Genomic DNA, 144,179 nt, shown 5'->3' on the forward strand with positions numbered 1-144,179 from the left:
TTATATTATCAGCCTCTCGCGCTCCTACCAATGGGCGCCGGACCAAAAGGTAAGTCAAAATTTTATTATCAGCCCATCGCGCTCTTTCCACAGGGCGCCGGACCAAAAGCAAATGTAACTAATTTTCAGGTCGTCACGCTCCTACCACAGGGTGCCAGACCAAACTGTAACTCCAACTTTTATTATCAGCCCGTCGCGCTCTTTCCACAGGGCGCCGGAAAAGGTAACTCAAAATTATATTATCAGCCCGTTTGAGAATGGCATCTCAACTGCCAACAAAATACTGCATGCATTGCACAAATTGCTGCAGCCTGAAGAGTAGAACTCAGGGGCATATTTAAAATGATTTAAATATACCCCCAAATTCTACTTATGGCCTCCTCCTCCCCTACAGCCATACCAAGCCTCACCAAAAAGGTAAAAAGCATAAGAGTGTAAACAAAGCAAAGAAAATGCTGGCCGACAATTGCCATTACAGGAAATACCAATAGCACAAGCAAAGACCCAGAATTGTGATTTACATGTTCATAGCAGTGCTGTTACTAATGGCAAAAAGGAAATGATTCGATTTTTAGAACGAAAAGTGCTGTATAAGGGCCCTAATTAGTTGTTCTCCTCTAAGATATTTTTATATTCTTTTTTGACACAGTACTTTAGGGGGGGCGCTGTTGAGCAGTGCCACAGGACAGAAGCTGGATCTGTGAGCTCTGCACTGTGAGCTAGAACAGAACGGCCTCCACAGAACGGCCTAGGCTGCAATACCGGTCCTTGGCCGATTGAAGGGAAAGTCTACATCAAGTTATCAGGCAATTAAAATTATCCTATACTCGGATGGTAACATATTTTTGAAATTCCATCTTTCAAGATTCTACCATTGCGACTAGATCACGGAAGCCTTTAGAGGAGTCCACAGCGGGAGTGGGCTGCTTTATGATGTCAGTCCACTCGAAGTCTTGTTTTCCCATATTTAGGTCAATAGACCGTATATCTATTCTGGTGGGGACTGTGCGGGAGCGGGCTGCTTTATGATGTCGGCCCGCCCCAGAACTTGTGATCGCACCTTATGCATCACACTATGTTCCACTTTTCTTCTCCTACTTCAAGAACATTACTTCGATACAGGTATTAAGACTGTGGACTCTAAAGTTATGTTATACTGTGTTTTACTGGCAAACGTAAAATGTTTATATTAGATATAAGTTAGTTCAATGTTCTTAGTTTAACTGACTCCAGGTCTGTCCACCCACCTTGTGATGTTTCAATTATACACATAGGCGGCAGGTCTCACAGGTCTCGGTGTACCCCCAATGGACAGTGTTTGGTGGCTGATATGTATATTATTTTTGGCCACCCACGTGTCCAATCATGCCACACTTTATGTGTGCAACTCTTCCATATATGTTTTGGAGATACCTGCCCTGGCTAGGGGCGGGTATGTCCTCCAGTATCTCATAGCATATGCAATATTTTCTCCGGTCCGCAGGTTCTCTCCCCCCTCTGCATTGTCTCATGATAGTACACCCACCCCCTACATTCAAGACAATTAATGTCATGACCCATAATGCCAAAGGTTTGAATTCCCCAGCCAAACGGAATAAGGCCTTTAAAGGATATGCCAAGCATGCCCCGGACATCCTGTGTATACAGGAAACACATTTTTCCCCTCTTAATCACCCGAAACAGTTCCATAAACACTACGGGAGATTCTACATGTCTTCCTTTAAGAAAAGAAGCAGAGGAGTCATAACATTATTCTCAGATCACTTCCCCATTGAGATTACTTCCCACCAGGAAGATGAATCAGGTACTTACTCAATTATAATTGGACTATATGAAGGTAAAACACTATGTGTTGTTAATATATACGCCCCTCCTGATACTGCTAACTCAGTGATCAACAAAATTTCCAATATTTTGCTAACGCTCAAATTTGACAGTTTAATATGGGCAGGCGATTTCAACACTACACCGAATGATAATATAGACAGAACGCACTTACCCAGAAAATCGATTATAAAAAAGAATCAGGACATGTTTCAGGACTTGTTCAAGACACATTCACTGTTAGATTCCTGGAGGGAACACAATGGGGGAAAGAGAGGATATTCCTTCTTTTCAGCCCCACATAACTCCTATTCAAGGATAGATTTAATACTCATCCCCACTCATTGCGCTGCTTCTTTGGCTTACTCAAGACATGTGGTTTGCCCCTGGTCAGACCACGACTTCGTACTCACGGCCCTTACATCCCCAATCCCCAAAACACTACGGTCTCAATGGAGACTCAACGAATCTCTATTAATAAACCCAACTATTTGCTCTAATGTAGAGTCCTGCCTAACGGACTATTTTCGTGAAAACGCGACGGAAGATGTCGATGAAGGGATATGTTGGATGGCCCATAAGACAGTGGTCAGGGGAGTAATAATGAAGAATGCAGCTAAAGCAAAGAGAGATAGAGGGATAATTGTCTCCAATCTAGAACGTAAAATAAATGTGTTACATGGGATCAACCAGAATAACCCGTCAAGATATTTGCAAAAACAAATTTTCGACTCCCAATTACAATTAGATGCCATTTTAAATGCAGAAATAGAAAAGGCCATGAGATGGACGGGGGCTCTGGCATATGAGCAAATGAATAAGCCAAACAAATGGCTAGCCAGGAGATTGAGAAATAAACAAATAACAAACAAAATCATTAGAATTAGGGAAAAAACAGGCCAAATTACATCCAACCCCGAAAGGATCTATCAGGCGTTCTTGGATTATTATAAAAAACTCTACAGTGATGATTCCCCTAACGCAGCATCTGACAGGAAGGATGCGTTCTTGAAGGAGAACGTAGGTTTCAAACTCTCACAAGAATTAGCTAATACACTCAACGTCCCTATCAATGAGGAGGAGCTCCATAAGGCCATCAAACATCTAAAGCGCTCCAAAGCCCCAGGTCCGGACGGGCTCTCGGCCCTTTACTATAAAAAATTCGAGAGTATCCTGAGCCCCCACCTTCTCAAGTTTTATAACTTTCTAATGAAAGGGAAAGCCCTGCCCCCAGAATTTCTAACTTCTGCGATATGTATGATACACAAGCCTCCAAGGGACCCATTATCTACTAAGAACTATAGGCCGATAGCGTTACTGGGAGTAGATTATAAGTTATTTACCTCGATTCTAGCTATGAGACTCAACACCGTCCTACCGGCCCTGATTAATAAGGACCAGGTAGGTTTTATACCCCATAGACAAGCCCCCGATAACATCAGAAAAGTCCTTGACATTCAACATCATTGCCTTAAAACATCACAAAGTCTAGCTATACTATCGTTAGATATGGAGAAAGCTTTCAATAGCATAAAATGGCCTTATATGCTTTCAGTCCTACAACGATTTGGTTTCTCCGGCAATTTCCTCAATGCCATCAAAACATTGTATTCGGCCCCTTCGGCTTATTTAAAACTACCCTCTATTAATCAGATTAGATTCCCTATCTTAAGAGGGACGAGGCAGGGATGCCCGCTCTCCCCAGGCATTTTTGCTCTGGTAATTGAGCCGTTAGCCACTAAAATTCGCAGATCACCTGAAGTTCTGGGCATAAAAATTGGACCTAGGACTTACAAACTGAACATGTTCGCAGATGACATTCTCCTGACTTTATCCTCTGCACATACCTCCATCCCTAATCTCCTTCAAATAATCAGGGACTTTTCTGAATACTCGGGTTTTAACCTAAACATTGACAAATCTGAACTCATGGTCTCACAGTTACCCCCAATCGAGGTTAAGAACCTAGCTGTCTCTCTCGGCCTACAATACCAACCCAATTACATTAAATATCTGGGAATCAACCTCCCAATGAATCCCACTAAATTATATGACGTAAACTTCCCTGCGCTATATAGGAAACTATCCTCGGACCTAGACAATTGGTCTAAACTCCCTTTGTCCCTATTAGGTAAAACACATTCGATTAAAATGACACTACTCCCAAGAATCCTGTATTTGTTCAGAGTCCTTCCCGTTCCGATTAACATCTCACACCTGTCCAAACTCCAAAAGCAAATTAATCAATTCATCTGGTCCAAAAGAAAGGCCAAGATTAAATATCTTTCGCTGGCCAAGCCCAAGGAATCAGGAGGCCTCAACCTCCCTATACTACTGGACTACTATAGGGCAGCCAGGCTTGCACAGTTGGCTCTAGTTAACAATGGCAGTATGGCTCCTATGTGGGTAGAGCTGGAATCATCACTGGTCTCCCCTTTCCTAGCTCAGGGTTTGATGTGGGCATCTAAAATCCCGTTAAAACTTATCCAAAACTCATCACCTATTCTGGCCCATTCCCTCAGACTATGGATTAAACTAAGGTATACACACAACCTGAAACTTAGAACTAGTCTAATGTCTCAGATAATTGGGAGTCCTGACTTCCCCCCGGGGTTACGCCCTAACCTTTATAGATGGTGGATCTCAAAGGGGCTGGTCTCTTTGGGAAAATATACTAAGGCTTTTCGATTGATGAATTTGAGTCAATTCTATTCCGAGAGAGATGTGCCCCCGGTGGAATACCCGAGAGCCTCACAAATTTTTAAGTACTTGGCCACTATTGACAACAGCAAAGAAATGATGGTGTACACACCGTTTGAGATAAGATGCAGAAATGGTCCGCTAGATAAGGGGTTAATTTCAGACATTTATATTTTATTAAAAAAAGAGGTAACTGAAGAGAAAACTAGATTCCAGATTGCCTGGGAACACGATTCCGGTAGAACTATGTCCGCAGAGAGATGGAGCCACTGCTGCTCTACACTCCTCAAGAACAGTCTTTTCTATTCCTCGATAGAGACTTCTTTAAAGCTTTTACACCGGGTTTATTTCCCGCCAGCAAGAATGCATGCAATTTGCCCCGACCAAACGGATCGGTGTCCAAGAGGCTGCGGACAGAAGGGAACTCTCTGGCACATGTGGTGGCAATGCCCACGGGCCAAGGCTTTCTGGAGGGCTATCTGGGGTCGCATCTCTCTCATATTTAACATGCAGTTGTCTCTCGACCCATCGGTCGCCCTGCTGGGTAACAGACCCCGTAATGTTTCCAACATTGCGAATAAGCTTCTACACCATGTCATGGCATTGGCGAGGAGGCATATCGCTTATAACTGGAAGGCCAGGTCTCTCAATCCTAACCATATGTTTGAAGCGCTCAATAAAGTGATGCTGTCGGAGCATATACTTGCCAAGGTCTACGATAAAGTGGACTATTTCTTCGCAACTTGGACTCCTTGGATCGAACTTCAGGATAACTTAGGACTCGAATACACTCTTCATTCTTTTTAAAGTGAACATTGTAACACAACCTATTGGCACAGGGTCTATACTATGACATATATACATTTTATGTGGGGTGAATGTCATCACAGCTATGTATTAGTGGGGGGGGAGTGGTGCCGGCGGACCGGATTAAGCTTCATTAGCACTACAGATGTCTGCAGCTCTGTAGGAGTTTTACTCCATCGCTGGAGACATCCACTCTTTCTTTTTTTCTTCTCTTTCTCTCTTTCTTTCTCCCCCTCCCCTTTTTCTAGCCCCTGAAAGGTACCCATTGGCATGCTGTGGTACCCCCACTCATGGGTCCTTTCTTGTATCACCTCCTCCCCCTACCCACCCTTCCTACCTAATCTCTCTCCTCATCTTTTCTCCCCCTTTTCCTTTCGGTTTAAAAAAATATAAAATTATTTGGGATTATTGTTTTCATTTACTAGATAACTCTAGATGTCATAGGAGGTAAGAAATTAAGTTCTTAATTATATTAGAATGTTCCACTCTTATATTTACCCATTATTGCTATTTGTTAAGAACTCCCCTATGGGGGATATATTAAGAATGTTTGTACGCTACCTTGTGAACTTGTTTCTTACATACAATAAACACCCTTGAAACGACACAGTACTTTAGGTAAGGTAATTCATAACTATATTATCAGCCCGTCTTGGTCATGCCACAGGACGCCGGACCAAAAGGTAATGCAAAATTATACTATCAGCCCGTCGCGCTCCTACCAATGGGCGCCGGACCAAAAGTTAACTCAAAATTTTATTATCAGCCCATTGTGCTCCTTCCACAGGGCACCGGACCAAAAGCAAATGTAACTAATGTAACTAAAAATTACATTTTCAGGCTGTCACGCTCCAACCACAGGGCGCCGGACCAAAAGGTAACTCAAAATTATATTATCAGCCCATCGCGCACCTACTAAAAGGCGCCGGACCAAAAGATAACCCAAAATGTTATTGTCAACCCGTCGCGCTCTTTCCAAAGGGCGCCGGACCAAAAACAAATGTAACTAATGTAACTAAAAATTACATTTTCAGCCTGTCGCGCTCCTGCCACAGGGCACCAGACCAAACGGTAACTCCAACTTTAATTATCAGCCCGTCGCGCTCTTTCCACAGGGCGCCGGACCAAAAGGTAACTCAAAATTATATTATCAGCCCGTTTGAGAATGGCATCTCAACTGCCATCAAAATACTGCACGCATTGCACAAATTGCTGACACCTGAAGAGTAGAACTCAGGGGCATATTTAAAATGATTTAAATATACCCCCAAATTCTACTTATGGCCTCCTCCTCCCCTACAGCCATACCAAGCCTCACCAAAAAGGTAAAAAGCATAAGAGTGTAAACAAAACAAAGAAAATGCCGGCCGACAATTGCCATTCCAGAAAATAGCAATAGCACTAGCAAAGACCCAGAACTGCGATTTACATGTTCATCGCAGTACTGTTACTAATGACAAAAAGGAAACGATTCGATTTTTAGATCGAAAAGTGCTGTATAAGGGCCCTAATTAGTTGTTCTCCTCTAAGATATTTTTATATTCTTTTTTGGCACAGTACTTTAGGTAAGGTAATTCAAAATTATATTATCAGCCCGTCTTGGTCATGCCACTGGACGCCGGACCAAAAGGTAACGCAAAATTATATTATCAGCCCGTCGCGCTCCTACCAATGGGCGCCGGACCAAAAGGTAACTCAAAATTGTATTATCAGCCCGTCCCGCTCTTTCCACAGGGCACCGGACCAAAAGCAAATGTAACTAATGTAACTAAAAATTACATTTTCAGGCCGTCACGCTCCAACCACAGGGCGCCGGACCAAAAGGTAACTCAAAATTATATTATCAGCCCATCGCGCACCTACTAAAAGGCGCCGGACCAAAAGATAACTCAAAATTTTATTGTCAGCCCGTCGCGCTCTTTCCACAGGGCGCCGGACCAAAAACAAATGTAACTAATGTAACTAAAAATTACATTTTCAGCCTGTTGCGCTCCTGCCACAGGGCGCCAGACCAAACGGTAACTCCAACTTTAATTATCAGCCCGTCGCGCTCTTTCCACAGGGCGCCGGAAAAGGTAACTCAAAATTATATTATCAGCCCGTTTGAGAATGGCATCTCAACTGCCAACAAAATACTGCATGCATTGCACAAATTGCTGCAGCCTGAAGAGTAGAACTCAGGGGCATATTTAAAATGATTTAAATATACCCCCAAATTCTACTTGTGGCCTCCTCCTCCCCTACAGCCATACCAAGCCTCACCAAAAAGGTAAAACGCATAAGAGTGTAAACAAAGCAAAGAAAATGCTGGCCGACAATTGCCATTACAGGAAATATCAATAGCACAAGCAAAGACCCAGAATTGTGATTTACATGTTCATCGCAGTGCTGTTACTAATGGCAAAAAGGAAATGATTCGATTTTTAGAACGAAAAGTGCTGTAAAAGGGCCCTAATTAGTTGTTCTCCTCTAAGATATTTTTATATTCTTTTTTGGCACAGTACTTTAGGTAAGGTAATTCATAACTATATTATCAGCCCGTCTTGGTCATGCCAAAGGACGCCGGACCAAAAGGTAATGCAAAATTATACTATCAGCCCGTCGCGCTCCTACCAATGGGCGCCGGACCAAAAGTTAACTCAAAATTTTATTATCAGCCCATTGTGCTCCTTCCACAGGGCACCGGACCAAAAGCAAATGTAACTAATGTAACTAAAAATTACATTTTCAGGCTGTCACGCTCCAACCACAGGGCGCCGGACCAAAAGGTAACTCAAAATTATATTATCAGCCCATCGCGCACCTACTAAAAGGCGCCGGACCAAAAGATAACCCAAAATGTTATTGTCAACCCGTCGCGCTCTTTCCAAAGGGCGCCGGACCAAAAACAAATGTAACTAATGTAACTAAAAATTACATTTTCAGCCTGTCGCGCTCCTGCCACAGGGCACCAGACCAAACGGTAACTCCAACTTTAATTATCAGCCCGTCGCGCTCTTTCCACAGGGCGCCGGACCAAAAGGTAACTCAAAATTATATTATCAGCCCGTTTGAGAATGGCATCTCAACTGCCATCAAAATACTGCACGCATTGCACAAATTGCTGACACCTAAAGAGTAGAACTCAGGGGCATATTTAAAATGATTTAAATATACCCCCAAATTCTACTTATGGCCTCCTCCTCCCCTACAGCCATACCAAGCCTCACCAAAAAGGTAAAAAGCATAAGAGTGTAAACAAAACAAAGAAAATGCCAGCCGACAATTGCCATTCCAGAAAATAGCAATAGCACTAGCAAAGACCCAGAACTGCGATTTACATGTTCATCGCAGTACTGTTACTAATGACAAAAAGGAAACGATTCGATTTTTAGATCGAAAAGTGCTGTATAAAGGCCCTAATTAGTTGTTCTCCTCTAAGATATTTTTATATTCTTTTTTTGGCACAGTACTTTAGGTAAGGTAATTCAAAATTATATTATCAGCCCGTCTTGGTCATGCCACTGGACGCCGGACCAAAAGGTAACGCAAAATTATATTATCAGCCCGTCGCGCTCCTACCAATGGGCGCCGGACCAAAAGGTAACTCAAAATTGTATTATCAGCCCGTCGCGCTCTTTCCACAGGGCACCGGACCAAAAGCAAATGTAACTAATGTAACTAAAAATTACATTTTCAGGCCGTCACGCTCCAACCACAGGGCGCCGGACCAAAAGGTAACTCAAAATTATATTATCAGCCCATCGCGCACCTACTAAAAGGCGCCGGACCAAAAGATAACTCAAAATTTTATTGTCAGCCTGTCGCGCTCTTTCCACAGGGCGCCGGACCAAAAACAAATGTAACTAATGTAACTAAAAATTACATTTTCAGCCTGTTGCGCTCCTGCCACAGGGCGCCAGACCAAACGGTAACTCCAACTTTAATTATCAGCCCGTCGAGCTCTTTCCACAGGGCGCCGGACCAAAAGGTAACTCAAAATTATATTATCAGCCTGTTTGAGAATGGCATTTCAACTGCCAACAAAATACTGCACGCATTGCACAAATTGCTGACGCCTGAAGAGTAGAACTCAGGGGCATATTTAAAATGATTTAAATATACCCCCACATTCTACTTATGGCCTCCTCCTCCCCTACAGCCATACCAAGCCTCACCAAAAAGGTAAAAAGCATAAGAGTGCAAACAAAACAAAGAAAATGCCGGCCGACAATTGCCATTCCAGAAAATAGCAATAGCACTAGCAAAGACCCAGAACTGCGATTTACATGTTCATCGCAGTGCTGTTACTAATGACAAAAAGGAAACGATTCGATTTTTAGATCGAAAAGTGCTGTATAAGGGCCCTAATTAGTTGTTCTCCTCTAAGATATTTTTATATTATTTTTTGGCACAGTACTTTAGGTAAGGTAATTCAAAATTATATTATCAGCCCGTCTTGGTCATGTCACAGGACGCCGGACTAAAAGGTAACGCAAAATTGTATTATCAGCCCGTCGCGCTCCTACCAATGGGCGCCGGACCAAAAGTTAACTCAAAATTTTATTATCAGCCCGTCGCGCTCTCTCCTCAGGGCGCCGGACCAAAAGCAAATGTAACTAATGTAACTAAAAATTACATTTTCAGGCCGTCGCGCTCCTACCACAGGGCGCTGGACCAAACGGTAACTCCAACTTTTATTATCGGCCCGTTGCGCTCTTTCCACAGGGCGCCGGACCAAAAGGTGACTCAAAATATATTATCAGCCTGTTTGAGAATGGCATCTCAACTGCCAACAAAATACTGCACGCATTGCACAAATTGCTGCACCCTGAAGAGTAGAACTCAGGGGCATATTTAAAATGATTTAAATATACCCCCAAATTCTACTTATGGCCTCCTCCTCCCCTACAGCCATACCAAGCCTCACCAAAAAGGTAAAAAGCATAAGAGTGCAAACAAAACAAAGAAAATGCCGGCCGACAATTGCCATTCCAGAAAATAGCAATAGCACTAGCAAAGACCCAGAACTGCGATTTACATGTTCATTGCAGTGCTGTTACTAATGACAAAAAGGAAACGATTCGATTTTTAGATGGAAAAGTGCTGTATAAGGGCCCTAATTAGTTGTTTTCCTCTAAGATATTTTATATTCTTTTTTTGGCACAGTACTTTAGGTAAGGTAATTCAAAATTGTATTAAGGGCCCGTCTTGGTCATGCCACAGGACGCCGGACAAAAAGGTAACGCAAAATTATATTATCAGCCTGTCGTGCTCCTACCAATGGGCACCGGACCAAAAGTTAACTCAAACTTTTATTATCAGCCCGTCACGCTCTTTCCACAGGGCGCCGGACCAAAAGGTAACTTAAAAATTATATTATCAGCCCGTTTGAGAATGGCATCTCAACTGCCAACAAAATACTGCACGCATTGCACAAATTGCTGACACCTGAAGAGTACAACTCAGGGGCATATTTAAAATGAGTTAAATATACCCCCAAGTTCTACTTATGGCCTCCTCCTCCCCTACAGCCATACCAAGCCTCACCAAAAAGGTAAAAAGCATAAGCGTGCAAACAAAACAAAGAAAATGCCGGCCGACAATTGCCATTCCAGAAAATAGCAATAGCACTAGCAAAGACCCAGAACTGCAATTTACATGTTCATCGCAGTGCTGTTACTAATGACAAAAAGGAAACGATTCGATTTTTAGATCGAAAAGTGCTGTATAAGGGCCCTAATTAGTTGTTCTCCTCTAAGATATTTTTATATTCTTTTTTGGCACAGTACTTTAGGTAAGGTAATTCAAAATTATATTATCAGCCCGTCTTGGTCATGCCACTGGATGCCGGACCAAAAGGTAACGCAAAATTATATTATCAGCCCGTTTGAGAATGGCATCTCAACTGCCATCAAAATACTGCACGCATTGCACAAATTGCTGACACCTGAAGAGTAGAACTCAGGGGCATATTTAAAATGATTTAAATATACCCCCAAATTCTACTTATGGCCTCCTCCTCCCCTACAGCCATACCAAGCCTCACCAAAAAGGTAAAAAGCATAAGAGTGCAAACAAAACAAAGAAAATGCCGGCCGACAATTGCCATTCCAGAAAATAGCAATAGCACAAGCAAAGACCCAGAACTGCGATTTACATGTTCATGGCAGTTCTGTTACTAATGACAAAAGGAAACAATTCGATTTTTAGATCGAAAAGTGCTGTATAAGAGCCGTAAATAATTTTTCTCCTCTAAGATAGTTTTATATTCTTTTTTTGGCACAGTACTTTAGGTAAGCTAATTCAAAATTATATTATCAGCCCGTCTTGGTCATGCTACAGGACGCCGGACCAAAAGGTAACGCAAAATTATATTATCAGCCTCTCGCGCTCCTACCAATGGGCGCCGGACCAAAAGGTAAGTCAAAATTTTATTATCAGCCCATCGCGCTCTTTCCACAGGGCGCCGGACCAAAAGCAAATGTAACTAATTTTCAGGTCGTCACGCTCCTACCACAGGGTGCCAGACCAAACTGTAACTCCAACTTTTATTATCAGCCCGTCGCGCTCTTTCCACAGGGCGCCGGAAAAGGTAACTCAAAATTATATTATCAGCCCGTTTGAGAATGGCATCTCAACTGCCAACAAAATACTGCATGCATTGCACAAATTGCTGCAGCCTGAAGAGTAGAACTCAGGGGCATATTTAAAATGATTTAAATATACCCCCAAATTCTACTTATGGCCTCCTCCTCCCCTACAGCCATACCAAGCCTCACCAAAAAGGTAAAAAGCATAAGAGTGTAAACAAAGCAAAGAAAATGCTGGCCGACAATTGCCATTACAGGAAATATCAATAGCACAAGCAAAGACCCAGAATTGTGATTTACATGTTCATCGCAGTGCTGTTACTAATGGCAAAAAGGAAATGATTCGATTTTTAGAACGAAAAGTGCTGTAAAAGGGCCCTAATTAGTTGTTCTCCTCTAAGATATTTTTATATTCTTTTTTGGCACAGTACTTTAGGTAAGGTAATTCATAACTATATTATCAGCCCGTCTTGGTCATGCCAAAGGACGCCGGACGAAAAGGTAATGCAAAATTATACTATCAGCCCGTCGCGCTCCTACCAATGGGCGCCGGACCAAAAGTTAACTCAAAATTTTATTATCAGCCCATTGTGCTCCTTCCACAGGGCACCGGACCAAAAGCAAATGTAACTAATGTAACTAAAAATTACATTTTCAGGCTGTCACGCTCCAACCACAGGGCGCCGGACCAAAAGGTAACTCAAAATTATATTATCAGCCCATCGCGCACCTACTAAAAGGCGCCGGACCAAAAGATAACCCAAAATGTTATTGTCAACCCGTCGCGCTCTTTCCAAAGGGCGCCGGACCAAAAACAAATGTAACTAATGTAACTAAAAATTACATTTTCAGCCTGTCGCGCTCCTGCCACAGGGCACCAGACCAAACGGTAACTCCAACTTTAATTATCAGCCCGTCGCGCTCTTTCCACAGGGCGCCGGACCAAAAGGTAACTCAAAATTATATTATCAGGCCGTTTGAGAATGGCATCTCAACTGCCATCAAAATACTGCACGCATTGCACAAATTGCTGACACCTGAAGAGTAGAACTCAGGGGCATATTTAAAATGATTTAAATATACCCCCAAATTCTACTTATGGCCTCCTCCTCCCCTACAGCCATACCAAGCCTCACCAAAAAGGTAAAAAGCATAAGAGTGTAAACAAAACAAAGAAAATGCCGGCCGACAATTGCCATTCCAGAAAATAGCAATAGCACTAGCAAAGACCCAGAACTGCGATTTACATGTTCATCGCAGTACTGTTACTAATGACAAAAAGGAAACGATTCGATTTTTAGATCGAAAAGTGCTGTATAAGGGCCCTAATTAGTTGTTCTCCTCTAAGATATTTTTATATTCTTTTTTGGCACAGTACTTTAGGTAAGGTAATTCAAAATTATATTATCAGCCCGTCTTGGTCATGCCACTGGACGCCGGACCAAAAGGTAACGCAAAATTATATTATCAGCCCGTCGCGCTCCTACCAATGGGCGCCGGACCAAAAGGTAACTCAAAATTGTATTATCAGCCCGTCGCGCTCTTTCCACAGGGCACCGGACCAAAAGCAAATGTAACTAATGTAACTAAAAATTACATTTTCAGGCCGTCACGCTCCAACCACAGGGCGCCGGACCAAAAGGTAACTCAAAATTATATTATCAGCCCATCGCGCACCTACTAAAAGGCGCCGGACCAAAAGATAACTCAAAATTTTATTGTCAGCCCGTCGCGCTCTTTCCACAGGGCGCCGGACCAAAAACAAATGTAACTAATGTAACTAAAAATTACATTTTCAGCCTGTTGCGCTCCTGCCACAGGGTGCCAGACCAAACGGTAACTCCAACTTTAATTATCAGCCCGTCGCGCTCTTTCCACAGGGCGCCGGAAAAGGTAACTCAAAATTATATTATCAGCCCGTTTGAGAATGGCATCTCAACTGCCAACAAAATACTGCATGCATTGCACAAATTGCTGCAGCCTGAAGAGTAGAACTCAGGGGCATATTTAAAATGATTTAAATATACCCCCAAATTCTACTTGTGGCCTCCTCCTCCCCTACAGCCATACCAAGCCTCACCAAAAAGGTAAAACGCATAAGAGTGTAAACAAAGCAAAGAAAATGCTGGCCGACAATTGCCATTACAGGAAATATCAATAGCACAAGCAAAGACCCAGAATTGTGATTTACATGTTCATCGCAGTGCTGTTACTAATGGCAAAAAGGAAATGATTCGATTTTTAGAACGAAAAGTGCTGTAAAAGGGCCCTAATTAGTTGTTCTCCTCTAAGATATTTTTATATTCTTTTTTGGCACAGTACTTTAGGTAAGGTAATTCATAACTATATTATCAGCCCGTCTTGGTCATGCCAAAGGACGCCGGACCAAAAGGTAATGCAAAATTATACTATCAGCCCGTCGCGCTCCTACCAATGGGCACCGGACCAAAAGTTAACTCAAAATTTTATTATCAGCCCATTGTGCTCCTTCCACAGGGCACCGGACCAAAAGCAAATGTAACTAATGTAACTAAAAATTACATTTTCAGGCTGTCACGCTCCAACCACAGGGCGCCGGACCAAAAGGTAACTCAAAATTATATTATTAGCCCATCGCGCACCTACTAAAAGGCGCCGGACCAAAAGATAACCCAAAATGTTATTGTCAACCCGTCGCGCTCTTTCCAAAGGGCGCCGGACCAAAAACAAATGTAACTAATGTAACTAAAAATTACATTTTCAGCCTGTCGCGCTCCTGCCACAGGGCACCAGACCAAACGGTAACTCCAACTTTAATTATCAGCCCGTCGCGCTCTTTCCACAGGGCGCCGGACCAAAAGGTAACTCAAAATTATATTATCAGCCCGTTTGAGAATGGCATCTCAACTGCCATCAAAATACTGCACGCATTGCACAAATTGCTGACACCTGAAGAGTAGAACTCAGGGGCATATTTAAAATGATTTAAATATACCCCCAAATTCTACTTATGGCCTCCTCCTCCCCTACAGCCATACCAAGCCTCACCAAAAAGGTAAAAAGCATAAGAGTGCAAACAAAACAAAGAAAATGCCGGCCGACAATTGCCATTCCAGAAAATAGCAATAGCACTAGCAAAGACCCAGAACTGCGATTTACATGTTCATCGCAGTACTGTTACTAATGACAAAAAGGAAACGATTCGATTTTTAGATGGAAAAGTGCTGTATAAGGGCCCTAATTAGTTGTTTTCCTCTAAGATATTTTATATTCTTTTTTTGGCACAGTACTTTAGGTAAGGTAATTCAAAATTATATTAAGGGCCCGTCTTGGTCATGCCACAGGACGCCGGACAAAAAGGTAACACAAAATTATATTATCAGCCTGTCGTGCTCCTACCAATGGGCACCGGACCAAAAGTTAACTCAAAATTTTATTATCAGCCCGTCATGCTCTTTCCACAGGGCGCCGGACCAAAAGGTAACTCAAAATTATATTATCAGCCCGTTTGAGAATGGCATCTCAACTGCCAACAAAATACTGCACGCATTGCACAAATTGCTGACACCTGAAGAGTACAACTCAGGGGCATATTTAAAATGAGTTAAATATACCCCCAAGTTCTACTTATGGCCTCCTCCTCCCCTACAGCCATACCAAGCCTCACCAAAAAGGTAAAAAGCATAAGAGTGTAAACAAAACAAAGAAAATGCCGGCCGACAATTGCCATTCCAGAAAATAGCAATAGCACTAGCAAAGACCCAGAACTGCAATTTACATGTTCATCGCAGTGCTGTTACTAATGACAAAAAGGAAACGATTCGATTTTTAGATCGAAAAGTGCTGTATAAGGGCCCTAATTAGTTGTTCTCCTCTAAGATATTTTTATATTCTTTTTTGGCACAGTACTTTAGGTAAGGTAATTCAAAATTATATTATCAGCCCGTCTTGGTCATGCCACTGGATGCCGGACCAAAAGGTAACGCAAAATTATATTATCAGCCCATCGCGCTCATTCCACAGGGCACCGGACCAAACGCAAATGTAACTAATGTAACTAAAAATTACATTTTCAGGCCGTCACGCTCCAACCACAGGGCGCCGGACCAAAAGGTAACGCAAAATTATATTATCAGCCCGTCGCGCTCCTACCAATGGGCGCCGGACCAAAAGTTAACTCAAAATTTTATTATCAGCCCGTTGTGCTCTTTCCTCAGGACGCCGGACCAAAAGCAAATGTAACTAATATAACTAAAAATTACATTTTCAGCCCGTCGCGCTCCAACCACAGGGCGCCGGACCAAAAGGTAACTCAAAATTATATTATCAGCCCATCACGCACCTACTAAAAGGCACCGGACCAAAAGATAACTCAAAATTTTATTGTCAGCCCGTCGCGCTCTTTCCAAAGGGCGCCGGACCAAAAACAAATGTAACTAATGTAACTAAAAATTACATTTTCAGCCTGTTGCGCTCCTGCCACAGGGCGCCAGACAAAACGGTAACTCCAACTTTAATTATCAGCCCGTCGCGCTCTTTCCACAGGGCGCCGGACCAAAAGGTAACTCAAAATTATATTATCAGCCTGTTTGAGAATGGCATCTCAACTGTCAACAAAATACTGCACGCATTGCACAAATTGCTGACAACTGAAGAGTAGAACTCAGGGGCATATTTAAAATGATTTAAATATACCCCCAAATTCTACTTATGGCCTCCTCCTCCCCTACAGCCATACCAAGCCTCACCAAAAAGGTAAAAAGCATAAGAGTGCAAACAAAACAAAGAAAATGCCGGCCGACAATTGCCATTCCAGAAAATAGCAATAGCACTAGCAAAGACCCAGAACTGCGATTTACATGTTCATCGCAGTGCTGTTACTAATGACAAAAAGGAAACGATTCGATTTTTAGATCGAAAAGTGCTGTAAAAGGGCCCTAATTAGTTGGTCTCCTCTAAGATATTTTTATATTCTTTTTTGGCACAGTACTTTAGGTAAGGTAATTCAAAATTATATTATCAGCCCGTCTTGGTCATGCCACAGGACGCCGGACCAAAAGGTAACGCAAAATAATATTATCAGCCCGTCGCGCTCCTACCAATGGGCGCCGGACCAAAAGGAACCTCAAAATTTTATTATCAGCCCGTTGTGCTCTTTCCTCAGGGCGCCGGACCAAAAGCAAATGTAACTAATGTAACTAAAAATTACATTTTCAGGCCGTCACGCTCCAACCACAGGGCGCCGGACAAAAAGGTAACTCAAAATTATATTATCAGCCCATCGCGCACCTACTAAAAGGCGCCGGACCAAAAGATAATTGAAAATTTTATTTTCAGCCCGTCGCACTCTTTCCAAAGGGCGCAGGACCAAAAACAAATGTAACTAATGTAACTAAAAATTACATTTTCAGCCTGTCGCACTCCTGCCACAGGGCACCAGACCAAACGGTAACTCCAACTTTAATTATCAGCCCGTCGCGCTCTTTCCACAGGGCGCTGGACCAAAAGGTAACTCAAAATTATATTATCAGCCCGTTTTAGAATGGCATCTCAACTGCCATCAAAATACTGCACGCATTGCACAAATTGCTGACACCTGAAGAGCAGAACTCAGGGGCATATTTAAAATATAAATATACCCCCAAATTCTACTTATGGCCTCCTCCTCCCCTACAGCCATACCAAGCCTCACCAAAAAGGTAAAAAGCATAAGAGTGCAAACAAAACAAAGAAAATGCCGGCCGACAATTGCCATTCCAGAAAATAGCAATAGCACTAGCAACGACCCAGAACTGCGATTTACATGTTCATCGCAGTACTGTTACTAATGACAAAAAGGAAACGATTCGATTTTTAGATCGAAAAGTGCTGTATAAGGGCCCTAATTAGTTGTTCTCCTCTAAGATATTTTTATATTCTTTTTTGGCACAGTACTTTAGGTAAGGTAATTCAAAATTATATTATCAGCCCGTCTTGGTCATGCCACTGGACGCCGGACCAAAAGGTAACGCAAAATTATATTTTCAGCCCGTCGCGCTCCTACCAATGGGCGCCGGACCAAAAGGTAACTCAAAATTGTATTATCAGCCCGTCGCGCTCTTTCCACAGGGCACCGGACCAAAGGCAAATGTAACTAATGTAACTAAAAATTACATTTTCAGGCCGTCACGCTCCAACCACAGGGCGCCGGACCAAAAGGTAACTCAAAATTATATTATCAGCCCATCGCGCACCTACTAAAAGGCGCCGGACCAAAAGATAACTCAAAATTTTATTGTCAGCCCGTCGCGCTCTTTCCACAGGGCGCCGGACCAAAAACAAATGTAACTAATGTAACTAAAAATTACATTTTCAGCCTGTTGCGCTCCTGCCACAGGGCGCCAGACCAAACGGTAACTCCAACTTTAATTATCAGCCCGTCGCGCTCTTTCCACAGGGCGCCGGACCAAAAGGTAACTCAAAATTATATTATCAGCCCGTTTGAGAATGGCATCTCAACTGCCAACAAAATACTGCACGCATTGCACAAATTGCTGCACCCTGAAGAGTAGAACTCAGGGGCATATTTAAAATGATTTAAATATACCCCCAAATTCTACTTATGGCCTCCTCCTCCCCTACAGCCATACCAAGCCTCACCAAAAAGGTAAAAAGCATAAGAGTGCAAACAAAACAAAGAAAATGCCGGCCGACAATTGCCATTCCAGAAAATAGCAATAGCACTAGCAAAGACCCAGAACTGCGATTTACATGTTCATTGCAGTGCTGTTACTAATGACAAAAAGGAAACGATTCGATTTTTAGATCGAAAAGTGCTGTATAAGGGCCCTAATTAGTTGTTTTCCTCTAAGATATTTTATATTCTTGTTTTGGCACAGTACTTTAGGTAAGGTAATTCAAAATTATATTATCAGCCCGTCTTGGTCATGCCACAGGATGCCGGACCAAAAGGTAACGCAAAATTATATTATCAGCCCATCGCGCTCATTCCACAGGGCACCGGACCAAACGCAAATGTAACTAATGTAACTAAAAATTACATTTTCAGGCCGTCACGCTCCAACCACAGGGCGCCGGACCAAAAGGTAACGCAAAATTATATTATCAGCCCGTCGCGCTCCTACCAATGGGCGCCGGACCAAAAGTTAACTCAAAATTTTATTATCAGCCCGTTGTGCTCTTTCCTCAGGACGCCGGACCAAAAGCAAATGTAACTAATATAACTAAAAATTACATTTTCAGCCCGTCGCGCTCCAACCACAGGGCGCCGGACCAAAAGGTAACTCAAAATTATATTATCAGCCCATCACGCACCTACTAAAAGGCACCGGACCAAAAGATAACTCAAAATTTTATTGTCAGCCCGTCGCGCTCTTTCCAAAGGGCGCCGGACCAAAAACAAATGTAACTAATGTAACTAAAAATTACATTTTCAGCCTGTTGCGCTCCTGCCACAGGGCGCCAGACAAAACGGTAACTCCAACTTTAATTATCAGCCCGTCGCGCTCTTTCCACAGGGCGCCGGACCAAAAGGTAACTCAAAATTATATTATCAGCCTGTTTGAGAATGGCATCTCAACTGTCAACAAAATACTGCACGCATTGCACAAATTGCTGACAACTGAAGAGTAGAACTCAGGGGCATATTTAAAATGATTTAAATATACCCCCAAATTCTACTTATGGCCTCCTCCTCCCCTACAGCCATACCAAGCCTCACCAAAAAGGTAAAAAGCATAAGAGTGCAAACAAAACAAAGAAAATGCCGGCCGACAATTGCCATTCCAGAAAATAGCAATAGCACTAGCAAAGACCCAGAACTGCGATTTACATGTTCATCGCAGTGCTGTTACTAATGACAAAAAGGAAACGATTCGATTTTTAGATCGAAAAGTGCTGTAAAAGGGCCCTAATTAGTTGGTCTCCTCTAAGATATTTTTATATTCTTTTTTGGCACAGTACTTTAGGTAAGGTAATTCAAAATTATATTATCAGCCCGTCTTGGTCATGCCACAGGACGCCGGACCAAAAGGTAACGCAAAATAATATTATCAGCCCGTCGCGCTCCTACCAATGGGCGCCGGACCAAAAGGAACCTCAAAATTTTATTATCAGCCCGTTGTGCTCTTTCCTCAGGGCGCCGGACCAAAAGCAAATGTAACTAATGTAACTAAAAATTACATTTTCAGGCCGTCACGCTCCAACCACAGGGCGCCGGACAAAAAGGTAACTCAAAATTATATTATCAGCCCATCGCGCACCTACTAAAAGGCGCCGGACCAAAAGATAATTGAAAATTTTATTTTCAGCCCGTCGCACTCTTTCCAAAGGGCGCAGGACCAAAAACAAATGTAACTAATGTAACTAAAAATTACATTTTCAGCCTGTCGCACTCCTGCCACAGGGCACCAGACCAAACGGTAACTCCAACTTTAATTATCAGCCCGTCGCGCTCTTTCCACAGGGCGCTGGACCAAAAGGTAACTCAAAATTATATTATCAGCCCGTTTTAGAATGGCATCTCAACTGCCATCAAAATACTGCACGCATTGCACAAATTGCTGACACCTGAAGAGCAGAACTCAGGGGCATATTTAAAATATAAATATACCCCCAAATTCTACTTATGGCCTCCTCCTCCCCTACAGCCATACCAAGCCTCACCAAAAAGGTAAAAAGCATAAGAGTGCAAACAAAACAAAGAAAATGCCGGCCGACAATTGCCATTCCAGAAAATAGCAATAGCACTAGCAATGACCCAGAACTGCGATTTACATGTTCATCGCAGTACTGTTACTAATGACAAAAAGGAAACGATTCGATTTTTAGATCGAAAAGTGCTGTATAAGGGCCCTAATTAGTTGTTCTCCTCTAAGATATTTTTATATTCTTTTTTGGCACAGTACTTTAGGTAAGGTAATTCAAAATTATATTATCAGCCCGTCTTGGTCATGCCACTGGACGCCGGACCAAAAGGTAACGCAAAATTATATTTTCAGCCCGTCGCGCTCCTAGCAATGGGCGCCGGACCAAAAGGTAACTCAAAATTGTATTATCAGCCCGTCGCGCTCTTTCCACAGGGCACCGGACCAAAAGCAAATGTAACTAATGTAACTAAAAATTACATTTTCAGGCCGTCACGCTCCAACCACAGGGCGCCGGACCAAAAGGTAACTCAAAATTATATTATCAGCCCATCGCGCACCTACTAAAAGGCGCCGGACCAAAAGATAACTCAAAATTTTATTGTCAGCCCGTCGCGCTCTTTCCACAGGGCGCCGGACCAAAAACAAATGTAACTAATGTAACTAAAAATTACATTTTCAGCCTGTTGCGCTCCTGCCACAGGGCGCCAGACCAAACGGTAACTCCAACTTTAATTATCAGCCCGTCGCGCTCTTTCCACAGGGCGCCGGACCAAAAGGTAACTCAAAATTATATTATCAGCCCGTTTGAGAATGGCATCTCAACTGCCAACAAAATACTGCACGCATTGCACAAATTGCTGCACCCTGAAGAGTAGAACTCAGGGGCATATTTAAAATGATTTAAATATACCCCCAAATTCTACTTATGGCCTCCTCCTCCCCTACAGCCATACCAAGCCTCACCAAAAAGGTAAAAAGCATAAGAGTGCAAACAAAACAAAGAAAATGCCGGCCGACAATTGCCATTCCAGAAAATAGCAATAGCACTAGCAAAGACCCAGAACTGCGATTTACATGTTCATTGCAGTGCTGTTACTAATGACAAAAAGGAAACGATTCGATTTTTAGATCGAAAAGTGCTGTATAAGGGCCCTAATTAGTTGTTTTCCTCTAAGATATTTTATATTCTTGTTTTGGCACAGTACTTTAGGTAAGGTAATTCAAAATTATATTAAGGGCCCGTCTTGGTCATGCCACAGGACGCCGGACAAAAAGGTAACGCAAAATTATATTATCAGCCTGTCGTGCTCCTACCAATGGGCACCGGACCAAAAGGTAACTCAAAATTTCATTATCAGCCCGTCACGCTCTTTGCACAGGGCGCCGGACCAAAAGGTAACTCAAAATTATATTATCAGCCCGTTTAAGAATGGCATCTCAACTGTCAACAAAATACTGCACGCATTGCACAAATTGCTGACAACTGAAGAGTAGAACTCAGGGGCATATTTAAAATGATTTAAATATACCCCCAAATTCTACTTATGGCCTCCTCCTCCCCTACAGCCATACCAAGCCTCACCAAAAAGGTAAAAAGCATAAGAGTGCAAACAAAACAAAGAAAATGCCGGCCGACAATTGCCATTCCAGAAAATAGCAATAGCACTAGCAAAGACCCAGAACTGCGATTTACATGTTCATCGCAGTGCTGTTACTAATGACAAAAAGGAAACGATTCGATTTTTAGATCGAAAAGTGCTGTATAAGGGCCCTAATTAGTTGTTCTCCTCTAAGATATTTTTATATTCTTTTTTGACACAGTACTTTAGGTAAGGTAATTCAAAATTATATTATCAGCCCGTCTTGGTCATGTCACAGGACGCCGGACCAAAAGGTAACGCAAAATTGTATTATCAGCCCGTCGCGCTCCTACCAATGGGCGCCGGACCAAAAGTTAACTCAAAATTTTATTATCAGCCCGTTGTGCTCTTTCCTCAGGACGCCGGACCAAAAGCAAATGTAACTAATATAACTAAAAATTACATTTTCAGCCCGTCGCGCTCCAACCACAGGGCGCCGGACCAAAAGGTAACTCAAAATTATATTATCAGCCCATCACGCACCTACTAAAAGGCACCGGACCAAAAGATAACTCAAAATTTTATTGTCAGCCCGTTGCGCTCTTTCCACAGGGCGCCGGACCAAAAACAAATGTAACTAATGTAACTAAAAATTACATATTCAGCCCGTCGCGCTCCTACCACAGGGCGCCAGACTAAACGGTAACTCCAACTTTTATTATCAGCCCGTCGCGCTCTTTCCACAGGGCGCCAGACCAAAAGGTGACTCAAAATTTTATTATCAGCCTGTTTGAGAATGGCATCTCAACTGCCAACAAAATACTGCACGCATTGCACAAATTGCTGCAACCTGAAGAGTAGAACTCAGGGGCATATTTAAAATGATTTAAATATACCCCCAAATTCTACTTATGGCCTCCTCCTCCCCTACAGCCATACCAAGCCTCACCAAAAAGGTAAAAAGCATAAGAGTGTAAACAAAACAAAGAAAATGCCGGCCGACAATTGCCATTCCAGAAAATAGCAATAGCACTAGCAAAGACCCAGAATTGTGATTTACATGTTCATCGCAGTGCTGTTACTAATGGCAAAAAGGAAATGATTCGATTTTTAGAACGAAAAGTGCTGTATAAGGGCCCTAATTAGTTGTTCTCCTCTAAGATATTTTTATATTCTTTTTTGGCACAGTACTTTAGGTAAGGTAATTCAAAATTATATTATCAGCCCGTCTTGGTCATGCCACTGGATGCCGGACCAAAAGGTAACGCAAAATTATATTATCAGCCCGTCGCGCTCTTACCAATGGGCGCCGGACCAAAAGGTAACTCAAAATTGTATTATCAGCCCGTCGCGCTCTTTCCACAGGGCACCGGACCAAAAGCAAATGTAACTAATGTAACTAAAAATTACATTTTCAGGCCGTCACGCTCCAACCACAGGGCGCCGGACCAAAAGGTAACTCAAAATTATATTATCAGCCATTCGCGCACCTACTAAAAGGCGCCGGACCAAAAGATAACTCAAAATTTTATTGTCAGCCCGTCGCGCTCTTTCCAAAGGGCGCCGGACCAAAAACAAATGTAACTAATGTAACTAAAAATTACATTTTCGGCCTGTTGCGCTCCTGCCACAGGGCGCCAGACAAAACGGTAACTCCAACTTTAATTATCAGCCCGTCGCGCTCTTTCCACAGGGCGCCGGACCAAAAGGTAACTCAAAATTATATTATCAGCCTGTTTGAGAATGGCATCTCAACTGTCAACAAAATACTGCACGCATTGCACAAATTGCTGACACCTGAAGAGTACAACTCAGGGGCATATTTAAAATGAGTTAAATATACCCCCAAATTCTACTTATGGCCTCCTCCTCCCCTACAGCCATACCAAGCCTCACCAAAAAGGTAAAAAGCATAAGAGTGCAAACAAAACAAAGAAAATGCCGGCCGACAATTGCCATTCCAGAAAATAGCAATAGCACTAGCAAAGACCCAGAACTGCAATTTACATGTTCATCGCAGTGCTGTTACTAATGACAAAAAGGAAACGATTCGATTTTTAGATCGAAAAGTGCTGTATAAGGGCCCTAATTAGTTGTTCTCCTCTAAGATATTTTTATATTCTTTTTTGACACAGTACTTTAGGTAAGGTAATTCAAAATTATATTATCAGCCCGTCTTGGTCATGCCACTGGATGCCGGACCAAAAGGTAACGCAAAATTATATTATCAGCCCGTCGCGCTCTTACCAATGGGCGCCGGACCAAAAGGTAACTCAAAATTGTATTATCAGCCCGTCGCGCTCTTTCCACAGGGCACCGCACCAAACGCAAATGTAACTAATGTAACTAAAAATTACATTTTCAGGCCGTCACCCTCCAACCACAGGGCGCCGGACCAAAAGGTAACACAAAATTATATTATCAGCCCGTCGCGCTCCTACCAATGGGCGCCGGACCAAAAGTTAACTCAAAATTTTATTATCAGCCCGTTGTGCTCTTTCCTCAGGACGCCGGACCAAAAGCAAATGTAACTAATATAACTAAAAATTAAATTTTCAGCCCGTCGCGCTCCAACCACAGGGCGCCGGACCAAAAGGTAAGTCAAAATTATATTATCAGCCCATCACGCACCTACTAAAAGGCACCGGACCAAAAGATAACTCAAAATTTTATTGTCAGCCCGTCGCGCTCTTTCCAAAGGGCGCCGGACCAAAAACAAATGTAACTAATGTAACTAAAAATTACATTTTCAGCCTGTTGCGCTCCTGCCACAGGGCGCCAGACAAAACGGTAACTCCAACTTTAATTATCAGCCCGTCGCGCTCTTTCCACAGGGCGCCGGACCAAAAGGTAACTCAAAATTATATTATCAGCCTGTTTGAGAATGGCATCTCAACTGTCAACAAAATACTGCACGCATTGCACAAATTGCTGACAACTGAAGAGTAGAACTCAGGGGCATATTTAAAATGATTTAAATATACCCCCAAATTCTACTTATGGCCTCCTCCTCCCCTACAGCCATACCAAGCCTCACCAAAAAGGTAAAAAGCATAAGAGTGCAAACAAAACAAAGAAAATGCCGGCCGACAATTGCCATTCCAGAAAATAGCAATAGCACTAGCAAAGACCCAGAACTGCGATTTACATGTTCATCGCAGTGCTGTTACTAATGACAAAAAGGAAACGATTCGATTTTTAGATCGAAAAGTGCTGTAAAAGGGCCCTAATTAGTTGTTCTCCTCTAAGATATTTTTATATTCTTTTTTGACACAGTACTTTAGGTAAGGTAATTCAAAATTATATTATCAGCCCGTCTTGGTCATGTCACAGGACGCCGGACCAAAAGGTAAAGCAAAATTGTATTATCAGCCCGTTGCGCTCCTACCAATGGGCGCCGGACCAAAAGTTAACTCAAAATTTTATTATCAGCCCATTGTGCTCTTTCCTCAGGACGCCGGACCAAAAGCAAATGTAACTAATATAACTAAAAATTACATTTTCAGCCCGTCGCGCTCCAACCACAGGGCGCCGGACCAAAAGGTAACTCAAAATTATATTATCAGCCCATCACGCACCTACTAAAAGGCACCGGACCAAAAGATAACTCAAAATTTTATTGTCAGCCCGTTGCGCTCTTTCCACAGGGCGCCGGACCAAAAACAAATGTAACTAATGTAACTAAAAATTACATATTCAGCCCGTCGCGCTCCTACCACAGGGCGCCAGACTAAACGGTAACTCCAACTTTTATTATCAGCCCGTCGCGCTCTTCCACAGGGCGCCAGACCAAAAAGTGACTCAAAATTTTATTATCAGCCTGTTTGAGAATGGCATCTCAACTGCCAACAAAATACTGCACGCATTGCACAAATTGCTGCAACCTGAAGAGTAGAACTCAGGGGCATATTTAAAATGATTTAAATATACCCCCAAATTCTACTTATGGCCTCCTCCTCCCCTACAGCCATACCAAGCCTCACCAAAAAGGTAAAAAGCATAAGAGTGTAAACAAAACAAAGAAAATGCCGGCCGACAATTGCCATTCCAGAAAATAGCAATAGCACTAGCAAAGACCCAGAACTGCGATTTACATGTTCATCGCAGTACTGTTGCTAATGACAAAAAGGAAACGATTCGATTTTTAGATCGAAAAGTGCTGTATAAGGGCCCTAATTAGTTGTTCTCCTCTAAGATATTTTTATATTCTTTTTTTGCACAGTACTTTAGGTAAGGTAATTCAAAATTATATTATCAGCCCGTCTTGGTCATGCCACAGGACGCCGGACCAAAAGGTAACGCAAAATAATATTATCAGCCCGTCGCGCTCCTACCAATGGGCGCCGGACCAAAAGGAACCTCAAAATTTTATTATCAGCCCGTCGCGCTCTTTCCTCAGGGCGCCGGACCAAAAGCAAATGTAACTAATGTAACTAAAAATTACATTTTCAGGCCGTCACGCTCCAACCACAGGGCGCCGGACAAAAAGGTAACTCAAAATTATATTATCAGCCCATCGCGCACCTACTAAAAGGCGCCGGACCAAAAGATAACTCAAAATTTTATTTTCAGCCCGTCGCACTCTTTCCAAAGGGCGCAGGACCAAAAACAAATGTAACTAATGTAACTAAAAATTACATTTTCAGCCTGTCGCACTCCTGCCACAGGGCACCAGACCAAACGGTAACTCCAACTTTAATTATCAGCCCGTCGCGCTCTTTCCACAGGGCGCCGGACCAAAAGGTAACTCAAAATTATATTATCAGCCCGTTTTAGAATGGCATCTCAACTGCCATCAAAATACTGCACGCATTGCACAAATTGCTGACACCTGAAGAGCAGAACTCAGGGGCATATTTAAAATATAAATATACCCCCAAATTCTACTTATGGCCTCCTCCTCCCCTACAGCCATACCAAGCCTCACCAAAAAGGTAAAAAGCATAAGAGTGCAAACAAAACAAAGAAAACGCCGGCCGACAATTGCCATTCCAGAAAATAGCAATAGCACTAGCAACGACCCAGAACTGCGATTTACATGTTCATCGCAGTACTGTTACTAATGACAAAAAGGAAACGATTCGATTTTTAGATCGAAAAGTGCTGTATAAGGGCCCTAATTAGTTGTTCTCCTCTAAGATATTTTTATATTCTTTTTTGGCACAGTACTTTAGGTAAGGTAATTCAAAATTATATTATCAGCCCGTCTTGGTCATGCCACTGGACGCCGGACCAAAAGGTAACGCAAAATTATATTATCAGCCCGTCGCGCTCCTACCAATGGGCGCCGGACCAAAAGGTAACTCAAAATTTTATTATCAGCCCGTCGCCACAGGGCACCGGACCAAAAGCAAATGTAACTAATGTAACTAAAAATTACATTTTCAGGCCGTCACGCTCCAACCACAGGGCGCCGGACCAAAAGGTAACTCAAAATTATATTATCAGCCCATCGCGCACCTACTAAAAGGCGCCGGACCAAAAGATAACTCAAAATTTTATTGTCAGCCCGTCGCGCTCTTTCCACAGGGCGCCGGACCAAAAACAAATGTAACTAATGTAACTAAAAATTACATTTTCAGCCTGTTGCGCTCCTGCCACAGGGCGCCAGACCAAACGGTAACTCCAACTTTAATTATCAGCTCGTCGCGCTCTTTCCACAGGGCGCCGGACCAAAAGGTAACTCAAAATTATATTATCAGCCCGTTTGAGAATGGCATCTCAACTGCCAACAAAATACTGCACGCATTGCACAAATTGCTGCACCCTGAAGAGTAGAACTCAGGGGCATATTTAAAATGATTTAAATATACCCCCAAATTCTACTTATGGCCTCCTCCTCCCCTACAGCCATACCAAGCCTCACCAAAAAGGTAAAAAGCATAAGAGTGCAAACAAAACAAAGAAAATGCCGGCCGACAATTGCCATTCCAGAAAATAGCAATAGCACTAGCAAAGACCCAGAACTGCGATTTACATGTTCATTGCAGTGCTGTTACTAATGACAAAAAGGAAACGATTCGATTTTTAGATCGAAAAGTGCTGTATAAGGGCCCTAATTAGTTGTTTTCCTCTAAGATATTTTATATTCTTTTTTTGGCACAGTACTTTAGGTAAGGTAATTCAAAATTATATTAAGGGCCCGTCTTGGTCATGCCACAGGACGCCGGACAAAAAGGTAACGCAAAATTATATTATCAGCCTGTCGTGCTCCTACCAATGGGCACCGGACCAAAAGGTAACTCAAAATTTCATTATCAGCCCGTCACGCTCTTTCCACAGGGCGCCGGACCAAAAGGTAACTCAAAATTATATTATCAGCCCGTTTGAGAATGGCATCTCAACTGCCAACAAAATACTGCACGCATTGCACAAATTGCTGACACCTGAAGAGTACAACTCAGGGGCATATTTAAAATGAGTTAAATATACCCCCAAATTCTACTTATGGCCTCCTCCTCCCCTACAGCCATACCAAGCCTCACCAAAAAGGTAAAAAGCATAAGAGTGCAAACAAAACAAAGAAAATGCCGGCCGACAATTGCCATTCCAGAAAATAGCAATAGCACTAGCAAAGACCCAGAACTGCAATTTACATGTTCATCGCAGTGCTGTTACTAATGACAAAAAGGAAACGATTCGATTTTTAGATCGAAAAGTGCTGTATAAGGGCCCTAATTAGTTGTTCTCCTCTAAGATATTTTTTGGCACAGTACTTTAGGTAAGGTAATTCAAAATTATATTATCAGCCCGTCTTGGTCATGCCACTGGATGCCGGACCAAAAGGTAACGCAAAATTATATTATCAGCCCGTCGTTCTCTTACCAATGGGCGCCGGACCAAAAGGTAACTCAAAATTGTATTATCAGCCCGTCGCGCTCTATCCACAGGGCACCGAACCAAAAGCAAATGTAACTAATGTAACTAAAAATTACATTTTCAGGCCGTCACGCTCCAACCACAGGGCGCCGGACCAAAAGGTAACTCAAAATTATATTATCAGCCCATCGCGCACCTACTAAAAGGCGCCGGACCAAAAGATAACTCAAAATTTTATTGTCAGCCCGTCGCGCTCTTTCCAAAGGGCGCCGGACCAAAAACAAATGTAACTAATGTAACTAAAACTTACATTTTCAGCCTGTTGCGCTCCTGCCACAGGGCGCCAGACAAAACGGTAACTCCAACTTTAATTATCAGCCCGTCGCGCTCTTTCCACAGGGCGCCGGACCAAAAGGTAACTCAAAATTATATTATCAGCCTGTTTGAGAATGGCATCTCAACTGTCAACAAAATACTGCACGCATTGCACAAATTGCTGACACCTGAAGAGTACAACTCAGGGGCATATTTAAAATGAGTTAAATATACCCCCAAATTCTACTTATGGCCTCCTCCTCCCCTACAGCCATACCAAGCCTCACCAAAAAGGTAAAAAGCATAAGAGTGCAAACAAAACAAAGAAAATGCCGGCCGACAATTGCCATTCCAGAAAATAGCAATAGCACTAGCAAAGACCCAGAACTGCAATTTACATGTTCATCGCAGTGCTGTTACTAATGACAAAAAGGAAACGATTCGATTTTTAGATCGAAAAGTGCTGTATAAGGGCCCTAATTAGTTGTTCTCCTCTAAGATATTTTTATATTCTTTTTTGACACAGTACTTTAGGTAAGGTAATTCAAAATTATATTATCAGCCCGTCTTGGTCATGCCACTGGATGCCGGACCAAAAGGTAACGCAAAATTATATTATCAGCCCGTCGCGCTCTTACCAATGGGCGCCGGACCAAAAGGTAACTCAAAATTGTATTATCAGCCCGTCGCGCTCTTTCCACAGGGCACCGGACCAAACGCAAATGTAACTAATGTAACTAAAAATTACATTTTCAGGCCGTCACCCTCCAACCACAGGGCGCCGGACCAAAAGGTAACACAAAATTATATTATCAGCCCGTCGCGCTCCTACCAATGGGCGCCGGACCAAAAGTTAACTCAAAATTTTATTATCAGCCCGTTGTGCTCTTTCCTCAGGACGCCGGACCAAAAGCAAATGTAACTAATATAACTAAAAATTAAATTTTCAGCCCGTCGCGCTCCAACCACAGGGCGCCGGACCAAAAGGTAAGTCAAAATTATATTATCAGCCCATCACGCACCTACTAAAAGGCACCGGACCAAAAGATAACTCAAAATTTTATTGTCAGCCCGTCGCGCTCTTTCCAAAGGGCGCCGGACCAAAAACAAATGTAACTAATGTAACTAAAAATTACATTTTCAGCCTGTTGCGCTCCTGCCACAGGGCGCCAGACAAAACGGTAACTCCAACTTTAATTATCAGCCCGTCGCGCTCTTTCCACAGGGCGCCGGACCAAAAGGTAACTCAAAATTATATTATCAGCCTGTTTGAGAATGGCATCTCAACTGTCAACAAAATACTGCACGCATTGCACAAATTGCTGACAACTGAAGAGTAGAACTCAGGGGCATATTTAAAATGATTTAAATATACCCCCAAATTCTACTTATGGCCTCCTCCTCCCCTACAGCCATACCAAGCCTCACCAAAAAGGTAAAAAGCATAAGAGTGCAAACAAAACAAAGAAAATGCCGGCCGACAATTGCCATTCCAGAAAATAGCAATAGCACTAGCAAAGACCCAGAACTGCGATTTACATGTTCATCGCAGTGCTGTTACTAATGACAAAAAGGAAACGATTCGATTTTTAGATCGAAAAGTGCTGTAAAAGGGCCCTAATTAGTTGTTCTCCTCTAAGATATTTTTATATTCTTTTTTGACACAGTACTTTAGGTAAGGTAATTCAAAATTATATTATCAGCCCGTCTTGGTCATGTCACAGGACGCCGGACCAAAAGGTAACGCAAAATTGTATTATCAGCCCGTTGCGCTCCTACCAATGGGCGCCGGACCAAAAGTTAACTCAAAATTTTATTATCAGCCCATTGTGCTCTTTCCTCAGGATGCCGGACCAAAAGCAAATGTAACTAATATAACTAAAAATTACATTTTCAGCCCGTCGCGCTCCAACCACAGGGCGCCGGACCAAAAGGTAACTCAAAATTATATTATCAGCCCATCACGCACCTACTAAAAGGCACCGGACCAAAAGATAACTCAAAATTTTATTGTCAGCCCGTTGCGCTCTTTCCACAGGGCGCCGGACCAAAAACAAATGTAACTAATGTAACTAAAAATTACATATTCAGCCCGTCGCGCTCCTACCACAGGGCGCCAGACTAAACGGTAACTCCAACTTTTATTATCAGCCCGTCGCGCTCTTCCACAGGGCGCCAGACCAAAAAGTGACTCAAAATTTTATTATCAGCCTGTTTGAGAATGGCATCTCAACTGCCAACAAAATACTGCACGCATTGCACAAATTGCTGCAACCTGAAGAGTAGAACTCAGGGGCATATTTAAAATGATTTAAATATACCCCCAAATTCTACTTATGGCCTCCTCCTCCCCTACAGCCATACCAAGCCTCACCAAAAAGGTAAAAAGCATAAGAGTGTAAACAAAACAAAGAAAATGCCGGCCGACAATTGCCATTCCAGAAAATAGCAATAGCACTAGCAAAGACCCAGAACTGCGATTTACATGTTCATCGCAGTACTGTTGCTAATGACAAAAAGGAAACGATTCGATTTTTAGATCGAAAAGTGCTGTATAAGGGCCCTAATTAGTTCTTCTCCTCTAAGATATTTTTATATTCTTTTTTTGCACAGTACTTTAGGTAAGGTAATTCAAAATTATATTATCAGCCCGTCTTGGTCATGCCACAGGACGCCGGACCAAAAGGTAACGCAAAATAATATTATCAGCCCGTCGCGCTCCTACCAATGGGCGCCGGACCAAAAGGAACCTCAAAATTTTATTATCAGCCCGTCGCGCTCTTTCCTCAGGGCGCCGGACCAAAAGCAAATGTAACTAATGTAACTAAAAATTACATTTTCAGGCCGTCACGCTCCAACCACAGGGCGCCGGACAAAAATGTAACTCAAAATTATATTATCAGCCCATCGCGCACCTACTAAAAGGCGCCGGACCAAAAGATAACTCAAAATTTTATTTTCAGCCCGTCGCACTCTTTCCAAAGGGCGCAGGACCAAAAACAAATGTAACTAATGTAACTAAAAATTACATTTTCAGCCTGTCGCACTCCTGCCACAGGGCACCAGACCAAACGGTAACTCCAACTTTAATTATCAGCCCGTCGCGCTCTTTCCACAGGGCGCCGGACCAAAAGGTAACTCAAAATTATATTATCAGCCCGTTTTAGAATGGCATCTCAACTGCCATCAAAATACTGCACGCATTGCACAAATTGCTGACACCTGAAGAGCAGAACTCAGGGGCATATTTAAAATATAAATATACCCCCAAATTCTACTTATGGCCTCCTCCTCCCCTACAGCCATACCAAGCCTCACCAAAAAGGTAAAAAGCATAAGAGTGCAAACAAAACAAAGAAAACGCCGGCCGACAATTGCCATTCCAGAAAATAGCAATAGCACTAGCAACGACCCAGAACTGCGATTTACATGTTCATCGCAGTACTGTTACTAATGACAAAAAGGAAACGATTCGATTTTTAGATCGAAAAGTGCTGTATAAGGGCCCTAATTAGTTGTTCTCCTCTAAGATATTTTTATATTCTTTTTTGGCACAGTACTTTAGGTAAGGTAATTCAAAATTATATTATCAGCCCGTCTTGGTCATGCCACTGGACGCCGGACCAAAAGGTAACGCAAAATTATATTATCAGCCCGTCGCGCTCCTACCAATGGGCGCCGGACCAAAAGGTAACTCAAAATTTTATTATCAGCCCGTCGCCACAGGGCACCGGACCAAAAGCAAATGTAACTAATGTAACTAAAAATTACATTTTCAGGCCGTCACGCTCCAACCACAGGGCGCCGGACCAAAAGGTAACTCAAAATTATATTATCAGCCCATCGCGCACCTACTAAAAGGCGCCGGACCAAAAGATAACTCAAAATTTTATTGTCAGCCCGTCGCGCTCTTTCCACAGGGCGCCGGACCAAAAACAAATGTAACTAATGTAACTAAAAATTACATTTTCAGCCTGTTGCGCTCCTGCCACAGGGCGCCAGACCAAACGGTAACTCCAACTTTAATTATCAGCTCGTCGCGCTCTTTCCACAGGGCGCCGGACCAAAAGGTAACTCAAAATTATATTATCAGCCCGTTTGAGAATGGCATCTCAACTGCCAACAAAATACTGCACGCATTGCACAAATTGCTGCACCCTGAAGAGTAGAACTCAGGGGCATATTTAAAATGATTTAAATATACCCCCAAATTCTACTTATGGCCTCCTCCTCCCCTACAGCCATACCAAGCCTCACCAAAAAGGTAAAAAGCATAAGAGTGCAAACAAAACAAAGAAAATGCCGGCCGACAATTGCCATTCCAGAAAATAGCAATAGCACTAGCAAAGACCCAGAACTGCGATTTACATGTTCATTGCAGTGCTGTTACTAATGACAAAAAGGAAACGATTCGATTTTTAGATCGAAAAGTGCTGTATAAGGGCCCTAATTAGTTGTTTTCCTCTAAGATATTTTATATTCTTTTTTTGGCACAGTACTTTAGGTAAGGTAATTCAAAATTATATTAAGGGCCCGTCTTGGTCATGCCACAGGACGCCGGACAAAAAGGTAACGCAAAATTATATTATCAGCCTGTCGTGCTCCTACCAATGGGCACCGGACCAAAAGGTAACTCAAAATTTCATTATCAGCCCGTCACGCTCTTTCCACAGGGCGCCGGACCAAAAGGTAACTCAAAATTATATTATCAGCCCGTTTGAGAATGGCATCTCAACTGCCAACAAAATACTGCACGCATTGCACAAATTGCTGACACCTGAAGAGTACAACTCAGGGGCATATTTAAAATGAGTTAAATATACCCCCAAATTCTACTTATGGCCTCCTCCTCCCCTACAGCCATACCAAGCCTCACCAAAAAGGTAAAAAGCATAAGAGTGCAAACAAAACAAAGAAAATGCCGGCCGACAATTGCCATTCCAGAAAATAGCAATAGCACTAGCAAAGACCCAGAACTGCAATTTACATGTTCATCGCAGTGCTGTTACTAATGACAAAAAGGAAACGATTCGATTTTTAGATCGAAAAGTGCTGTATAAGGGCCCTAATTAGTTGTTCTCCTCTAAGATATTTTTTGGCACAGTACTTTAGGTAAGGTAATTCAAAATTATATTATCAGCCCGTCTTGGTCATGCCACTGGATGCCGGACCAAAAGGTAACGCAAAATTATATTATCAGCCCGTCGTTCTCTTACCAATGGGCGCCGGACCAAAAGGTAACTCAAAATTGTATTATCAGCCCGTCGCGCTCTATCCACAGGGCACCGAACCAAAAGCAAATGTAACTAATGTAACTAAAAATTACATTTTCAGGCCGTCACGCTCCAACCACAGGGCGCCGGACCAAAAGGTAACTCAAAATTATATTATCAGCCCATCGCGCACCTACTAAAAGGCGCCGGACCAAAAGATAACTCAAAATTTTATTGTCAGCCCGTCGCGCTCTTTCCAAAGGGCGCCGGACCAAAAACAAATGTAACTAATGTAACTAAAACTTACATTTTCAGCCTGTTGCGCTCCTGCCACAGGGCGCCAGACAAAACGGTAACTCCAACTTTAATTATCAGCCCGTCGCGCTCTTTCCACAGGGCGCCGGACCAAAAGGTAACTCAAAATTATATTATCAGCCTGTTTGAGAATGGCATCTCAACTGTCAACAAAATACTGCACGCATTGCACAAATTGCTGACAACTGAAGAGTAGAACTCAGGGGCATATTTAAAATGATTTAAATATACCCCCAAATTCTACTTATGGCCTCCTCCTCCCCTACAGCCATACCAAGCCTCACCAAAAAGGTAAAAAGCATAAGAGTGCAAACAAAACAAAGAAAATGCCGGCCGACAATTGCCATTCCAGAAAATAGCAATAGCACTAGCAAAGACCCAGAACTGCGATTTACATGTTCATCGCAGTGCTGTTACTAATGACAAAAAGGAAACGATTCGATTTTTAGATCGAAAAGTGCTGTATAAGGGCCCTAATTAGTTGTTCTCCTCTAAGATATTTTTATATTCTTTTTTGACACAGTACTTTAGGTAAGGTAATTCAAAATTATATTATCAGCCCGTCTTGGTCATGTCACAGGACGCCGGACCAAAAGGTAACGCAAAATTGTATTATCAGCCCGTCGCGCTCCTACCAATGGGCGCCGGACCAAAAGTTAACTCAAAATTTTATTATCAGCCCGTTGTGCTCTTTCCTCAGGACGCCGGACCAAAAGCAAATGTAACTAATATAACTAAAAATTACATTTTCAGCCCGTCGCGCTCCAACCACAGGGCGCCGGACCAAAAGGTAACTCAAAATTATATTATCAGCCCATCACGCACCTACTAAAAGGCACCGGACCAAAAGATAATTCAAAGTTTTATTGTCAGCCCGTTGCGCTCTTTCCACAGGGCGCCGGACCAAAAACAAATGTAACTAATGTAACTAAAAATTACATATTCAGCCCGTCGCGCTCCTACCACAGGGCGCCAGACTAAACGGTAACTCCAACTTTTATTATCAGCCCGTCGCGCTCTTTCCACAGGGCGCCAGACCAAAAGGTGACTCAAAATTTTATTATCAGCCTGTTAGAGAATGGCATCTCAACTGCCAACAAAATACTGCACGCATTGCACAAATTGCTGCAACCTGAAGAGTAGAACTCAGGGGCATATTTAAAATGATTTAAATATACCCCCAAATTCTACTTATGGCCTCCTCCTCCCCTACAGCCATACCAAGCCTCACCAAAAAGGTAAAAAGCATAAGAGTGTAAACAAAACAAAGAAAATGCCGGCCGACAATTGCCATTCCAGAAAATAGCAATAGCACTAGCAAAGACCCAGAATTGTGATTTACATGTTCATCGCAGTGCTGTTACTAATGGCAAAAAGGAAATGATTCGATTTTTAGAACGAAAAGTGCTGTATAAGGGCCCTAATTAGTTGTTCTCCTCTAAGATATTTTTATATTCTTTTTTGGCACAGTACTTTAGGTAAGGTAATTCAAAATTATATTATCAGCCCGTCTTGGTCATGCTACTGGACGCCGGACCAAAAGGTAACGCAAAATTATATTATCAGCCCGTCGCGCTCCTACCAATGGGCGCCGGACCAAAAGGTAAGTCAAAATTGTATTATCAGCCCGTCGCGCTCTTTCCACAGGGCACCGGACCAAAAGCAAATGTAACTAATGTAACTAAAAATTACATTTTCAGGCCGTCACGCTCCAACCACAGGGCGCCGGACCAAAAGGTAACTCAAAATTATATTATCAGCCCATCGCGCACCTATTAAAAGGCGCCGGACCAAAAGATAACTCAAAATTTTATTGTCAGCCCGTCGCGCTCTTTCCACAGGACGCCGGACCAAAAACAAATGTAACTAATGTAACTAAAAATTAAATTTTCAGCCTGTTGCGCTCCTGCCACAGGGCGCCAGACCAAACGGTAACTCCAACTTTAATTATCAGCCCGTCGCGCTCTTTCCACAGGGCGCCAGACCAAAAGGTAACTCAAAATTATATTATCAGCCCGTTTGAGAATGGCATCTCAACTGCCAACAAAATACTGCACGCATTGCACAAATTGCTGCACCCTGAAGAGTAGAACTCAGGGGCATATTTAAAATGATTTAAATATACCCCCAAATTCTACTTATGGCCTCCTCCTCCCCTACAGCCATACCAAGCCTCACCAAAAAGGTAAAAAGCATAAGAGTGCAAACAAAACAAAGAAAATGCCGGCCGACAATTGCCATTCCAGAAAATAGCAATAGCACTAGCAAAGACCCAGAACTGCGATTTACATGTTCATTGCAGTGCTGTTACTAATGACAAAAAGGAAACGATTCGATTTTTAGATGGAAAAGTGCTGTATAAGGGCCCTAATTAGTTGTTTTCCTCTAAAATATTTTATATTCTTTTTTGGCACAGTACTTTAGGTAAGGTAATTCATAATTATATTATCAGCCCGTCTTGGTCATGCCACAGGACGCCGGACAAAAAGGTAACGCAAAATTATATTATCAGCCTGTCGTGCTCCTACCAATGGGCGCCGGACCAAAAGGGAACTCAAAATTGTATTATCAGCCCGTCGCGCTCTTTCCACAGGGCACCGGACCAAAAGCAAATGTAACTAATGTAACTAAAAATTACATTTTCAGGCCGTCACGCTCCAACCACAGGGCGCCGGACCAAAAGGTAACTCAAAATTATATTATCAGCCCATCGCGCACCTACTAAAAGGCGCCGGACCAAAAGATAACTCAAAATTTTATTGTCAGCCCGTCGCGCTCTTTCCACAGGGCGCCGGACCAAAAACAAATGTAACTTAAAATTAAATTTTCAGCCTGTTGCGCTCCTGCCACAGGGCGCCAGACAAAACGGTAACTCCAACTTTAATTATCAGCCCGTCGCGCTCTTTCCACAGGGCGCCGGACCAAAAGGTAACTCAAAATTATATTATCAGCCTGTTTGAGAATGGCATCTCAACTGTCAACAAAATACTGCACGCATTGCACAAATTGCTGACAACTGAAGAGTAGAACTCAGGGGCATATTTAAAATGATTTAAATATACCCCCAAATTCTACTTATGGCCTCCTCCTCCCCTACAGCCATACCAAGCCTCACCAAATAGGTAAAAAGCATAAGAGTGCAAACAAAACAAAGAAAATGCCGGCCGACAATTGCCATTCCAGAAAATAGCAATAGCACTAGCAAAGACCCAGAACTGCGATTTACATGTTCATTGCAGTGCTGTTACTAATGACAAAAAGGAAACGATTCGATTTTTAGATGGAAAAGTGCTGTATAAGGGCCCTAATTAGTTGTTTTCCTCTAAGATATTTTATATTCTTTTTTTGGCACAGTACTTTAGGTAAGGTAATTCAAAATTATATTAAGGGCCCGTCTTGGTCATGCCACAGGACGCCGGACAAAAAGGTAACGCAAATCTATATTATCAGCCTGTCGTGCTCCTACCAATGGGCACCGGACCAAAAGGTAACTCAAAATTTTATTATCAGCCCGTCACGCTCTTTCCACAGGGCGCCGGACCAAAAGGTAACTCAAAATTATATTATCAGCCCGTTTGAGAATGGCATCTCAACTGCCAACAAAATACTGCACGCATTGCACAAATTGCTGACACCTGAAGAGTACAACTCAGGGGAATATTTAAAATGAGTTAAATATACCCCCAAATTCTACTTATGGCCTCCTCCTCCCCTACAGCCATACCAAGCCTCACCAAAAAGGTAAAAAGCATAAGAGTGCAAACAAAACAAAGAAAATGCCGGCCGACAATTGCCATTCCAGAAAATAGCAATAGCACTAGCAAAGACCCAGAACTGCAATTTACATGTTCATTGCAGTGCTGTTACTAATGACAAAAAGGAAACGATTCGATTTTTAGATCGAAAAGTGCTGTATAAGGGCCCTAATTAGTTGTTCTCCTCTAAGATATTTTTATATTCTTTTTTGGCACAGTACTTTAGGTAAGGTAATTCAAAATTATATTATCAGCCCGTCTTGGTCATGCCACTGGATGCCGGACCAAAAGGTAACGCAAAATTATATTATCAGCCCGTCGCGCTATTACCAATGGGTGCCGGACCAAAAGGTAACTCAAAATTGTATTATCAGCCCGTCGCGCTCTTTCCACAGGGCACCGGACCAAAAGCAAATGTAACTAATGTAACTAAAAATTACATTTTCAGGCCGTCACGCTCCAACCACAGGGCGCCGGACCAAAAGGTAACTCAAAATTATATTATCAGCCCATCGCGCACCTACTAAAAGGCGCCGGACCAAAAGATAACTCAAAATTTTATTGTCAGCCCGTCGCGCTCTTTCCACAGGGCGCCGGACCAAAAACAAATGTAACTAATGTAACTAAAAATTACATTTTCAGCCTGTCGCGCTCCTGCCACAGGGCACCAGACCAAACGGTAACTCCAACTTTATCAGCCCGTCGCGCTCTTTCCACAGGGCGCCGGACCAAAAGGTAATTCAAAATTATATTATCAGCCCGTTTGAGAATGGCATCTCAACTGCCATCAAAATACTGCACGCATTGCACAAATTGCTGACACCTGAAGAGTAGAACTCAGGGGCATATTTAAAATGATTTAAATATACCCCCAAATTCTACTTATGGCCTCCTCCTCCCCTACAGCCATAACAAGTCTCACCAAAAAGGTAAAAAGCATAAGAGTGCAAACAAAACAAAGAAAATGCCGGCCGACAATTGCCATTCCAGAAAATAGCAATAGCACTAGCAAAGACCCAGAACTGCGATTTACATGTTCATCGCAGTGCTGTTACTAATGACAAAAAGGAAACGATTCGATTTTTAGATCGAAAAGTGCTGTATAAGGGCCCTAATTAGTTGTTCTCCTCTAAGATATTTTTATATTCTTTTTTGACACAGTACTTTAGGTAAGGTAATTCAAAATTATATTAAGGGCCCGTCTTGGTCATGCCACAGGACGCCGGAAAAAAAGGTAACGCAAAATTATATTATCAGCCTGTCGTGCTCCTACCAATGGGCGCCGGACCAAAAGGTAACTCAAAATTTTATTATCAGCCCGTCGCGCTCTTTCCTCAGGGCGCCGGACCAAAAGCAAATGTAACTAATGTAACTAAAAATTACATTTTCAGCCCGTCGCGCTCCAACCACAGGGCGCCGGACCAAAAGATAACTCAAAATTATATTATCAGCCCATCACGCACCTACTAAAAGGCGCCGGACCAAAAGATAACTCAAAATTTTATTGTCAGCCCGTCGCGCTCTTTCCACAGGGCGCCGGACCAAAAACAAATGTAACTAATGTAACTAAAAATTACATTTTCAGCCTGTCGCGCTCCTACCACAGGGCGCCAGACCAAACGGTAACTCCAACTTTTATTATCAGCCCGTCGTGCTCTTTCCACAGGGCGCCGGACCAAAAGGTGACTCAAAATTTTATTATCAGCCCGTTTGAGAATGGCATCTCAACTGCCAACAAAATACTGCACGCATTGCACAAATTGCTGACACCTGAAGAGTACAACTCAGGGGCATATTTAAAATAATTTAAATATACCCCCAAATTCTACTTATGGCCTCCTCCTCCCCTACAGCCATACCAAGCCTCACCAAAAAGGTAAAAAGCATAAGAGTGCAAACAAAACAAAGAAAATGCCGGCCGACAATTGCCATTCCAGAAAATAGCAATAGCACTGGCAAAGACCCAGAACTGCGATTTACATGTTTATCGCAGTGCTGTTACTAATGACAAAAAGGAAACGATTCGATTTTTAGATCGAAAAGTGCTGTATAAGGGCCCTAATTAGTTGTTCTTCTCTAAGATATTTTTATATTCTTTTTTGGCACAGTACTTTAGGTAAGGTAATTCAAAATTATATTATCAGCCCGTCTTGGTCATGCCACAGGACGCCGGCCCAAAAGGTAACGCAAAATTATATTATCAGCTCGTCGCGCTCCTACCAATGGGCGCCGGACCAAAAGGTAACTCAAAATTGTATTATCAGCCCGTCGCGCTCTTTCCTCAGGGCGCCGGACCAAAAGCAAATGTAACTAATGTAACTAAAAATTACATTTTCTGGCCGTCACGCTCCAACCACAGGGCGCCGGACCAAAAGGTAACTCCAACTTTAATTATCAGCCCGTCGCGCTCTTTCCACAGGGCGCCGGACCAAAAGGTAACTCAAAATTATATTATCAGCCCGTTTGAGAATGGCATCTCAACTGCCATCAAAATACTGCACGCATTGCACAAATTGCTGACACCTGAAGAGTAGAACTCAGGGGCATATTTAAAATGATTTAAATATACCCCCAAATTCTACTTATGGCCTCCTCCTCCCCTACAGCCATACCAAGCCTCACCAAAAAGGTAAAAAGCATAAGAGTGCAAACAAAACAAAGAAAATGCCAGCCGACAATTGCCATTCCAGAAAATAGCAATAGCACTAGCAAAGACCCAGAACTGCGATTTACATGTTCATCGTAGTGCTGTTACTAATGACAAAAAGGAAACGATTCGATTTTTAGATCGAAAAGTGTTGTATAAGGGCCCTAATTAGTTGTTCTCCTCTAAGATATTTTTATATTCTTTTTTGGCACAGTACTTTAGGTAAGGTAATTCAAAAATATATTATCAGCCCGTCTAGGTCATGCCACAGGGCGCCGGACCAAAAGGTAACTCTAAATTTTATTATCAGCCCGTCGCGCTCTTTCCTCAGGGCGGCGGACCAAAAGCAAATGTAACTAATGTAACTAAAAATTACATTTTCAGGTCGTCACGCTCCAACCACAGGGCGCCGGACCAAAAAGTAACTCAAAATTATATTATCAGCCCATCGCGCACCTACTAAAAGGCGCCGGACCAAAAGATAACTCAAAATTTTATTGTCAGCCCGTCGCGCTCTTTCCACAGGGCGCCGGACCAAAAACAAATGTAACTAATGTAACTAAAAATTACATTTTCAGCCTGTCGCGCTCCTGCCACAGGGCGCCAGACCAAACGGTGACTCCAACTTTAATTATCCGCCCGTCGCGCTCTTTCCACAGGGCGCCGGACCGAAAGGTAACTCAAAATTATATTATCAGCCCGTTTGAGAATGGCATCTCAACTGCCATCAAAATACTGCACGCATTGCACAAATTGCTGACACCTGAAGAGTAGAACTCAGGGGCATATTTAAAATAATTTAAATATACCCCCAAATTCTACTTATGGCCTCCTCCTCCCCTACAGCCATACCAAGCCTCACCAAAAAGGTAAAAAGCATAAGAGTGCAAACAAAACAAAGAAAATGCTGGCCGACAATTGCCATTCCAGAAAATAGCAATAGCACAAGCAAAGACCCAGAACTGCGATTTACATGTTCATCGCAGTGCTGTTACTAATGACAAAAAGGAAACGATTCGATTTTTAGATCGAAAAGTGCTGTATAAGGGCCCTAATTAGTTGTTCTCCTCTAAGATATTTTTATATTCTTTTTTGGCACAGTATTTTAGGTAAGGTAATTCAAAATTATATTATCAACCCGTCTTGGTCATGCCACAGGACGCCGGACCAAAAGGTAACGCAAAATTATATTATCAGCCCGTCGCACTCCTACCAATGGGCGCCGGACCAAAAGTTAACTCAAAATTTTATTATCAGCCCGTTGTGCTCTTTCCTCAGGACGCCGGACTAAAAGCAAATTTAACTAATATAACTAAAAATTACATTTTCATCCCGTCGCGCTCCAACCACAGGGCGCCGGACCAAAAGGTAACTCAAAATTATATTATAAGCCCATCACGCACCTACTAACAGGCACCGGACCAAAAGATAACTCAAAATTTTATTGTCAGCCCGTCGCGCTCTTTCCACAGGGCGGCGGACCAAAAACAAATGTAACTAATGTAACTAAAAATTACATATTCAGCCTGTCGCGCTCCTACCACAGGGCGCCAGACTAAACGGCAACTCCAACTTTTATTATCAGCCCGTCGCGCTCTTTCCACAGGGCGCCGGACCAAAAACAAATGTAACTAATGTAACTAAAAATTACATATTCAGCCCGTCGCACTCTTTCCACAGGGCGCCAGACCGAAAGGTGACTCAAAATTTTATTATCAGCCTGCTTGAGAATGGCATCTCAACTGCCAACAAAATACTGCACGCATTGCACAAATTGCTGCAACCTGAAGAGTAGAACTCAGGGGCATATTTAAAATGATTTAAATAAACCCCTAAATTCTACTTATTGCCTCCTCCTCCCCTACAGCCATACCAAGCCTCACCAAAAAGGTAAAAAGCATAAGAATGCAAACAAAACAAAGAAAATGCCGGCCGGCAATTGCCATTCCAGAAAATAGCAATAGCACTAGCAAAGACCCTGAACTGCGATTTACATGTTCATCACAGTACTGTTACTAATGACAAAAAGGAAACGATTCGATTTTTAGATCGAAAAGTGCTGTATAAGGGCCCTAATTAGTTGTTTTCCTCTAAGATATTTTTATATTCTTTTTTGGCACAGTACTTTAGGTAAGGTAATTCAAAATTATATTATCGGCCCGTCTTGGTCATGCCACAAGACGCCGGACCAAAAGGTAACGCAAAATTATATTATCAGCCCGTCGCACTCCTACCAATGGGCGCCGGACCAAAAGGTAACTCAAAATTTCATTATCAGCCCGTCGCGCTCTTTCCTCAGGGCGCCGGACCAAAAGCAAATGTAACTAATATAACTAAAAATTACATTTTTAGGCCGTCACGCTCCAACCACAGGGCGCCGGACCAAAAGGTAACTCAAAATTATATTATCAGCCCATCGCGCACCTACTAAAAGGCGCCGGGCCAAAAGATAACTAAAAATTTTATTGTCAGCCCGTCGCGCTCTTTCCAAAGGAAGCCGGACCAAAAACAAATGTAACTAATGTAACTAAAAATTACATTTTCAGCCTGTCGCGCTCCTGCCACAGGGCACCAGACCAAACGGTAACTCCAACTTTATCAGCCCGTCGCGCTCTTTCCACAGGGCGCCGGACCAAAAGGTAATTCAAAATTATATTATCAGCCCGTTTGAGAACGGCATCTCAACTGCCATCAAAATACTGCACGCATTGCACAAATTGCTGACACCTGAAGAGTAGAACTCAGGGGCATATTTAAAATGATTTAAATATACCCCCAAATTCTACTTATGGCCTCCTCCTCCCCTACAGCCATAACAAGTCTCACCAAAAAGGTAAAAAGCATAAGAGTGCAAACAAAACAAAGAAAATGCCGGCCGACAATTGCCATTCCAGAAAATAGCAATAGCACTAGCAAAGACCCAGAACTGCGATTTACATGTTCATCGCAGTGCTGTTACTAATGACAAAAAGGAAACGATTCGATTTTTAGATCGAAAAGTGCTGTATAAGGGCCCTAATTAGTTGTTCTCCTCTAAGATATTTTTATATTCTTTTTTGACACAGTACTTTAGGTAAGGTAATTCAAAATTATATTAAGGGCCCGTCTTGGTCATGCCACAGGACGCCGGAAAAAAAGGTAACGCAAAATTATATTATCAGCCTGTCGTGCTCCTACCAATGGGCGCCGGACCAAAAGGTAACTCAAAATTTTATTATCAGCCCGTCGCGCTCTTTCCTCAGGGCGCCGGACCAAAAGCAAATGTAACTAATGTAACTAAAAATTACATTTTCAGCCCGTCGCGCTCCAACCACAGGGCGCCGGACCAAAAGATAACTCAAAATTATATTATCAGCCCATCACGCACCTACTAAAAGGCGCCGGACCAAAAGATAACTCAAAATTTTATTGTCAGCCCGTCGCGCTCTTTCCACAGGGCGCCGGACCAAAAACAAATGTAACTAATGTAACTAAAAATTACATTTTCAGCCTGTCGCGCTCCTACCACAGGGCGCCAGACCAAACGGTAACTCCAACTTTTATTATCAGCCCGTCGTGCTCTTTCCACAGGGCGCCGGACCAAAAGGTGACTCAAAATTATATTATCAGCCTGTTTGAGAATGGCATCTCAACTGCCAACAAAATACTGCACGCATTGCACAAATTGCTGCAACCTGAAGAGAAGAACTCAGGGGCATATTTAAAATGATTTAACCACTTTGAATCCCTTGCTACACTTATCTACTCCCCACAAAACTTCATCTGAAGCTCAGGGGAGTAGATATGCGTACTTGTGGTAAACAGTGTGCTGTATGCCCAATAAGCTATCTGATTATGTATATAGGGTATCATTTTAACCGTGACAAGTGAGAGAATAGATTTTGTGTTGTTTGACAACTGAGGGCTAAGTCATGTGATTTTTTTTACTGGAAAACTGAATGAAAAGCAATAAAACTGTTATTTCCATGTACTCTATACCCCTAAATAAATACTTGTAAAAAAAAACAAAAGTGACAGCATTGAAAATAGAATACATAGTTACCCTAGGGACTTAGCTTTTAAAATATGTATGCCATGAGAGTGTATCACTGTTAATCATGAAGATAAGGGCTTTTAATTACTGATAGAGTGCAATGAGAAAACAAAAAACACAAACCAGAAACTAATATATTATTGCCATACATTGTACTAGGAACATTATTTAAATGTTGAGATAACCAGGACAAATTAGCAAATACAATGTGTGGGTTTTACCTATGGTAACATTGTTTATTTGACAACTATAGTGGATGGAAATGGAGAAATAGTGTGTTTTTTCTTTTTTTCCCCATTTTTCCCTTTAAAATGCACAGATAATAACATAATTACTAAAAGCAAATATCACCCTCACAAAGCATCATTTGTGGCAAAAAAAAACAAGATATAGATCATTTACATCTGATGAGTAGCAATAAAGTTATTGGTGAATGGGAGGAGCGCTGAAATGTGAAAATTGCTCTGGTTTTTAAACAAAAAACCCTGTGGTGCTGAAGTGGTTAAATATACCCCCAAATTCTACTTATGCCCTCCTCCTCCCCTACAGCCATACCAAGCCTCACCAAAAAGGTAAAAAGCATAAGAGTGCAAACAAAACAAAGAAAATGCCGGCCGACAATTGCCATTCCAGAAAAAAGCAATAGCACTAGCAAAGACCCAGAACTGCGATTTACAAATTATATTATCAGCCCGTCTTGGTCATGCTACAGGACGCCGGACCAAAAGGTAACGCAAAATTATATTATCAGCCTCTCGCGCTCCTACCAATGGGCGCCGGACCAAAAGGTAACTCAAAATTGTATTATCAGCCCGTCGCGCTCTTTCCTCAGGGCGCCGGACCAAAAGCAAATGTAACTAATGTAACTAAAAATTACATTTTCTGGCCGTCACGCTCCAACCACAGGGCGCCGGACCAAAAGGTAACTCAAAATTATATTATCAGCCCATCGCGCACCTACTAAAAGGCGCCGGACCAAAAGATAACCCAAAATGTTATTGTCAACCCGTCGCGCTCTTTCCAAAGGGCGCCGGACCAAAAACAAATGTAACTAATGTAACTAAAAATTACATTTTTAGCCTGTCGCGCTCCTGCCACAGGGCACCAGACCAAACGGTAACTCCAACTTTAATTATCAGCCCGTCGCGCTCTTTCCACAGGGCGCCGGACCAAAAGGTAACTCAAAATTATATTATCAGCCCGTTTGAGAATGGCATCTCAACTGCCATCAAAATACTGCACGCATTGCACAAATTGCTGACACCTGAAGAGTAGAACTCAGGGGCATATTTAAAATGATTTAAATATACCCCCAAATTCTACTTATGGCCTCCTCCTCCCCTACAGCCATACCAAGCCTCACCAAAAAGGTAAAAAGCATAAGAGTGCAAACAAAACAAAGAAAATGCCGGCCGACAATTGCCATTCCAGAAAATAGCAATAGCACTAGCAAAGACCCAGAACTGCGATTTACATGTTCATCGCAGTGCTGTTACTAATGACAAAAAGGAAACGATTCGATTTTTAGATCGAAAAGTGTTGTATAAGGGCCCTAATTAGTTGTTCTCCTCTAAGATATTTTTATATTCTTTTTTGGCACAGTACTTTAGGTAAGGTAATTCAAAAATATATTATCAGCCCGTCTAGGTCATGCCACAGGGCGCCGGACCAAAAGGTAACTCTAAATTTTATTATCAGCCCGTCGCGCTCTTTCCTCAGGGCGCCGGACCAAAAGCAAATGTAACTAATGTAACTAAAAATTGCATTTTCAGGTCGTCACGCTCCAACCACAGGGCGCCGGACCAAAAAGTAACTCAGAATTATATTATCAGCCCATCGCGCACCTACTAAAAGGCGCCGGACCAAAAGATAACTCAAAATTTTATTGTCAGCCCGTCGCGCTCTTTCCACAGGGCGCCGGACCAAAAACAAATGTAACTAATGTAACTAAAAATTACATTTTCAGCCTGTCGCGCTCCTGCCACAGGGCGCCAGACCAAACGGTGACTCCAACTTTAATTATCCGCCCGTCGCGCTCTTTCCACAGGGCGCCGGACCATAAGGTAACTCAAAATTATATTATCAGCCCGTTTGAGAATGGCATCTCAACTGCCATCAAAATACTGCACGCATTGCACAAATTGCTGACACCTGAAGAGTAGAACTCAGGGGCATATTTAAAATAATTTAAATATACCCCCAAATTCTACTTATGGCCTCCTCCTCCCCTACAGCCATACCAAGCCTCACCAAAAAGGTAAAAAGCATAAGAGTGCAAACAAAACAAAGAAAATGCTGGCCGACAATTGCCATTCCAGAAAATAGCAATAGCACAAGCAAAGACCCAGAACTGCGATTTACATGTTCATCGCAGTGCTGTTACTAATGACAAAAAGGAAACGATTCGAATTTTAGATCGAAAAGTGCTGTATAAGGGCCCTAATTAGTTGTTCTCCTCTAAGATATTTTTATATTCCTTTTTGGCACAGTACTTTAGGTAAGGTAATTCAAAATTATATTATCAGCCCGTCTTGGTCATGCCACAGGACGCCGGACCAAAAGGTAAGGCAAAATTATATTATCAGCCCGTCGCACTCCTACCAATGGGCGCCGGACCAAAAGTTAACTCAAAATTTTATTATCAGCCCGTTGTGCTCTTTCCTCAGGACGCCGGACCAAAAGCAAATTTAACTAATATAACTAAAAATTACATTTTCATCCCGTCGCGCTCCAACCACAGGGCGCCGGACCAAAAGGTAACTCAAAATTATATTATCAGCCCATCACGCACCTACTAACAGGCACCGGACCAAAAGATAACTCAAAATTTTATTGTCAGCCCGTCGCGCTCTTTCCACAGGGCGGCGGACCAAAAACAAATGTAACTAATGTAACTAAAAATTACATATTCAGCCTGTCGCGCTCCTACCACAGGGCGCCAGACTAAACGGCAACTCCAACTTTTATTATCAGCCCGTCGCGCTCTTTCCACAGGGCGCCGGACCAAAAACAAATGTAACTAATGTAACTAAAAATTACATATTCAGCCCGTCGCACTCTTTCCACAGGGCGCCAGACCGAAAGGTGACTCAAAATTTTATTATCAGCCTGCTTGAGAATGGCATCTCAACTGCCAACAAAATACTGCACGCATTGCACAAATTGCTGCAACCTGAAGAGTAGAACTCAGGGGCATATTTAAAATGATTTAAATAAACCCCTAAATTCTACTTATTGCCTCCTCCTCCCCTACAGCCATACCAAGCCTCACCAAAAAGGTAAAAAGCATAAGAATGCAAACAAAACAAAGAAAATGCCGGCCGACAATTGCCATTCCAGAAAATAGCAATAGCACTAGCAAAGACCCTGAACTGCGATTTACATGTTCATCACAGTACTGTTACTAATGACAAAAAGGAAACGATTCGATTTTTAGATCGAAAAGTGCTGTATAAGGGCCCTAATTAGTTGTTTTCCTCTAAGATATTTTTATATTCTTTTTTGGCACAGTACTTTAGGTAAGGTAATTCAAAATTATATTATCAGCCCGTCTTGGTCATGCCACAAGACGCCGGACCAAAAGGTAACGCAAAATTATATTATCAGCCCGTCGCGCTCCTACCAATGGGCGCCGGACCAAAAGGTAACTCAAAATTTCATTATCAGCCCGTCGCGCTCTTTCCTCAGGGCGCCGGACCAAAAGCAAATGTAACTAATATAACTAAAAATTACATTTTTAGGCCGTCACGCTCCAACCACAGGGCGCCGGAACAAAAGGTAACTCAAAATTATATTATCAGCCCATCGCGCACCTACTAAAAGGCGCCGGGCCAAAAGATAACTAAAAATTTTATTGTCAGCCCGTCGCGCTCTTTCCAAAGGAAGCCGGACCAAAAACAAATGTAACTAATGTAACTAAAAATTACATTTTCAGCCTGTCGCGCTCCTGCCACAGGGCACCAGACCAAACGGTAACTCCAACTTTATCAGCCCGTCGCGCTCTTTCCACAGGGCGCCGGACCAAAAGGTAATTCAAAATTATATTATCAGCCCGTTTGAGAATGGCATCTCAACTGCCATCAAAATACTGCACGCATTGCACAAATTGCTGACACCTGAAGAGTAGAACTCAGGGGCATATTTAAAATGATTTAAATATACCCCCAAATTCTACTTATGGCCTCCTCCTCCCCTACAGCCATAACAAGTCTCACCAAAAAGGTAAAAAGCATAAGAGTGCAAACAAAACAAAGAAAATGCCGGCCGACAATTGCCATTCCAGAAAATAGCAATAGCACTAGCAAAGACCCAGAACTGCGATTTACATGTTCATCGCAGTGCTGTTACTAATGACAAAAAGGAAACGATTCGATTTTTAGATCGAAAAGTGCTGTATAAGGGCCCTAATTAGTTGTTCTCCTCTAAGATATTTTTATATTCTTTTTTGACACAGTACTTTAGGTAAGGTAATTCAAAATTATATTAAGGGCCCGTCTTGGTCATGCCACAGGACGCCGGAAAAAAAGGTAACGCAAAATTATATTATCAGCCTGTCGTGCTCCTACCAATGGGCGCCGGACCAAAAGGTAACTCAAAATTTTATTATCAGCCCGTCGCGCTCTTTCCTCAGGGCGCCGGACCAAAAGCAAATGTAACTAATGTAACTAAAAATTACATTTTCACCCCGTCGCGCTCCAACCACAGGGCGCCGGACCAAAAGATAACTCAAAATTATATTATCAGCCCATCACGCACCTACTAAAAGGCGCCGGACCAAAAGATAACTCAAAATTTTATTGTCAGCCCGTCGCGCTCTTTCCACAGGGCGCCGGACCAAAAACAAATGTAACTAATGTAACTAAAAATTACATTTTCAGCCTGTCGCGCTCCTACCACAGGGCGCCAGACCAAACGGTAACTCCAACTTTTATTATCAGCCCGTCGTGCTCTTTCCACAGGGCGCCGGACCAAAAGGTGACTCAAAATTATATTATCAGCTTGTTTGAGAATGGCATCTCAACTGCCAACAAAATACTGCACGCATTGCACAAATTGCTGCAACCTGAAGAGAAGAACTCAGGGGCATATTTAAAATGATTTAACCACTTTGAATCCCTTGCTACACTTATCTACTCCCCACAAAACTTCATCTGAAGCTCAGGGGAGTAGATATGCGTACTTGTGGTAAACAGTGTGCTGTATGCCCAATAAGCTATCTGATTATGTATATAGGGTATCATTTTAACCGTGACAAGTGAGAGAATAGATTTTGTGTTGTTTGACAACTGAGGGCTAAGTCATGTGATTTTTTTTACTGGAAAACTGAATGAAAAGCAATAAAACTGTTATTTCCATGTACTCTATACCCCTAAGTAAATACTTGTAAAAAAAACCAAAAGTGACAGCATTGAAAATAGAATACATAGTTACCCTAGGGACTTAGCTTTTAAAATATGTATGCCATGAGAGTGTATCACTGTTAATCATGAAGATAAGGGCTTTTAATTACTGATAGAGTGCAATGAGAAAACAAAAAACACAAACCAGAAACTAATATATTATTGCCATACATTGTACTAGGAACATTATTTAAATGTTGAGATAACCAGGACAAATTAGCAAATACAATGTGTGGGTTTTACCTATGGTAACATTGTTTATTTGAAAACTATAGTGGATGGAAATGGAGAAATAGTGTGTTTTTTCTTTTTTTCCCCATTTTTCCCTTTAAAATGCACAGATAATAACATAATTACTAAAAGCAAATATCACCCTCACAAAGCATCATTTGTGGCAAAAAAAAAACAAGATATAGATCATTTACATCTGATGAGTAGCAATAAAGTTATTGGTGAATGAATGGGAGGAGCGCTGAAATGTGAAAATTGCTCTGGTTTTTAAACAAAAAACCCTGTGGTGCTGAAGTGGTTAAATATACCCCCAAATTCTACTTATGCCCTCCTCCTCCCCTACAGCCATACCAAGCCTCACCAAAAAGGTAAAAAGCATAAGAGTGCAAACAAAACAAAGAAAATGCCGGCCGACAATTGCCATTCCAGAAAAAAGCAATAGCACTAGCAAAGACCCAGAACTGCGATTTACATGTTCATGGCAGTTCTGTTACTAATGACAAAAGGAAACAATTCGATTTTTAGATCGAAAAGTGCTGTATAAGAGCCGTAAATAATTTTTCTCCTCTAAGATAGTTTTATATTCTTTTTTTGGCACAGTACTTTAGGTAAGCTAATTCAAAATTATATTATCAGCCCGTCTTGGTCATGCTACAGGACGCCGGACCAAAAGGTAACGCAAAATTATATTATCAGCCTCTCGCGCTCCTACCAATGGGCGCCGGACCAAAAGGTAAGTCAAAATTTTATTATCAGCCCATCGCGCTCTTTCCACAGGGCGCCGGACCAAAAGCAAATGTAACTAATTTTCAGGTCGTCACGCTCCTACCACAGGGCGCCAGACCAAACTGTAACTCCAACTTTTATTATCAGCCCGTCGCGCTCTTTCCACAGGGCGCCGGAAAAGGTAACTCAAAATTATATTATCAGCCCGTTTGAGAATGGCATCTCAACTGCCAACAAAATACTGCATGCATTGCACAAATTGCTGCAGCCTGAAGAGTAGAACTCAGGGGCATATTTAAAATGATTTAAATATACCCCCAAATTCTACTTATGGCCTCCTCCTCCCCTACAGCCATACCAAGCCTCACCAAAAAGGTAAAAAGCATAAGAGTGTAAACAAAGCAAAGAAAATGCTGGCCGACAATTGCCATTACAGGAAATACCAATAGCACAAGCAAAGACCCAGAATTGTGATTTACATGTTCATCGCAGTGCTGTTACTAATGGCAAAAAGGAAATGATTCGATTTTTAGAACGAAAAGTGCTGTATAAGGGCCCTAATTAGTTGTTCTCCTCTAAGATATTTTTATATTCTTTTTTGACACAGTACTTTAGGTAAGGTAATTCATAACTATATTATCAGCCCGTCTTGGTCATGCCACAGGACGCCGGACCAAAAGGTAATGCAAAATTATACTATCAGCCCGTCGCGCTCCTACCAATGGGCGCCGGACCAAAAGTTAACTCAAAATTTTATTATCAGCCCATTGTGCTCCTTCCACAGGGCACCGGACCAAAAGCAAATGTAACTAATGTAACTAAAAATTACATTTTCAGGCTGTCACGCTCCAACCACAGGGCACCGGACCAAAAGGTAACTCAAAATTATATTATCAGCCCATCGCGCACCTACTAAAAGGCGCCGGACCAAAAGATAACCCAAAATGTTATTGTCAACCCGTCGCGCTCTTTCCAAAGGGCGCCGGACCAAAAACAAATGTAACTAATGTAACTAAAAATTAGATTTTCAGCCTGTCGCGCTCCTGCCACAGGGCACCAGACCTAACGGTAACTCCAACTTTAATTATCAGCCCGTCGCGCTCTTTCCACAGGGCGCCGGACCAAAAGGTAACTCAAAATTATATTTTCAGCCCGTTTGAGAATGGTATCTCAACTGCCAACAAAATACTGCACGCATTGCACAAATTGCTGCAACCTGAAGAGTAGAACTCAGGGGCATATTTAAAATGATTTAAATATACTCCCAAATTCAACTTATGGCCTCCTCCTCCCCTACAGCCATACCAAGCCTCACCATTCCAGAAAATACCAATAGCACTAGCAAAGACCCAGAACTGCGATTTACATGTTCATCGCAGTGCTGTTACTAATGACAAAAAGGAAACGATTCGATTTTTAGATCGAAAAGTGCTGTATAAGGGCCCTAATTATTTTTTCTTCTCTAAGATATTTTTATATTCTTTTTGACACAGTACTTTAGGTAAGGTAATTCAAAATTATATTATCAGCCCGTCGTGGTCATGTCACAGGACGCCGGACCAAAAGGTAACGCAAAACTATATTATCAGCCCGTCGCGCTCCTACCAATGGGCGCCGGACCAAAAGTTAACTCAAAATTTTATTATCAGCCCGTTTGAGAATGGCATCTCAACTGCCAACAAAATACTGCACACATTGCACAAATTGCTGACACCTGAAGAGTACAACTCAGGGGCATATTTAAAATAATTTAAATATACCCCCAAATTCTACTTATGGCCTCCTCCTCCCCTACAGCCATACCAAGCCTCACCAAAAAGGTAAAAAGCATAAGAGTGCAAACAAAACAAAGAAAATGCCGGCCGACAATTGCCATTCCAGAAAATAGCAATAGCACTGGCAAAGACCCAGAACTGCGATTTACATGTTTATCGCAGTGCTGTTACTAATGACAAAAAGGAAACGATTCGATTTTTAGATCGAAAAGTGCTGTATAAGGGCCCTAATTAGTTGTTCTCCTCTAAGATATTTTTATATTCTTTTTTGGCACAGTACTTTAGGTAAGGTAATTCAAAATTATATTATCAGCCCGTCTTGGTCATGCCACAGGACGCCGGCCCAAAAGGTAACGCAAAATTATATTATCAGCTCGTCGCGCTCCTACCAATGGGCGCCGGACCAAAAGGTAACTCAAAATTGTATTATCAGCCCGTCGCGCTCTTTCCTCAGGGCGCCGAACCAAAAGCAAATGTAACTAATGTAACTAAAAATTACATTTTCTGGCCGTCACGCTCCAACCACAGGGCGCCGGACCAAAAGGTAACTCCAACTTTAATTATCAGCCCGTCGCGCTCTTTCCACAGGGCGCCGGACCAAAAGGTAACTCAAAATTATATTATCAGCCCGTTTGAGAATGGCATCTTAACTGCCATCAAAATACTGCACGCATTGCACAAATTGCTGACACCTGAAGAGTAGAACTCAGGGGCATATTTAAAATGATTTAAATATACCCCCAAATTCTACTTATGGCCTCCTCCTCCCCTACAGCCATAGCAAGCCTCACCAAAAAGGTAAAAAGCATAAGAGTGCAAACAAAACAAAGAAAATGCCGGCCGACAATTGCCATTCCAGAAAATAGCAATAGCACAAGCAAAGACCCAGAACTGCGATTTACATGTTCATGGCAGTTCTGTTACTAATGACAAAAGGAAACAATTCGATTTTTAGATCGAAAAGTGCTGTATAAGAGCCGTAAATAATTTTTCTCCTCTAAGATAGTTTTATATTCTTTTTTTGGCACAGTACTTTAGGTAAGCTAATTCAAAATTATATTATCAGCCCGTCTTGGTCATGCTACAGGACGCCGGACCAAAAAGTAACGCAAAATTATATTATCAGCCTCTCGCGCTCCTACCAATGGGCGCCGGACCAAAAGGTAAGTCAAAATTTTATTATCAGCCCATCGCGCTCTTTCCACAGGGCGCCGGACCAAAAGCAAATGTAACTAATTTTCAGGTCGTCACGCTCCTACCACAGGGTGCCAGACCAAACTGTAACTCCAACTTTTATTATCAGCCCGTCGCGCTCTTTCCACAGGGCGCCGGAAAAGGTAACTCAAAATTATATTATCAGCCCGTTTGAGAATGGCATCTCAACTGCCAACAAAATACTGCATGCATTGCACAAATTGCTGCAGCCTGAAGAGTAGAACTCAGGGGCATATTTAAAATGATTTAAATATACCCCCAAATTCTACTTATGGCCTCCTCCTCCCCTACAGCCATACCAAGCCTCACCAAAAAGGTAAAAAGCATAAGAGTGTAAACAAAGCAAAGAAAATGCTGGCCGACAATTGCCATTACAGGAAATACCAATAGCACAAGCAAAGACCCAGAATTGTGATTTACATGTTCATAGCAGTGCTGTTACTAATGGCAAAAAGGAAATGATTCGATTTTTAGAACGAAAAGTGCTGTATAAGGGCCCTAATTAGTTGTTCTCCTCTAAGATATTTTTATATTCTTTTTTGACACAGTACTTTAGGGGGGGCGCTGTTGAGCAGTGCCACAGGACAGAAGCTGGATCTGTGAGCTCTGCACTGTGAGCTAGAACAGAACGGCCTCCACAGAACGGCCTAGGCTGCAATACCGGTCCTTGGCCGATTGAAGGGAAAGTCTACATCAAGTTATCAGGCAATTAAAATTATCCTATACTCGGATGGTAACATATTTTTGAAATTCCATCTTTCAAGATTCTACCATTGCGACTAGATCACGGAAGCCTTTAGAGGAGTCCACAGCGGGAGTGGGCTGCTTTATGATGTCAGTCCACTCGAAGTCTTGTTTTCCCATATTTAGGTCAATAGACCGTATATCTATTCTGGTGGGGACTGTGCGGGAGCGGGCTGCTTTATGATGTCGGCCCGCCCCAGAACTTGTGATCGCACCTTATGCATCACACTATGTTCCACTTTTCTTCTCCTACTTCAAGAACATTACTTCGATACAGGTATTAAGACTGTGGACTCTAAAGTTATGTTATACTGTGTTTTACTGGCAAACGTAAAATGTTTATATTAGATATAAGTTAGTTCAATGTTCTTAGTTTAACTGACTCCAGGTCTGTCCACCCACCTTGTGATGTTTCAATTATACACATAGGCGGCAGGTCTCACAGGTCTCGGTGTACCCCCAATGGACAGTGTTTGGTGGCTGATATGTATATTATTTTTGGCCACCCACGTGTCCAATCATGCCACACTTTATGTGTGCAACTCTTCCATATATGTTTTGGAGATACCTGCCCTGGCTAGGGGCGGGTATGTCCTCCAGTATCTCATAGCATATGCAATATTTTCTCCGGTCCGCAGGTTCTCTCCCCCCTCTGCATTGTCTCATGATAGTACACCCACCCCCTACATTCAAGACAATTAATGTCATGACCCATAATGCCAAAGGTTTGAATTCCCCAGCCAAACGGAATAAGGCCTTTAAAGGATATGCCAAGCATGCCCCGGACATCCTGTGTATACAGGAAACACATTTTTCCCCTCTTAATCACCCGAAACAGTTCCATAAACACTACGGGAGATTCTACATGTCTTCCTTTAAGAAAAGAAGCAGAGGAGTCATAACATTATTCTCAGATCACTTCCCCATTGAGATTACTTCCCACCAGGAAGATGAATCAGGTACTTACTCAATTATAATTGGACTATATGAAGGTAAAACACTATGTGTTGTTAATATATACGCCCCTCCTGATACTGCTAACTCAGTGATCAACAAAATTTCCAATATTTTGCTAACGCTCAAATTTGACAGTTTAATATGGGCAGGCGATTTCAACACTACACCGAATGATAATATAGACAGAACGCACTTACCCAGAAAATCGATTATAAAAAAGAATCAGGACATGTTTCAGGACTTGTTCAAGACACATTCACTGTTAGATTCCTGGAGGGAACACAATGGGGGAAAGAGAGGATATTCCTTCTTTTCAGCCCCACATAACTCCTATTCAAGGATAGATTTAATACTCATCCCCACTCATTGCGCTGCTTCTTTGGCTTACTCAAGACATGTGGTTTGCCCCTGGTCAGACCACGACTTCGTACTCACGGCCCTTACATCCCCAATCCCCAAAACACTACGGTCTCAATGGAGACTCAACGAATCTCTATTAATAAACCCAACTATTTGCTCTAATGTAGAGTCCTGCCTAACGGACTATTTTCGTGAAAACGCGACGGAAGATGTCGATGAAGGGATATGTTGGATGGCCCATAAGACAGTGGTCAGGGGAGTAATAATGAAGAATGCAGCTAAAGCAAAGAGAGATAGAGGGATAATTGTCTCCAATCTAGAACGTAAAATAAATGTGTTACATGGGATCAACCAGAATAACCCGTCAAGATATTTGCAAAAACAAATTTTCGACTCCCAATTACAATTAGATGCCATTTTAAATGCAGAAATAGAAAAGGCCATGAGATGGACGGGGGCTCTGGCATATGAGCAAATGAATAAGCCAAACAAATGGCTAGCCAGGAGATTGAGAAATAAACAAATAACAAACAAAATCATTAGAATTAGGGAAAAAACAGGCCAAATTACATCCAACCCCGAAAGGATCTATCAGGCGTTCTTGGATTATTATAAAAAACTCTACAGTGATGATTCCCCTAACGCAGCATCTGACAGGAAGGATGCGTTCTTGAAGGAGAACGTAGGTTTCAAACTCTCACAAGAATTAGCTAATACACTCAACGTCCCTATCAATGAGGAGGAGCTCCATAAGGCCATCAAACATCTAAAGCGCTCCAAAGCCCCAGGTCCGGACGGGCTCTCGGCCCTTTACTATAAAAAATTCGAGAGTATCCTGAGCCCCCACCTTCTCAAGTTTTATAACTTTCTAATGAAAGGGAAAGCCCTGCCCCCAGAATTTCTAACTTCTGCGATATGTATGATACACAAGCCTCCAAGGGACCCATTATCTACTAAGAACTATAGGCCGATAGCGTTACTGGGAGTAGATTATAAGTTATTTACCTCGATTCTAGCTATGAGACTCAACACCGTCCTACCGGCCCTGATTAATAAGGACCAGGTAGGTTTTATACCCCATAGACAAGCCCCCGATAACATCAGAAAAGTCCTTGACATTCAACATCATTGCCTTAAAACATCACAAAGTCTAGCTATACTATCGTTAGATATGGAGAAAGCTTTCAATAGCATAAAATGGCCTTATATGCTTTCAGTCCTACAACGATTTGGTTTCTCCGGCAATTTCCTCAATGCCATCAAAACATTGTATTCGGCCCCTTCGGCTTATTTAAAACTACCCTCTATTAATCAGATTAGATTCCCTATCTTAAGAGGGACGAGGCAGGGATGCCCGCTCTCCCCAGGCATTTTTGCTCTGGTAATTGAGCCGTTAGCCACTAAAATTCGCAGATCACCTGAAGTTCTGGGCATAAAAATTGGACCTAGGACTTACAAACTGAACATGTTCGCAGATGACATTCTCCTGACTTTATCCTCTGCACATACCTCCATCCCTAATCTCCTTCAAATAATCAGGGACTTTTCTGAATACTCGGGTTTTAACCTAAACATTGACAAATCTGAACTCATGGTCTCACAGTTACCCCCAATCGAGGTTAAGAACCTAGCTGTCTCTCTCGGCCTACAATACCAACCCAATTACATTAAATATCTGGGAATCAACCTCCCAATGAATCCCACTAAATTATATGACGTAAACTTCCCTGCGCTATATAGGAAACTATCCTCGGACCTAGACAATTGGTCTAAACTCCCTTTGTCCCTATTAGGTAAAACACATTCGATTAAAATGACACTACTCCCAAGAATCCTGTATTTGTTCAGAGTCCTTCCCGTTCCGATTAACATCTCACACCTGTCCAAACTCCAAAAGCAAATTAATCAATTCATCTGGTCCAAAAGAAAGGCCAAGATTAAATATCTTTCGCTGGCCAAGCCCAAGGAATCAGGAGGCCTCAACCTCCCTATACTACTGGACTACTATAGGGCAGCCAGGCTTGCACAGTTGGCTCTAGTTAACAATGGCAGTATGGCTCCTATGTGGGTAGAGCTGGAATCATCACTGGTCTCCCCTTTCCTAGCTCAGGGTTTGATGTGGGCATCTAAAATCCCGTTAAAACTTATCCAAAACTCATCACCTATTCTGGCCCATTCCCTCAGACTATGGATTAAACTAAGGTATACACACAACCTAAAACTTAGAACTAGTCTAATGTCTCAGATAATTGGGAGTCCTGACTTCCCCCCGGGGTTACGCCCTAACCTTTATAGATGGTGGATCTCAAAGGGGCTGGTCTCTTTGGGAAAATATACTAAGGCTTTTCGATTGATGAATTTGAGTCAATTCTATTCCGAGAGAGATGTGCCCCCGGTGGAATACCCGAGAGCCTCACAAATTTTTAAGTACTTGGCCACTATTGACAACAGCAAAGAAATGATGGTGTACACACCGTTTGAGATAAGATGCAGAAATGGTCCGCTAGATAAGGGGTTAATTTCAGACATTTATATTTTATTAAAAAAAGAGGTAACTGAAGAGAAAACTAGATTCCAGATTGCCTGGGAACACGATTCCGGTAGAACTATGTCCGCAGAGAGATGGAGCCACTGCTGCTCTACACTCCTCAAGAACAGTCTTTTCTATTCCTCGATAGAGACTTCTTTAAAGCTTTTACACCGGGTTTATTTCCCGCCAGCAAGAATGCATGCAATTTGCCCCGACCAAACGGATCGGTGTCCAAGAGGCTGCGGACAGAAGGGAACTCTCTGGCACATGTGGTGGCAATGCCCACGGGCCAAGGCTTTCTGGAGGGCTATCTGGGGTCGCATCTCTCTCATATTTAACATGCAGTTGTCTCTCGACCCATCGGTCGCCCTGCTGGGTAACAGACCCCGTAATGTTTCCAACATTGCGAATAAGCTTCTACACCATGTCATGGCATTGGCGAGGAGGCATATCGCTTATAACTGGAAGGCCAGGTCTCTCAATCCTAACCATATGTTTGAAGCGCTCAATAAAGTGATGCTGTCTGAGCATATACTTGCCAAGGTCTACGATAAAGTGGACTATTTCTTCGCAACTTGGACTCCTTGGATCGAACTTCAGGATAACTTAGGACTCGAATACACTCTTCATTCTTTTTAAAGTGAACATTGTAACACAACCTATTGGCACAGGGTCTATACTATGACATATATACATTTTATGTGGGGTGAATGTCATCACAGCTATGTATTAGTGGGGGGGGAGTGGTGCCGGCGGACCGGATTAAGCTTCATTAGCACTACAGATGTCTGCAGCTCTGTAGGAGTTTTACTCCATCGCTGGAGACATCCACTCTTTCTTTTTTTCTTCTCTTTCTCTCTTTCTTTCTCCCCCTCCCCTTTTTCTAGCCCCTGAAAGGTACCCATTGGCATGCTGTGGTACCCCCACTCATGGGTCCTTTCTTGTATCACCTCCTCCCCCTACCCACCCTTCCTACCTAATCTCTCTCCTCATCTTTTCTCCCCCTTTTCCTTTCGGTTTAAAAAAATATAAAATTATTTGGGATTATTGTTTTCATTTACTAGATAACTCTAGATGTCATAGGAGGTAAGAAATTAAGTTCTTAATTATATTAGAATGTTCCACTCTTATATTTACCCATTATTGCTATTTGTTAAGAACTCCCCTATGGGGGATATATTAAGAATGTTTGTACGCTACCTTGTGAACTTGTTTCTTACATACAATAAACACCCTTGAAACGACACAGTACTTTAGGTAAGGTAATTCATAACTATATTATCAGCCCGTCTTGGTCATGCCACAGGACGCCGGACCAAAAGGTAATGCAAAATTATACTATCAGCCCGTCGCGCTCCTACCAATGGGCGCCGGACCAAAAGTTAACTCAAAATTTTATTATCAGCCCATTGTGCTCCTTCCACAGGGCACCGGACCAAAAGCAAATGTAACTAATGTAACTAAAAATTACATTTTCAGGCTGTCACGCTCCAACCACAGGGCGCCGGACCAAAAGGTAACTCAAAATTATATTATCAGCCCATCGCGCACCTACTAAAAGGCGCCGGACCAAAAGATAACCCAAAATGTTATTGTCAACCCGTCGCGCTCTTTCCAAAGGGCGCCGGACCAAAAACAAATGTAACTAATGTAACTAAAAATTACATTTTCAGCCTGTCGCGCTCCTGCCACAGGGCACCAGACCAAACGGTAACTCCAACTTTAATTATCAGCCCGTCGCGCTCTTTCCACAGGGCGCCGGACCAAAAGGTAACTCAAAATTATATTATCAGCCCGTTTGAGAATGGCATCTCAACTGCCATCAAAATACTGCACGCATTGCACAAATTGCTGACACCTGAAGAGTAGAACTCAGGGGCATATTTAAAATGATTTAAATATACCCCCAAATTCTACTTATGGCCTCCTCCTCCCCTACAGCCATACCAAGCCTCACCAAAAAGGTAAAAAGCATAAGAGTGTAAACAAAACAAAGAAAATGCCGGCCGACAATTGCCATTCCAGAAAATAGCAATAGCACTAGCAAAGACCCAGAACTGCGATTTACATGTTCATCGCAGTACTGTTACTAATGACAAAAAGGAAACGATTCGATTTTTAGATCGAAAAGTGCTGTATAAGGGCCCTAATTAGTTGTTCTCCTCTAAGATATTTTTATATTCTTTTTTGGCACAGTACTTTAGGTAAGGTAATTCAAAATTATATTATCAGCCCGTCTTGGTCATGCCACTGGACGCCGGACCAAAAGGTAACGCAAAATTATATTATCAGCCCGTCGCGCTCCTACCAATGGGCGCCGGACCAAAAGGTAACTCAAAATTGTATTATCAGCCCGTCCCGCTCTTTCCACAGGGCACCGGACCAAAAGCAAATGTAACTAATGTAACTAAAAATTACATTTTCAGGCCGTCACGCTCCAACCACAGGGCGCCGGACCAAAAGGTAACTCAAAATTATATTATCAGCCCATCGCGCACCTACTAAAAGGCGCCGGACCAAAAGATAACTCAAAATTTTATTGTCAGCCCGTCGCGCTCTTTCCACAGGGCGCCGGACCAAAAACAAATGTAACTAATGTAACTAAAAATTACATTTTCAGCCTGTTGCGCTCCTGCCACAGGGCGCCAGACCAAACGGTAACTCCAACTTTAATTATCAGCCCGTCGCGCTCTTTCCACAGGGCGCCGGAAAAGGTAACTCAAAATTATATTATCAGCCCGTTTGAGAATGGCATCTCAACTGCCAACAAAATACTGCATGCATTGCACAAATTGCTGCAGCCTGAAGAGTAGAACTCAGGGGCATATTTAAAATGATTTAAATATACCCCCAAATTCTACTTGTGGCCTCCTCCTCCCCTACAGCCATACCAAGCCTCACCAAAAAGGTAAAACGCATAAGAGTGTAAACAAAGCAAAGAAAATGCTGGCCGACAATTGCCATTACAGGAAATATCAATAGCACAAGCAAAGACCCAGAATTGTGATTTACATGTTCATCGCAGTGCTGTTACTAATGGCAAAAAGGAAATGATTCGATTTTTAGAACGAAAAGTGCTGTAAAAGGGCCCTAATTAGTTGTTCTCCTCTAAGATATTTTTATATTCTTTTTTGGCACAGTACTTTAGGTAAGGTAATTCATAACTATATTATCAGCCCGTCTTGGTCATGCCAAAGGACGCCGGACCAAAAGGTAATGCAAAATTATACTATCAGCCCGTCGCGCTCCTACCAATGGGCGCCGGACCAAAAGTTAACTCAAAATTTTATTATCAGCCCATTGTGCTCCTTCCACAGGGCACCGGACCAAAAGCAAATGTAACTAATGTAACTAAAAATTACATTTTCAGGCTGTCACGCTCCAACCACAGGGCGCCGGACCAAAAGGTAACTCAAAATTATATTATCAGCCCATCGCGCACCTACTAAAAGGCGCCGGACCAAAAGATAACCCAAAATGTTATTGTCAACCCGTCGCGCTCTTTCCAAAGGGCGCCGGACCAAAAACAAATGTAACTAATGTAACTAAAAATTACATTTTCAGCCTGTCGCGCTCCTGCCACAGGGCACCAGACCAAACGGTAACTCCAACTTTAATTATCAGCCCGTCGCGCTCTTTCCACAGGGCGCCGGACCAAAAGGTAACTCAAAATTATATTATCAGCCCGTTTGAGAATGGCATCTCAACTGCCATCAAAATACTGCACGCATTGCACAAATTGCTGACACCTAAAGAGTAGAACTCAGGGGCATATTTAAAATGATTTAAATATACCCCCAAATTCTACTTATGGCCTCCTCCTCCCCTACAGCCATACCAAGCCTCACCAAAAAGGTAAAAAGCATAAGAGTGTAAACAAAACAAAGAAAATGCCAGCCGACAATTGCCATTCCAGAAAATAGCAATAGCACTAGCAAAGACCCAGAACTGCGATTTACATGTTCATCGCAGTACTGTTACTAATGACAAAAAGGAAACGATTCGATTTTTAGATCGAAAAGTGCTGTATAAAGGCCCTAATTAGTTGTTCTCCTCTAAGATATTTTTATATTCTTTTTTTGGCACAGTACTTTAGGTAAGGTAATTCAAAATTATATTATCAGCCCGTCTTGGTCATGCCACTGGACTCCGGACCAAAAGGTAACGCAAAATTATATTATCAGCCCGTCGCGCTCCTACCAATGGGCGCCGGACCAAAAGGTAACTCAAAATTGTATTATCAGCCCGTCGCGCTCTTTCCACAGGGCACCGGACCAAAAGCAAATGTAATTAATGTAACTAAAAATTACATTTTCAGGCCGTCACGCTCCAACCACAGGGCGCCGGACCAAAAGGTAACTCAAAATTATATTATCAGCCCATCGCGCACCTACTAAAAGGCGCCGGACCAAAAGATAACTCAAAATTTTATTGTCAGCCTGTCGCGCTCTTTCCACAGGGCGCCGGACCAAAAACAAATGTAACTAATGTAACTAAAAATTACATTTTCAGCCTGTTGCGCTCCTGCCACAGGGCGCCAGACCAAACGGTAACTCCAACTTTAATTATCAGCCCGTCGAGCTCTTTCCACAGGGCGCCGGACCAAAAGGTAACTCAAAATTATATTATCAGCCTGTTTGAGAATGGCATTTCAACTGCCAACAAAATACTGCACGCATTGCACAAATTGCTGACGCCTGAAGAGTAGAACTCAGGGGCATATTTAAAATGATTTAAATATACCCCCACATTCTACTTATGGCCTCCTCCTCCCCTACAGCCATACCAAGCCTCACCAAAAAGGTAAAAAGCATAAGAGTGCAAACAAAACAAAGAAAATGCCGGCCGACAATTGCCATTCCAGAAAATAGCAATAGCACTAGCAAAGACCCAGAACTGCGATTTACATGTTCATCGCAGTGCTGTTACTAATGACAAAAAGGAAACGATTCGATTTTTAGATCGAAAAGTGCTGTATAAGGGCCCTAATTAGTTGTTCTCCTCTAAGATATTTTTATATTCTTTTTTGGCACAGTACTTTAGGTAAGGTAATTCAAAATTATATTATCAGCCCGTCTTGGTCATGTCACAGGACGCCGGACTAAAAGGTAACGCAAAATTGTATTATCAGCCCGTCGCGCTCCTACCAATGGGCGCCGGACCAAAAGTTAACTCAAAATTTTATTATCAGCCCATCGCGCTCTCTCCTCAGGGCGCCGGACCAAAAGCAAATGTAACTAATGTAACTAAAAATTACATTTGCAGGCCGTCGCGCTCCTACCACAGGGCGCTGGACCAAACGGTAACTCCAACTTTTATTATCGGCCCGTTGCGCTCTTTCCACAGGGCGCCGGACCAAAAGGTGACTCAAAATTATATTATCAGCCTGTTTGAGAATGGCATCTCAACTGCCAACAAAATACTGCACGCATTGCACAAATTGCTGCACCCTGAAGAGTAGAACTCAGGGGCATATTTAAAATGATTTAAATATACCCCCAAATTCTACTTATGGCCTCCTCCTCCCCTACAGCCATACCAAGCCTCACCAAAAAGGTAAAAAGCATAAGAGTGCAAACAAAACAAAGAAAATGCCGGCCGACAATTGCCATTCCAGAAAATAGCAATAGCACTAGCAAAGACCCAGAACTGCGATTTACATGTTCATTGCAGTGCTGTTACTAATGACAAAAAGGAAACGATTCGATTTTTAGATGGAAAAGTGCTGTATAAGGGCCCTAATTAGTTGTTTTCCTCTAAGATATTTTATATTCTTTTTTTGGCACAGTACTTTAGGTAAGGTAATTCAAAATTGTATTAAGGGCCCGTCTTGGTCATGCCACAGGACGCCGGACAAAAAGGTAACGCAAAATTATATTATCAGCCTGTCGTGCTCCTACCAATGGGCACCGGACCAAAAGTTAACTCAAACTTTTATTATCAGCCCGTCACGCTCTTTCCACAGGGCGCCGGACCAAAAGGTAACTTAAAAATTATATTATCAGCCCGTTTGAGAATGGCATCTCAACTGCCAACAAAATACTGCACGCATTGCACAAATTGCTGACACCTGAAGAGTACAACTCAGGGGCATATTTAAAATGAGTTAAATATACCCCCAAGTTCTACTTATGGCCTCCTCCTCCCCTACAGCCATACCAAGCCTCACCAAAAAGGTAAAAAGCATAAGCGTGCAAACAAAACAAAGAAAATGCCGGCCGACAATTGCCATTCCAGAAAATAGCAATAGCACTAGCAAAGACCCAGAACTGCAATTTACATGTTCATCGCAGTGCTGTTACTAATGACAAAAAGGAAACGATTCGATTTTTAGATCGAAAAGTGCTGTATAAGGGCCCTAATTAGTTGTTCTCCTCTAAGATATTTTTATATTCTTTTTTGGCACAGTACTTTAGGTAAGGTAATTCAAAATTATATTATCAGCCCGTCTTGGTCATGCCACTGGATGCCGGACCAAAAGGTAACGCAAAATTATATTATCAGCCCGTTTGAGAATGGCATCTCAACTGCCATCAAAATACTGCACGCATTGCACAAATTGCTGACACCTGAAGAGTAGAACTCAGGGGCATATTTAAAATGATTTAAATATACCCCCAAATTCTACTTATGGCCTCCTCCTCCCCTACAGCCATACCAAGCCTCACCAAAAAGGTAAAAAGCATAAGAGTGCAAACAAAACAAAGAAAATGCCGGCCGACAATTGCCATTCCAGAAAATAGCAATAGCACAAGCAAAGACCCAGAACTGCGATTTACATGTTCATGGCAGTTCTGTTACTAATGACAAAAGGAAACAATTCGATTTTTAGATCGAAAAGTGCTGTATAAGAGCCGTAAATAATTTTTCTCCTCTAAGATAGTTTTATATTCTTTTTTTGGCACAGTACTTTAGGTAAGCTAATTCAAAATTATATTATCAGCCCGTCTTGGTCATGCTACAGGACGCCGGACCAAAAGGTAACGCAAAATTATATTATCAGCCTCTCGCGCTCCTACCAATGGGCGCCGGACCAAAAGGTAAGTCAAAATTTTATTATCAGCCCATCGCGCTCTTTCCACAGGGCGCCGGACCAAAAGCAAATGTAACTAATTTTCAGGTCGTCACGCTCCTACCACAGGGTGCCAGACCAAACTGTAACTCCAACTTTTATTATCAGCCCGTCGCGCTCTTTCCACAGGGCGCCGGAAAAGGTAACTCAAAATTATATTATCAGCCCGTTTGAGAATGGCATCTCAACTGCCAACAAAATACTGCATGCATTGCACAAATTGCTGCAGCCTGAAGAGTAGAACTCAGGGGCATATTTAAAATGATTTAAATATACCCCCAAATTCTACTTATGGCCTCCTCCTCCCCTACAGCCATACCAAGCCTCACCAAAAAGGTAAAAAGCATAAGAGTGTAAACAAAGCAAAGAAAATGCTGGCCGACAATTGCCATTACAGGAAATATCAATAGCACAAGCAAAGACCCAGAATTGTGATTTACATGTTCATCGCAGTGCTGTTACTAATGGCAAAAAGGAAATGATTCGATTTTTAGAACGAAAAGTGCTGTAAAAGGGCCCTAATTAGTTGTTCTCCTCTAAGATATTTTTATATTCTTTTTTGGCACAGTACTTTAGGTAAGGTAATTCATAACTATATTATCAGCCCGTCTTGGTCATGCCAAAGGACGCCGGACGAAAAGGTAATGCAAAATTATACTATCAGCCCGTCGCGCTCCTACCAATGGGCGCCGGACCAAAAGTTAACTCAAAATTTTATTATCAGCCCATTGTGCTCCTTCCACAGGGCACCGGACCAAAAGCAAATGTAACTAATGTAACTAAAAATTACATTTTCAGGCCGTCACGCTCCAACCACAGGGCGCCGGACCAAAAGGTAACTCAAAATTATATTATCAGCCCATCGCGCACCTACTAAAAGGCGCCGGACCAAAAGATAACTCAAAATTTTATTGTCAGCCCGTCGCGCTCTTTCCACAGGGCGCCGGACCAAAAACAAATGTAACTAATGTAACTAAAAATTACATTTTCAGCCTGTTGCGCTCCTGCCACAGGGTGCCAGACCAAACGGTAACTCCAACTTTAATTATCAGCCCGTCGCGCTCTTTCCACAGGGCGCCGGAAAAGGTAACTCAAAATTATATTATCAGCCCGTTTGAGAATGGCATCTCAACTGCCAACAAAATACTGCATGCATTGCACAAATTGCTGCAGCCTGAAGAGTAGAACTCAGGGGCATATTTAAAATGATTTAAATATACCCCCAAATTCTACTTGTGGCCTCCTCCTCCCCTACAGCCATACCAAGCCTCACCAAAAAGGTAAAACGCATAAGAGTGTAAACAAAGCAAAGAAAATGCTGGCCGACAATTGCCATTACAGGAAATATCAATAGCACAAGCAAAGACCCAGAATTGTGATTTACATGTTCATCGCAGTGCTGTTACTAATGGCAAAAAGGAAATGATTCGATTTTTAGAACGAAAAGTGCTGTAAAAGGGCCCTAATTAGTTGTTCTCCTCTAAGATATTTTTATATTCTTTTTTGGCACAGTACTTTAGGTAAGGTAATTCATAACTATATTATCAGCCCGTCTTGGTCATGCCAAAGGACGCCGGACCAAAAGGTAATGCAAAATTATACTATCAGCCCGTCGCGCTCCTACCAATGGGCACCGGACCAAAAGTTAACTCAAAATTTTATTATCAGCCCATTGTGCTCCTTCCACAGGGCACCGGACCAAAAGCAAATGTAACTAATGTAACTAAAAATTACATTTTCAGGCTGTCACGCTCCAACCACAGGGCGCCGGACCAAAAGGTAACTCAAAATTATATTATTAGCCCATCGCGCACCTACTAAAAGGCGCCGGACCAAAAGATAACCCAAAATGTTATTGTCAACCCGTCGCGCTCTTTCCAAAGGGCGCCGGACCAAAAACAAATGTAACTAATGTAACTAAAAATTACATTTTCAGCCTGTCGCGCTCCTGCCACAGGGCACCAGACCAAACGGTAACTCCAACTTTAATTATCAGCCCGTCGCGCTCTTTCCACAGGGCGCCGGACCAAAAGGTAACTCAAAATTATATTATCAGCCCGTTTGAGAATGGCATCTCAACTGCCATCAAAATACTGCACGCATTGCACAAATTGCTGACACCTGAAGAGTAGAACTCAGGGGCATATTTAAAATGATTTAAATATACCCCCAAATTCTACTTATGGCCTCCTCCTCCCCTACAGCCATACCAAGCCTCACCAAAAAGGTAAAAAGCATAAGAGTGTAAACAAAACAAAGAAAATGCCGGCCGACAATTGCCATTCCAGAAAATAGCAATAGCACTAGCAAAGACCCAGAACTGCGATTTACATGTTCATCGCAGTACTGTTACTAATGACAAAAAGGAAACGATTCGATTTTTAGATCGAAAAGTGCTGTATAAGGGCCCTAATTAGTTGTTCTCCTCTAAGATATTTTTATATTCTTTTTTGGCACAGTACTTTAGGTAAGGTAATTCAAAATTATATTATCAGCCCGTCTTGGTCATGCCACTGGACGCCGGACCAAAAGGTAACGCAAAATTATATTATCAGCCCGTCGCGCTCCTACCAATGGGCGCCGGACCAAAAGGTAACTCAAAATTGTATTATCAGCCCGTCGCGCTCTTTCCACAGGGCACCGGACCAAAAGCAAATGTAACTAATGTAACTAAAAATTACATTTTCAGGCCGTCACGCTCCAACCACAGGGCGCCGGACCAAAAGGTAACTCAAAATTATATTATCAGCCCATCGCGCACCTACTAAAAGGCGCCGGACCAAAAGATAACTCAAAATGTTATTGTCAGCCCGTCGCGCTCTTTCCACAGGGCGCCGGACCAAAAACAAATGTAACTAATGTAACTAAAAATTACATTTTCAGCCTGTTGCGCTCCTGCCACAGGGTGCCAGACCAAACGGTAACTCCAACTTTAATTATCAGCCCGTCGCGCTCTTTCCACAGGGCGCCGGAAAAGGTAACTCAAAATTATATTATCAGCCCGTTTGAGAATGGCATCTCAACTGCCAACAAAATACTGCATGCATTGCACAAATTGCTGCAGCCTGAAGAGTAGAACTCAGGGGCATATTTAAAATGATTTAAATATACCCCCAAATTCTACTTGTGGCCTCCTCCTCCCCTACAGCCATACCAAGCCTCACCAAAAAGGTAAAACGCATAAGAGTGTAAACAAAGCAAAGAAAATGCTGGCCGACAATTGCCATTACAGGAAATATCAATAGCACAAGCAAAGACCCAGAATTGTGATTTACATGTTCATCGCAGTGCTGTTACTAATGGCAAAAAGGAAATGATTCGATTTTTAGAACGAAAAGTGCTGTAAAAGGGCCCTAATTAGTTGTTCTCCTCTAAGATATTTTTATATTCTTTTTTGGCACAGTACTTTAGGTAAGGTAATTCATAACTATATTATCAGCCCGTCTTGGTCATGCCAAAGGACGCCGGACCAAAAGGTAATGCAAAATTATACTATCAGCCCGTCGCGCTCCTACCAATGGGCACCGGACCAAAAGTTAACTCAAAATTTTATTATCAGCCCATTGTGCTCCTTCCACAGGGCACCGGACCAAAAGCAAATGTAACTAATGTAACTAAAAATTACATTTTCAGGCTGTCACGCTCCAACCACAGGGCGCCGGACCAAAAGGTAACTCAAAATTATATTATTAGCCCATCGCGCACCTACTAAAAGGCGCCGGACCAAAAGATAACCCAAAATGTTATTGTCAACCCGTCGCGCTCTTTCCAAAGGGCGCCGGACCAAAAACAAATGTAACTAATGTAACTAAAAATTACATTTTCAGCCTGTCGCGCTCCTGCCACAGGGCACCAGACCAAACGGTAACTCCAACTTTAATTATCAGCCCGTCGCGCTCTTTCCACAGGGCGCCGGACCAAAAGGTAACTCAAAATTATATTATCAGCCCGTTTGAGAATGGCATCTCAACTGCCATCAAAATACTGCACGCATTGCACAAATTGCTGACACCTGAAGAGTAGAACTCAGGGGCATATTTAAAATGATTTAAATATACCCCCAAATTCTACTTATGGCCTCCTCCTCCCCTACAGCCATACCAAGCCTCACCAAAAAGGTAAAAAGCATAAGAGTGCAAACAAATCAAAGAAAATGCCGGCCGACAATTGCCATTCCAGAAAATAGCAATAGCACTAGCAAAGACCCAGAACTGCGATTTACATGTTCATCGCAGTACTGTTACTAATGACAAAAAGGAAACGATTCGATTTTTAGATGGAAAAGTGCTGTATAAGGGCCCTAATTAGTTGTTTTCCTCTAAGATATTTTATATTCTTTTTTTGGCACAGTACTTTAGGTAAGGTAATTCAAAATTATATTAAGGGCCCGTCTTGGTCATGCCACAGGACGCCGGACAAAAAGGTAACACAAAATTATATTATCAGCCTGTCGTGCTCCTACCAATGGGCACCGGACCAAAAGTTAACTCAAAATTTTATTATCAGCCCGTCATGCTCTTTCCACAGGGCGCCGGACCAAAAGGTAACTCAAAATTATATTATCAGCCCGTTTGAGAATGGCATCTCAACTGCCAACAAAATACTGCACGCATTGCACAAATTGCTGACACCTGAAGAGTACAACTCAGGGGCATATTTAAAATGAGTTAAATATACCCCCAAGATCTACTTATGGCCTCCTCCTCCCCTACAGCCATACCAAGCCTCACCAAAAAGGTAAAAAGCATAAGAGTGTAAACAAAACAAAGAAAATGCCGGCCGACAATTGCCATTCCAGAAAATAGCAATAGCACTAGCAAAGACCCAGAACTGCAATTTACATGTTCATCGCAGTGCTGTTACTAATGACAAAAAGGAAACGATTCGATTTTTAGATCGAAAAGTGCTGTATAAGGGCCCTAATTAGTTGTTCTCCTCTAAGATATTTTTATATTCTTTTTTGGCACAGTACTTTAGGTAAGGTAATTCAAAATTATATTATCAGCCCGTCTTGGTCATGCCACTGGATGCCGGACCAAAAGGTAACGCAAAATTATATTATCAGCCCGTCGCGCTCATTCCACAGGGCACCGGACCAAACGCAAATGTAACTAATGTAACTAAAAATTACATTTTCAGGCCGTCACGCTCCAACCACAGGGCGCCGGACCAAAAGGTAACGCAAAATTATATTATCAGCCCGTCGCGCTCCTACCAATGGGCGCCGGACCAAAAGTTAACTCAAAATTTCATTATCAGCCCGTTGTGCTCTTTCCTCAGGACGCCGGACCAAAAGCAAATGTAACTAATATAACTAAAAATTACATTTTCAGCCCGTCGCGCTCCAACCACAGGGCGCCGGACCAAAAGGTAACTCAAAATTATATTATCAGCCCATCACGCACCTACTAAAAGGCACCGGACCAAAAGATAACTCAAAATTTTATTGTCAGCCCGTCGCGCTCTTTCCAAAGGGCGCCGGACCAAAAACAAATGTAACTAATGTAACTAAAAATTACATTTTCAGCCTGTTGCGCTCCTGCCACAGGGCGCCAGACAAAACGGTAACTCCAACTTTAATTATCAGCCCGTCGCGCTCTTTCCACAGGGCGCCGGACCAAAAGGTAACTCAAAATTATATTATCAGCCTGTTTGAGAATGGCATCTCAACTGTCAACAAAATACTGCACGCATTGCACAAATTGCTGACAACTGAAGAGTAGAACTCAGGGGCATATTTAAAATGATTTAAATATACCCCCAAATTCTACTTATGGCCTCCTCCTCCCCTACAGCCATACCAAGCCTCACCAAAAAGGTAAAAAGCATAAGAGTGCAAACAAAACAAAGAAAATGCCGGCCGACAATTGCCATTCCAGAAAATAGCAATAGCACTAGCAAAGACCCAGAACTGCGATTTACATGTTCATCGCAGTGCTGTTACTAATGACAAAAAGGAAACGATTCGATTTTTAGATCGAAAAGTGCTGTAAAAGGGCCCTAATTAGTTGGTCTCCTCTAAGATATTTTTATATTCTTTTTTGGCACAGTACTTTAGGTAAGGTAATTCAAAATTATATTATCAGCCCGTCTTGGTCATGCCACAGGACGCCGGACCAAAAGGTAACGCAAAATAATATTATCAGCCCGTCGCGCTCCTACCAATGGGCGCCGGACCAAAAGGAACCTCAAAATTTTATTATCAGCCCGTTGTGCTCTTTCCTCAGGGCGCCGGACCAAAAGCAAATGTAACTAATGTAACTAAAAATTACATTTTCAGGCCGTCACGCTCCAACCACAGGGCGCCGGACAAAAAGGTAACTCAAAATTATATTATCAGCCCATCGCGCACCTACTAAAAGGCGCCGGACCAAAAGATAATTGAAAATTTTATTTTCAGCCCGTCGCACTCTTTCCAAAGGGCGCAGGACCAAAAACAAATGTAACTAATGTAACTAAAAATTACATTTTCAGCCTGTCGCACTCCTGCCACAGGGCACCAGACCAAACGGTAACTCCAACTTTAATTATCAGCCCGTCGCGCTCTTTCCACAGGGCGCTGGACCAAAAGGTAACTCAAAATTATATTATCAGCCCGTTTTAGAATGGCATCTCAACTGCCATCAAAATACTGCACGCATTGCACAAATTGCTGACACCTGAAGAGCAGAACTCAGGGGCATATTTAAAATATAAATATACCCCCAAATTCTACTTATGGCCTCCTCCTCCCCTACAGCCATACCAAGCCTCACCAAAAAGGTAAAAAGCATAAGAGTGCAAACAAAACAAAGAAAATGCCGGCCGACAATTGCCATTCCAGAAAATAGCAATAGCACTAGCAACGACCCAGAACTGCGATTTACATGTTCATCGCAGTACTGTTACTAATGACAAAAAGGAAACGATTCGATTTTTAGATCGAAAAGTGCTGTATAAGGGCCCTAATTAGTTGTTCTCCTCTAAGATATTTTTATATTCTTTTTTGGCACAGTACTTTAGGTAAGGTAATTCAAAATTATATTATCAGCCCGTCTTGGTCATGCCACTGGACGCCGGACCAAAAGGTAACGCAAAATTATATTTTCAGCCCGTCGCGCTCCTACCAATGGGCGCCGGACCAAAAGGTAACTCAAAATTGTATTATCAGCCCGTCGCGCTCTTTCCACAGGGCACCGGACCAAAAGCAAATGTAACTAATGTAACTAAAAATTACATTTTCAGGCCGTCACGCTCCAACCACAGGGCGCCGGACCAAAAGGTAACTCAAAATTATATTATCAGCCCATCGCGCACCTACTAAAAGGCGCCGGACCAAAAGATAACTCAAAATTTTATTGTCAGCCCGTCGCGCTCTTTCCACAGGGCGCCGGACCAAAAACAAATGTAACTAATGTAACTAAAAATTACATTTTCAGCCTGTTGCGCTCCTGCCACAGGGCGCCAGACCAAACGGTAACTCCAACTTTAATTATCAGCCCGTCGCGCTCTTTCCACAGGGCGCCGGACCAAAAGGTAACTCAAAATTATATTATCAGCCCGTTTGAGAATGGCATCTCAACTGCCAACAAAATACTGCACGCATTGCACAAATTGCTGCACCCTGAAGAGTAGAACTCAGGGGCATATTTAAAATGATTTAAATATACCCCCAAATTCTACTTATGGCCTCCTCCTCCCCTACAGCCATACCAAGCCTCACCAAAAAGGTAAAAAGCATAAGAGTGCAAACAAAACAAAGAAAATGCCGGCCGACAATTGCCATTCCAGAAAATAGCAATAGCACTAGCAAAGACCCAGAACTGCGATTTACATGTTCATTGCAGTGCTGTTACTAATGACAAAAAGGAAACGATTCGATTTTTAGATCGAAAAGTGCTGTATAAGGGCCCTAATTAGTTGTTTTCCTCTAAGATATTTTATATTCTTGTTTTGGCACAGTACTTTAGGTAAGGTAATTCAAAATTATATTAAGGGCCCGTCTTGGTCATGCCACAGGACGCCGGACAAAAAGGTAACGCAAAATTATATTATCAGCCTGTCGTGCTCCTACCAATGGGCACCGGACCAAAAGGTAACTCAAAATTTCATTATCAGCCCGTCACGCTCTTTGCACAGGGCGCCGGACCAAAAGGTAACTCAAAATTATATTATCAGCCCGTTTAAGAATGGCATCTCAACTGTCAACAAAATACTGCACGCATTGCACAAATTGCTGACAACTGAAGAGTAGAACTCAGGGGCATATTTAAAATGATTTAAATATACCCCCAAATTCTACTTATGGCCTCCTCCTCCCCTACAGCCATACCAAGCCTCACCAAAAAGGTAAAAAGCATAAGAGTGCAAACAAAACAAAGAAAATGCCGGCCGACAATTGCCATTCCAGAAAATAGCAATAGCACTAGCAAAGACCCAGAACTGCGATTTACATGTTCATCGCAGTGCTGTTACTAATGACAAAAAGGAAACGATTCGATTTTTAGATCGAAAAGTGCTGTATAAGGGCCCTAATTAGTTGTTCTCCTCTAAGACATTTTTATATTCTTTTTTGACACAGTACTTTAGGTAAGGTAATTCAAAATTATATTATCAGCCCGTCTTGGTCATGTCACAGGACGCCGGACCAAAAGGTAACGCAAAATTGTATTATCAGCCCGTCGCGCTCCTACCAATGGGCGCCGGACCAAAAGTTAACTCAAAATTTTATTATCAGCCCGTTGTGCTCTTTCCTCAGGACGCCGGACCAAAAGCAAATGTAACTAATATAACTAAAAATTACATTTTCAGCCCGTCGCGCTCCAACCACAGGGCGCCGGACCAAAAGGTAACTCAAAATTATATTATCAGCCCATCACGCACCTACTAAAAGGCACCGGACCAAAAGATAACTCAAAATTTTATTGTCAGCCCGTTGCGCTCTTTCCACAGGGCGCCGGACCAAAAACAAATGTAACTAATGTAACTAAAAATTACATATTCAGCCCGTCGCGCTCCTACCACAGGGCGCCAGACTAAACGGTAACTCCAACTTTTATTATCAGCCCGTCGCGCTCTTTCCACAGGGCGCCAGACCAAAAGGTGACTCAAAATTTTATTATCAGTCTGTTTGAGAATGGCATCTCAACTGCCAACAAAATACTGCACGCATTGCACAAATTGCTGCAACCTGAAGAGTAGAACTCAGGGGCATATTTAAAATGATTTAAATATACCCCCAAATTCTACTTATGGCCTCCTCCTCCCCTACAGCCATACCAAGCCTCACCAAAAAGGTAAAAAGCATAAGAGTGTAAACAAAACAAAGAAAATGCCGGCCGACAATTGCCATTCCAGAAAATAGCAATAGCACTAGCAAAGACCCAGAATTGTGATTTACATGTTCATCGCAGTGCTGTTACTAATGGCAAAAAGGAAATGATTCGATTTTTAGAACGAAAAGTGCTGTATAAGGGCCCTAATTAGTTGTTCTCCTCTAAGATATTTTTATATTCTTTTTTGGCACAGTACTTTAGGTAAGGTAATTCAAAATTATATTATCAGCCCGTCTTGGTCATGCCACGGGATGCCGGACCAAAAGGTAACGCAAAATTATATTATCAGCCCGTCGCGCTCTTACCAATGGGCGCCGGACCAAAAGGTAACTCAAAATTGTATTATCAGCCCGTCGCGCTCTTTCCACAGGGCACCGGACCAAAAGCAAATGTAACTAATGTAACTAAAAATTACATTTTCAGGCCGTCACGCTCCAACCACAGGGCGCCGGACCAAAAGGTAACTCAAAATTATATTATCAGCCATTCGCGCACCTACTAAAAGGCGCCGGACCAAAAGATAACTCAAAATTTTATTGTCAGCCCGTCGCGCTCTTTCCAAAGGGCGCCGGACCAAAAACAAATGTAACTAATGTAACTAAAAATTACATTTTCGGCCTGTTGCGCTCCTGCCACAGGGCGCCAGACAAAACGGTAACTCCAACTTTAATTATCAGCCCGTCGCGCTCTTTCCACAGGGCGCCGGACCAAAAGGTAACTCAAAATTATATTATCAGCCTGTTTGAGAATGGCATCTCAACTGTCAACAAAATACTGCACGCATTGCACAAATTGCTGACACCTGAAGAGTACAACTCAGGGGCATATTTAAAATGAGTTAAATATACCCCCAAATTCTACTTATGGCCTCCTCCTCCCCTACAGCCATACCAAGCCTCACCAAAAAGGTAAAAAGCATAAGAGTGCAAACAAAACAAAGAAAATGCCGGCCGACAATTGCCATTCCAGAAAATAGCAATAGCACTAGCAAAGACCCAGAACTGCAATTTACATGTTCATCGCAGTGCTGTTACTAATGACAAAAAGGAAACGATTCGATTTTTAGATCGAAAAGTGCTGTATAAGGGCCCTAATTAGTTGTTCTCCTCTAAGATATTTTTATATTCTTTTTTGACACAGTACTTTAGGTAAGGTAATTCAAAATTATATTATCAGCCCGTCTTGGTCATGCCACTGGATGCCGGACCAAAAGGTAACGCAAAATTATATTATCAGCCCGTCGCGCTCTTACCAATGGGCGCCGGACCAAAAGGTAACTCAAAATTGTATTATCAGCCCGTCGCGCTCTTTCCACAGGGCACCGGACCAAACGCAAATGTAAGTAATGTAACTAAAAATTACATTTTCAGGCCGTCACCCTCCAACCACAGGGCGCCGGACCAAAAGGTAACACAAAATTATATTATCAGCCCGTCGCGCTCCTACCAATGGGCGCCGGACCAAAAGTTAACTCAAAATTTTATTATCAGCCCGTTGTGCTCTTTCCTCAGGACGCCGGACCAAAAGCAAATGTAACTAATATAACTAAAAATTACATTTTCAGCCCGTCGCGCTCCAACCACAGGGCGCCGGACCAAAAGGTAAGTCAAAATTATATTATCAGCCCATCACGCACCTACTAAAAGGCACCGGACCAAAAGATAACTCAAAATATTATTGTCAGCCCGTCGCGCTCTTTCCAAAGGGCGCCGGACCAAAAACAAATGTAACTAATGTAACTAAAAATTACATTTTCAGCCTGTTGCGCTCCTGCCACAGGGCGCCAGACAAAACGGTAACTCCAACTTTAATTATCAGCCCGTCGCGCTCTTTCCACAGGGCGCCGGACCAAAAGGTAACTCAAAATTATATTATCAGCCTGTTTGAGAATGGCATCTCAACTGTCAACAAAATACTGCACGCATTGCACAAATTGCTGACAACTGAAGAGTAGAACTCAGGGGCATATTTAAAATGATTTAAATATACCCCCAAATTCTACTTATGGCCTCCTCCTCCCCTACAGCCATACCAAGCCTCACCAAAAAGGTAAAAAGCATAAGAGTGCAAACAAAACAAAGAAAATGCCGGCCGACAATTGCCATTCCAGAAAATAGCAATAGCACTAGCAAAGACCCAGAACTGCGATTTACATGTTCATCGCAGTGCTGTTACTAATGACAAAAAGGAAACGATTCGATTTTTAGATCGAAAAGTGCTGTAAAAGGGCCCTAATTAGTTGTTCTCCTCTAAGATATTTTTATATTCTTTTTTGACACAGTACTTTAGGTAAGGTAATTCAAAATTATATTATCAGCCCGTCTTGGTCATGTCACAGGACGCCGGACCAAAAGGTAACGCAAAATTGTATTATCAGCCCGTTGCGCTCCTACCAATGGGCGCCGGACCAAAAGTTAACTCAAAATTTTATTATCAGCCCATTGTGCTCTTTCCTCAGGACGCCGGACCAAAAGCAAATGTAACTAATATAACTAAAAATTACATTTTCAGCCCGTCGCGCTCCAACCACAGGGCGCCGGACCAAAAGGTAACTCAAAATTATATTATCAGCCCATCACGCACCTACTAAAAGGCACCGGACCAAAAGATAACTCAAAATTTTATTGTCAGCCCGTTGCGCTCTTTCCACAGGGCGCCGGACCAAAAACAAATGTAACTAATGTAACTAAAAATTACATATTCAGCCCGTCGCGCTCCTACCACAGGGCGCCAGACTAAACGGTAACTCCAACTTTTATTATCAGCCCGTCGCGCTCTTTCCACAGGGCGCCAGACCAAAAAGTGACTCAAAATTTTATTATCAGCCTGTTTGAGAATGGCATCTCAACTGCCAACAAAATACTGCACGCATTGCACAAATTGCTGCAACCTGAAGAGTAGAACTCAGGGGCATATTTAAAATGATTTAAATATACCCCCAAATTCTACTTATGGCCTCCTCCTCCCCTACAGCCATACCAAGCCTCACCAAAAAGGTAAAAAGCATAAGAGTGTAAACAAAACAAAGAAAATGCCGGCCGACAATTGCCATTCCAGAAAATAGCAATAGCACTAGCAAAGACCCAGAACTGCGATTTACATGTTCATCGCAGTACTGTTGCTAATGACAAAAAGGAAACGATTCGATTTTTAGATCGAAAAGTGCTGTATAAGGGCCCTAAGTAGTTGTTCTCCTCTAAGATATTTTTATATTCTTTTTTTGCACAGTACTTTAGGTAAGGTAATTCAAAATTATATTATCAGCCCGTCTTGGTCATGCCACAGGACGCCGGACCAAAAGGTAACGCAAAATAATATTATCAGCCCGTCGCGCTCCTACCAATGGGCGCCGGACCAAAAGGAACCTCAAAATTTTATTATCAGCCCGTCGCGCTCTTTCCTCAGGGCGCCGGACCAAAAGCAAATGTAACTAATGTAACTAAAAATTACATTTTCAGGCCGTCACGCTCCAACCACAGGGCGCCGGACAAAAAGGTAACTCAAAATTATATTATCAGCCCATCGCGCACCTACTAAAAGGCGCCGGACCAAAAGATAACTCAAAATTTTATTTTCAGCCCGTCGCACTCTTTCCAAAGGGCGCAGGACCAAAAACAAATGTAACTAATGTAACTAAAAATTACATTTTCAGCCTGTCGCACTCCTGCCACAGGGCACCAGACCAAACGGTAACTCCAACTTTAATTATCAGCCCGTCGCGCTCTTTCCACAGGGCGCCGGACCAAAAGGTAACTCAAAATTATATTATCAGCCCGTTTTAGAATGGCATCTCAACTGCCATCAAAATACTGCACGCATTGCACAAATTGCTGACACCTGAAGAGCAGAACTCAGGGGCATATTTAAAATATAAATATACCCCCAAATTCTACTTATGGCCTCCTCCTCCCCTACAGCCATACCAAGCCTCACCAAAAAGGTAAAAAGCATAAGAGTGCAAACAAAACAAAGAAAACGCCGGCCGACAATTGCCATTCCAGAAAATAGCAATAGCACTAGCAACGACCCAGAACTGCGATTTACATGTTCATCGCAGTACTGTTACTAATGACAAAAAGGAAACGATTCGATTTTTAGATCGAAAAGTGCTGTATAAGGGCCCTAATTAGTTGTTCTCCTCTAAGATATTTTTATATTCTTTTTTGGCACAGTACTTTAGGTAAGGTAATTCAAAATTATATTATCAGCCCGTCTTGGTCATGCCACTGGACGCCGGACCAAAAGGTAACGCAAAATTATATTATCAGCCCGTCGCGCTCCTACCAATGGGCGCCGGACCAAAAGGTAACTCAAAATTGTATTATCAGCCCGTCGCCACAGGGCACCGGACCAAAAGCAAATGTAACTAATGTAACTAAAAATTACATTTTCAGGCCGTCACGCTCCAACCACAGGGCGCCGGACCAAAAGGTAACTCAAAATTATATTATCAGCCCATCGCGCACCTACTAAAAGGCGCCGGACCAAAAGATAACTCAAAATTTTATTGTCAGCCCGTCGCGCTCTTTCCACAGGGCGCCGGACCAAAAACAAATGTAACTAATGTAACTAAAAATTACATTTTCAGCCTGTTGCGCTCCTGCCACAGGGCGCCAGACCAAACGGTAACTCCAACTTTAATTATCAGCCCGTCGCGCTCTTTCCACAGGGCGCCGGACCAAAAGGTAACTCAAAATTATATTATCAGCCCGTTTGAGAATGGCATCTCAACTGCCAACAAAATACTGCACGCATTGCACAAATTGCTGCACCCTGAAGAGTAGAACTCAGGGGCATATTTAAAATGATTTAAATATACCCCCAAATTCTACTTATGGCCTCCTCCTCCCCTACAGCCATACCAAGCCTCACCAAAAAGGTAAAAAGCATAAGAGTGCAAACAAAACAAAGAAAATGCCGGCCGACAATTGCCATTCCAGAAAATAGCAATAGCACTAGCAAAGACCCAGAACTGCGATTTACATGTTCATTGCAGTGCTGTTACTAATGACAAAAAGGAAACGATTCGATTTTTAGATCGAAAAGTGCTGTATAAGGGCCCTAATTAGTTGTTTTCCTCTAAGATATTTTATATTCTTTTTTTGGCACAGTACTTTAGGTAAGGTAATTCAAAATTATATTAAGGGCCCGTCTTGGTCATGCCACAGGACGCCGGACAAAAAGGTAACGCAAAATTATATTATCAGCCTGTCGTGCTCCTACCAATGGGCACCGGACCAAAAGGTAACTCAAAATTTCATTATCAGCCCGTCACGCTCTTTCCACAGGGCGCCGGACCAAAAGGTAACTCAAAATTATATTATCAGCCCGTTTGAGAATGGCATCTCAACTGCCAACAAAATACTGCACGCATTGCACAAATTGCTGACACCTGAAGAGTACAACTCAGGGGCATATTTAAAATGAGTTAAATATACCCCCAAATTCTACTTATGGCCTCCTCCTCCCCTACAGCCATACCAAGCCTCACCAAAAAGGTAAAAAGCATAAGAGTGCAAACAAAACAAAGAAAATGCCGGCCGACAATTGCCATTCCAGAAAATAGCAATAGCACTAGCAAAGACCCAGAACTGCAATTTACATGTTCATCGCAGTGCTGTTACTAATGACAAAAAGGAAACGATTCGATTTTTAGATCGAAAAGTGCTGTATAAGGGCCCTAATTAGTTGTTCTCCTCTAAGATATTTTTTGGCACAGTACTTTAGGTAAGGTAATTCAAAATTATATTATCAGCCCGTCTTGGTCATGCCACTGGATGCCGGACCAAAAGGTAACGCAAAATTATATTATCAGCCCGTCGTTCTCTTACCAATGGGCGCCGGACCAAAAGGTAACTCAAAATTGTATTATCAGCCCGTCGCGCTCTTTCCACAGGGCACCGAACCAAAAGCAAATGTAACTAATGTAACTAAAAATTACATTTTCAGGCCGTCACGCTCCAACCACAGGGCGCCGGACCAAAAGGTAACTCAAAATTATATTATCAGCCCATCGCGAACCTACTAAAAGGCGCCGGACCAAAAGATAACTCAAAATTTTATTGTCAGCCCGTCGCGCTCTTTCCAAAGGGCGCCGGACGAAAAACAAATGTAACTAATGTAACTAAAACTTACATTTTCAGCCTGTTGCGCTCCTGCCACAGGGCGCCAGACAAAACGGTAACTCCAACTTTAATTATCAGCCCGTCGCGCTCTTTCCACAGGGCGCCGGACCAAAAGGTAACTCAAAATTATATTATCAGCCTGTTTGAGAATGGCATCTCAACTGTCAACAAAATACTGCACGCATTGCACAAATTGCTGACAACTGAAGAGTAGAACTCAGGGGCATATTTAAAATGATTTAAATATACCCCCAAATTCTACTTATGGCCTCCTCCTCCCCTACAGCCATACCAAGCCTCACCAAAAAGGTAAAAAGCATAAGAGTGCAAACAAAACAAAGAAAATGCCGGCCGACAATTGCCATTGCAGAAAATAGCAATAGCACTAGCAAAGACCCAGAACTGCGATTTACATGTTCATCGCAGTGCTGTTACTAATGACAAAAAGGAAACGATTCGATTTTTAGATCGAAAAGTGCTGTATAAGGGCCCTAATTAGTTGTTCTCCTCTAAGATATTTTTATATTCTTTTTTGACACAGTACTTTAGGTAAGGTAATTCAAAATTATATTATCAGCCCGTCTTGGTCATGTCACAGGACGCCGGACCAAAAGGTAACGCAAAATTGTATTATCAGCCCGTCGCGCTCCTACCAATGGGCGCCGGACCAAAAGTTAACTCAAAATTTTATTATCAGCCCGTTGTGCTCTTTCCTCAGGACGCCGGACCAAAAGCAAATGTAACTAATATAACTAAAAATTACATTTTCAGCCCGTCGCGCTCCAACCACAGGGCACCGGACCAAAAGGTAACTCAAAATTATATTATCAGCCCATCACGCACCTACTAAAAGGCACCGGACCAAAAGATAACTCAAAATTTTATTGTCAGCCCGTTGCGCTCTTTCCACAGGGCGCCGGACCAAAAACAAATGTAACTAATGTAACTAAAAATTACATATTCAGCCCGTCGCGCTCCTACCACAGGGCGCCAGACTAAACGGTAACTCCAACTTTTATTATCAGCCCATCGCGCTCTTTCCACAGGGCGCCAGACCAAAAGGTGACTCAAAATTTTATTATCAGCCTGTTTGAGAATGGCATCTCAACTGCCAACAAAATACTGCACGCATTGCACAAATTGCTGCAACCTGAAGAGTAGAACTCAGGGGCATATTTAAAATGATTTAAATATACCCCCAAATTCTACTTATGGCCTCCTCCTCCCCTACAGCCATACCAAGCCTCACCAAAAAGGTAAAAAGCATAAGAGTGTAAACAAAACAAAGAAAATGCCGGCCGACAATTGCCATTCCAGAAAATAGCAATAGCACTAGCAAAGACCCAGAATTGTGATTTACATGTTCATCGCAGTGCTGTTACTAATGGCAAAAAGGAAATGATTCGATTTTTAGAACGAAAAGTGCTGTATAAGGGCCCTAATTAGTTGTTCTCCTCTAAGATATTTTTATATTCTTTTTTGGCACAGTACTTTAGGTAAGGTAATTCAAAATTATATTATCAGCCCGTCTTGGTCATGCCACTGGATGCCGGACCAAAAGGTAACGCAAAATTATATTATAAGCCCGTTGCGCTCTTACCAATGGGCGCCGGACCAAAAGGTAACTCAAAATTGTATTATCAGCCCGTCGCGCTCTTTCCACAGGGCACCGGACCAAAAGCAAATGTAACTAATGTAACTAAAAATTACATTTTCAGGCCGTCACGCTCCAACCACAGGGCGCCGGACCAAAAGGTAACTCAAAATTATATTATCAGCCCATCGCGCACCTACTAAAAGGCGCCGGACCAAAAGATAACTCAAAATTTTATTGTCAGCCCGTCGCGCTCTTTCCAAAGGGCGCCGACCCAAAAACAAATGTAACTAATGTAACTAAAACTTACATTTTCAGCCTGTTGCGCTCCTGCCACAGGGCGCCAGACAAAACGGTAACTCAAAATTATATTATCAGCCTGTTTGAGAATGGCATCTCAACTGTCAACAAAATACTGCACGCATTGCACAAATTGCTGACAACTGAAGAGTAGAACTCAGGGGCATATTTAAAATGATTTAAATATACCCCCAAATTCTACTTATGGCCTCCTCCTCCCCTACAGCCATACCAAGCCTCACCAAAAAGGTAAAAAGCATAAGAGTGCAAACAAAACAAAGAAAATGCCGGCCGACAATTGCCATTCCAGAAAATAGCAATAGCACTAGCAAAGACCCAGAACTGCGATTTACATGTTCATCGCAGTGCTGTTACTAATGACAAAAAGGAAACGATTCGATTTTTAGATCGAAAAGTGCTGTATAAGGGTCCTAATTAGTTGTTCTCCTCTAAGATATTTTTATATTCTTTTTTGACACAGTACTTTAGGTAAGGTAATTCAAAATTATATTATCAGCCCGTCTTGGTCATGTCACAGGACGCCGGACCAAAAGGTAACGCAAAATTGTATTATCAGCCCGTCGCGCTCCTACCAATGGGCGCCGGACCAAAAGTTAACTCAAAATTTTATTATCAGCCCGTTGTGCTCTTTCCTCAGGACGCCGGACCAAAAGCAAATGTAATTAATATAACTGAAAATTACATTTTCAGCCCGTCGCGCTCCAACCACAGGGCGCCGGACCAAAAGGTAACTCAAAATTATATTATCAGCCCATCACGCACCTACTAAAAGGCACCGGACCAAAAGATAACTCAAAGTTTTATTGTCAGCCCGTTGCGCTCTTTCCACAGGGCGCCGGACCAAAAACAAATGTAACTAATGTAACTAAAAATTACATATTCAGCCCGTCGCGCTCCTACCACAGGGCGCCAGACTAAACGGTAACTCCAACTTTTATTATCAGCCCGTCGCGCTCTTTCCACAGGGCGCCAGACCAAAAGGTGACTCAAAATTTTATTATCAGCCTGTTAGAGAATGGCATCTCAACTCCCAACAAAATACTGCACGCATTGCACAAATTGCTGCAACCTGAAGAGTAGAACTCAGGGGCATATTTAAAATGATTTAAATATACCCCCAAATTCTACTTATGGCCTCCTCCTCCCCTACAGCCATACCAAGCCTCACCAAAAAGGTAAAAAGCATAAGAGTGTAAACAAAACAAAGAAAATGCCGGCCGACAATTGCCATTCCAGAAAATAGCAATAGCACTAGCAAAGACCCAGAATTGTGATTTACATGTTCATCGCAGTGCTGTTACTAATGGCAAAAAGGAAATGATTCGATTTTTAGAACGAAAAGTGCTGTATAAGGGCCCTAATTAGTTGTTCTCCTCTAAGATATTTTTATATTCTTTTTTGGCACAGTACTTTAGGTAAGGTAATTCAAAATTATATTATCAGCCCGTCTTGGTCATGCTACTGGACGCCGGACCAAAAGGTAACGCAAAATTATATTATCAGCCCGTCGCGCTCCTACCAATGGGCGCCGGACCAAAAGGTAAGTCAAAATTGTATTATCAGCCCGTCGCGCTCTTTCCACAGGGCACCGGACCAAAAGCAAATGTAACTAATGTAACTAAAAATTACATTTTCAGGCCGTCACGCTCCAACCACAGGGCGCCGGACCAAAAGGTAACTCAAAATTATATTATCAGCCCATCGCGCACCTATTAAAAGGCGCCGGACCAAAAGATAACTCAAAATTTTATTGTCAGCCCGTCGCGCTCTTTCCACAGGACGCCGGACCAAAAACAAATGTAACTAATGTAACTAAAAATTAAATTTTCAGCCTGTTGCGCTCCTGCCACAGGGCGCCAGACCAAACGGTAACTCCAACTTTAATTATCAGCCCGTCGCGCTCTTTCCACAGGGCGCCAGACCAAAAGGTAACTCAAAATTATATTATCAGCCCGTTTGAGAATGGCATCTCAACTGCCAACAAAATACTGCACGCATTGCACAAATTGCTGCACCCTGAAGAGTAGAACTCAGGGGCATATTTAAAATGATTTAAATATACCCCCAAATTCTACTTATGGCCTCCTCCTCCCCTACAGCCATACCAAGCCTCACCAAAAAGGTAAAAAGCATAAGAGTGCAAACAAAACAAAGAAAATGCCGGCCGACAATTGCCATTCCAGAAAATAGCAATAGCACTAGCAAAGACCCAGAACTGCGATTTACATGTTCATTGCAGTGCTGTTACTAATGACAAAAAGGAAACGATTCGATTTTTAGATGGAAAAGTGCTGTATAAGGGCCCTAATTAGTTGTTTTCCTCTAAAATATTTTATATTCTTTTTTTGGCACAGTACTTTAGGTAAGGTAATTCAAAATTATATTAAGGGCCCGTCTTGGTCATGCCACAGGACGCCGGACAAAAAGGTAACGCAAAATTATATTAACAGCCTGTCGTGCTCCTACCAATGGGCACCGGACCAAAAGGTAACTCAAAATTTTATTATCAGCCCGTCACGCTCTTTCCACAGGGCGCCGGACCAAAAGGTAACTCAAAATTATATTATCAGCCCGTTTGAGAATGGCATCTCAACTGCCAACAAAATACTGCACGCATTGCACAAATTGCTGACACCTGAAGAGTACAACTCAGGGGCATATTTAAAATGAGTTAAATATACCCCCAAATTCTACTTATGGCCTCCTCCTCCCCTACAGCCATACCAAGCCTCACCAAAAAGGTAAAAAGCATAAGAGTGCAAACAAAACAAAGAAAATGCCGGCCGACAATTGCCATTCCAGAAAAAAGCAATAGCACTAGCAAAGACCCAGAACTGCAATTTACATGTTCATCGCAGTGCTGTTACTAATGACAAAAAGGAAACGATTCGATTTTTAGATCGAAAAGTGCTGTATAAGGGCCCTAATTAGTTGTTCTCCTCTAAGATATTTTTATATTCTTTTTTGGCACAGTACTTTAGGTAAGGTAATTCAAAATTATATTATCAGCCCGTCTTGGTCATGCCACTGGATGCCGGACCAAAAGGTAACGCAAAATTATATTATTAGCCCGTCGCGCTCTTACCAATGGGCGCCGGACCAAAAGGTAACTCAAAATTGTATTATCAGCCCGTCGCGCTCTTTTCACAGGGCACCGGACCAAAAGCAAATGTAACTAATGTAACTAAAAATTACATTTTCAGGCCATCACGCTCCAACCACAGGGCGCCGGACCAAAAGGTAACTCAAAATTATATTATCAGCCCATCGCGCACCTACTAAAAGGCGCCGGACCAAAAGATAACTCAAAATTTTATTGTCAGCCCATCGCGCTCTTTCCTCAGGGCGCCGGACCAAAAACAAATGTAACTAATGTAACTAAAAATTACATTTTCAGCCTGTCGCGCTCCTGCCACAGGGCACCAGACCAAACGGTAACTCCAACTTTAATTATCAGCCCGTTGCGCTCTTTCCACAGGGCGCCGGACCAAAAGGTAACTCAAAATTATATTATCAGCCCGTTTGAGAATGGCATCTCAACTGCCATCAAAATACTGCACGCATTGCACAAATTGCTGACACCTGAAGAGTAGAACTCAGGGGCATATTTAAAATGATTTAAATATACCCCCAAATTCTACTTATGGCCTCCTCCTCCCCTACAGCCATACCAAGCCTCACCAAAAAGGTAAAAAGGATAAGAGTGCAAACAAAACAAAGAAAATGCCGGCCGACAATTGCCATTCCAGAAAATAGCAATAGCACTAGCAAAGACCCTCAACTGCGATTTACATGTTCATCACAGTACTGTTACTAATGACAAAAAGGAAACGATTCGATTTTTAGATCGAAAAGTGCTGTATAAGGGCCGTAATTAGTTGTTTTCCTCTAAGATATTTTTATATTCTTTTTTGGCACAGTACTTTAGGTAAGGTAATTCATAATTATATTATCAGCCCGTCTTGGTCATGCCACAGGACGCCGGACCAAAAGGTAACGCAAAATTATATTATCAGCCCGTCGCGCTCCTACCAATGGGCGCCGGACCAAAAGGGAACTCAAAATTGTATTATCAGCCCGTCGCGCTCTTTCCACAGGGCACCGGACCAAAAGCAAATGTAACTAATGTAACTAAAAATTACATTTTCAGGCCGTCACGCTCCAACCACAGGGCGCCGGACCAAAAGGTAACTCAAAATTATATTATCAGCCCATCGCGCACCTACTAAAAGGCGCCGGACCAAAAGATAACTCAAAATTTTATTGTCAGCCCGTCGCGCTCTTTCCACAGGGCGCCGGACCAAAAACAAATGTAACTTAAAATTAACTTTTCAGCCTGTTGCGCTCCTGCCACAGGGCGCCAGACAAAACGGTAACTCCAACTTTAATTATCAGCCCGTCGCGCTCTTTCCACAGGGCACCGGACCAAAAGGTAACTCAAAATTATATTATCAGCCTGTTTGAGAATGGCATCTCAACTGTCAACAAAATACTGCACGCATTGCACAAATTGCTGACAACTGAAGAGTAGAACTCAGGGGCATATTTAAAATGATTTAAATATACCCCCAAATTCTACTTATGGCCTCCTCCTCCCCTACAGCCATACCAAGCCTCACCAAAAAGGTAAAAAGCATAAGAGTGCAAACAAAACAAAGAAAATGCCGGCCGACAATTGCCATTCCAGAAAATAGCAATAGCACTAGCAAAGACCCAGAACTGCGATTTACATGTTCATTGCAGTGCTGTTACTAATGACAAAAAGGAAACGATTCGATTTTTAGATGGAAAAGTGCTGTATAAGGGCCCTAATTAGTTGTTTTCCTCTAAGATATTTTATATTCTTTTTTTGGCACAGTACTTTAGGTAAGGTAATTCAAAATTATATTAAGGGCCCGTCTTGGTCATGCCACAGGACGCCGGACAAAAAGGTAACGCAAATCTATATTATCAGCCTGTCGTGCTCCTACCAATGGGCACCGGACCAAAAGGTAACTCAAAATTTTATTATCAGCCCGTCACGCTCTTTCCACAGGGCGCCGGACCAAAAGGTAACTCAAAATTATATTATCAGCCCGTTTGAGAATGGCATCTCAACTGCCAACAAAATACTGCACGCATTGCACAAATTGCTGACACCTGAAGAGTACAACTCAGGGGAATATTTAAAATGAGTTAAATATACCCCCAAATTCTACTTATGGCCTCCTCCTCCCCTACAGCCATACCAAGCCTCACCAAAAAGGTAAAAAGCATAAGAGTGCAAACAAAACAAAGAAAATGCCGGCCGACAATTGCCATTCCAGAAAATAGCAATAGCACTAGCAAAGACCCAGAACTGCAATTTACATGTTCATCGCAGTGCTGTTACTAATGACAAAAAGGAAACGATTCGATTTTTAGATCGAAAAGTGCTGTATAAGGGCCCTAATTAGTTGTTCTCCTCTAAGATATTTTTATATTCTTTTTTGGCACAGTACTTTAGGTAAGGTAATTCAAAATTATATTATCAGCCCGTCTTGGTCATGCCACTGGATGCCGGACCAAAAGGTAACGCAAAATTATATTATCAGCCCGTCGCGCTATTACCAATGGGTGCCGGACCAAAAGGTAACTCAAAATTGTATTATCAGCCCGTCGCGCTCTTTCCACAGGGCACCGGACCAAAAGCAAATGTAACTAATGTAACTAAAAATTACATTTTCAGGCCGTCACGCTCCAACCACAGGGCGCCGGACCAAAAGGTAACTCAAAATTATATTATCAGCCCATCGCGCACCTACTAAAAGGCGCCGGACCAAAAGATAACTCAAAATTTTATTGTCAGCCCGTCGCGCTCTTTCCACAGGGCGCCGGACCAAAAACAAATGTAACTAATGTAACTAAAAATTACATTTTCAGCCTGCTGCGCTCCTGCCACAGGGCGCCAGACAAAACGGTAACTCCAACTTTAATTATCAGCCCGTCGAGCTCTTTCCACAGGGCGCCGGACCAAAAGGTAACTCAAAATTATATTATCAGCCTGTTTGAGAATGGCATCTCAACTGTCAACAAAATACTGCACGCATTGCACAAATTGCTGACAACTGAAGAGTAGAACTCAGGGGCATATTTAAAATGATTTAAATATACCCCCAAATTCTACTTATGGCCTCCTCCTCCCCTACAGCCATACCAAGCCTCACCAAAAAGGTAAAAAGCATAAGAGTGCAAACAAAACAAAGAAAATGCCGGCCGACAATTGCCATTCCAGAAAATAGCAATAGCACTAGCAAAGACCCAGAACTGCGATTTACATGTTAATCGCAGTGCTGTTACTAATGACAAAAAGGAAACGATTCGATTTTTAGATCGAAAAGTGCTGTATAAGGGCCCTAATTAGTTGTTCTCCTCTAAGATATTTTTATATTCTTTTTTGACACAGTACTTTAGGTAAGGTAATTCAAAATTATATTATAAGCCCGCCTTGGTCATGCCACAGGACGCAGGACCAAAAGGTAATGCAAAATTATATTATCAGCCCGTCGCGCTCCTACCAATGGGCGCCGGACCAAAAGGAACCTCAAAATTTTATTATCAGCCCGTCGCGCTCTTTCCTCAGGGCGCCGGACCAAAAGCAAATGTAACTAATGTAACTAAAAATTACATTTTCAGGCCGTCACGCTCCAACCACAGGGCGCCGGACAAAAAGGTAACTCAAAATTATATTATCAGCCCATCGCGCACCTACTAAAAGGCGCCGGACCAAAAGATAACTCAAAATGTTATTGTCAGCCCGTCGCACTCTTTCCAAAGGGCGCAGGACCAAAAACAAATGTAACTAATGTAACTAAAAATTACATTTTCAGCCTGTCGCGCTCCTACCACAGGGCGCCAGACCAAACGGTAACTCCAACTTTAATTATCAGCCCGTCGCGCTCTTTCCACAGGGCGCTGGACCAAAAGGTAACTCAAAATATATTATCAGCCCGTTTTAGAATGGCACCTCAACTGCCATCAAAATACTGCACGCATTGCACAAATTGCTGACACCTGAAGAGTAGAACTCAGGGGCATATTTAAAATATAAATATACCCCCAAATTCTACTTATGGCCTCCTCCTCCCCTACAGCCATACCAAGCCTCACCAAAAAGGTAAAAAGCATAAGAGTGCAAACAAAACAAAGAAAATGCCGGCCGACAATTGCCTTTTCAGAAAATAGCAATAGCACTAGCAACGACCCAGAACTGCGATTTACATGTTCATCGCAGTACTGTTACTAATGACAAAAAGGAAACGATTCGATTTTTAGATCGAAAAGTGCTGTATAAGGGCCCTAATTAGTTGTTCTCCTCTAAGATATTTTTATATTCTTTTTTGGCACAGTACTTTAGGTAAGGTAATTCAAAATTATATTATCAGCCCGTCTTGGTCATGCAACTGGACGCCGGACCAAAAGGTAACGCAAAATTATATTATCAGCCCGTCGCGCTCCTACCAATGGGGGCCGGACCAAAAGGTAACTCAAAATTGTATTATCAGCCCGTCGCGCTCTTTCCACAGGGCACCGGACCAAAAGCAAATGTAACTAATGTAACTAAAAATCACATTTTCAGGCCGTCACGCTCCAACCACAGGGCGCCGGACCAAAAGGTAACTCAAAATTATATTATCAGCCCATCGCGCACCTACTAAAAGGCGCCGGACCAAAAGATAACTCAAAATTTTATTGTCAGCCCGTCGCGCTCTTTCCACAGGGCGCCGGACCAAAAACAAATGTAACTAATGTAACTAAAAATTACATTTTCAGCCTGTTGCGCTCCTACCACAGGGTGCCAGACTAAACGGTAACTCCAACTTTTATTATCAGCCCGTCGCGCTCTTTCCACAGGGCGCCAGACCAAAAGGTGACTCAAAATTTTATTATCAGCCTGTTTGAGAATGGCATCTCAACTGCCAACAAAATACTGCACGCATTGCACAAATTGCTGCAACCTGAAGAGTAGAACTCAGGGGCATATTTAAAATGATTTAAATATACCCCTCAAATTCTACTTATGGCCTCCTCCTCCCCTACAGCCATACCAAGCCTCACCAAAAAGGTAAAAAGCATAAGAGTGTAAACAAAACAAAGAAAATGCCGGCCGACAATTGCCATTCCAGAAAATAGCAATAGCACTAGCAAAGACCCAGAACTGCGATTTGCATGTTCATCGCAGTACTGTTACTAATGACAAAAAGGAAACGATTCGATTTTTAGATCGAAAAGTGCTGTATAAGGGCCCTAATTAGTTGTTCTCCTCTAAGATATTTTTATATTCTTTATTGGCACAGTACTTTAGGTAAGGTAATTCTAAATTATATTATCAGCCCGTCTTGGTCATGCCACAGGACGCCGGACCAAAAGGTAACGCAAAATTATATTATCAGCCCGTCGCGCTCCTACCAATGGGCGCCGGACCAAAAGGAACCTCAAAATTTTATTATCAGCCCGTCGCGCTCTTTCCTCAGGGCGCCGGACCAAAAGCAAATGTAACTAATGTAACTAAAAATTACATTTTCAGGACGTCACGCTGCAACCACAGGGCGCCGGACCAAAAGGTAACTCAAAATTATATTATCAGCCCATCGCGCACCTACTAAAAGGCGCCGGACCAAAAGATAACTCAAAATTTTATTGTCAGCTCGTCGCGCTCTTTCCTCAGGGCGCCGGACCAAAAACAAATGTAACTAATGTAACTAAAAATTACATTTTCAGCCTGTCGCGCTCCTGCCACAGGGCACCAGACCAAACGGTAACTCCAACTTTAATTATCAGCCCGTCGCGCTCTTTCCACAGGGCGCCGGACCAAAAGGTAACTCAAAATTATATTATCAGCCCGTTTGAGAATGGCATCTCAACTGCCATCAAAATACTGCACGCATTGCACAAATTGCTGACACCTGAAGAGTAGAACTCAGGGGCATATTTAAAATGATTTAAATATACCCCCAAATTCTACTTATGGCCTCCTCCTCCCCTACAGCCATACCAAGCCTCACCAAAAAGGTAAAAAGGATAAGAGTGCAAACAAAACAAAGAAAATGCCGGCCGACAATTGCCATTCCAGAAAATAGCAATAGCACTAGCAAAGACCCTCAACTGCGATTTACATGTTCATCACAGTACTGTTACTAATGACAAAAAGGAAACGATTCGATTTTTAGATCGAAAAGTGCTGTATAAGGGCCCTAATTAGTTGTTTTCCTCTAAGATATTTTTATATTCTTTTTTGGCACAGTACTTTAGGTAAGGTAATTCATAATTATATTATCAGCCCGTCTTGGTCATGCCACAGGACGCCGGACCAAAAGGTAACGCAAAATTATATTATCAGCCCGTCGCGCTCCTACCAATGGGCGCCGGACCAAAAGGGAACTCAAAATTGTATTATCAGCCCGTCGCGCTCTTTCCACAGGGCACCGGACCAAAAGCAAATGTAACTAATGTAACTAAAAATTACATTTTCAGGCCGTCACGCTCCAACCACAGGGCGCCGGACCAAAAGGTAACTCAAAATTATATTATCAGCCCATCGCGCACCTACTAAAAGGCGCCGGACCAAAAGATAACTCAAAATTTTATTGTCAGCCCGTCGCGCTCTTTCCACAGGGCGCCGGACCAAAAACAAATGTAACTAATGTAACTAAAAATTAAATTTTCAGCCTGTTGCGCTCCTGCCACAGGGCGCCAGACAAAACGGTAACTCCAACTTTAATTATCAGCCCGTCGCGCTCTTTCCACAGGGCGCCGGACCAAAAGGTAACTCAAAATTATATTATCAGCCTGTTTGAGAATGGCATCTCAACTGTCAACAAAATACTGCACGCATTGCACAAATTGCTGACAACTGAAGAGTAGAACTCAGGGGCATATTTAAAATGATTTAAATATACCCCCAAATTCTTCTTATGGCCTCCTCCTCCCCCACAGCCATACCAAGCCTCACCAAATAGGTAAAAAGCATAAGAGTGCAAACAAAACAAAGAAAATGCCGGCCGACAATTGCCATTCCAGAAAATAGCAATAGCACTAGCAAAGACCCAGAACTGCGATTTACATGTTCATTGCAGTGCTGTTACTAATGACAAAAAGGAAACGATTCGATTTTTAGATGGAAAAGTGCTGTATAAGGGCCCTAATTAGTTGTTTTCCTCTAAGATATATATTCTTTTTTTGGCACAGTACTTTAGGTAAGGTAATTCAAAATTATATTAAGGGCCCGTCTTGGTCATGCCACAGGACGCCGGACAAAAAGGTAACGCAAATCTATATTATCAGCCTGTCGTGCTCCTACCAATGGGCACCGGACCAAAAGGTAACTCAAAATTTTATTATCAGCCCGTCACGCTCTTTCCAGAAAAATAGCAATAGCACTAGCAAAGACCCAGAACTGCAATTTACATGTTCATCGCAGTGCTGTTACTAATGACAAAAAGGAAACTATTCGATTTTTAGATCGAAAAGTGCTGTATAAGGGCCCTAATTAGTTGTTCTCCTCTAAGATATTTTTATATTCTTTTTTGGCACAGTACTTTAGGTAAGGTAATTCAAAATTATATTATCAGCCCGTCTTGGTCATGCCACTGGATGCCGGACCAAAAGGTAACGCAAAATTATATTATCAGCCCGTCGCGCTCTTACCAATGGGCGCCGGACCAAAAGGTAACTCAAAATTGTATTATCAGCCCGTCGCGCTCTTTCCACAGGGCGCCGGACCAAAAGCAAATGTAACTAATGTTACTAAAAATTACATTTTCAGGCCGTCACGCTCCAACCACAGGGCGCCGGACCAAAAGGTAACTCAAAATTATATTATCAGCCCATCGCGCACCTACTAAAAGGCGCCGGACCAAAAGATAACTCAAAATTTTATTGTCAGCCCGTCGCGCTCTTTCCACAGGGCGCCGGACCAAAAACAAATGTAACTAATGTAACTAAAAATTACATTTTCAGCCTGCTGCGCTCCTGCCACAGGGCGCCAGACAAAACGGTAACTCCAACTTTAATTATCAGCCCGTCGAGCTCTTTCCACAGGGCGCCGGACCAAAAGGTAACTCAAAATTATATTATCAGCCTGTTTGAGAATGGCATCTCAACTGTCAACAAAATACTGCACGCATTGCACAAATTGCTGACAACTGAAGAGTAGAACTCAGGGGCATATTTAAAATGATTTAAATATACCCCCAAATTCTACTTATGGCCTCCTCCTCCCCTACAGCCATACCAAGCCTCACCAAAAAGGTAAAAAGCATAAGAGTGCAAACAAAACAAAGAAAATGCCGGCCGACAATTGCCATTCCAGAAAATAGCAATAGCACTAGCAAAGACCCAGAACTGCGATTTACATGTTCATCGCAGTGCTGTTACTAATGACAAAAAGGAAACGATTCGATTTTTAGATCGAAAAGTGCTGTATAAGGGCCCTAATTAGTTGTTCTCCTCTAAGATATTTTTATATTCTTTTTTGACACAGTACTTTAGGTAAGGTAATTCAAAATTATATTATCAGCCCGTCTTGGTCATGTCACAGGACGCCGGACCAAAAGGTAATGCAAAATTGTATTATCAGCCCGTCGCGCTCCTACCAATGGGCGCCGGACCAAAAGTTAACTCAAAATTTTATTATCAGCCCGTTGTGCTCTTTCCTCAGGACGCCGGACCAAAAGCAAATGTAACTAATATAACTAAAAATTACATTTTCAGCCCGTCGCGCTCCAACCACAGGGCGCCGGACCAAAAGGTAACTCAAAATTATATTATCAGCCCATCACGCACCTACTAAAAGGCACCGGACCAAAAGATAACTCAAAAATTTTATTGTCAGCCCGTTGCGCTCTTTCCACAGGGCGCCGGACCAAAAACAAATGTAACTAATGTAACTAAAATTTACATATTCAGCCCGTCACGCTCCTACCACAGGGCGCTAGACTAAACGGTAACGCCAACTTTTATTATCAGCCCGTCGCGCTCTTTCCACAGGGCGCCAGACCAAAAGGTGACTCAAAATTTTATTATCAGCCTGTTTGAGAATGGCATCTCAACTGCCAACAAAATACTGCACGCATTGCACAAATTGCTGCAACCTGAAGAGTAGAACTCAGGGGCATATTTAAAATGATTTAAATATACCCCTCAAATTCTACTTATGGCCTCCTCCTCCCCTACAGCCATACCAAGCCTCACCAAAAAGGTAAAAAGCATAAGAGTGTAAACAAAACAAAGAAAATGCCGGCCGACAATTGCCATTCCAGAAAATAGCAATAGCACTAGCAAAGACCCAGAACTGCGATTTACATGTTCATCGCAGTACTGTTACTAATGACAAAAAGGAAACGATTCGATTTTTAGATCGAAAAGTGCTGTATAAGGGCCCTAATTAGTTGTTCTCCTCTAAGATATTTTTATATTCTTTTTTGCCACAGTACTTTAGGTAAGGTAATTCAAAATTATATTATCAGCCCGTCTTGGTCATGCCACAGGACGCCGGACCAAAAGGTAACGCAAAATTATATTATCAGCCCGTCGCGCTCCTACCAATGGGCGCCGGACCAAATGGAACCTCAAAATTTTATTATCAGCCCGTCGCGCTCTTTCCTCAGGGCGCCGGACCAAAAGCAAATGTAACTAATGTAACTAAAAATTACATTTTCAGGCCGTCACGCTGCAACCACAGGGCGCCGGACCAAAAGGTAACTCAAAATTATATTATCAGCCCATCGCGCACCTACTAAAAGGCGCCGGACCAAAAGATAACTCAAAATTTTATTGTCAGCTCGTCGCGCTCTTTCCTCAGGGCGCCGGACCAAAAACAAATGTAACTAATGTAACTAAAAATTACATTTTCAGCCTGTCGCGCTCCTGCCACAGGGCACCAGACCAAACGGTAACTCCAACTTTAATTATCAGCCCGTCGCGCTCTTTCCACAGGGCGCCGGACCAAAAGGTAACTCAAAATTATATTATCAGCCCGTTTGAGAATGGCATCTCAACTGCCATCAAAATACTGCACGCATTGCACAAATTGCTGACACCTGAAGAGTAGAACTCAGGGGCATATTTAAAATGATTTAAATATACCCCCAAATTCTACTTATGGCCTCCTCCTCCCCTACAGCCATACCAAGTCTCACCAAAAAGGTAAAAAGCATAAGAGTGCAAACAAAACAAAGAAAATGCCGGCCGACAATTGCCATTCCAGAAAATAGCAATAGCACTAGCAAAGACCCAGAACTGCGATTTACATGTTCATCGCAGTGCTGTTACTAATGACAAAAAGGAAACGATTTGATTTTTAGATCGAAAAGTGCTGTATAAGGGCCCTAATTAGTTGTTCTCCTCTAAGATATTTTTATATTCTTTTTTGACACAGTACTCTAGGTAAGGTAATTCAAAATTATATTAAGGGCCCGTCTTGGTCATGCCACAGGACGCCGGAAAAAAAAGTAACGCAAAATTATATTATCAGCCTGTCGTGCTCCTACCAATGGGCGCCGGACCAAAAGGTAACTCAAAATTTTATTATCAGCCCGTCGTGCTCTTTCCTCAGGGCGCCGGACCAAAAGCAAATGTAACTAATGTAACTAAAAATTACATTTTCAGCCCGTCGCGCTCCAACCACAGGGCACCGGACCAAAAGATAACTCAAAATTATATTATCAGCCTATCACGCACCTAATAAAAGGCGCCGGACCAAAAGATAACTCAAAATTTTATTGTCAGCCCATCGCGCTCTTTCCACAGGGCGCCGGACCAAAAACAAATGTAACTAATGTAACTAAAAATTACATTTTCAGCCTGTCGCGCTCCTACCACAGGGCGCCAGACCAAACGGTAACTCCAACTTTTATTATCAGCCCGTCGTGCTCTTTCCACAGGGCACCGGACCAAAAGGTGACTCAAAATTATATTATCAGCCTGTTTGAGAATGGCATCTCAACTGCCAACAAAATACTGCACGCATTGCAAAAATTGCTGCAACCTGAAGAGAAGAACTCAGGGGCATATTTAAAATGATTTAACCACTTTGAATCCCTTGCTACGCTTATCTACTCCCCACAAAACTTCATCTGAAGCTCAGGGGAGTAGATATGCGTACTTGTGGTAAACAGTGTGCTGTATGCCCAATAAGCTATCTGATTATGTATATAGGGTATCATTTTAACCGTGACAAGTGAGAGAATAGATTTTGTGTTGTTTGACAACTGAGGGCTAAGTCATGTGATTTTTTTTTACTGGAAAACTGAATGAAAAGCAATAAAACGGTTATTTCCATGTACTCTATACCCCTAAATAAATACTTGTAAAAAAAAACAAAAGTGACAGCATTGAAAATAGAATACATAGTTACCCTAGGGACTTAGCTTTTAAAATATGTATGCCATGAGAGTGTATTACTGTTAATCATGAAGATAAGGGCTTTTAATTACTGATAGAGTGCAATGAGAAAACAAAAAACACAAACCAGAAACTAATATATTATTGCCATACATTGTACTAGGAACATTATTTAAATGTTGAGATAACCAGGACAAATTAGCAAATACAATGTGTGGGTTTTACCTATGGTAACATTGTTTATTTGAAAACTATAGTGGATGGAAATGGAGAAATAGTGTGTTTTTTCTTTTTTTCCCCATTTTTCCCTTTAAAATGCACAGATAATAACATAATTACTAAAAGCAAATATCACCCTCATAAAGCATCATTTGTGGCAAAAAAAACAAGATATAGATCATTTACATCTGATGAGTAGCAATAAAGTTATTGGTGAATGAATGGGAGGAGCGCTGAAATGTGAAAATTGCTCTGGTTTTTAAGCAAAAAACCCTGTGGTGCTGAAGTGGTTAAATATACCCCCAAATTCTACTTATGGCCTCCTCCTCCCCTACAGCCATACCAAGCCTCACCAAAAAGGTAAAAAGCATAAGAGTGCAAACAAAACAAAGAAAATGCCGGCCGACAATTGCCATTCCAGAAAAAAGCAATAGCACTAGCAAAGACCCAGAACTGCGATTTACATGTTCATGGCAGTTCTGTTACTAATGACAAAAGGAAACAATTCGATTTTTAGATCGAAAAGTGCTGTATAAGAGCCGTAAATAATTTTTCTCCTCTAAGATAGTTTTATATTCTTTTTTTGGCACAGTAATTTAGGTAAGCTAATTCAAAATTATATTATCAGCCCGTCTTGGTCATGCTACAGGACGCCGGACCAAAAGGTAAAGCAAAATTATATTATCAGCCTCTCGCGCTCCTACCAATGGGCGCCGGACCAAAAGGTAAGTCAAAATTTTATTATCAGCCCATTGCGCTCTTTCCACAGGGCGCCGGACCAAAAGCAAATGTAACTAATTTTCAGGTCGTCACGCTCCTACCACAGGGCGCCAGACCAAACTGTAACTCCAACTTTTATTATCAGCCCGTCGCGCTCTTTCCACAGGGCGCCGGAAAAGGTAACTCAAAATTATATTATCAGCCCGTTTGAGAATGGCATCTCAACTGCCAACAAAATACTGCATGCATTGCACAAATTGCTGCAGCCTGAAGAGTAGAACTCAGGGGCATATTTAAAATGATTTAAATATACCCCCAAATTCTACTTATGGCCTCCTCCTCCCCTACAGCCATACCAAGCCTCACCAAAAAGGTAAAAAGCATAGGAGTGTAAACAAAGCAAAGAAAATGCTGGCCGACAATTGCCATTACAGGAAATACCAATAGCACAAGCAAAGACCCAGAATTGTGATTTACATGTTCATCGCAGTGCTGTTACTAATGGCAAAAAGGAAATGATTCGATTTTTAGAACGAAAAGTGCTGTAAAAGGGCCCTAATTAGTTGATCTCCTCTAAGATATTTTTATATTCTATTTTGGCACAGTACTTTAGGTAAGGTAATTCATAACTATATTATCAGCCCGTCTTGGTCATGCCACAGGACGCCGGACCAAAAGGTAATGCAAAATTATACTATCAGCCCGTCGCGCTCCTACCAATGGGCGCCGGACCACCCATTGTGCTCCTTCCACAGGGCACCGGACCAAAAGCAAATGTAACTAATGTAACTAAAAATTACATTTTCAGGCTGTCACGCTCCAACCACAGGGCGCCGGACCAAAAGGTAACTCAAAATTATATTATCAGCCCATCGCGCACCTACTAAAAGGCGCCGGACCAAAAGATAACCCAAAATGTTATTGTCAACCCGTCGCGCTCTTTCCAAAGGGCGCCGGACCAAAAACAAATGTAACTAATGTAACTAAAAATTACATTTTCAGCCTGTCGCGCTCCTGCCACAGGGCACCAGACCAAACGGTAACTCCAACTTTAATTATCAGCCCGTCGCGCTCTTTCCACAGGGCGCCGGACCAAAAGGTAACTCAAAATTATATTATCAGCCCGTTTGAGAATGGCATCTCAACTGCCATCAAAATACTGCACGCATTGCACAAATTGCTGACACCTGAAGAGTAGAACTCAGGGGCATATTTAAAATGATTTAAATATACCCCCAATTTCTACTTATGGCCTCCTCCTCCCCTACAGCCATACCAAGCCTCACCAAAAAGGTAAAAAGCATAAGAGTGCAAACAAAACAAAGAAAATGCCGGCCGACAATTGCCATTCCAGAAAATAGCAATAGCACTAGCAAAGACCCAGAACTGCGATTTACATGTTCATCGCAGTACTGTTACTAATGACAAAAAGGAAACGATTCGATTTTTAGATCGAAAAGTGCTGTATAAGGGCCCTAATTAGTTGTTCTCCTCTAAGATATTTTTATATTATTTTTTGGCACAGTACTTTAGGTAAGGTAATTCAAAATTATATTATCAGCCCGTCTTGGTCATGTCACAGGACGCCGGACCAAAAGGTAACGCAAAATTGTATTATCAGCCCGTCGCGCTCATACCAATGGGCGCCGGACCAAAAGTTAACTCAAAATTTTATTATCAGCCTGTCGCGCTCTCTCCTCAGGGCGCCGGACCAAAAGCAAATGTAACAAATGTAACTAAAAATTACATTTTTAGGCCGTCGCGCTCCTACCACAGGGCGCTGGACCAAACGGTAACTCCAACTTTTATTATCGGCCCGTCGCGCTCTTTCCACAGGGCGCCGGACCAAAAGGTGACTCAAAATTATATTATCAGCCTGTTTGAGAATGGCATCTCAACTGCCAACAAAATACTGCACGCATTGCACAAATTGCTGCACCCTGAAGAGTAGAACTCAGGGGCATATTTAAAATGATTTAAATATACCCCCAAATTCTACTTATGGCCTCCTCCTCCCCTACAGCCATACCAAGCCTCACCAAAAAGGTAAAAAGCATAAGAGTGCAAACAAAAAAAGAAAATGCCGGCCGACAATTGCCATTCCAGAAAATAGCAATAGCACTAGCAAAGACCCAGAACTGCGATTTACATGTTCATTGCAGTGCTGTTACTAATGACAAAAAGGAAACGATTCGATTTTTAGATGGAAAAGTGCTGTATAAGGGCCCTAATTAGTTGTTTTCCTCTAAGATATTTTATATTCTTTTTTTGGCACAGTACTTTAGGTAAGGTAATTCAAAATTGTATTAAGGGCCCGTCTTGGTCATGCCACAGGACGCCGGACAAAAAGGTAACGCAAAATTATATTATCAGCCTGTCGTGCTCCTACCAATGGGCACCGGACCAAAAGTTAACTCAAACTTTTATTATCAGCCCGTCACGCTCTTTCCACAGGGCGCCGGACCAAAAGGTAACTTAAAAATTATATTATCAGCCCGTTTGAGAATGGCATCTCAACTGCCAACAAAATACTGCACGCATTGCACAAATTGCTGACACCTGAAGAGTACAACTCAGGGGCATATTTAAAATGAGTTAAATATACCCCCAAGTTCTACTTATGGCCTCCTCCTCCCCTACAGCCATACCAAGCCTCACCAAAAAGGTAAAAAGCATAAGAGTGCAAACAAAACAAAGAAAATGCCGGCCGACAATTGCCATTCCAGAAAATAGCAATAGCACTAGCAAAGACCCAGAACTGCAATTTACATGTTCATCGCAGTGCTGTTACTAATGACAAAAAGGAAACGATTCGATTTTTAGATCGAAAAGTGCTGTATAAGGGCCCTAATTAGTTGTTCTCCTCTAAGATATTTTTATATTCTTTTTTGGCACAGTACTTTAGGTAAGGTAATTCAAAATTATATTATCAGCCCGTCTTGGTCATGCCACTGGATGCCGGACCAAAAGGTAACGCAAAATTATATTATCAGCCCGTCGCGCTGTTACCAATGGGCGCCGGACCAAAAGGTAACTCAAAATTGTATTATCAGCCCGTCGCGCTCTTTCCACAGGGCACCGGACCAAAAGCAAATGTAACTAATGTAACTAAAAATTACATTTTCAGGCCGTCACGCTCCAACCACAGGGCGCCGGACCAAAAGGTAACTCAAAATTATATTATCAGCCCATCGTGCACCTACTAAAAGGCGCCGGACCAAAAGATAACTCAAAATTTTATTGTCAACCCGTCGCGCTCTTTCCAATGGGCGCCGGACCAAAAACAAATGTAACTAAGGTAACTAAAAATTACATTTTCAGCCTGTTGCGCTCCTGCCACAGGGCACCCGACAAAACGGTAACTCCAACTTTAATTATCAGCCCGTCGCGCTCTTTCCACAGGGCGCCGGACCAAAAGGTAACTCAAAATTATATTATCAGCCTGTTTGAGAATGGCATCTCAACTGTCAACAAAATACTGCACGCATTGCACAAATTGCTGACAACTGAAGAGTAGAACTCAGGGGCATATTTATAATGATTTAAATATACCCCCAAATTCTACTTATGGCCTCCTCCTCCCCTACAGCCATACCAAGCCTCACCAAAAAGGTAAAAAGCATAAGAGTGCAAACAAAACAAAGAAAATGCCGGCCGACAATTGCCATTCCAGAAAATAGCAATAGCTTTAGCAAAGACTCAGAACTGCGATTTACATGTTCATCGCAGTGCTGTTACTAATGACAAAAAGGAAACGATTCGATTTTTAGATCGAAAAGTGCTGTATAAGGGCCCTAATTAGTTGTTCTCCTCTAAGATATTTTTATATTCTTTTATGACACAGTACTTTAGGTAAGGTAATTCAAAATTATATTATCAGCCCGTCTTGGTCATGTCACAGGACGCCGGACCAAAAGGTAACGCAAAATTGTATTATCAGCCCGTCGCGCTCCTACCAATGGGCGCCAGACCAAAAGTTAACTCAAAATTTTATTATCAGCCCGTTGTGCTCTTTCCTCAGGACGCCGGACCAAAAGCAAATGTAACTAATATAACTAAAAATTACATTTTCAGCCCGTCGCGCTCCAACCACAGGGCGCCGGACCAAAAGGTAACTCAAAATTATATTATCAGCCCATCACGCACCTACTAAAAGGCACCGGACCAAAAGATAACTCAAAATTTTATTGTCAGCCCGTTGCGCTCTTTCCACAGGGCGCCGGACCAAAAACAAATGTAACTAATGTAACTAAAAATTACATATTCAGCCCGTCACGCTCCTACCACAGGGCGCCAGACTAAACGGTAACTCCAACTTTTATTATCAGCCCGTCGCGCTCTTTCCACATGGCGCCAGAACAAAAGGTGATTCAAAATTTTATTATCAGCCTGTTTGAGAATGGCATCTCAACTGCCAACAAAATACTGCACGCATTGCACAAATTGCTGCAATCTGAAGAGTAGAACTCAGGGGGCATATTTAAAATGATTTAAATATACCCCCAAATTCTACTTATGGCCTCCTCCTCCCCTACAGCCATATCAAGCCTCACCAAAAAGGTAAAAAGCATAAGAGTGTAAACAAAACAAAGAAAATGCCGGCCGACAATTGCCATTCCAGAAAATAGCAATAGCACTAGCAAAGACCCAGAACTGCGATTTACATGTTCATCGCAGTACTGTTACTAATGACAAAAAGGAAACGATTCGATTTTTAGATCGAAAAGTGCTGTATAAGGGCCCTAATTAGTTGTTCTCCTCTAAGATATTTTTATATTCTTTTTTGGCACAGTACTTTAGGTAAGGTAATTCAAAATTATATTATCAGCCCGTCTTGGTCATGCCACTGGACGCCGGACCAAAAGGTAACGCAAAATAATATTATCAGCCCGTCGCGCTCTTACCAATGGGCGCCGGACCAAAAGGTAACTCAAAATTGTATTATCAGCCCGTCGCGCTCTTTCCACAGGGCACCGGACCAAAAGCAAATGTAACTAATGTAACTAAAAATTACATTTTCAGGCCGTCACGCTCCAACCACAGGGCGCCGGACCAAAAGGTAACTCAAAATTATATTATCAGCCCATCGCGCACCTACTAAAAGGCGCCGGACCAAAAGATAACTCAAAATTTTATTGTCAGCCCGTCGCGCTCTTTCCACAGGGCGCCGGACCAAAAACAAATGTAACTAATGTAACTAAAAATTACATTTTCAGCCTGTTGCGCTCCTGCCACAGGGCGCCAGACCAAACGGTAACTCCAACTTTAATTATCAGCCCGTCGCGCTCTTTCCACAGGGCGCCGGACCAAAAGGTAACTCAAAATTATATTATCAGCCCGTTTGAGAATGGCATCTCAACTGCCAACAAAATACTGCACGCATTGCACAAATTGCTGACACCTGAAGAGTAGAACTCAGGGGCATATTTAAAATGATTTAAATATACCCCCAAATTCTACTTATGGCCTCCTCCTCCCCTACAGCCATACCAAGCCTCACCAAAAAGGTAAAAAGCATAAGAGTGCAAACAAAACAAAGAAAATGCCGGCCGACAATTGCCATTCCAGAAAATAGCAATAGCACTAGCAAAGACCCAGAACTGCAATTTACATGTTCATCGCAGTGCTGTTACTAATGACAAAACGGAAACGATTCGATTTTTAGATCGAAAAGTGCTGTATAAGGGCCCTAATTAGTTGTTCTCCTCTAAGATATTTTTATATTCTTTTTTGGCACAGTACTTTAGGTAAGGTAATTCAAAATTATATTATCAGCCCGTCTTGGTCATGCCACTGGATGCCGGACCAAAAGGTAACGCAAAATTATATTATCAGCCCGTCACGCTCTTACCAATGGGCGCCGGACCAAAAGGTAACTCAAAATTGTATTATCAGCCCGTCGCGCTCTTTCCACAGGGCACCGGACCAAAAGCAAATGTAACTAATGTAACTAAAAATTACATTTTCAGGCCGTCATGCTCCAACCACAGGGCGCCGGACCAAAAGGTAACTCAAAATTATATTATCAGCCCATCGCGCACCTACTAAAAGGCGCCGGACCAAAAGATAACTCAAAATTTTATTGTCAGCCCGTCGCGCTCTTTCCAAAGGGCGCCGGACCAAAAACAAATGTAACTAATGTAACTAAAAATTACATTTTCAGCCTGTTGCGCTCCTGCCACAGGGCGCCAGACAAAACGGTAACTCCAACTTTAATTATCAGCCCGTCACGCTCTTTCCACAGGGCGCCGGACCAAAAGGTAACTCAAAATTATATTATCAGCCTGTTTGAGAATGGCATCTCAACTGTCAACAAAATACTGCACGCATTGCACAAATTGCTGACAACTGAAGAGTAGAACTCAGGGGCATATTTAAAATGATTTAAATATACCCCCAAATTCTACTTATGGCCTCCTCCTCCCCTACAGCCATACCAAGCCTCACTAAAAAGGTAAAAAGCATAAGAGTGAAACAAAACAAAGAAAATGCCGGCCGACAATTGCCATTCCAGAAAATAGCAATAGCACTAGCAAAGACCCAGAACTGCGATTTACATGTTCATCAGTGCTGTTACTAATGACAAAAAGGAAACGATTCGATTTTTAGATCGAAAAGTGCTGTATAAGGGCCCTAATTAGTTGTTCTCCTCTAAGATATTTTTATATTCTTTTTTGGCACAGTACTTTAGGTAAGGTAATTCAAAATTATATTATCAGCCCGTCTTGGTCATGCCACTGGATGCCGGACCAAAAGGTAACGCAAAATTATATTATCAGCCCGTCGCGCTGTTACCAATGGGCGCCGGACCAAAAGGTAACTCAAAATTGTATTATCAGCCCGTCGCGCTCTTTCCACAGGGCACCGGACCAAAAGCAAATGTAACTAATGTAACTAAAAATTACATTTTCAGGCCGTCACGCTCCAACCACAGGGCGCCGGACCAAAAGGTAACTCAAAATTATATTATCAGCCCATCGCGCACCTACTAAAAGGCGCCGGACCAAAAGATAACTCAAAATTTTATTGTCAGCCCGTCGCGCTCTTTCCACAGGGCGCCGGACCAAAAACAAATGTAACTAATGTAACTAAAAATTACATTTTCAGCCTGTTGCGCTCCTGCCACAGGGCGCCAGACCAAACGGTAACTCCAACTTTAATTATCAGCCCGTCGCGCTCTTTCCACAGGGCGCCGGACCAAAAGGTAACTCAAAATTATATTATCAGCCCGTTTGAGAATGGCATCTCAACTGCCAACAAAATACTGCACGCATTGCACAAATTGCTGACACCTGAAGAGTAGAACTCAGGGGCATATTTAAAATGATTTAAATATACCCCCAAATTCTACTTATGGCCTCCTCCTCCCCTACAGCCATACCAAGCCTCACCAAAAAGGTAAAAAGCATAAGAGTGCAAACAAAACAAAGAAAATGCCGGCCGACAATTGCCATTCCAGAAAATAGCAATAGCACTAGCAAAGACCCAGAACTGCAATTTACATGTTCATCGCAGTGCTGTTACTAATGACAAAACGGAAACGATTCGATTTTTAGATCGAAAAGTGCTGTATAAGGGCCCTAATTAGTTGTTCTCCTCTAAGATATTTTTATATTCTTTTTTGGCACAGTACTTTAGGTAAGGTAATTCAAAATTATATTATCAGCCCGTCTTGGTCATGCCACTGGATGCCGGACCAAAAGGTAACGCAAAATTATATTATCAGCCCGTCGCGCTCTTACCAATGGGCGCCGGACCAAAAGGTAACTCAAAATTGTATTATCAGCCCGTCGCGCTCTTTCCACAGGGCACCGGACCAAAAGCAAATGTAACTAATGTAACTAAAAATTACATTTTCAGGCCGTCATGCTCCAACCACAGGGCGCCGGACCAAAAGGTAACTCAAAATTATATTATCAGCCCATCGCGCACCTACTAAAAGGCGCCGGACCAAAAGATAACTCAAAATTTTATTGTCAGCCCGTCGCGCTCTTTCCAAAGGGCGCCGGACCAAAAACAAATGTAACTAATGTAACTAAAAATTACATTTTCAGCCTGTTGCGCTCCTGCCACAGGGCGCCAGACAAAACGGTAACTCCAACTTTAATTATCAGCCCGTCACGCTCTTTCCACAGGGCGCCGGACCAAAAGGTAACTCAAAATTATATTATCAGCCTGTTTGAGAATGGCATCTCAACTGTCAACAAAATACTGCACGCATTGCACAAATTGCTGACAACTGAAGAGTAGAACTCAGGGGCATATTTAAAATGATTTAAATATACCCCCAAATTCTACTTATGGCCTCCTCCTCCCCTACAGCCATACCAAGCCTCACTAAAAAGGTAAAAAGCATAAGAGTGCAAACAAAACAAAGAAAATGCCGGCCGACAATTGCCATTCCAGAAAATAGCAATAGCACTAGCAAAGACCCAGAACTGCGATTTACATGTTCATCAGTGCTGTTACTAATGACAAAAAGGAAACGATTCGATTTTTAGATCGAAAAGTGCTGTATAAGGGCCCTAATTAGTTGTTCTCCTCTAAGATATTTTTATATTCTTTTTTGGCACAGTACTTTAGGTAAGGTAATTCAAAATTATATTATCAGCCCGTCTTGGTCATGCCACTGGATGCCGGACCAAAAGGTAACGCAAAATTATATTATCAGCCCGTCGCGCTGTTACCAATGGGCGCCGGACCAAAAGGTAACTCAAAATTGTATTATCAGCCCGTCGCGCTCTTTCCACAGGGCACCGGACCAAAAGCAAATGTAACTAATGTAACTAAAAATTACATTTTCAGGCCGTCACGCTCCAACCACAGGGCGCCGGACCAAAAGGTAACTCAAAATTATATTATCAGCCCATCGTGCACCTACTAAAAGGCGCCGGACCAAAAGATAACTCAAAATTTTATTGTCAACCCGTCGCGCTCTTTCCAATGGGCGCCGGACCAAAAACAAATGTAACTAAGGTAACTAAAAATTACATTTTCAGCCTGTTGCGCTCCTGCCACAGGGCACCCGACAAAACGGTAACTCCAACTTTAATTATCAGCCCGTCGCGCTCTTTCCACAGGGCGCCGGACCAAAAGGTAACTCAAAATTATATTATCAGCCTGTTTGAGAATGGCATCTCAACTGTCAACAAAATACTGCACGCATTGCACAAATTGCTGACAACTGAAGAGTAGAACTCAGGGGCATATTTATAATGATTTAAATATACCCCCAAATTCTACTTATGGCCTCCTCCTCCCCTACAGCCATACCAAGCCTCACCAAAAAGGTAAAAAGCATAAGAGTGCAAACAAAACAAAGAAAATGCCGGCCGACAATTGCCATTCCAGAAAATAGCAATAGCTTTAGCAAAGACTCAGAACTGCGATTTACATGTTCATCGCAGTGCTGTTACTAATGACAAAAAGGAAACGATTCGATTTTTAGATCGAAAAGTGCTGTATAAGGGCCCTAATTAGTTGTTCTCCTCTAAGATATTTTTATATTCTTTTATGACACAGTACTTTAGGTAAGGTAATTCAAAATTATATTATCAGCCCGTCTTGGTCATGTCACAGGACGCCGGACCAAAAGGTAACGCAAAATTGTATTATCAGCCCGTCGCGCTCCTACCAATGGGCGCCAGACCAAAAGTTAACTCAAAATTTTATTATCAGCCCGTTGTGCTCTTTCCTCAGGACGCCGGACCAAAAGCAAATGTAACTAATATAACTAAAAATTACATTTTCAGCCCGTCGCGCTCCAACCACAGGGCGCCGGACCAAAAGGTAACTCAAAATTATATTATCAGCCCATCACGCACCTACTAAAAGGCACCGGACCAAAAGATAACTCAAAATTTTATTGTCAGCCCGTTGCGCTCTTTCCACAGGGCGCCGGACCAAAAACAAATGTAACTAATGTAACTAAAAATTACATATTCAGCCCGTCACGCTCCTACCACAGGGCGCCAGACTAAACGGTAACTCCAACTTTTATTATCAGCCCGTCGCGCTCTTTCCACATGGCGCCAGAACAAAAGGTGATTCAAAATTTTATTATCAGCCTGTTTGAGAATGGCATCTCAACTGCCAACAAAATACTGCACGCATTGCACAAATTGCTGCAATCTGAAGAGTAGAACTCAGGGGGCATATTTAAAATGATTTAAATATACCCCCAAATTCTACTTATGGCCTCCTCCTCCCCTACAGCCATATCAAGCCTCACCAAAAAGGTAAAAAGCATAAGAGTGTAAACAAAACAAAGAAAATGCCGGCCGACAATTGCCATTCCAGAAAATAGCAATAGCACTAGCAAAGACCCAGAACTGCAATTTACATGTTCATCGCAGTGCTGTTACTAATGACAAAACGGAAACGATTCGATTTTTAGATCGAAAAGTGCTGTATAAGGGCCCTAATTAGTTGTTCTCCTCTAAGATATTTTTATATTCTTTTTTGGCACAGTACTTTAGGTAAGGTAATTCAAAATTATATTATCAGCCCGTCTTGGTCATGCCACTGGATGCCGGACCAAAAGGTAACGCAAAATTATATTATCAGCCCGTCGCGCTCTTACCAATGGGCGCCGGACCAAAAGGTAACTCAAAATTGTATTATCAGCCCGTCGCGCTCTTTCCACAGGGCACCGGACCAAAAGCAAATGTAACTAATGTAACTAAAAATTACATTTTCAGGCCGTCATGCTCCAACCACAGGGCGCCGGACCAAAAGGTAACTCAAAATTATATTATCAGCCCATCGCGCACCTACTAAAAGGCGCCGGACCAAAAGATAACTCAAAATTTTATTGTCAGCCCGTCGCGCTCTTTCCAAAGGGCGCCGGACCAAAAACAAATGTAACTAATGTAACTAAAAATTACATTTTCAGCCTGTTGCGCTCCTGCCACAGGGCGCCAGACAAAACGGTAACTCCAACTTTAATTATCAGCCCGTCACGCTCTTTCCACAGGGCGCCGGACCAAAAGGTAACTCAAAATTATATTATCAGCCTGTTTGAGAATGGCATCTCAACTGTCAACAAAATACTGCACGCATTGCACAAATTGCTGACAACTGAAGAGTAGAACTCAGGGGCATATTTAAAATGATTTAAATATACCCCCAAATTCTACTTATGGCCTCCTCCTCCCCTACAGCCATACCAAGCCTCACTAAAAAGGTAAAAAGCATAAGAGTGAAACAAAACAAAGAAAATGCCGGCCGACAATTGCCATTCCAGAAAATAGCAATAGCACTAGCAAAGACCCAGAACTGCGATTTACATGTTCATCAGTGCTGTTACTAATGACAAAAAGGAAACGATTCGATTTTTAGATCGAAAAGTGCTGTATAAGGGCCCTAATTAGTTGTTCTCCTCTAAGATATTTTTATATTCTTTTTTGGCACAGTACTTTAGGTAAGGTAATTCAAAATTATATTATCAGCCCGTCTTGGTCATGCCACTGGATGCCGGACCAAAAGGTAACGCAAAATTATATTATCAGCCCGTCGCGCTGTTACCAATGGGCGCCGGACCAAAAGGTAACTCAAAATTGTATTATCAGCCCGTCGCGCTCTTTCCACAGGGCACCGGACCAAAAGCAAATGTAACTAATGTAACTAAAAATTACATTTTCAGGCCGTCACGCTCCAACCACAGGGCGCCGGACCAAAAGGTAACTCAAAATTATATTATCAGCCCATCGCGCACCTACTAAAAGGCGCCGGACCAAAAGATAACTCAAAATTTTATTGTCAGCCCGTCGCGCTCTTTCCACAGGGCGCCGGACCAAAAACAAATGTAACTAATGTAACTAAAAATTACATTTTCAGCCTGTTGCGCTCCTGCCACAGGGCGCCAGACCAAACGGTAACTCCAACTTTAATTATCAGCCCGTCGCGCTCTTTCCACAGGGCGCCGGACCAAAAGGTAACTCAAAATTATATTATCAGCCCGTTTGAGAATGGCATCTCAACTGCCAACAAAATACTGCACGCATTGCACAAATTGCTGACACCTGAAGAGTAGAACTCAGGGGCATATTTAAAATGATTTAAATATACCCCCAAATTCTACTTATGGCCTCCTCCTCCCCTACAGCCATACCAAGCCTCACCAAAAAGGTAAAAAGCATAAGAGTGCAAACAAAACAAAGAAAATGCCGGCCGACAATTGCCATTCCAGAAAATAGCAATAGCACTAGCAAAGACCCAGAACTGCAATTTACATGTTCATCGCAGTGCTGTTACTAATGACAAAACGGAAACGATTCGATTTTTAGATCGAAAAGTGCTGTATAAGGGCCCTAATTAGTTGTTCTCCTCTAAGATATTTTTATATTCTTTTTTGGCACAGTACTTTAGGTAAGGTAATTCAAAATTATATTATCAGCCCGTCTTGGTCATGCCACTGGATGCCGGACCAAAAGGTAACGCAAAATTATATTATCAGCCCGTCGCGCTCTTACCAATGGGCGCCGGACCAAAAGGTAACTCAAAATTGTATTATCAGCCCGTCGCGCTCTTTCCACAGGGCACCGGACCAAAAGCAAATGTAACTAATGTAACTAAAAATTACATTTTCAGGCCGTCATGCTCCAACCACAGGGCGCCGGACCAAAAGGTAACTCAAAATTATATTATCAGCCCATCGCGCACCTACTAAAAGGCGCCGGACCAAAAGATAACTCAAAATTTTATTGTCAGCCCGTCGCGCTCTTTCCAAAGGGCGCCGGACCAAAAACAAATGTAACTAATGTAACTAAAAATTACATTTTCAGCCTGTTGCGCTCCTGCCACAGGGCGCCAGACAAAACGGTAACTCCAACTTTAATTATCAGCCCGTCACGCTCTTTCCACAGGGCGCCGGACCAAAAGGTAACTCAAAATTATATTATCAGCCTGTTTGAGAATGGCATCTCAACTGTCAACAAAATACTGCACGCATTGCACAAATTGCTGACAACTGAAGAGTAGAACTCAGGGGCATATTTAAAATGATTTAAATATACCCCCAAATTCTACTTATGGCCTCCTCCTCCCCTACAGCCATACCAAGCCTCACTAAAAAGGTAAAAAGCATAAGAGTGCAAACAAAACAAAGAAAATGCCGGCCGACAATTGCCATTCCAGAAAATAGCAATAGCACTAGCAAAGACCCAGAACTGCGATTTACATGTTCATCAGTGCTGTTACTAATGACAAAAAGGAAACGATTCGATTTTTAGATCGAAAAGTGCTGTATAAGGGCCCTAATTAGTTGTTCTCCTCTAAGATATTTTTATATTTTTTTTTGGCACAGTACTTTAGGTAAGGTAATTCAAAATTATATTATCAGCCCGTCTTGGTCATGCCACTGGATGCCGGACCAAAAGGTAACGCAAAATTATATTATCAGCCCGTCGCGCTGTTACCAATGGGCGCCGGACCAAAAGGTAACTCAAAATTGTATTATCAGCCCGTCGCGCTCTTTCCACAGGGCACCGGACCAAAAGCAAATGTAACTAATGTAACTAAAAATTACATTTTCAGGCCATCACGCTCCAACCACAGGGCGCCGGACCAAAAGGTAACTCAAAATTATATTATCAGCCCATCGTGCACCTACTAAAAGGCGCCGGACCAAAAGATAACTCAAAATTTTATTGTCAACCCGTCGCGCTCTTTCCAATGGGCGCCGGACCAAAAACAAATGTAACTAAGGTAACTAAAAATTACATTTTCAGCCTGTTGCGCTCCTGCCACAGGGCACCCGACAAAACGGTAACTCCAACTTTAATTATCAGCCCGTCGCGCTCTTTCCACAGGGCGCCGGACCAAAAGGTAACTCAAAATTATATTATCAGCCTGTTTGAGAATGGCATCTCAACTGTCAACAAAATACTGCACGCATTGCACAAATTGCTGACAACTGAAGAGTAGAACTCAGGGGCATATTTATAATGATTTAAATATACCCCCAAATTCTACTTATGGCCTCCTCCTCCCCTACAGCCATACCAAGCCTCACCAAAAAGGTAAAAAGCATAAGAGTGCAAACAAAACAAAGAAAATGCCGGCCGACAATTGCCATTCCAGAAAATAGCAATAGCTTTAGCAAAGACTCAGAACTGCGATTTACATGTTCATCGCAGTGCTGTTACTAATGACAAAAAGGAAACGATTCGATTTTTAGATCGAAAAGTGCTGTATAAGGGCCCTAATTAGTTGTTCTCCTCTAAGATATTTTTATATTCTTTTATGACACAGTACTTTAGGTAAGGTAATTCAAAATTATATTATCAGCCCGTCTTGGTCATGTCACAGGACGCCGGACCAAAAGGTAACGCAAAATTGTATTATCAGCCCGTCGCGCTCCTACCAATGGGCGCCAGACCAAAAGTTAACTCAAAATTTTATTATCAGCCCGTTGTGCTCTTTCCTCAGGACGCCGGACCAAAAGCAAATGTAACTAATATAACTAAAAATTACATTTTCAGCCCGTCGCGCTCCAACCACAGGGCGCCGGACCAAAAGGTAACTCAAAATTATATTATCAGCCCATCACGCACCTACTAAAAGGCACCGGACCAAAAGATAACTCAAAATTTTATTGTCAGCCCGTTGCGCTCTTTCCACAGGGCGCCGGACCAAAAACAAATGTAACTAATGTAACTAAAAATTACATATTCAGCCCGTCACGCTCCTACCACAGGGCGCCAGACTAAACGGTAACTCCAACTTTTATTATCAGCCCGTCGCGCTCTTTCCACATGGCGCCAGAACAAAAGGTGATTCAAAATTTTATTATCAGCCTGTTTGAGAATGGCATCTCAACTGCCAACAAAATACTGCACGCATTGCACAAATTGCTGCAATCTGAAGAGTAGAACTCAGGGGGCATATTTAAAATGATTTAAATATACCCCCAAATTCTACTTATGGCCTCCTCCTCCCCTACAGCCATATCAAGCCTCACCAAAAAGGTAAAAAGCATAAGAGTGTAAACAAAACAAAGAAAATGCCGGCCGACAATTGCCATTCCAGAAAATAGCAATAGCACTAGCAAAGACCCAGAACTGCGATTTACATGTTCATCGCAGTACTGTTACTAATGACAAAAAGGAAACGATTCGATTTTTAGATCGAAAAGTGCTGTATAAGGGCCCTAATTAGTTGTTCTCCTCTAAGATATTTTTATATTCTTTTTTGGCACAGTACTTTAGGTAAGGTAATTCAAAATTATATTATCAGCCCGTCTTGGTCATGCCACTGGACGCCGGACCAAAAGGTAACGCAAAATAATATTATCAGCCCGTCGCGCTCTTACCAATGGGCGCCGGACCAAAAGGTAACTCAAAATTGTATTATCAGCCCGTCGCGCTCTTTCCACAGGGCACCGGACCAAAAGCAAATGTAACTAATGTAACTAAAAATTACATTTTCAGGCCGTCACGCTCCAACCACAGGGCGCCGGACCAAAAGGTAACTCAAAATTATATTATCAGCCCATCGCGCACCTACTAAAAGGCGCCGGACCAAAAGATAACTCAAAATTTTATTGTCAGCCCGTCGCGCTCTTTCCACAGGGCGCCGGACCAAAAACAAATGTAACTAATGTAACTAAAAATTACATTTTCAGCCTGTTGCGCTCCTGCCACAGGGCGCCAGACCAAACGGTAACTCCAACTTTAATTATCAGCCCGTCGCGCTCTTTCCACAGGGCGCCGGACCAAAAGGTAACTCAAAATTATATTATCAGCCCGTTTGAGAATGGCATCTCAACTGCCAACAAAATACTGCACGCATTGCACAAATTGCTGACACCTGAAGAGTAGAACTCAGGGGCATATTTAAAATGATTTAAATATACCCCCAAATTCTACTTATGGCCTCCTCCTCCCCTACAGCCATACCAAGCCTCACCAAAAAGGTAAAAAGCATAAGAGTGCAAACAAAACAAAGAAAATGCCGGCCGACAATTGCCATTCCAGAAAATAGCAATAGCACTAGCAAAGACCCAGAACTGCAATTTACATGTTCATCGCAGTGCTGTTACTAATGACAAAACGGAAACGATTCGATTTTTAGATCGAAAAGTGCTGTATAAGGGCCCTAATTAGTTGTTCTCCTCTAAGATATTTTTATATTCTTTTTTGGCACAGTACTTTAGGTAAGGTAATTCAAAATTATATTATCAGCCCGTCTTGGTCATGCCACTGGATGCCGGACCAAAAGGTAACGCAAAATTATATTATCAGCCCGTCGCGCTCTTACCAATGGGCGCCGGACCAAAAGGTAACTCAAAATTGTATTATCAGCCCGTCGCGCTCTTTCCACAGGGCACCGGACCAAAAGCAAATGTAACTAATGTAACTAAAAATTACATTTTCAGGCCGTCATGCTCCAACCACAGGGCGCCGGACCAAAAGGTAACTCAAAATTATATTATCAGCCCATCGCGCACCTACTAAAAGGCGCCGGACCAAAAGATAACTCAAAATTTTATTGTCAGCCCGTCGCGCTCTTTCCAAAGGGCGCCGGACCAAAAACAAATGTAACTAATGTAACTAAAAATTACATTTTCAGCCTGTTGCGCTCCTGCCACAGGGCGCCAGACAAAACGGTAACTCCAACTTTAATTATCAGCCCGTCACGCTCTTTCCACAGGGCGCCGGACCAAAAGGTAACTCAAAATTATATTATCAGCCTGTTTGAGAATGGCATCTCAACTGTCAACAAAATACTGCACGCATTGCACAAATTGCTGACAACTGAAGAGTAGAACTCAGGGGCATATTTAAAATGATTTAAATATACCCCCAAATTCTACTTATGGCCTCCTCCTCCCCTACAGCCATACCAAGCCTCACTAAAAAGGTAAAAAGCATAAGAGTGCAAACAAAACAAAGAAAATGCCGGCCGACAATTGCCATTCCAGAAAATAGCAATAGCACTAGCAAAGACCCAGAACTGCGATTTACATGTTCATCAGTGCTGTTACTAATGACAAAAAGGAAACGATTCGATTTTTAGATCGAAAAGTGCTGTATAAGGGCCCTAATTAGTTGTTCTTCTCTAAGATATTTTTATATTCTTTTTTGACACAGTACTTTAGGTAAGGTAATTCAAAATTATATTATCAGCCCGTCTTGGTCATGTCACAGGACGCCGGACCAAAAGGTAACGCAAAATTGTATTATCAGCCCGTCGCGCTCCTACCAATGGGCGCCGGACCAAAAGTTAACTCAAAATTTTATTATCAGCCCGTTGTGCTCTTTCCTCAGGACGCCGGACCAAAAGCAAATGTAACTAATGTAACTAAAAATTACATTTTCAGCCCGTCGCGCTCCAACCACAGGGCGCCGGACCAAAAGGTAACTTAAAATTATATTATCAGCCCATCACGCACCTACTAAAAGGCACCGGACCAAAAGATAACTCAAAATTTTATTGTCAGCCCGTTGCGCTCTTTCCACAGGGTGCCGGACCAAAAACAAATGTAACTAATGTAACTAAAAATTACATATTCAGCCCGTCGCGCTCCTACCACAGGGCGCCAGACTAAACGGTAACTCCAACTTTTATTATCAGCCCGACGCGCTCTTTCCACAGGTCGCCAGACCAAAAGGTGACTCAAAATTTTATTATCAGCCTGTTTGAGAATGGCATCTCAACTGCCAACAAAATACTGCACGCATTGCACAAATTGCTGCAACCTGAAGAGTAGAACTCAGGGGCATATTTAAAATGATTTAAATATACCCCCAAATTCTACTTATGGCCTCCTCCTCTCCTACAGCCATACCAAGCCTCACCAAAAAGGTAAAAAGCATAAGAGTGTAAACAAAACAAAGAAAATGCCGGCCGACAATTGCCATTCCAGAAAATAGCAATAGCACTAGCAAAGACCCAGAATTGCGATTTACATGTTCATCACAGTACTGTTACTAATGACAAAAAGAAAACGATTCGATTTTTAGATCGAAAAGTGCTGTATAAGGGCCCTAATTAGTTTTTCTCCTCTAAGATATTTTTATATTCTTTTTTGGCACAGTACTTTAGGTAAGGTAATTCAAAATTATATTATCAGCCCGTCTTGGTCATGCCACTGGACGCCGGACCAAAAGGTAACGCAAAATTATATTATCAGCCCGTCGCGCTCCTACCAATGGGCGCCGGACCAAACGGAACCTCAAAATTTTATTATCAGCCCGTCGCGCTCTTTCCTCAGGGCGCTGGACCAAAAGCAAATGTAACTAATGTAACTAAAAATTATATTTTCAGGCCGTCACGCTCCAACCACAGGGCGCCGGACAAAAAGGTAACTCAAAATTATATTATCAGCCCATCGCGCACCTACTAAAAGGCGCCGGACCAAAAGATAACTCAAAATTTTATTGTCAGCCCGTCGCACTCTTTCCAAAGGGCGCAGGACCAAAAACGAATTTAACTAATGTAACTAAAAATTACATTTTCAGCCTGTCGCACTCCTGCCACAGGGCACCAGACCAAACGGTAACTCCAACTTTAATTATCAGCCCGTCGCGCTCTTTCCACAGGGCGCTGGACCAAAAGGTAACTCACAATTATATTATCAGCCCGTTTTAGAATGGCATCTCAACTGCCATCAAAATACTGCACGCATTGCACAAATTGCTGACACCTGAAGAGTAGAACTCAGGGGCATATTTAAAATATAAATATACCCCCAATTTCTACTTATGGCCTCCTCCTCCCCTACAGCCATACCAAGCCTCACCAAAAAGGTAAAAAGCATAAGAGTGCAAACAAAACAAAGAAAATGCCGGCCGACAATTGCCATTCCAGAAAATAGCAATAGCACTAGCAACGACCCAGAACTGCGATTTACATGTTCATCGCAGTACTGTTACTAATGACAAAAAGGAAACGATTCGATTTTTAGATCGAAAAGTGCTGTATAAGGGCCCTAATTAGTTGTTCTCCTCTAAGATATTTTTATATTCTTTTTTGGCACAGTACTTTAGGTAAGGTAATTCAAAATTATATTATCAGCCCGTCTTGGTCATGCCACTGGACGCTGGACCAAAAGGTAACGCAAAATTATATTTTCAGCCCGTCGCGCTCCTACCAATGGGCGCCGGACCAAAAGGTAACTCAAAATTGTATTATCAGCCCGTCGCGCTCTTTCCACAGGGCACCGGACCAAAAGCAAATGTAACTAAAGTAACTAAAAATTACATTTTCAGGCCGTCACGCTCCAACCACAGGGCGCCGGACCAAAAGGTAACTCAAAATTATATTATCAGCCCATCGCGCACCTACTAAAAGGTGCCGGACCAAAAGATAACTCAAAATTTTATTGTCAGCCCGTCGCGCTCTTTCCACAGGGCGCCGGACCAAAAACAAATGTAACTAATGTAACTAAAAATTACATTTTCAGCCTGTTGCACTCCTGCCACAGGGCGCCAGACCAAACGGTAACTCCAACTTTAATTATCAGCCCGTCGCGCTCTTTCCACAGGGCGCCTTACCAAAAGGTAACTCAAAATTATATTATCAGCCCGTTTGAGAATGGCATCTCAACTGCCAACAAAATACTGCACGCATTGCACAAATTGCTGCACCCTGAAGAGTAGAACTCAGGGGCATATTTAAAATGATTTAAATATAGCCCCAAATTCTACTTATGGCCTCCTCCTCCCCTACAGCCATACCAAGCCTCACCAAAAAGGTAAAAAGCATAAGAGTGCAAACAAAACAAAGAAAATGCCGGCCGACAATTGCCATTCCAGAAAATAGCAATAGCACTAGCAAAGACCCAGAACTGCGATTTACATGTTCATTGCAGTGCTGGTACTAATGACAAAAAGGAAACAATTCGATTTTTAGATGGAAAAGTGCTGTATAAGGGCCCTAATTAGTTGTTTTCCTCTAAGATATTTTATATTCTTTTTTTGGCACAGTACTTTAGGTAAGGTAATTCAAAATTAAATTAACGGCCCGTCTTGGTCATGCCACAGGACGCCGGACAAAAAGGTAACGCAAAATTATATTATCAGCCTGTCGTGCTCCTACCAATGGGCACCGGACCAAAAGGTAACTCAAAATTTTATTATCAGCCCGTCACGCTCTTTCCACAGGGCGCCGGACCAAAAGGTAACTCAAAATTATATTATCAGCCCGTTTGAGAATGGCATCTCAACTGCCAACAAAATACTGCACGCATTGCACAAATTGCTGACACCTGAAGAGTACAACTCAGGGGCATATTTAAAATGAGTTAAATATACCCCCAAATTCTACTTATGGCCTCCTCCTCCCCTACAGCCAGACCAAGCCTCACCAAAAAGGTAAAAAGCATAAGAGTGCAAACAAAACAAAGAAAATGCCGGCCGACAATTGCCATTCCAGAAAATAGCAATAGCACTAGCAATGACTCAGAACTGCAATTTACATGTTCATCGCAGTGCTGTTACTAATGACAAAAAGGAAACGATTCGATTTTTAGATCGAAAAGTGCTGTATAAGGGCCCTAATTAGTTGTTCTCCTCTAAGATATTTTTATATTCTTTTTTGGCACAGTACTTTAGGTAAGGTAATTCAAAATTATATTATCAGCCCGTCTTGGTCATGCCACTGGATGCCGGACCAAAAGGTAACGCAAAATTATATTATCAGCCCGTCGCGCTCTTACCAATGGGCGCCGGACCAAAAGGTAACTCAAAATTGTATTATCAGCCCGTCGCGCTCTTTCCACAGGGCACCGGACCAAAAGCAAATGTAACTAATGTAACTAAAAATTACATTTTCAGGCCGTCATGCTCCAACCACAGGGCGCCGGACCAAAAGGTAACTCAAAATTATATTATCAGCCCATCGCGCACCTACTAAAAGGCGCCGGACCAAAAGATAACTCAAAATTTTATTGTCAGCCCGTCGCGCTCTTTCCAAAGGGCGCCGGACCAAAAACAAATGTAACTAATGTAACTAAAAATTACATTTTCAGCCTGTTGCGCTCCTGCCACAGGGCGCCAGACCAAACGGTAACTCCAACTTTAATTATCAGCCCGTCGCGCTTTTTCCACAGGGCGCCGGACCAAAAGGTAACTCAAAATTATATTATCAGCCCGTTTAAGAATGGCATCTCAACTGCCATCAAATACTGCACGCATTGCACAAATTGCTGACACCTGAAGAGTAGAACTCAGGGGCATATTTAAAATTATTTAAATATACCCCCAAATTCTACTTATGGCCTCCTCCTCCCCTACAGCCATACCAAGCCTCACCAAAAAGGTAAAAAGCATAAGAGTGCAAACAAAACAAAGAAAATGCCAACCGACAATTGCCATTCCAGAAAATACCAATAGCACTAGCAAAGACCCAGAACTGCGATTTACTTGTTCATCGCAGTGCGGTTACTAATGACAAAAAAGGAAACGATTCGATTTTTAGATCGAAAAGTGCTATATAATGGCTGTAATTATTTTTTCTTCTCTAAGATATTTTTATATTCTTTTTTGACACAGTACTTTAGGTAAGGTAATTCAAATTATATTATCAGCCCGTCTTGGTCATGTCACAGGACGCCGGACCAAAAGGTAACGCAAAATTGTATTATCAGCCCGTCGCGCTCTTACCAATGGGCGCCGGACCAAAAGGTAACTCAAAATTGTATTATCAGCCCGTCGCGCTCTTTCCACAGGGCACCGGACCAAAAGCAAATGTAACTAATGTAACTAAAAATTACATTTTTAGGCCGTCACGCTCCAACCACAGGGCGCCGGACCAAAAGGTAACGCAAAATTGTATTATCAGCCCGTCGCTCTCCTACCAATGGGCGCCGGACCAAAAGTTAACTCAAAATTTTATTATCAGCCCGTTGTGCTCTTTCCTCAGGACGCCGGACCAAAATCAAATGTAACTAATATAACTAAAAATTACATTTTCAGCCCGTCGCGCTCCAACCACAGGGCGCCGGACCAAAAGGTAACTAAAAATTATATTTTCAGCCCATCACGCACCTACCAAAAGGCACCGGACCAAAAGATAACTCAAAATTTTATTGTCAGCCCGTTGCGCTCTTTTCACAGGGCGCCGGACCAAAAACAAATGTAACTAATGTAGCTAAAAATTACATATTCAGCCCGTCGCGCTCCTAACACAGGGCGCCAGCCTAAACGGTAACTCCAACTTTTATTATCAGCCCGTCGCGCTCTTTCCACAGGGAGCCAGACCAAAAGGTGACTCAAAATTTTATTATCAGCCTGTTTGAGAATGGCATCTAAACTGCCAACAAAATACTGCACGCATTGCACAAATTGCTGCAACCTGAAGAGTAGAACTCAGGGGCATATTTAAAATGATTTAAATATACCCCCAAATTCTACTTATGGCCTCCTCCTCCCCTACAGCCATACCAAGCCTCACCAAAAAGGTAAAAAGGATAAGAGTGCAAACAAAACAAAGAAAATGCCGGCCGACAATTGCCATTCCAGAAAATAGCAATAGCACTAGCAAAGACCCAGAACTGCGATATACATGTTCATCGCAGTGCTGTTACTAATGACAAAAAGGAAACGATTCGATTTTTAGATCGAAAAGTGCTGTATAAGGGCCCTAATTAGTTGTTCTCCTCTAAGATATTTTTATATTCTTTTTTGGCACAGTACTTTAGGTAAGGTAATTCAAAATTATATTATCAGCCCGTCTTGGTCATGTCACAGGACGCCGGACCAAAAGGTAACGCAAAATTGTATTATCAGCCCGTCGCGCTCCTACCAATGGGCGCCGGACCAAAAGTTAACTCAAAATTTTATTATCAGCCTGTCGCGCTCTCTCCTCAGGGCGCCGGACCAAAAGCAAATGTAACTAATGTAACTAAAAATTACATTTTCAGGCCGTCGCGCTCCTACCACAGGGCACCAGACCAAACGGTAACTCCAACTTTTATTATCAGCCTGTCGCGCTCTTTCCACAGGGCGCCGGACCAAAAGGTAACTCAAAATTATATTATCAGCCTGTTTGAGAATGGCATCTCAACTGCCAACAAAATACTGCACGCATTGCACAAATTGCTGACACCTGAAGAGTAGAACTCAGGGGCATATTTAAAATGAGTTAAATATACCCCGAAATTCTACTTATGGCCTCCTCCTCCCCTACAGCCATACCAAGCCTCACCAAAAAGGTAAAAAGCATAAGAGTGCAAACAAAGCAAAGAAAATGCTGGCCGACAATTGCCATTACAGAAAATACCAATAGCACTAGCAAAGACCCAGAATTGTGATTTACATGTTTATCGCAGTGCTGTTACTAATAGCAAAAAGGAAATGATTCGATTTTTAGAACGAAAAGTGCTGTAAAAGGGCCCTAATTAGTTGTTCTCCTCTAAGATATTTTGTATTCTTTTTTGGCACAGTACTTTAGGTAAGGTAATTCATATTATATTATCAGCCCGTCTTGGTTATGCCACAGGACGCCGGACCAAAAGGTAATGCAAAATTATACTATCAGCCCGTCGCGCTCCTATCAATGGGCACCGGACCAAAAGTTAATTCAAATTTTTATTATCAGCCCATCGCGCTCCTTCCACAGGGCACCGGACCAAAAGCAAATGTAACTAATGTAACTAAAAATTACATTTTCAGCCTGTCGCGCTCCTGCCACAGGGCGCCAGACCAAACGGTAACTCCAACTTTAATTATCAGCCCGTCGCGCTTTTTCCACAGGGTGCCGGACCAAAAGGTAACTCAAAATTATATTATCAGCCTGTTTGAGAATGGCATCTCAACTGCCAACAAAATACTGCACGCATTGCACAAATTGCTGCAACCTGAAGAGTAGAACTCAGGGGCATATTTAAAATGATTTAAATATACCCCCAAATTCTACTTATGGCCTCCTCCTCCCCTACAGCCATACCAAGCCTCACCAAAAAGGTAAAAAGCATATGAGTGCAAACAAAACAAAGAAAATGCCGGCCGACAATTGCCATTCCAGAAAATAGCAATAGCACTAGCAAAGACCCAGAACTGCGATTTACATGTTCATCGCAGTGCTGTTACTAATGACAAAAAGGAAACGATTTGATTTTTAGATCGAAAAGTGCTGTATAAGGGCCCTAATTAGTTGTTCTCCTCTAAGATATTTTTATATTCTTTTTTGACACAGTACTTTAGGTAAGGTAATTCAAATTATATTATCAGCCCGTCTTGGTCATGTCACAGGACGCCGGACCAAAAGGTAACGCAAAATTGTATTATCAGCCCGTCGCGCTCTTACCAATGGGCGCCGGACCAAAAGGTAACTCAAAATTGTATTATCAGCCCGTCGCTCTCTTTCCACAGGGCACCGGACCAAAAGCAAATGTAACTAATTTAACTAAAAATTACATTTTTAGGCCGTCACGCTCCAACCACAGGGCGCCGGACCAAAAGGTAACTCAAAATTATATTATCAGCCCATCGCGCACCTACTAAAAGGCGCCGGACCAAAAGATAACTCAAAATTTTATTGTCAGCCCGTCGCGCTCTTTCCAAAGGGCGCCGGACCAAAAGCAAATGTAACTAATGCAACTAAAAATCACATTTTCAGGCCGTCGCGCTCCTACCATAGGGCGCCGGACCAAACGGTAACTCCAACTTTTATTATCGGCCCGTCGCGCTCTTTCCACAGGGCGCCGGACCAAAAGGTGACTCAAAATTATATTATCAGCCTGTTTGAGAATGGCATCTCAACTGCCAACAAAATACTGCACGCATTGCACAAATTGCTGCACCCTGAAGAGTAGAACTAAGGGGCATATTTAAAATGATTTAAATATACCCCCAAATTCTACTTATGGCCTCCTCCTCCCCTACAGCCATACCAAGCCTCACCATAAAGGTAAAAAGCATAAGAGTGCAAACAAAACAAAGAAAATGCCGGCCGACAATTGCCATTCCAGAAAATAGCAATAGCACTAGCAAAGACCCAGAACTGCGATTTACATGTTCATCGCAGTGCTGTTACTAATGACAAAAAGGAAACGATTCGATTTTTAGATCGAAAAGTGCTGTATAAGGGCCCTAATTAGTTGTTCTCCTCTAAGATATTTTTATATTCTTTTTTGGCACAGTACTTTAGGTAAGGTAATTCAAAATTATATTATCAGCCCGTCTTGGTCATGCCACTGGACGCCGGACCAAAAGGTAACGCAAAATTATATTATCAGCCCGTCGCGCTCCTACCAATGGGCGCCGGACCAAAAGGTAACTCAAAATTGTATAATCAGCCCGTCGCGCTCTTTCCAGAGGGCACCGGACCAAAAGCAAATGTAACTAATGTAACTAAAAATTACATTTTCAGGCCGTCACGCTCCAACCACAGGGCGCCGGACCAAAAGGTAACTCAAAATTATATTATCAGCCCATCGCGCACCTACTAAAAGGCGCCGGACCAAAAGATAACTCAAATTTTTATTGTCAACCCGTCGCGCTCTTTCCAAAGGGCGCCGGACCAAAAACAAATGTAACTAATGTAACTAAAAATTACATTTTCAGCCTGTCGCGCTCCTGCCACAGGGCACCAGACCAAACGGTAACTCCAACTTTAATTATCATCCCGTCGCGCTCTTTCCACAGGGCGCCGGACCAAAAGGTAACTCAAAATTATATTATCAGCCCGTTTGAGAATGGCATCTCAACTGCCATCAAAATACTGCACGCATTGCACAAATTGCTGACACCTGAAGAGTAGAACTCAGGGGCATATTTAAAATGATTTAAATATACCCCCAAATTCTACTTATGGCCTCCTCCTCCCCTACAGCCATACCAAGCCTCACCAAAAAGGTAAAAAGCATAAGAGTGCAAACAAAACAAAGAAAATGCCGGCCGACAATTGCCATTCCAGAAAATAGCAATAGCACTAGCAAAGACCCAGAACTGCGATTTACATGTTCATCGCAGTGCTGTTACTAATGACAAAAAGGAAACGATTCGATTTTTAGATCGAAAAGTGCTGTATAAGGGCCCTAATTAGTTGTTCTCCTCTAAGATATTTTTATATTCTTTTTTTGGCACAGTACTTTAGGTAAGGTAATTCAAAATTATATTATCAGCCCGTCTTGGTCATGCCACTGGACGCCGGACCAAAAGGTAACGCAAAATTATATTATCAGCCCGTCGCGCTCCTACCAATGGGCGCCGGACCAAAAGGTAACTCAAAATTGTATAATCAGCCCGTCGCGCTCTTTCCAGAGGGCACCGGACCAAAAGCAAATGTAACTAATGTAACTAAAAATTACATTTTCAGGCCGTCACGCTCCAACCACAGGGCGCCGGACCAAAAGGTAACTCAAAATTATATTATCAGCCCATCGCGCACCTACTAAAAGGCGCCGGACCAAAAGATAACTCAAATTTTTATTGTCAGCCCGTCGCGCTCTTTCCAAAGGGCGCCGGACCAAAAACAAATGTAACTAATGTAACTAAAAATTACATTTTCAGCCTGTCGCGCTCCTGCCACAGGGCACCAGATCAAACGGTAACTCCAACTTTAATTATCAGCCCGTCGCGCTCTTTCCACAGGGCACCGGACCAAAAGGTAACTCAAAATTATATTATCAGCCCGTTTGAGAATGGCATCTCAACTGCCATCAAAATACTGCACGCATTGCACAAATTGCTGACACCTGAAGAGTAGAACTCAGGGGCATATTTAAAATGATTTAAATATACCCCCAAATTCTACTTATGGCCTCCTCCTCCCCTACAGCCATACCAAGCCTCACCAAAAAGGTAAAAAGCATAAGAGTGCAAACAAAACAAAGAAAATGCCGGCCGACAATTGCCATTCCAGGAAATAGCAATAGCACTAGCAAAGACCCAGAACTGCGATTTACATGTTCATTGCAGTGCTGTTACTAATGACAAAAAGGAAACGATTCGATTTTTAGATCGAAAAGTGCTGTATAAGGGCCCTAATTAGTTGTTCTCCTCTAAGATATTTTTATATTCTTTTTTGGCACAGTACTTTAGGTAAGGTAATTCAAAATTATATTATCAGCCCATCTTGGTCATGCCACTGGACGCCGGACCAAAAGGTAACGCAAAATTATATTATCAGCCCGTCGCGCTCCTACCAATGGGCGCCGGACCAAAAGGTAACTCAAAATTGTATAATCAGCCCGTCGCGCTCTTTCCAGAGGGCACCGGACCAAAAGCAAATGTAACTAATGTAACTAAAAATTACATTTTCAGGCCGTCACGCTCCAACCACAGGGCGCCGGACCAAAAGGTAACTCAAAATTATATTATCAGCCCATCGCGCACCTACTAAAAGGCGCCGGACCAAAAGATAACTCAAATTTTTATTGTCAGCCCGTCGCGCTCTTTCCAAAGGGCGCCGGACCAAAAACAAATGTAACTAATGTAACTAAAAATTACATTTTCAGCCTGTCGCGCTCCTGCCACAGGGCACCAGATCAAACGGTAACTCCAACTTTAATTATCAGCCCGTCGCGCTCTTTCCACAGGGCACCGGACCAAAAGGTAACTCAAAATTATATTATCAGCCCGTTTGAGAATGGCATCTCAACTGCCATCAAAATACTGCACGCATTGCACAAATTGCTGACACCTGAAGAGTAGAACTCAGGGGCATATTTAAAATGATTTAAATATACCCCCAAATTCTACTTATGGCCTCCTCCTCCCCTACAGCCATACCAAGCCTCACCAAAAAGGTAAAAAGCATAAGAGTGCAAACAAAACAAAGAAAATGCCGGCTGACAATTGCCATTCCAGAAAATAGCAATAGCACTAGCAAAGACCCAGAACTGCGATTTACATGTTCATCGCAGTGCTGTTACTAATGACAAAAAGGAAACGATTCGATTTTTAGATCGAAAAGTGCTGTATAAGGGCCCTAATTAGTTGTTCTCCTCTAAGATATTTTTATATTCTTTTTTGGCACAGTACTTTAGGTAAGGTAATTCAAAATTATATTATCAGCCCGTCTTGGTCATGCCACTGGACGCCGGACCAAAAGGTAACGCAAAATTATATTATCAGCCCGTCGCGCTCCTACCAATGGGCGCCGGACCAAAAGGTAACTTAAAATTGTATAATCAGCCCGTCGCGCTCTTTCCACAGGGCACCGGACGAAAAGCAAATGTAACTAATGTAACTAAAAATTACATTTTCAGGCCGTCACGCTCCAACCACAGGGCGCCGGACCAAAAGGTAACTCAAAATTATATTATCAGCCCATCGTGCACCTACTAAAAGGCGCCGGACCAAAAGATAACTCAAAATTTTATTGTCAACCCGTCGCGCTCTTTCCAATGGGCGCCGGACCAAAAACAAATGTAACTAATGTAACTAAAAATTACATTTTTAGCCTGTCGCGCTCCTGCCACAGGGCACCAGACCAAACGGTAACTCCAACTTTAATTATCATCCCGTCGCGCTCTTTCCACAGGGCGCCGGACTAAAAGGTAACTCAAAATTATATTATCAGCCCGTTTGAGAATGGCATCTCAACTGCCATCAAAATACTGCACGCATTCACAAATTGCTGACACCTGAAGAGTAGAACTCAGGGGCATATTTAAAATTATTTAAATATACCCCCAAATTCTACTTATGGCCTCCTACTTCCCTACAGCCATACCAAGCCTCACCAAAAAGGTAAAAAGCATAAGAGTGCAAACAAAACAAAGAAAATGCCGGCCGACAATTGCCATTCCAGAAAATAGCAATAGCACTAGCAAAGACCCAGAACTGCGATTTACATGTTCATCGCAGTGCTGTTACTAATGACAAAAAGGAAACGATTCGATTTTTAGATCGAAAAGTGCTGTATAAGGGCCCTAATTAGTTGTTCTCCTCTAATATAATTTTATATTCTTTTTTGGCACAGTACTTTAGGTAAGGTAATTCAAAATTATATTATCAGCCCGTCTTGGTCATGCCACTGGACGCCGGACCAAAAGGTAACGCAAAATTATATTATCAGCCCGTCGCACTCCTACCAATGGGCGCCGGACCAAAAGGTAACTCAAAATTGTATAATCAGCCCGTCGCGCTCTTTCCACAGGGCACCGGACCAAAAGTAAATGTAACTAATGTAACTAAAAATTACATTTTCAGGCCGTCACGCTCCAACCACAGGGCGCCGGACCAAAAGGTAACTCAAAATTATATTATCAGCCCATCGCGCACCTACTAAAAGGCGCCGGACCAAAAGATAACTCAAATTTTTATTGTCAGCCCGTCGCGCTCTTTCCAAAGGGCGCCGGACCAAAAAAAAATGTAACTAATGTAGCTAAAAATTACATTTTCAGCCTGTCGCGCTCCTGCCACAGGGCACCAGATCAAACGGTAACTCCAACTTTAATTATCAGCCCGTCGCGCTCTTTCCACAGGGCACCGGACCAAAAGGTAACTCAAAATTATATTATCAGCCCGTTTGAGAATGGCATCTCAACTGCCATCAAAATACTGCACGCATTGCACAAATTGCTGACACCTGAAGAGTAGAACTCAGGGGCATATTTAAAATGAGTTAAATATACCCCAAATTCTACTTATGGCCTCCTCCTCCCCTACAGCCATACCAAGCCTCACCAAAAAGGTAAAAAGCATAAGAGTGCAAACAAAGCAAAGAAAATGCTGGCCGACAATTGCCATTACAGAAAATACCAATAGCACTAGCAAAGACCCAGAATTGTGATTTACATGTTTATCGCAGTGCTGTTACTAATAGCAAAAAGGAAATTATTCGATTTTTAGAACGAAAAGTGCTGTAAAAGGGTCCTAATTAGTTGTTCTCCTCTAAGATATTTTTATATTCTTTTTTGGCACAGTACTTTAGGTAAGGTAATTCATAATTATATTATCAGCCCGTCTTGGTCATGCCACAGGACGCCGGACCAAAAGGTAATGCAAAATTATACTATCAGCATGTCGCGCTCCTACCAATGGGCGCCGGACCAAAAGTTAACTCAAAATTTTATTATCAGCCCATCGCGCTCCTTCCACAGGGCACCGGACCAAAAGCAAATGTAACTAATGTAACTAAAAATTACATATTCAGCCCGTCGCGCTCCTACCACAGGGCGCCAGACCAAACGGTAACTCCAACTTTTATTATCAGCCCGTCGCGCTCTTTCCACAGGGCGCCAGACCAAAAGGTGACTCAAAATTATATTATCAGCCTGTTTGAGAATGACACCTGAAGAGTAGAACTCAGAGGCATATTTAAAATGATTTAAATATACCCCCAAATTCTACTTATGGCCTCCTCCTCTCCTACAGCCATACCAAGCCTCACCAAAAAGGTAAAAAGCATGAGAGGGCAAACAAAACAAAGAAAATGCCGGCCGACAATTGCCACTCCAGAAAATAGCAATAGCACTAGCAAAGACCCAGAACTGCGATTTACATGTTCATCACAGTGCTGTTACTAATGACAAAAAGGAAACGATTCGATTTTTAGATCGAAAAGTGCTGTATAAGGGCCCTAATTAGTTGTTCTCCTCTAAGATATTTTATATTCTTTTTTTGGCACAGTACTTTAGGTAAGGTAATTCAAAATTATATTAAGGGCCCGTCTTGGTCATGCCACAGGACGCCGGAAAAAAAGGTAACGCAAAATTATATTATCAGCCTGTCGTGCTCTTACCAATGGGCGCCGGACCAAAAGGCAACTCAAAATTTTATTATCAGCCCGTCGCGCTCTTTCCACAGGGCGCCAGACCAAAAGGTAACTCAAAATTATATTATCAGCCCGTTTGAGAATGGCATCTCAACTGCCAACAAAATACTGCACACATTGCACAAATTGCTGACACCTGAAGAGTAGAACTCAGGGGCATATTTAAAATGATTTAAATATACCCCCAAATTCTACTTATGGCCTCCTCCTCCCCTACAGCCATACCAAGCCTCACCAAAAAGGTAAAAAGCATAAGAGTGCAAACAAAACAAAGAAAATGCCGGCCGACAATTGCCATTCCAGAAAATTCCAATAGCACTAGCAAAGACCCAGAACTGCGAATTACATGTTCATCACAGAGCTGTTATTAATGACAAAAAAGGAAACTATTCGATTTTTAGATCGAAAAGTGCTGTATAAGGGCAGTAATTATTTTTTCTCCTCTAAGATATTTTTATATTCTTTTTTGACACAGTACTTTAGGTAAGGTAATTAAAAATTATATTATCAGCCCGTCTTGGTCATGTCACAGGACGCCGGACTAAAAGTTAACTCAAAATTTTATTATCAGCCCGTCGCGCTCTTTCCTCAGGGCGCCGGACCAAAAGCAAATGTAACTAATGTAACTAAAAATTACATTTTCAGCCCGTCGCGCTCCAACCACAGGGCGCCGGATCAAAAGGTAACTCAAAATTATATTATCAGCCCATCACGCACCTACTAAAAGGCGCCGGACCAAAAGATAACTCAAAATTTTATTGTCAGGCCGTCGCGCTCTTTCCACAGGGCGCCGGACCAAAAACAAATGTAACTAATGTAACTAAAAATTACATTTTCAGCCTGTTGCGCTCCTGCCACAGGGCGCCAGACCAAACGGTAACTCCAACCTTAATTATCAGCCCGTCACGCTCTTTCCACAGGGCGCCGGACCAAAATGTAACTCAAAATTATATTATCAGCCCGTTTGAGTATGGCATCTCAACTGCCAACAAAATACTGCACGCATTGCAAAAATTGCTGCAACCTGAAGAGTAGAACTCAGGGGCATATTTAAAATGATTTAAATATACCCCCAAATTCTACTTATGGCCTCCTCCTCCCCTACAGCCATTCCAAGCCTCACCAAAAAGGTAAAAAGCATAAGAGTGCAAACAAAACAAAGAAAATGCCGGCCGACAATTGCCATTCCAGAAAATACCAGTAGCACTAGCAAAGACCCAGAACTGCGATTTACATGTTCATCGCAGTGCTGTTACTAATGACAAAAAAGGAAACGATTCGATTTTTAGATCGAAAAGTGCTGTATAAGGGCCGTAATTATTTTTTCTCCTCTAAGATATTTTTATATTCTTTTTTGACACAGTACTTTAGGTAAGGTAATTCAAAATTATATTATCAGCCCGTCTTGGTCATGTGACAGGACGCCGGACCAAAAGATAACTCAAAATTGTATTATCAGCCCGTCGCGCTCTTTCCTCAGGGCGCCGGACCAAAAGCAAATGTAACTAATGTAACTAAAAATTACATTTTTAGCCCGTCGCGCTCCAACCACAGGGCGCCGGACCAAAAGGTAACTCAAAATTATATTATCAGCCCATCGCGCACCTACTAAAAGGTGCCGGACCAAAAGATAACTCAAAATTTTATTGTCAGCCCGTCGCGCTCTTTCCACAGGGCGCCGGACCAAAAACAAATGTAACTAATGTAACTAAAAATTACATTTTCAGCCTGTCGCGCTCCTACCACAGGGCGTCAGACCAAACGGTAACTCCAACTTTTATTATCAGCCCGTCGCGCTCTTTCCACAGGGCGCCGGACCAAAAGGTGACTCAAAATTATATTATCAGCCTGTTTGAGAATGGCATCTCAACTGCCAACAAAATACTGCACGCATTGCACAAATTGCTGCAACCTGAAGAGAAGAACTCAGGGGCATATTTAAAATGATTTAACCACTTTGAATCCCTTGCTACGCTTATCTACTCCCCACAAAACTTCATCTGAAGCTCAGGGGAGTAGATATGCGTACTTGTGGTAAACAGTGTGCTGTATGCCCAATAAGCTATCTGATTATGTATATAGGGTATCATTTTAACCGTGACAAGTGAGAGAATAGATTTTGTGTTGTTTGACAACTGAGGGCTACGTCATGTGATTTTTTTTACCGGAAAACTGAATGAAAAGCAATAAAACTGTTATTTCCATGTACTCTATACCCCTAAATAAATACTTGTAAAAAAAAAAAACATAAGTGACAGCATTGAAAATAGAATACATAGTTACCCTAGGGACTTAGCTTTTAAAAAATGTATGCCATGAGAGTGTATTACTGTTAATCATGAAGATAAGGGCTTGTAATTACTGATAGAGTGCAATGAGAAAACAAAAAACACAAACCAGAAACTAATATATTATTGCCATACATTGTACTAGGAACATTATTTAAATGTTGAGATAACCAGGACAAATTAGCAAATACAATGTGTGGGTTTTACCTATGGTAACATTGTTTATTTGAAAACTATAGTGGATGGAAATGGAGAAATAGTGTGTTTTTTCTTTTTTTCCCCCATTTTTCCCTTTAAAATGCACAGATAATAACATAATTACTAAAAGCAAATATCACCCTCACAAAGCATCATTTGTGGCAAAAAAAAACAAGATATAGATCATTTACATCTGATGAGTAGCAATAAAGTTATTGGTGAATGAATGGGAGGAGCGCTGAAATGTGAAAATTGCTCTGGTTTTTAAGCAAAAAACCCTGTGGTGCTGAAGTGGTTAAATATACCCACAAATTCTACTTATGGCCTCCTCCTCCCCTACAGCCATACCAAGCCTCACCAAAAAGGTCTTTTTTTGGCACAGTACTTTAGGTAAGGTAATTCAAAATTATATTATCAGCCCGTCTTGGTCATGCTACAGGACGCCGGACCAAAAGGTAACGCAAAATTATATTATCAGCCTCTCGCGCTCCTACCAATGGGCGCCGGACCAAAAGGTAACTCAAAATTTTATTATCAGCCCATCGCGCTCTTTCCACAGGGCGCAGGACCAAAAGCAAATGTAACTAATTTTCAGGTCGTCACGCACCTACCACAGGGCGCCAGACCAAACTGTAACTCCAACTTTTATTAACAGCCCGTCGCGCTCTTTCCACAGAGCGCCGGAGCAAAAGGTAACTCAAAATTATATTATCAGCCCGTTTGAGAATGGCATCTCAACTGCCAACAAAATACTGCATGCATTGCACAAATTGCTGCAACCTGAAGAGTAGAACTCAGGGGCATATTTAAAATGATTTAAATATACCCCCAAATTTTACTTATGGCCTCCTCCTCCCCTAAAGCCATACCAAGCCTCACCAAAAAGGTAAAAAGCATAATAGTGCAAACAAAGCAAAGAAAATGCTGGCCGACAATTGCCATTACAGAAAATGCCAATAGCACTAGCAAAGACCTAGAACTGCGATTTACATGTTCATCGCAGTGCTGTTACTAATGACAAAAAAGGAAACGATTCGATTTTTAGATCGAAAAGTGCTATATAAGGGCCGTAATTATTTTTTCTTCTCTAAGACATTTTTATATTCTTTTTTGACACAGTACTTTAGGTAAGGTAATTCAAAATTATATTATCAGCCCGTCTTGGTCATGCCACAGGACGCCGGACCAAAAGGTAACGCAAAATTATATTATCAGCCCGTCGCGCTCCTACCAATGGGCGCCGGACCAAAAGATAACTCAAAATTGTATTATCAACCCATCGCGCTCTTTCCTCAGGGTGCCGGACCAAAAGCAAATGTAACTAATGTAACTAAAAATTACATTTTCAAGCCGTCACGCTCCAACCACAGGGCGCCGGACCAAAAGGTAATTCAAAATTATATTATGAGCCCATCGCGCACCTACTAAAAGTCGCCGGACCAAAAGATAACTTAAAATTTTATTGTAAGCCCGTCGCGGTCTTTCCACAGGGCGCCGGACCAAAAAAAAAATGTAACTAATGTAACTAAAAATTACATTTTCAGCATGTCGCGCTCCTGCCACAGGGCTCCAGACCTAACGGTAACTCCAACTTTAATTATCAGCCCGTCGTGCTCTTTCCACAGGGCGCCGGACCAAAAGGTAACTCAAAATTATATTATCAGCCCGTTTGATAATGGCATCTCAACTGCCAACAAAATACTGCACGCATTGCACAAATTGCTGACACCTGAAGAGTAGAACTCAGGGGCATATTTAAAATGATTTAAATATTCCCCCAAATTCTACTTATGGCCTCCTCCTCCCCTACAGCCCTACCAAGCCTCACCAAAAAGGTAAAAAGCATAAGAGTGCAAACAAAGCAAAGAAAATGCTGGCCGACAATTGCCATTACAGAAAATACCAATAGCACTAGCAAAGACCCAAAATTGTGATTTACATGTTTATCGCAGTGCTGTTACTAATAGCAAAAAGGAAATTATTCGATTTTTAGAACGAAAAGTGCTGTAAAAGGGCCCTAATTAGTTGTTCTCCTCTAAGATATTTTTATATTCTTTTTTGGCACAGTACTTTAGGTAAGGTAATTCATAATTATATTATCAGCCCGTCTTGGTCATGCCACAGGATGCCGGACCAAAAGGTAATGCAAAATTATACTATCAGCCCGTCGCGCTCCTACCAATGGGCGCCGGACCAAAAGTTAACTCAAAATTTTATTATCAGCCCATCGCGCTCCTTTCACAGGGCACCGGACCAAAAGCAAATGTAACTAATGTAACTAAAAATTACATATTCAGCCCGTCGCGCTCCTACCACAGGGCGCCAGACCAAACGGTAACTCCAACTTTTATTATCAGCCCATCGCGCTCTTTCCACAGGGCGCAAGACCAAAAGGTGACTCAAAATTATATTATCAGCCTGTTTGAGAATGACACCTGAAGAGTAGAACTCAGAGGCATATTTAAAATGATTTAAATATACCCCCAAATTCTACTTATGGCCTCCTCCTCCCCTACAGCCATACCAAGCCTCACTAAAAAGGTAAAAAGCATAAGAGGGCAAACAAAACAAAGAAAATGCCGGCCGACAATTGCCACTCCAGAAAATAGCAATAGCACTAGCAAAGACCAAGAACTGCGATTTACATGTTCATCGCAGTGCTGTTACTAATGACAAAAAGGAAACGATTCGATTTTTAGATCGAAAAGTGCTGTATAAGGGCCCTAATTAGTTGTTCTCCTCTAAGATATTTTATATTCTTTTTTTGGCACAGTACTTTAGGTAAGGTAATTCAAAATTATATTATCAGCCTGTCTTGGTCATGCCACTGGACGCCGGACCAAAAGGTAACGCAAAATTATATTATCAGCCCGTCGCGCTCCTACCAATGGGCGCCGGACCAAAAGGTAACTAAAAATTTTATTATCAGACCATTGCGCTCTTTCCTCAGGGAGCCGGACCAAAAGCAAATGTAACTAATATAACTAAAAATTACATTTTCAGCCCGTCGCGCTCCTACCACAGGGCGCCGGACCAAAAGGTAACTCAAAATTATATTATCAGCCCATCACGCAACTACTAAAAGGCACCTGACCAAAAGATAACTCAAAATTTTATTGTCAGCCCATCGCGCTCTTTCCACAGGGCGCCGGACCAAAAACAAATGTAACTAAAAATTATATATTCAGCCCGTCGCGCTTTTTCTACAGGGCGCCAGACCAAAAGGTGACTCAAAATTTTATTATCAGCCTGTTTGAGAATGGCATCTCAACTGCCAACAAAATACTGCACGCATTGCAGGAATTGCTGCAACCTGAAGAGTAGAACTCAGGGGGATATTTAAAATGATTTAAATATACCCCCAAATTCTACTTATGGCCTCCTCCTCCCCTACAGCCATACCAAGCCTCACCAAAAAGGTAAAAAGCATAAGAGTGCAAACAAAACAAAGAAAATGCCGGGCGACAATTGCCATTCCAGAAAATAGCAATAGCACTAGCAAAGACCAAGAACTGCGATTTATATGTTCATCGCAGTGCTGTTACTAATGACAAAAAGGAAACGATTCGATTTTTAGATCGAAAAGTGCTGTATAAGGGCCCTAATTAGTTGTTCTCCTCTAAGATATTTTATATTCTTTTTTTGGCACAGTACTTTAGGTAAGGTAATTCAAAATTATATTAAGGGCCCGTCTTGGTCATGCCACAGGACGCCGAACAAAAAGGTAGCGCAAAATTATATTATCAGCCTGTCGTGCTCTTACCAATGGGCGCCGGACCAAAAGGTAACACAAAATTTTATTATCAGCCCGTCGCGCTCTTTCCACAGGGCGCCGGACCAAAAGGTAACTCAAAATTATATTATCAGCCCGTTTGAGAATGGCATCTCAACTGCCAACAAAATACTGCACGCATTGCACAAATTGCTGACACCTGAAGAGTAGAACTCAGGGGCATATTTAAAATGATTTAAATATACCCCCAAATTCTACTTATGGCCTCCTCCTCCCCTACAGCCATACCAAGCCTCACCAAAAAGGTAAAAAGCATAAGAGTGCAAACAAAACAAAGAAAATGCCGGGCGACAATTGCCATTCCAGAAAATAGCAATAGCACTAGCAAAGACCCAGAACTGCGATTTACATGTTCATCGCAGTGCTGTTACTAATGACATAAAGGAAACGATTCGATTTTTAGATCGAAAAGTGCTGTATAGGGGCCCTAATTAGTTGTTCTCCTCCAAGATATTTTTATATTCTTTTTTGGCACAGTACTTTAGGTAAGGAAATTTAAAATTATATTATCACCCCGTCTTGGTCATGCCACAGGACGCCGGACCAAAAGGTAACGCAAAATTATATTATCAGCCTGTCGCGCTCTTTCCTCAGGGCGCCGGACCAAAAGCAAATGTAACTAATGTAACTAAAAATTACATTTTCAGGCCGTCACGCTCCAACCACAGGGCGCCGGACCAAAAGGTAGCTCAAAATTATATTATCAGCCCATCGCGCACCTACTAAAAGGCGCCGGACCAAAAGATAACTCAAAATTTTATTGTCAGCCCGTTGCGCTCTTTCCACAGGGCGCCGGACCAAAAACAAATGTAACTAATGTAACTAAAAATTACATTTTCAGCCTGTCGCGCTCCTGCCACAGGGCGCCAGACCAAACGGTAACTCCAACTTTAATTATCAGCCCGTCGCGCTCTTTTCACAGGGCGCCGGACTAAAAGGTAACTCAAAATTATATTATCAGCCCGTTTGAGAATGGCATCTCAACTGCCATCAAAATACTGCACGCATTGCACAAATTGCTGACACCCAGAACTGCGATTTACATGTTCATCGCAGTGCTGTTACGAATGACAAAAAAGGAAACGATTCGATTTTTAGATCGAAAAGTGCTATATAAGGGCCGTAATTATTTTTTCTTCTCTAAGATATTTTTATATTCTTTTTTGACACAGTACTTTAGGTAAGGTAATTCAAAATTATATTATCAGCCCGTCTTGGTCATGTCACAGGACGCCGGACCAAAAGGTAACGCAAAATTGTATTATCAGCCCGTCGTGCTCCTACCAATGGGCGCCGGACCAAAAGTTAACTCAAAATTTTATTATCAGCCCGTCGCGCTCTCTCCTCAGGGCGCCAGACCAAAAGCAAATGTAACTAATGTAACTAAAAATTAAATTTTCAGGCCTTCGCGCTCCTACCACAGGGCGCCAGACCAAACGGTAACACCAACATTTATTATCAGCCCGTCGCGCTCCTTCCACAGGGCGCCGGACCAAAAGGTGACTCAAAATTAAATTATCAGCCTGTTTGAGAATGGCATCTCAACTGCCAACAAACTGCACGCATTGCACAAATTTCTGCAACCTGAAGAGTAGAACTCAGGGGCATATTTAAAATGATTTAAATATACCCCCAAATTCTACATATGGCCTCCTCCTCCCCTACAGCCATACCAAGCCTCACCAAAAAGATAAAAGGCATAAGAGTGCAAACAAAGCAAAGAAAATGCTGGCCGATAATTGCCATCACAGAACATACCAATAGCACTAGCAAAGACCCAGAACTGCGATTTACATGTTCATCGCAGTGCTGTTACTAATGACAAAAAGGAAACGATTCGATTTTTAGATCGAAAAGTGCTGTATAAGGGCCCTAATTAGTTGTTCTCCTCTAAGTAATGTTTATATTCTTTTTTGGCACAGTACTTTAGGTAAGGTAATTCAAAATTATATTATCAGCCCGTCTTGGTCATGCCACAGGACGCCGGACCAAAAGGTAACGCAAAATTATATTATTAGCCCGTCACGCTCCTACCAATGGGTGCCGTACCAAAAGGTAACTCAAAATTTTATTATCAGCCCGTCGCGCTCTTTCCTCAGGGCGCCGGACCAAAAGCAAATGTAACTAATGTAACTAAAAATTACATTTTCAGGCCTTCACGCTCCAACCACAGGGCGCCGAACCAAAAGGTAACTCAAAATGATATTATCAGCCCATCGTGCACCTACTAAAAGGCGCCAGAACAAAAGATAATTGAAAATTTTATTATCAGCCCGTCACGCTCTTTCCACAGGGCGCCGGACCAAAAACAAATGTAACTAATGTAACTAAAAATTACATTTTCAGCCCGTTGCGCTCCTACCACAGGGCGCCAGACCAAACGGTAACTCCAACTTTTATTATCAGCCCGTCGCGCTCTTTCCACAGGGTGCCGGACCAAAAGGTAACTCAAAATTATATTATCAGCCCGTTTGAGAATGGCATCTCAACTGCCAACAAAATACTGCACGCATTGCACAAATTGCAATTTATTATCAGCCCGTCTAGGTCATGCTACAGGACGCCGGACCAAAACGTAACGCAAAATTATATTATTAGCCCGTCGCGCTCCTACCAATGGGCGCCGGACCAAAAGGTAACTCACAATTTTATTATCAGCCCGTCACGCTCTTTCCTCAGGGCGCCGGACCAAAAGCAAATGTAACTAACATAACTAAAAATTACATTTTTCAGCCCGTCGCGCTCCAACCAAAGGGCGCCGGACCAAAAGGTAACTCAAAATGATATTATCAGCCCATCGTGCACCTACTAAAAGGCGCCGGACCAAAAGATAACTGAAAATTTTATTATCAGCCCGTCACGCTCTTTTCACAGGGCGCCGGACCAAAAACAAATGTAACTAATGTAACTAAAAATTACATTTTCAGCCCGTTGCGCTCCTACCACAGGGCGCCAGACCAAATGGTAACTCCAACTTTTATTATCAGCCCGTCGCGCTCTTTCCACAGGGTGCCGGACCAAAAGGTAACTCAAAATTATATTATCAGCCCGTTTGAGAATGGCATCTCAACTGCCAACAAAATACTGCACGCGTTGCACAAATTGCAATTTATTATCAGCCCGTCTAGGTCATGCTACAGGACGCCGGACCAAAAGGTAACGCAAAAATTATATTATTAGCCCGTCGCGCTCCTACCAATGGGCGCCGGACCAAAAGGTAACTCAAAATTTTATTATCAGCCCATCGCGCTCTTTCCACAGGGCGCCGGACCAAAAGCAAATGTAACTAATGTAACTAAAAATTACATTTTCAGCCCGTCGCACTCCTACCACAGGGCACCAGACTAAACGGTAACTCCAAATTTTATTATCAGCCCGTTGCGCTCTTTCCACAGGGCGCCGGACCAAAAGGTAACTCAAAATTATATTATCAGCTTGTTTGAGAATGGCATCTCAACTGCCAACAAAATACTGCACGCATTGCACAAATTGCTGCAACCTGAAGAGTAGAACTCAGGGGCATATTTAAAATGATTTAAATATACCCCCAAATTCAACTTATGGCCTCCTCCTCCCCTACAGCCATACCAAGCCTCACCAAAAAGGTAAAAAGCATAAGAGTGCAAACAAAAAGAAAATGCCGGCCGACAATTGCCATTCCAGAAAATACCAATAGCACTAGCAAAGACCCAGAACTGCGATTTACATGTTCATCGCAGTGCTGTTACTAATGACAAAAAGGAAACGATTCGATTTTTAGATCGAAAAGTGCTGTATAAGGGCCGTAATTAGTAGTTCTCCTCTAAGATATTTTTATATTCTTTTTTTGGCACAGTACTTTAGGTAAGGTAATTCAAAATTATATTATCAGCCCGTCTTGGTCATGCTACAGGACGTCGGACCAAAAGGTAACGCAAAATTATATTATCAGCCCGTCGCAGCTCCTACCAATGGGCGCCGGACCAAAAGGTAACTCAAAATTTTATTATCAGCCCATCGCGCTCTTTCCACAGAGCGCCGGACCAAAAGCAAATGTAACTAATGTAACTAAAAATTACATTTTTAGCCCGTCACGCTCCTACCACAGGGTGCCGGACCAAACGGTAACTTCAACTTTTATTATCAGCCCGTTGCGCTCTTTCCACAGTGCCCCGGACCAAAAGGCAACTCAAAATTATATTATCAGCCCGGTTTGAGAATAGCATCTCAACTGTCAACAAAATATTGCACGCATTGCACCTTTGCGATGTATGCACATCGCAAGCACTGCAGGGATTTACCACAGTGCTTTGCTGAATACCAGCTACTAGCAAAGAACAGAAATGCTTCCCCCCAAGAGCACCCCAAGCGTGAATTGGTCCTTGAGAGAACTTGATTGGTGATTACAAATTGCGGCAACCTGAAGAGTAGAACTCAGGGGCATATTTAAAATGATTTAAATATACCCCCAAATTCTACTTATGGCCTCCTCCTCCCCTACAGCCATACCAATCCTCACCAAAAAGGTAAAAAGCATAAGAGTGCAAACAAAACAAAGAAAATGCCAGCCAACAATTGCCATTCTAGAAAATACCAATAGCACTAGCAAAGACTCAGAACTGCGATTTACATGTTCATCGCCGTGCTTTTACTAATGACAAAAAGGAAACGATTCGATTTTTAGATCGAAAAGTGCTTAGTGGATAAGGGCTATAATTAGTTGTTCTCCTCTACGATATTTTTATATTCTTTTTTGGCACAGTACTTTAGGTAAGAGAATTCAAAATTTTATTATCAGCCCGCAGTGCTCCTACCACAGGGCGCCGGACCAAATGGTATCTCCAACTTGTATTATCAGCATATCGCGCCCTTTCCACAGGATGCCGGACCAAAAGGTAACTCAAAAATTATATTATCAGCCCATCGCGCTCCCACCAATGGGCGCCAGACCACCAAAAGGTAACTCAAAATTTTATTATCAGCCCGTAGCTCTCTTTCCAAAGGGCGCCGGATCAAAGGGTAGTGAAATTAATGTAACAAAAAATTACATTTTCAGCCCGTTGTGCTCCTACCACAGGGCGCCGGACCAAACGGTAATTCCAATTTTTATTATCAGCCAGTCGCGCTCCTACCAATGCGCGCCGGACCAAAAGCTAACTCAAAATTTTTTATATGTACACCTCAGCGCTGTTGGAACACCCCAATCATTATGCCAGAACCTGCAGGCACCCCGTGCTCAACAACGGTATATAGTGTCCACCACCATAGAACAAAACAATAGGCCAGGCTTAGTAGAATTCTGGTCACCAGGGGTAAAACATTTTATTCAAATAATTAAAACAAAGTAAGAACAATATAACTTACATTGTGTTCCCTGGGAAGGAGAGACGGGCTAATCTCTGAACATATTACCTACATGTAATAAGGTGCACTTTGAATTCTTTCAGTGCAGATACCTTATGAGCGTTTGATATGCAATTGGGTCCAGTGTGCATGGGCCCACAATTTAAGTTATATTGTTCTTACTTTATTTTAATTATTTGAATAAAATGTTTTACCCCTGGTGACCAGAATCCTACTAAGCCTGGCCTATTGTTTTGTCCTATGGTGGTGGACACTATATACCGTTGTTGAGCACGGGGTGCCTGCAGGTTCTGGCATAAAGATTGGGGTGTTCCAACAGCGCTGAGGTGTACATATACAGTTGTTGCAGTTCCATTTTTGGATTGGAATCTACCTCTGGCAGCTTGGAGTTCTACACTTGTGTGAAGCGCTCGATAATCCTTTATTTTCATCATAACTCAAAATTTTATTATCAGCCAGTCGCGCTATTTCCACAGGGCTCCGGACCAAAAGGTAACTCAAAATTACCAGCCAGTTGCGCACCTATCACAGGGCTCCGGACCAAAAGATAATGTAACTAATGTAACTAAAAATTACATTTTCAGCCCATCGCGCTCCTACCACAGGGCGCTAGACCAAAAGGTAATGTAACTAATGTAACTAAAAATTACATTTTCAGCCCGTCACGCTCTTTCCACAGGGTGCCGGACCAAAAGGTAACTCAAGACACATTCTCACCAGAGGGGTAACCTTAGCAGTCCATGTGACCACAGGGGGTTCCAGAGCTGTGGGGGCCCATACATATATATATATATATATATATATATATATATATATATATATATATATATATATTTATATATATATATATATATATATATATATGCTTCTAATATATAATGCTTTTACAGAGTACAAAGTCATGGTCCTCAAGGGAGCTCACAATCTAATCCTTCAAATCATATGCCCATCCTAAGATCAATTTTAGCAGAAAGCAAAATAGCTTATCTGTATGATTTTGGGATGCGTGTGGAAAGTGGAGTGCCAGGAGGACACCCACGGGGATGGCCACACTAGTTATATGACTCTTGCAAAATTGTTTCCACCAGGCTGTGAGAGTCACCAAGGCGAGGGGTGTGAGCATGGGGGGGAAGGGGGGCACATCTAAGTCACGCTGAGGGCCCCGTGGTGTGTAGTTTAGCCCCTGCTTTTCACCATGTCCCAAACCCAGGTCACCCATGTCAATCATATAGTTTGCCCCAAAGGAACATAACTGAGGCCTTGTTCACATTGTGTTCCATTTGCGTGTCCATCCGTGTTGGGCTTTTTTTTTTTGAGCGGTCTTTTTTTTCTGTTACCCGGTGTGGTTAGCAGTTTTCTAAGCATTTTTTCCAGAGCGGTTTTGAAATTCAGTCCCTGACGCAAATCAGGAAGTGAACTCTTTGACCTGGAAAAGAATAAATACAATGTATTTATTCTTAAAACGCGGACGCAAATGCCTTAATGCACGTTTTTGTATGCGTTCGCCGATTTTTCTATACCTTCCTTTGAGGCGGAATTGCCCAGAAAATGCAACACGCACTGCTTTGCTAGCCACACCGCTTTCCTAGCCGCACCGGACTGAAGTCAGTGAGGCTGGTGACGGAGCTCACCGCGGCTGAACGGCAGACCGCGGGAGGACGGCATGGGACTTGAACACATTTATGGGGCGGGAGGAAGCCCCGGGTAAGTATCAGAGCTTGAGTTAATTTCATCACTTAGTCCAGGGGTAGGGAACCTTGGCTCTCCAGCTGTTAAGGAACTACAAGTCCCACAATGCATTGCAGGATTCTGACAGCCACAGCCATGATTAATAAAGGCAAATGCATGCTGGGATTTGTAGTTTTATCACAGCTGGAGAGCCAAGGTTCCCTACCCCTGACTTAGTTTCTTTAAGCCTGGCACTTTCAGACCTTGCTCACATCTAAAAACGAAAGTGTAAACAATTTGCGTTTTTGTGCACTTTTTTTACTGCGCATTGCGTTTTTGTTAAAAGCGCTTTTCCACAGCGTTTTTTTTCATTCACTTCCTGATGCAAGTCAGGAAGTGAACTCTTTGACCTGGAAATTAATACAATGTATTTATTCTTAAAAACGTGAAATACAGGGCACCTTTATACGCGGCAATGATAAAATAGCAGCTAGCCCCAAAATCCAGCTGTTGCTGCTAATTGCAGCTTGGAGGCAGGAGTGGGAGGGTGTTAAGAATTAGGCTCCACTGGGGGAGGTGGTTAATGGTTAGGCACCGTGGGGGGGGCATTAAAGGGTTAGGCACCCCTACGGGTGGCGATGGGTACACAAGATAGGCTGCTGTCATCGGAAATTAATGATAAATGACAGTTCAGTCATGAATTGTGTATAAAAAGTGTCCCAGTCATGGTAAAAGAGCAATTATTGTCCATGTAGACCGATCTGTCCCGGAGGATTGGTTTAGACGAGTGTGGCAAATGTCACACTTCTGGGTCCTCATCTTCGTGCTTCTGGTAATGATCCGATTGGCAGATCATCGTCATGCCGTTACTGACTTAAAATGTGCGTCAACAATGTGTGCGGAGGTACACGATCTAGTGTGTACCTCCGCACACATGCTAGACTGTGTCCCTTGGGAAACTAGTTTTAGAGTACAGCAACATTAAAAGGAACTGTACTGAAAATATTGTAATTAAGGTGCCCATTAACGGTACAATTTTTACACCAAATGCGATCTTTCGATGTGATTTTATTATCGTTTTGTATAGAACATGATCGATTTGTATAGAAAATTAGCTGTTTTTGAAGGCAATCAATAAGGAAAGATTCTTTGGTAGATTGCTGAGTAGAATAAAATCGATCCAAAAGTTGCATTTTATGATGGAATTTGAAGACAGAATCATTCATTAAATGTAAACAATCGATAATTACCTTCCGATTATTTTCGATCGTGAAAATCGCATTGAAATATGGCATCTGGTGAAAAAATTGTACCGTTAATGAGCACCTTTAGTAAAATAGCTTATTA

This window comes from Hyperolius riggenbachi, chromosome 1, assembly GCF_040937935.1.
Source record: "Hyperolius riggenbachi isolate aHypRig1 chromosome 1, aHypRig1.pri, whole genome shotgun sequence".
Classification (NCBI taxonomy): domain Eukaryota; kingdom Metazoa; phylum Chordata; class Amphibia; order Anura; family Hyperoliidae; genus Hyperolius; species Hyperolius riggenbachi.